Source organism: Rhinolophus hipposideros (assembly GCF_964194185.1).
Source record: "Rhinolophus hipposideros genome assembly, chromosome: 15".
Lineage (NCBI taxonomy): Eukaryota > Metazoa > Chordata > Mammalia > Chiroptera > Rhinolophidae > Rhinolophus > Rhinolophus hipposideros.
In genome coordinates this window covers 27,303,168-27,425,063 of record NC_138061.1, presented here as the reverse complement: position 1 = coordinate 27,425,063, position 121,896 = coordinate 27,303,168, and the positions used below count along the sequence as shown (strand labels likewise).

Below are 121,896 nucleotides of genomic sequence, written 5' to 3'. Positions count from 1 at the left end.
TCTTATTCCTGTTGTGTCTAATCTTTGTATGTAGGTAGGAAGTATCTTAAAGGTGTTGATTCTTTTAAACAATCATTAAATCAATCCCTTAAGTACCTTTTTTCCTGATTAAACAAAGAATTTAGCTGACTTAGACATTATTCTCTTCTGTTCTTCTGTTGTATTCAGTATTTTTAATCACCTGGGCCTCTCACCTGAACATTTCATAAGTATCATAAGCAACATTAGAAAACTGAACACATTAACCCCTACCCCAACTACCTTCCTACATTGACAATACTCTAAATGAGGCTACCTCTCAGTTACTCAAGTGAAAACTTGGGAGTTCTTGATTCTCCCTTCACTTTGTGCTACACATTTAATTGTTCACCAAATCCTATGAATTCTACCTCTTTATTTTTTGTAATTCAAGAACGGTTTATTATTAGAAACTAATAGCATTACAAATGGATTATAAAACATGGTTACCTTTTTTACATTTTATTTTTTAATTTAAGTATAGTTGGTATGCAATATTATATTAGGTACATTACTTTTAGGTATACAGTATAGTGATTCAACATTTTTATATCTTACAGTGTGATCCCCTTACTAATTCTAGTAATACATCTTTCTCCACCCTTTATTCCCACTTCCGTGTTCTTGATTCAGATCTCTAGCATCTCTCATTGGGACTGTTATAATGGCCTTTTAATCAATCTCCCTGTCTCCCGGGAATATCTCTCTGTTAATCAGATCTTGGGTGGCATCCCATTTATTTTAATTGAAATTATTCCTAGGAATTTTTTTAAAAAATTTATACCGTTATTATGAAAGTGCTCTTTTTCTGTTAACATGGGGAAGCTATTAACTTTGACATATATTCTCGTATTCTGCCACTTTCTAATTATGTCTAAGCTTTTTTTACTGAATATCTTGGGTTTTGTACATATAAAAACCTATCCTCTACAAATAAGGATGATTTTATCTTCTCCTTTCCAACAGTTATACCTCTTCTTTTACGTGTCTTATATTAACTAGAAATTCTATTAAATACTAAAGGTGATCAACTACTACATACTAAAGGTGAGAGCATATTTCTTGATTTAGTTTTCCGTTAAATTAAAAAGTTTAACATACTTTTTATCTCAAGTATTATAATAGGTTTCTTTCAGTAATATGATATATCATTTTTGTGTTTTTTTTAATTTTTATTGAATTTATTAGAGTGACGTTGGTTAGTAAAATTATATAGGTTTCAAGTGTACAATTTTATATCGTCTATGTATTGCATTGTGTGTTCACCCAGAGTCAGTTCTCTTTCTATCACCATATATTTGACCCCTTTTACACTCTTCTACCACCCTCCTCTCTTACTCTCTGGTAACCACTAAACTGTAGTCTGTGTCTATGAGTTTTGTGTTTGTTTGTCTTGTTCGTTTGTTGCTTTCAGTTTTATATCCCACATGTGAGTGAAATCATGGTTCTCAACTTTTTCTGTCTGACTTGTTTTGCTTAGCATGATAATCTCAAGATCCATCCCTGCTGTCACAAGTGGCAGTATTTCATTTTTTCTTACTGATATATCATTCCTAAGAATATTTCTTATTTATTTAGAAAGTGGAAATGAAAGAACTATCATGAAAAAGAACTCAAAAGAAAAAAGAAGACACTAAAAAAAAAAAGTAAGGTATGAATGGAGTTTATAATATAAGGATGTTGATTATACTAAACAGCCCAATTATAAATGTAGGATAATCCTGAAAAATGTGATATAGTTGGTTCTATACATAAATCATACAGTTCATATGTTAAAAAATGAACAATAAGAGAGCTTAGGGATGAATTATACTCTTGTTTGGTCTGTCAGTTATGTAATAAAGAGCACTAGAGATGAGTTATTATGCATTTACTTATTTATTCCCTTACTTAAATATTAATTTATTTACCTGTTCTCAGCAAGCCAGAAATCCATTCCCTGCTTTGCTCAAAATAAAATGTTTTTCTTTTTTTTAGTCAGTGAGTGAAGCATGTAGGACTGATATCTACATGTCTCTTCAAGTAATTCCAATTAAGATTCGGTTTTTATGCCTGCCTTCTAGATGGGGAGGGGAAGTAATAAATCCTGGGAATGCTGGCTGAGATTACTGGGAATTAAAGGGAGACCTCTATCAGTCACTTGCCAGGCTTGGTGTTCCATCACACCTTCTAGGGTTACTGTCCCTTGGTCAAGAGTAGAATTAGGTGTTTTGGGGTTTTTTTAGATTTTTTTTTTTTTTTTATTGGGGAAGGGGAACAGGACTTTTATTAGGAAACAATGTGTACTTCCAGGACTTTTTTCCAAGTCAAGTTGTTGTCCTTTCAATCTTAGTTGTGGAGGGTGCCATTCAGCTTCAAGTTGTTGTCCTTTCAGTCTTAGTTGTGGAGGGCGCAGCTCAGCTCCAGGTCCAGTTGCTGTTGTTAGTTGCAGGGGGCGCAGCCCACCATCCCTTGTGGGAGTCGAACTGGCAACCTTGTGGTTGAGAGCCCACTGGCCCATGTGGGAATCGAACCGGCAGCCTTCGGAGTTAGGAGCATGGAGCTCCAACAGCCTGAGCCACCGGGCCGGCCTAGAATTAGGTATTTTTAATCGTGTTGAGAAAGATACTGAAGGTTTAATAACAGAACGTCTTGGTTCCTGTTGACCTTATCCAGTAGTTCTTAAGTGTGGTGTAAGAACCACTGGTGGATTTTGAAATTGTTTCAGGCTGGCTCTATTTGTGATGATAATGTCTTTGCTGAGATGTCAGTACTCCACTTGGGCTTTCGACAAATCCATGTATTTACTGTGATGGGAAAGCTGATGTGTGGGTCCTCTTGCTCTTTCTACTCCAACTATACCTTACTTTGGTTAGCATGTACAGTTGTTATTTACGGAGTCTTTTATTATATTATTTCTTAAACTTAAAATGAAAAATATTGATAATGTTCTAAACGAGGATTTAACATTGGTAGTGTGGTTTAATTTTACAATACTGAAGTTTAAAAACTGTAAAAGCAATACATGGTCATTTTAACATATTGATAATGGTAGGACATTCAATTAGAAATACCAGTAGACAGCTGTACATACGGTTTTCAGGACAGCAGTCAAGGTTGGAGACATTTAGAAAACCATGGGAATACATGCACTCTCCAAAGCCTTGGAATGTGCCCACATTTAAACTATGAAAAGAAATGTGACCATTGAAGGATACAGGGAATAAGTAACTGGAGAGGTAAAAGGGTAGAGAACAAGGATATAGAAAGTTTTCAGAAAATAAAGGTGCTCAACCTTATCAGATGCTACAGCGTAATCAGATCATAGCTAACACTGATACAGTGTTGAGTTTCAAAGTATTTTCATATGTCTGATCTCATTTGACCCTCCTGAAAGATGCGTGAAGTAGGTAATATATGACCACCAAGAACTGGATTTTATCATTAAAAGATCTTTCTTGGTATTACAGTGAGCAATTTCTTAATTTAAAAATCTACCATATATATATATATATATATATATATATATATATATAAACAGCTCATAATAATTGATAAAAAGATTTTAAAAATTTAAATCTTTTAAATTTAAAAAAAACAGGCAAAGGATATGAATTGCCATTTTAAAGGAGATGACTTTCAAAATGTTGATGAAAATTTGAAAAGATGTTCAATGCCAAAACAAAAAGATGCAATGTTATCCTCCCCCACTTTTTTGCAGATGTCAGAAGAGACAGATAACATTGCAGTTGAAGAAAATGTTGATGAGCATCTCCAGAAAGGTCCTCAATAAGTATACCACAACTCTGATACTGTTGGTTTTTACTTTTAAAAGATGTAAATGACTAATCCTATCCTAGGGTTTCAGCTGGGAACACAAGTTTATTAAGAGATGAGTTCAAACAGAAACTACACTTCCTAGATAATACAAGATGAGCATAAGAAAGTAATTGTAGTAAAGTTTATATATGTAATAAAACTTGTTTATTAAAATTTTGTTTTCTGTCTCTCTCTGCAAACATGGAGAATCCACTAGTGCTTGACACTGTGTTAGATCATAAAGATACATAGACACAGAACCTGCTTCAGGAAGCTCTAGATCTCAGGGAGAAAAATACATAAATAATGGTTGAACCCCGGTTCATTCATTATTATTGAGCACCTACTATGTGCCACCTGCCATTCTAAGTTCTGGGACTAGAGTATTAAAAAAAAACCAACGAGTAATTTTTAAATTATACCAAGGAATACTGCGGTTAAGAATGAAGATTCTCGGAGCAGCTAGATGGCTCAGTTGGTTAGATCGCAAGCTCTTAACAACAAGGTTACTGGTTCAATTCCCACATGGGATGGTGGGCTGCACCCCCTGCGACTAAAGATTGAAAACGGCAACTGGACTTGGAGCTGAGCTACGCCCTCCACAACTTAATTGAAGGACAACGACTTGACTTGGAGCTGACGGGCCCTGAAAAACATACTGTTCCCCAACGTACCCCAACTGAAAAAAAAAAGTGGAGATTCTCATGACCTATCGTAATTTAGCTTTATACTTACCCTTTATTTCCACCATCCCTTATGCAACGTCTAAGTACTCAGAAGCAGGGAGAAGGAAAAGAAAAATGCAAGGCAAAATGACCAAAAGGTTCTCCGTTTTCTACTGTGCCTAGGAATGCACAACCTGTGCCTTTCTCAGTTCATCTGGTGGGTCATCTGGTGGATGAGCAGAAAAATAACACATGGCCTGGAGTGCATGCAACAGCTGGAGTCTTCTTTATACCCACAGGACTGTTTCATTTCCTCTAAGAGCTGGCAGAAGTAGAGGTCAGCAAATTTTACAAAACTGACATAAGTAGTTGAAATGGGTATCTAGAGACTTACCTTTTTTCCTTTCAGATTCCTTTCTCTCCAGTTTAATTAAGTTGAAGTAACCTGGCTTTAATATCTGTATGTTCTGTAGAGCAGTCTTAATAGAATATGATTTTCTCATGGAATTTTTTCCTAAAAGGAAAAAGATTAAAGGTTTGCTTCTCTGAGTTTGTGTTTTTGTTTTGTTTTTTGCCTGACTATAAAAAAGGACTCTAGCCAATAGCTGAGGATACACAGGGTAGGAAAAAAGTGACAAAAAGAAACGAAATTCAGTCCTGACCATAACCAGATGGAAAAAGGGCAAGGGACACCCATTTGTCTTAGGTTCTAAGGTCTCATGGGCCAATGGCCCAGTCTTCATATTTGTCATGATCCTTAAAAATGCATGAATTTAACTATTTAATAAGTACCTTTGCTGCTATTGCTGTTTAACTAAGTGTCACGAACTCTATATTATGTTGGCTTTATGACAGACTTAAATGCAGAAGAAAATCAAAGCAGAATAAAAACGTTGAAAGGCAAAGTAAGAGAAAAGCTAAAAAATGCTAAGGTAATGCTTACTTTTTTCTTTCCTGTTTTCAAATTTACTGTTTAAATGTAACATGTATCAAATTAACTTTTCATTGTTAAAAAAAAAAAATAATAAAGCCAAAATTCAGTCTTAATATAGCTCCTTAAATCTAAAACCTCAAGTTCTTTTCCATGCCTTTTTTCCCCCCAAACCTAAGCCAAGCAAAATTAAGTGATTTGGTCATGGTAACTATATATGCCATCTCAGGGGAAAATATGTATGCTTTTTAAAAGGAAAACATTGATCAGTCTTGGTTTTTATCCAGTTTGAACAAAAAAACTTATGAGCACAATTATATCTGTATCTATGAAGGTGAGATTTTTCTATACCATTTATTTTATGTTGTATTTCAGATTAATCAAAGTGAAAAATCTTCAACTCATCTGCTAATTGATAATAAGATATGTCAATGGTCTAAGGTGAATAACTTTTTTTTACAGTTTAAAACAGCTTTATTGTGGTATACTTTATATAGCAAAAATTCACCCATGTTAAGTATATGATACAATGATTTTTAGTAAATTTATAAAATTACGCAATCAAGTCTATAATCCAATTGTAGACAGCTCGATACAAATAGGATGTAACATAAGCTTCATAGTTTATATATATTTTTAAATTTTTGACTCCTGATGACTATGAATTTTACTTTTTTTTAGAGAATTAAGTCCACTCTTAAACCTCCCTAAAAACAGTTCCCTTTAATATATGTGTGAGAAAGAAGTCATAAGTGCTTTACATTAAAAAGATTCAGGTTTTATAGTATTGAAAAAATGAGAACTTATTCATCAGCAATATTATGACTAAGAATATGTCACCTTAATACTTTTAACTACCTCTCACTCCACAAAAGACTGTAGAGAGGATGGGGTGGTTCTTGTGTGCCAGCACACACGTACATGAGTGCACTCTGAAAATGGAGAGAGAAAAAAAGAATTTGCCCTGAGCCCACATTTTGATCAAACTGTAAGGCAATATTTTTAATACTCTGACTAAAATGAAGAGATATTTGGGGAAGATGGAGAAGTGTGGACTGTGTTCTGTTTTTTATTGCAGTTACCAGAACCATTAAAACAAAAAATTCATGAACCAGACCTCAAGTTAAACATAACTTGATATTGTCTCTCTCACTGTTCCTTTCTCATGAATAAGATAACAGTTACTATTTACCATATTACAGAAAAGTTTTTCTTTCACTAAGAAGCAGAAAAGTATTCATTTCAACACTGAAAACTGGTTTACCATTGTTTAACCCACAGACTGACGTCTCACTGGATGCAGGCCTTTCATTTTTCACTCTGAATGGTGAAGAAGGCTCAGTTTGGGGCCAGTCTTCAGAGCAGGTTGGATTTGTTTCCCTTCTTCCTTCATTCTCAGGAAAAATAACTCTATTAAAGGCAAAGAATGAAATACTTGGATGAGATGAAATTTTTATTTTTGAGTCTCCTCTTTATTGAGAATCTGTTCAGAATAATTCCTAACATTTGTTGAGTGCTTATTGGATGCCCAATGACATACTACATTTTTAATGTGGATTGTATCATTCAATCCTTATAGTAATCCTGCGAGGCAGGCATTATTATCATCTCTTTTTATAGGTAAGGAAACTGAGGTACAGAGGGTTAAACGTTGACAGAGCTGGGCAGTATAGTCTGTCAGCTCCAAAGCCGTGTTTTCTTTTCCTTTTGTTCTTTCTGTCCAAGTACCCCACATTGTTCTTCATAACCTTCATTACTCTCCATGGAGTCCCCATTCTTCATTCCTACTGGTCCCATACCAGAGCCTTCCAAATTCTGTCACTTCTTCCCAGTTCTTCTCAAACTCCTCGGCCCCTTGTTCCCTGGTTGGCCTTTCCTCCAGTACTAGTCAGTCTCACTAGTCTTTTCCCATGCTCTCCTGGTTTGTCAGTCTCCCTCACTGGACACATTATCTGCTCATGTTCCTCTATATTCTCCAATTCCTCTCGACCTTCAGATCTCTCCACAGTTTCCTTGGATCCCCTCTCCCAGTACCTCCTATTCCCCAGAGTTCTATCTTTGGACACCTCTTAATCATTTCCAAATTCCTCAGATCCTCCTTTGGAGTCCCTCTCGGACCCTCCATTTGCCTTCCTACTTACTTCCCAGTGTCTACCATTCCCCTTTCTTTGCATCCTGCTCAAGTCCTTTCATTCCTTCTTTGTTTTTTTCCCCCCAAAAAAGGGCTTTGTCTTTTAAAAATTTAAAGTGTACACATTATTTAAAAAATTCGTGCAGAAACCCTGAGGAAGAAAATAAAAATCATGTGAAATCCCATTGCCCCAATATAAACCACTTACCATTTTTCATACCTTTCTCTATGCTTATGCCAGCACACACACAGACGTTCATATTAATAGAATCAGTATGCCAGTTCCATTTTTCTGTTTGCTCAGCCAAACCTTGGTGTCGTTCTTGAATCCTCTTTTACTCACATGCCTCATATCCAATTAATCACAAATCCCGTTGGTTCAACTTTCGAGTATTCAAGAATCCGATCCACTTTTCACCACTACCACTGGTGCAAGCCTGTTCTAAGCCACCATAGCCTCTCATGTGGGTCATTGCCTCTGTTTCACTATTGCCCCAACATTCCACTTTCTATACCATACACTAGTCAGAGTGGTCCTATTAAAATCTAATACAGGCCATTCTTTTGCTAACCCCTTCTAATGGTTTCCTGTCTCACTCAAAAGCTAAAGTCCTCTCAGGACCCTCCAAGGCCTATGTGACCTGCATTTCCCTTCTCCCACCCAAGCACACTGGCCTTCCTGTTCCTCACAGCATGCTCCTGCCTCAGAGACTTTGTACCTTTTATCTGTCTAGGAAGCCACTCCCTTGTCCTCATGCTCTCTCCCTCACTACCCTGGGTCTGTGTTCAAATGATACATTATAAAAGGTATTGTACTTGACAATCCTATCTAGAATAGCACCCCCCAACCCACCCATCCCAGCCAGCATTCTCTGTCCCCTTATTTGATTTTTTATTATAACACCACCACCCAGCACACATATCTATGTCTATTTTCTTCCTGGAACACCTAAGACACTCACTGAATGTTTGAATAAATACTGAATAAGTCAGTTATCAAATGTGCGTGCTCTGCCAAGTCATCTGACCTCCCAGAGTCTCATGATAGGGGACTAAGAAATGAGCTTTTCTGGGAAAATGAGAAGGTCCACCCTGCAGACTACACCAGGGTGGAGTGCTGTGGTTATGGCTGCTTTTCATTCTCAGAGGGCAGGGCTGAAAGAAAATAAGTCAGTAGGAGAAATAAGCTTCCTGAGTATGAGGAAGGTCCCCGTGTAGATGCAGGTTGTTTATAGAGTTGTTTGGAAAAGCCTTGTGGCTTGCACGTGGTGACTTTGGGCCCATAGGAAACTACTGTCCTCATCACAGAGGAGAAAGCTACTGTTTTATGGGAGGCGTTTGACTATAGCCCCTCCCTACTGAGAGAAAGGGGAGTCCTGTCCCAAATATGTTGTCTGAGCAACCCAGAGTGAGGTTCAAGATTACTTTCAGACAATTATGCTTATCACACCACAATTAACAAGGCATGTTCCTATGAGATGGGGGATTATCTCTTTTTTACCACACCATACTCAGGTGTGTCCATCTAGACTTATGCAGGGAGGGTATGGTGAATGCCTTCTGACCATATACTCCTTGTCACACAACAAGTTCTGCTGTCAGCTGTACAGTAAAGACCAAGAAGGAGATCTGGGATAGCAGCTAGCCTTAGATCAAGTGAGAAATAGTTGGTCAGATGGGGCTTATATTGGTTGAGATCACAGTGTGCCTTGGGATAAAAATATAGGCAAATTGAATAGGGTAGGGTTCACAGAAGAGACCTATATGGTTATTCAAAAAGGCTTGGATTTGACATGAGAGCCTGACATACTCATCCATCAAGGCAGACCTTAGTTCTGAAGGCAAGTTGAAAGCCTTGGCCCACATCAGGGATGCTATAAAGGAAAATTGATAATGGGAGCTCCAGTCCAGCCGGGACAAACAGCCCCTTTTTGTCTGTGATTGGAGTCTTCAAAGAAATCTCCTATCTGGAGATGCCCTAGATCTTTCTTCTAGATGTCAGTGCCATACCTTGTTTGAATTCTGAAAAAGATACCATAAAGATTTCTGGATATAAAATATTTTCTTGATTTCATGACGGGTAGGAGAAAGGGTATGATGATACGATGACTTGATATGAACGTAGGTAATCCGAAATAAATTCTTGATTTTTTTGTGTGTGAAGAGACTTGTGAAATTTCTGATCATGATATAAAAGTATGCATTTTAATATTTAGTAACATATCTGTTTCAATATTCAGATTGTTTATAACTTTTACATATAGCATATTTTAGAATTTCACTATAGTAACTCTGCCATAGACTTTTATGTTGAATCTTTTCTTTCTTTTTTTTTCTTAAACACCATCCAGAGAACAGCATGGCTGCTCCACAATCACTTTAGGTACTACTTTCTGAATGGTGAAAAAAAAATAGGGTTTAAGACCATATGACCCGATGTCACTGGACTTTGTCCTACACTGTGAATTCTCAGTAGTTGAAATATCATAGTCCAATATTTCGGATCATTTTCCATAGGAGAAGAGAGGCTTGAATTATAATTCTATTTCAGTTGTCTTTCATTGAGAATTGCAAGGAAGGACTGTAGAAAAATCATATTGTATAATATTAAGCCTTAAGTGAGTTCCTTTATGTTCAATGAAATTTCATTATAACACTGTTTTAACTTGATCTTGGCCTGGATGGCATGGATCAGAAAGACAATTCACAGCAAGGTTCCGGTACATTTCATTTATATGTTTATTAATCACTGGAGACCAACATGTATACTTATTTTTCTTTTTGGTATTCAACAGAGATCAGTAGATGATAGTTATCCCAAACATATTTCACTTGGCGATAATTTACAAAATTCTGCTGAAGGCCAAGATGAAGATTGTATGGAAGAAGTAATGTTTCCAGATTTACTTGAAATAAAAGCTGCTGGATATGAAGATGGTCAAGAACAAATAAAAAAACAACAGGCAAATATTTTTGTGCCAAGTAGTTCTCCAGGTAAAGTTCTTTTATAATAAAATATTCAAGTCATTAATGAATCATATTAAAGGACAATAGCTTCTCTGTAATACTGGATAGATAAAAAGTACTGATCTAGAATTATATAATGTTTTCTATATTTGTTCTTCATACCTTCTCCGAGTTTAAGGGAATTTGTTAAAAGAATTCACTCGTGTGTGTGTGTGTGTGTGTGTGTGTGTGTGTGTGTGTATGTGTGTGTGTTTAGACTTTCTGCTATACCTTAGTGGTAGGGTACATGATAGTTCCCTTTTGCTTCTTGTTTGCTCAATACCAGTTTAATATTTCGGACTTTAAAGTAACATATAGGTTTTGTTATTAAGTGATCAACCAGCGTAAACTGCCAAAAGATATGATACCACGCATTTTAGAAGATGAAGGATTCTATATTCAGAGAAAGCCAGAAATATATAAAAAGACTTGCAACAAAATGGAAAATCGCCTGCTTAAACTAGAAGAGGCAAGTTCATCAGCTAACAAACCTCACACTGATAGTATGTGATACTTGTTTTTAATGTAATCTTTAATTACTATGTTTCTATAAATATTTTTGATAGGGAATGTTTTGGTTTGAACAAAGTGCTGAAATAAAGTCATTACCTTCACCTGTTAGACATTCATGGAATTTCAGACTAAATGTCAACAAGGAATCTTTAAATCCAGCACTAAAGACCATATACAGGAAGGTAACCAACAACAGCTTATTTGTAATTATTGTTAGAATTCTTGTAATATCAATTATAACTTATATCTTCATGGTGTTAATTCACCTTCCAAAGTCCAGTAATATTGGTAAAACTATTATGAAATATTAAATAGCCATTAAAATTATGTTTTGAGGAATATCTATAATGTTATAGAGAAATTCTCAAAATAAAATGTGAAGTGAATAAAAGAATGAAAAATTATATATGATCTAATTTTATAAAAATAATGAATTTATCAATGCATGGACAAGTACACATACATATATGTGTATATAGCTAAAAAGACTGGAAAATATATCAAAGTTGATAATTATCTCTAGATAGCAGGACATAGGATTATTTTTATTTTGCTCAAAATATATTTTAACATAATTATCAGAGACCATTGCTCTTGGGGTGAGAGGTCCTTGAAACAATGGAAGTTTGTTGAATGAGTGAGTACTTGAATGAATTAATTAACAAAGAGATGATAACAAGTAAATGAAAAATATATAATTTTGGGAGGAATATTAAGCACCATCCAGATTAACCTTTGTAAACATCCAGAATCTCAAGTTGGAAACCACTAGGCTGAACAAGTAACTTTTTCCTCCAGTGCATCATCCAAGCACAATTTCAGTATTTGATGGACTCTTACAGTTGGGAATAAATGTATATGTCACTTTACCAAGCATCTGAACTGAGTATTAAAATTTATTCTGTAGTCTCCTTAACAGGTAATATTCTGGAAATTGTGTCAGAGAAATAAATGCCTCTGCCTGCTTTTCCCTACTATCTTCTTTATGTTTTTTATTCTGCCCAGCCCAGCCTTGGAGGCAGTGCTTATTTGGGGTTTTTCACCAGAATAAATAAGGGAAGTGAAGGAGAGATAATAGCTACCCGATTATCAAAGTCCTCTCTTTGCTGCTGCCTCTGCCAAGAACTTCAATACCCTGTTGTATGTAGCTCTACTCCCCCGGGTCTTATTTGCTTGTTATTTGCTAACTAGTTTTGCCTGACGTTTGACTATGCCCTTTACTCCTTCTAGCACTCTTCTTATACATTTGCCGAGATTTTACACGTCATCGGCTTGAATATTTTTGTGCTTTTATCAAGCTTTGATTCATTGTTGCTGAGATCTTTGTGCTTTTGTTCTAACATGATTATCTAGTTCTAGATGTTCACTTAATCACCAGTGTCATGGAGCTTACCACCTCCCAAGAAAATGCATTCCAGTATTAGCCAGTTCTAATTGTTCGTTGTATTGTGTGTTGAATTAAAATCTGCCTCCTGGATCACTATTACACTATTTGTTTGGTCATAAAAACACTCATAAAGTACTTCATTTATGTGACTGCTCTTCATATATTTGAAGCCTAAGGTCACTTCTACTTTTAGCTTCTGTTCTCCATTCTAAACTCATTCCTTTGACTGTTGTTAGATATTCCACCATCTCAAATACTTTTCTCTAGCTTCTGAGCACCACAGTCAGTTGGACAGGACCAAGGGCAGAGGCTTGTGTTGCTCCAATAGAAACCCAAAGAAAGTAAGCAACACAGTTAGTTATGCAACCCGTGCTGAATCTGCTTAACAAGACAGGTATCTCTAACTTAGCCACTGCAGTTTCCAAAATTTTATTTACAGTTTGGTTGTTTATTTCTTTGGTGGTTTAGTCTGACCAATTTCCTACCAATTAACTAAATCTTATAGGTAGGATTAAGAGCAGGTTTTCTCCTCTGAGTTGGCCCTTACGTAGAGAATAGAGACAAGATAAGGATAAAACAAAACAAAAAAAACCTTTATGGCTGTTCTCTTGCCTCCCCTCAACCCAGTGAGGAAAAAGGGGAGGATTCCTAGCTCAGAGAGAGTAGAGAGGAGAGATGTAGACATCATACTGGTGACATACAGTCCTTGAAAAGCACTGGATCTGCCATACGAGGTCAGGGGTGGGAGAACAATTGTTTCAATGTAACAGCAGGTGTAATAACAATGGCACAGACTGGAGGGCCTCTCCTATTACACCAGACTGATCCAGAGAGAGGGCTCCTGCTCTTCTTTTTAGGTGGATGCAGCCATGGCTTTTATTGGGAATGGCTTAGGTATTCGTGAATTAGGCTATACATGCGAAGTAACCTACTAGTCCTCTCGAATTATATCACTAAAAACCAATCACATGCATATTCAAATATATGTGCTTAAATTCAAAGTAGTGTATTAAAACGTAGTTGAATCATTTTACATATAATCTAAGGCCTACAGACTTCAATTAATTTAGGGGCAATCTGTTATCCAAATGGAGATAGTCTCAGGAATAAAGAAATATTTACTCCTTGTGAGGTAGCATTTGCTTAGAAGGTCCAGGCCTCTCCTAGGAATTTTCCAAGGATTACCAACATATTCACTTCAGAAAAACGTTTTAGTAAGGGTTTAACTCTGGCCCACAGCTGACTATTATATCATCATGTAATTGAACTCGACTCAACAGTTCTAAACACCATTTGTCATACTGTTCCTATAGGAAATTATCTGGGGGCTTACAACTTGAAAGTCCAACCTCTACGAGCACACAATAGTAAGGTAGATGACAATAATTTCTAGCAAGACAATTACAATGATGTCATATAAATATATGAAATCAAGGGCCATAATAACTTCAAGGAAGAAGAACGAAATTGCTTTTTGCTTTTCTATACCTGTTAACTTTCTTAAAATGAACATGTTACTTTTATAAGGAAAAGTTACTTATACTTTTAAAAGAAACAATCAGATTAATTTTGTGTGCATATTTTCTTTAAAAGGCAGTGAAATCTGATCTAGAAAGTTCAATTGGGAAGAAAATGGAAGGTCAAAGAGAAATGTACCAATTAGATCTCAACATTGTGGGTTTGCAATTTAGCCATCATCCTCTCTTCAGTGAAGAACAAGTATTATGTGCGAGGCTGCTCCAACTTTATGAGTGTTTTCAAGACAGGCAGCAACAGAATTTATCTCAACTGCTTTTGGAAAAGGTGAGAATGACTTCCTCATATTATTGGGCTGAATATTTAATATTGAAAGAGTAAGCAAACTTCATTGTACAGAGCAAGTTATCATAGAACATTTTTCCTTAGCACTTTACTTAACCAATTAGAACAATGGTTGATTTCAGTTTTTCTGAAAAGAAACTGTAGAATTTGGCTAGGGAAGCAGCCTCAAAGATATTCTGCAGGATATTTAGCACTTACAAATCATTTACTAGTCAGCGTTATTCTTCATCCGATGACTCAAAAAGAATATTTGAAATGATTACTATTTAAAAGAGCCACATGGCTGTTTTAAGTCTTATAATAGAATATTTTGATAAAAATATTAGCGATCTTGCGGTACCAGTCAAGATGGCAGAGTAGGTACCATATTCTCCCAAAAATAAGACCTAGCCGGACAGTCAGCTCTCATGTGTCTTTTAAAGCAAAAATTAATATAAGATCCGGTCTTATTTTACTATAATATAAGACCCGGTCTTATATAGTATATAGTAAAATAAGACCGGATCTTGTATTAACTTTTGCTCCAAAAGACTCATTAGAACTGATTGTCCAGCTAGGTCTTATTTTCGGGGAAACAGGGTAAATGCTATGCTTCCCTCCTCTCTCCTAACTACATCAAAATTACAGCTGTACTACAGAACAAACATCATTGGGAATCACCTGAAGTCTAGCTGAACTGAGATACTACAACTAAGGACATATGGAAGAAGCCACCTCAAACCTGGTAGAAGAGTCAGAGATGCAGAAGGGGCTGGATCCACACCTGTGTGTGGCAGTTAAAATCAGGAGGGATATCTTGGCTGCAGATGTCCTCCTGGAGGAGCAAGGGGTTCCAGCCCTACACCATGTCCCCAGCCCAGGGTTCTAGTGCCAGGAAGAGAAGCCCCACAACTTCTGGCTGTAAAAACAAGTGGAGATTATGGCTGAGACAGAGGGCTGTTGGAGTCTTAGGCATTCTTCTTAAAGGATCTGCACACAGACTTACTTCCTGACTGACTCTGTCTCTGAGCTCCAACTCTGGGGCAGCAGCTCGAAAGGTGCCAGGGACATACAGTGAGGAACTGAATTGTCTGTATTCAGGGCAAGGGCTGGATGGGCAGCTTTCTCCCAGATACAAGTGCTAGCGGAAGCCATTGTTCCTTTGTTGTGTCCTCCCCCCAAGTGTGCAGATGCAAGCAGCCACCACATCTGAGTCTCTATCAACCTGGTTAACATTGTTTTCCCTGACCTTGTGATTCTCTGAGATCCTGCCGCACACAACTTGTTGGCCCACCCAAGCCACTTCTAGTGCTTTCCCATAAAAACAGCCCATTTTGGCTTATGCTGTGGACTGTCCTAAAATCTCTCAAAGATTAACAAACCCCAAACAGGTAGCATCTGGCCTCAGCATGCCCTGTACCTCTTGCTAAACTGCCCCAATCCTGGCACTCGTGGCAACCAGCCTTAGTTGGGGGCTTGGCCTCTCCCAGGCACCTCCATGCCCAGATGGATGACCTCCATTTGTGGATTGCTTTTTGGTTTATGCCAGGTGGCCTTGGGCAGGGTACTGGATGCCGCTGAGCTTGGCCTATAGCAGGGCCCCTCCCAGGAAGCCCCGGGGCCAACATGCTCAGTGGCCAGCTTTGGACCAAGCTGGAACACCACCCAGCTGTTTTCACGGGCAACACAGCCAATGGGCAGACTGGGCAGGCACCAGAGCCCCACTAATTTGAATCCTGCACTATAGGGTCAGCCCCTGCAAAACAGCTTCTCCACTGTAGTTACAGCCAGTGACTACAGTCACAACCTATCAGCCCAAGGGTCAATGCCTCCCACTGATGTGCAAATAGTAACCAAGGCTCAACTACAACAGGAGAGCACACACAACCCATACAAATGATACATCTGGAGCACCCAGCTCAGGTGACCAGGGAGGCTGTGCTACTGGGCCCCACAAGACACCTACTACATAAGGCCACTCTATTAAGACTGCGAGACATAGCAGCCCTACCTAATACATAGAAACAAACAGAGGGGGCAGCCAAAATGGGGAGACAAACATGTCCCAAATGAAAGAACAGAATAAAGCTCCAGTAAAAGAACTAAACAAAATGGAGACAAGCAATCTACCAGATGCAGAGTTCAAAATGCTGGTAATAAGGATGCACAATGATCTCAAGGAGAACTTCAACAAAGAGATAGGAACCATGAAAATGGAAGGAGAAAACAAAAAAGAACATAAAACATTTAAAAAGTCAGAAGTGAAGAATACAATAATTGAATATTTTAGAGGGACTCAACAGAAGAGGATCAAATCAGCGATTTAGAAGATAAGGTAGCAGGAAACAATCAGAACAGCAAAAAGAAAAAAGAATCCAAAAAAATGAGGATGGTTTATGGGGCCTCAGGGACAGCATTGAGCATACCAATATTCGCATCATTGTGGTGCTGGGTGGGGGGTGGGGGGAAGAGAGAGAGCAAGGAATTGAAAACCTATTTGAAGAAATAATCAGGGAAAAATTCCCTAACCTAGAGAAGGAAATAGACATACAAGCCCAGGAAGCACAGAGAATTCCAAACAAGATGCACCCAAAGAGGCCCACACCAAGACACATCATAATTAAAATGCTAAAGCTTAAAGACAATTTTAAATGCAACAAGAGAAAAATAGTTACCTATAAGGGAGCTCCCATATGACTATCAGCTGAGGAGCAGCCCGATATCTCAGTTGGTTAGAACACGAGCTCTCGACAAGGTTGCCAGTTCAATTCCCACATGGGACGGTGGTCTGCGCTCCCTACAGCTAAGATTGAAAACGACAAATGGACTTGAAGCTGAGTTGCGCCCTCCACAACTAGACTGAAGGACAACGACTTGGAGCCGATGGGCCCTGGAGAAACACACTGTTCCCCAATATTCCCCAATGTAAAAAAAATTGGAAAAAAAAAAGACTGTCAGCTGATTTCTCAACAGACACTTTGCAGGCCAGAAGGGATTGTCAGAAAATACTCAAAGTGATGAAAATCAAGGGCTTATAATCAAGAATAAGGTATCATTTAGAATTGAAGGACAGTTAAAGAACTTCCCAGACAAAAAGCTAAAGGAGTTTATCAGCACCAAACCAGTATTACAAGAAATGTTGGAGGGACTTCTTTAAGAAGAGAAAAAAATAGGTTAAAAATGTGAATAATAAAATGGCAATAACTACATATCTATCAGCAGTTACTTTAAATGGATTAACTGCTCCGATCAAGAGCTAAGGTGGCCAAATGAATAAGAACACATGACCCTTACATGTGCTGCCTACAAGAGACTCACTTCAGATCGAAAGACACACACAGACTAAAAGTAAAGGGATGGAGAAAGATATTTTATGAAAATGGAAACAAAAACAAAAAAACTAGAGTAAGAATACTTATACCAGACAAAATAAACTTAAAAACAAAGGCTGTAACAAGAGACAAGGACCCAGTAATTCCACTTCTGGGTATTTATCTAAGGAAATCCAAAACTACTTTGAAGGGACATGTGCACCAATATCTTCATTGCAGCATTATTTACAAAAGCCATGAGATGGAGGCAACCTGGGTGTCCATCAAAGAATGAATGGATAAAGAAGGGGTGGTACATATATAAAGGAATATTACTCAGCTAAAAAAAAAAATGAAATCTTGCCATCTGTAACAACAACATGGATGGACCTAGAGGATATTGTGCTGAGTAGAGTATGACAGAGAAAGACAAATACCATGTGATTTCACTTATATGTGGAATCTAAACAAAACAGAAACAAACTCATAGATGCAGAGCATATTTTAAATGTTGCCAGTTGGGAGGGCGATTGGGGCAGAAGTGAAAAAGGGGAAGCAATTAAGAAGTACAAATTGGTAGTTACAAATAGTCATGGGGATGTAGGGTATAGCATAAGGAAAATAGTCAATAATATTGTAATAACTATGTATGGTGTTAGATGGGTGCTAGATTTATCAATCACTTCATAAGTTATATAAATGTCTAATCATTATGTTGTACACCTGAAACATAATATTATATATCAACTATAACTGAAAAATTTTTAAATTATTTTAAAAAATAGATATCTTGACTCATAACAAATATGAAGAGTCTTGGTTCAAGAATGATTAAATATTATCTAATGACATCGTAAAGGGTCCATGAAGTCTGAAGAGATATCAAAGGAGCACCCACTGATTATATTTTTTAATTTTTGACTCATTTAAACTCTCTGCTGAGTTTCTGATACATGAACATTTTGTTAACTAATGTTTTCTCTGAAAAAAATGTTTTGATAGGTCTCATTCAGCTAACAAATACATTTGAAAAATACTTAGTGAGGGGGCTGGCCCGGTGGCTCAGGCGGTTGGAGCTCTATGCTCCTGACTCTGGGGGCTGCCGGTTCGATTCCCACATGGGCCAATGGGCTCTCATGCTGGTTCATCTCCTTGAGTCCTGCAAGGGATGGTGGGCAGCACCCCTGCAACTAAGATTGAACACGACACCTTGAGCTGAGCTGCCGCTGAGCTCCCAAATGGCTCAGTTGGTTGGAGTGCGTCCTCTCAACCACAAGGTTGCCGGTTGGACTCTCGCAGCAACTGGACCTGGAGCTGAGTTGTGCTCTCCACAGCTGAGACTAAAAGGACAACAACTTGACTTGGAGGGGGGTCCTGGGAGTACACACTGTTCCCCAGTAAAGTCCTGTTCTCCTTCCCCAATAAAATCTTAAAAAAAACAAAAACTTAGTGAGGTATTTAATTAAACATTCAAACCTGATGTCACCAGAACAGTCACCAAATCATTACTATAACTATGAATGAACTGTACCTTAATATGTCTGCTTTTTAAATATAAATGCAAAAACCATAGGACAATCCATTTGAATTTTTAGGTAGCAGTTGTATGGGAGAAAATAGTTGAAGACTATTTTCTCTGTGCATGAATAATGTCAGAATATTTCCTAAAACAAATACTGAATGTTCTGACTTTTAGCATAATATGGCCATTGTTTTTAAGAATGGAGGAAGCAACTCTGAAATTAAGATGTAGGTGATTTGATTTATAGATTTCTACTGTATAGATAATTTTCCAACAATATTGTGTAAGTCTGATCAAGCAATATCAATGTTATTTCTTTAGAATACTATCTACAATAGTAGTATATATAATATCGTAATAGAATCTCCAAGAGTAGTACACATAAGACTGTACATTTACTTTTCATGTAGTATGGCTCTCTGTATAAAATTACACTTTGGGGTCATTGTTTATAACGTGTTTCAGTATTATTATTAATTCTTAGGAGCCAAAAGTAATTTCTTAGTTGATTTTTACTTTTCTTCAATTTATTCTCTTACATGCACGTAAACATTTTCTTTCATCTCCTAGTAAATTGTAAAAAGAGAAACTTGGTAGGTCATATGCATGTCTTTCATGAAAGAGAAGAGCTTTGGGGAGGAGGAGAAAAAGCCATGTGTTGCAGAGTATGTTTATTGGTCTACCACCAAAATCAGTATTTCATAATTAATGTATTATGTGTATTTTTATATGTAATGTATGGCTCTGTTTGTTGTCAGTATGGTCAAAGTTCAGAGTAGTGGAAGACTCACTGGCATCCAAGGAATTTGTTGACTGGAGTATGTCCCTTTATATGAGTATGAATCCCACTTAAAGAACAAGGAGAAAACTTGGAGAGAATATGCACATAGAAAGGATATTCAGCTATGCAGACCTCGGTTGTTTTCCCCTCTAGCTTTTTAAAAAAGTTCCACAAGTAATACGGTAATACATTCTCATTGGAAAAGATTCAGTATAGAAGTTTCAAAGACTGAAATCCCCACTTCATTTTTCACCTCATGGTTTGGAGTACAGCCCTTAGGTTCTCTCCATGGATCTCTGTGTATACATATGTCATAACAGTTTTTAACATAAATTGGATCTTCCCATATGTATTATTTGGCAACTTGTTTTTTTTTAAATTCTGTATTTTGGAGCTTTTTCCATGTCACTATATATAGACTCGTAATATACCTGTTTTTTAAAATATGTTTAATCATTCCCCATTCATGATACTTAGGTCATTTCCTTCTTTTCTGATTACAAATAGGAAGCAATGAACATCCTTGTACCTATATATTTGAACACACATGTTAAAACTCCTGTAGGCTGGATTTCTAGACGTCAAATTGCTTGGTCAAGAACAAAGGTGCATGAAGTTTACATTTTATTAGAGCATGATGAATTGCCTTTCCAAAACAGCTTTTCAATTTGAATCTCCACTGGTAGCACAGGACAGAGGCCATTTCCCAGAGTTCAGCCCTTACCAATAGTTGATATTATTTGCCCATTTTTGTAATGCTTTGTTTATTTTTAATTACTCTATAAAAGTATTAAAATATACTGGATGTAGTTCATAAGATATATATGCCTTTTGAATATGTTTTATGTATTTTTGTCCCATTCTGTTACTTGCTCTTTAACTTCATTTTTTCTGTCTCTTGGCAAATATTTAAAATTTTGTTAAGGTCGAATTTGTCAGTCTTTTTCCTTGTGGATTTTAAGTTTTGTTTTTTGCTTCCTAAGCTTCCTGAGACCTATACCCATCGTGTATCAATCTGCATGTCTTTGGTTGCAATTCACAGAAAACAAAACACTCTCTCAATTGTTTTAAACAATAAGGAAAAGGTATTACCTCCTATATTAAAAGTCCCAAGTTAGGGCAACTCTAGGGTTGGTTAACGGTGGCTCAACAATACCATCAACAACCCTAGCTTTTTTCTCTTGTACTCTTCATCTTCAGCCAAGCTGGCTTGGTTAATCCTCTCATGGGAACTAACAAAGTGGCTTCTCTGTGTGTGTCTGCCAGACACACAAATGTATTATAATATCTCACTTTGAGAACCTTCTCCTTCCCCCATACCACAGCAGATTTTCCTTCATGTCTCATTGGCGGGAATTATATCGCATGATCATGCCTAAACCAGTCACTAGCAAGAACGGAATTACTACAAACGGCTAGATGAATCAGGGTTTACCTCTGCAACACATGGAAGAAAACTGAGCAATTGAACAAAGTTGGGGTTCTACCAACCAAGAAAAATGATCATTCAAGGGAAACCAATAGTATCTAACAGACCAAAATTATAAAGATATCTTTCTATATTCTTCTAATTGTGTGTATGTGTGTGTGTGTGTGCGCACACATATCCTTTTAGTCTATCTAGACTTTATTACTGTATCTTCTGAGGTCAGGCTTTAATTCGGTTTCTTTCTCTGAAAAGGTTAGCCTAATATCTAGACGCCATAATTTTCCTACTGATTTAAAATTCTGCCTTTATTCTAAACCAGCTTTGCATATTTACATAGATTTATTAAAGAACTCTCTATTCCATTGACATATTTGTCTAGTCCTGTCCTGTTTAATGAGTGTATTAAATTATGAAATTACGTAGTAAGACAAGTGCCTCCTCGTTTTTTCTAGAATGTTTTTGGATACTCTCAAAGATTTGGTCTTTCATATGAATCTTAGAATTAGCTTGTCAAGCTCTGTTTTAAAAATCCATTACCACTTTTGTTGTGATTGGATTATATTAATATATTAATTTTGAAACAAATTTATCTTTATAAAAATTGGGTTTCCTCATCCAGGAATATAACTTCCCATTTGTTGAGGTCCTGTCTTTTGTCTTCCAGTAAAAGTTTATATCAATTGACTCTAGTCTTGGAGTTTCTACAAACTGCCCTTCACTATAACAGATTTCTCTGCACATGTTGTAGAGTATAGTTTCCTACAGTTTTATTTCTTCGTGGGTATTCTCTGTGGATATTTCTCTGTTTTATACTTTCCTCAGTATATTTTGTTCTATTGATTGTCTTTTTTTCTACTATGCTTTTTTTATTGAGAAATATAGGTATAATTACAAATATACTTACGTAGATACGGATGTGATGATGGAAGTGGATAAAGACAAACATATCTTTTGTGTAACCATGGGATTTTAGGTGGAAGAAGGTAGATTCCTGTGCTCAATATGCCATCATGATTTATTGGCGTGTCTCTATATTAACTGATGAACTGATTATCTAAGAAGGTTTAAAGTATAATGTTTATGTCTTAGATAGATATTGAGGCTCTTCTCAGTTCTGCCCCAAGGTGCTTATATGAAATATAGTTTGGAAGACAAGACAGTAATACACAAAAAGCTATACACTTGTGCTTCTACAGGTGAATTGGAATAATGGTAACAGATGAAAGAAATGTACAAAAAAAATCTCTTTTCTTTGTTGTAGCTTAAAGCACTGACACGTGCTACCAAGTTAGCAAATGATAATTTGGAAATAAGCCAACTGACCAGAAAATCTTTACAAGATTATTATTGGCAGATAAGGTAGGCTTTGGGCCATTCATGTGTCCATCAAGCATTTACTAAGCAACTTCTTTAGACAGAGTACTATACTTGCTATAGAAAATATAAAATAAGAAAAAGACAAGATTCCTACTCTTTAGATATTTACACAAATGGTTCCAACCTTCCCTTAAGACTCATTTTTTTGTGTGTAAAAATATTTCACAGAAATGTCACATGAAAGTAGTTGTAGTTTTAATATCCATTGACTAAAAAAAACACATGTTGATTAAAAACTATGAGTTTACCAATACTTTTCAACTGACTTGTATCATATTAACCTCAAGTGTTTGTATATATTTAAGAATTAATCTACATAAACATATGTACAAGATGTATTATTAATTCAGTCTAAAGACAATGTTTAGAGAGCATATAGATTTAAGGATCCCTGTGAAAAACATAGTGTACAGGTTGGGAACTATTGGCTTATGGACTAGTTGGGAAGGGTAGTTAGGATAGTTTAAAACAACTAGAAAAATGAGTTCAAGACAAGACACAATTATGTGTCAAGGAATCTCCAATAGAAGAAAAGCTCACTGAGAGGTACTTACTGAGTAGAAAATTCCACTATGGACAAAGATGTAACAATTGTCTATATATGAAAGTAATTTGATAGTTAAAGAATACAAAAAAATATTACTTTTAAGATAAAAAGTCAATATCTTTAGTGTGACCTGTACAGCCCTGCATAATCTGACTCCTGCAGACTTCTCCAGCCTACTATTAGGGGTTTTCTGCCTTGGAGCTTTATAGTCCAGGGCCCTAAATGGGCTATGCTCTCTAACATCTACGCGTATATATCTTTGTTTTAATACCTCTTGTTTCGAAAAGTTTCTTTCATCATTTTCTGCCTGACACTTTGTCAACATACACTTTTTATTCAATTTCATCTTACTTTCTCAAGGAGGCTCTTACTTTGCCCATTAGATTAAATGAAATTCTCTTTCTTTTATACTCACATAGCACTTAACACATTTCCCCTTTCACAATTCTCATCACATTTGTAATTATTTGTTCTTTTTTTCCTGCGGGGATATTAGTTACCAGCAACTAAAATACTTCCTGCCACATAATAGATAACTTCGTATTATGTGTTTATTGATTTGAATTGAGTATCACATACTCTAGGAAATCTTCCCCTACTATTGCCTGCCATTCTCTTATTTATGCTCACACTCTAGCTTGTGTAGACTTCTGTTGTAACACCTTTAACATTTTGTAGCAATGATTAATTTACATACCTATAAACTTTAACCCAGAGAGCATAAATACAAATATTTTTATCAATACATCTCTGAAATGGCAAAAAATATAAGAAATCTGCAAAAGCCCAAAAGAAGGTGAAAAGAGAAATCCTAAAAATTAGCATAAAGCTGACTTTTACACTGAGGATATTTGTTAAACACTAGTAACCTTGAGCTGTCATTCAGATGGCTTCACTGAGTGCTGAATGTAGAAGATAAAGCCAAGTTCATTTATTTGTAAAGTATAATAGGAGATCACTGTAGAGACAGGCGTTAAACTTCACGAAAGGGAGGAATATAAACGGGATGACAAAGAAACTTAATAATCTTTTAAAACAATATCTTACTTGAGTATTCAAATAATGTGATCATTGCCCCATCAGGAAAAGTATCTCTAAATTTGAAGAAATTGTTCTAATTGTTAATCTGAAAATGTATAATAAATATACTGCAGTATATCCAGGAAATCTACAAATACATGGATTTGAGCAGAGTAGTTTTGCATAGTGAAAAATCTTGAAGTAATAAAGGAATGAATCACTAATGGAATTTCAATCTCTATATCAAGATGTGGATAAAATGAAAAAAGTATCATGGGGTGGGGGGGGCCCAGAAGAATTAGTGTAATACATTCTTTCAGGCTATTTTCAATGATTTAACTATTTCTAATCTACCAATATATTTTTTATCTACAATTATTGTTTAGTAATACAAAACAGCTCTATGACTTAGAAAGGGAAAAGGACTCCTCCCTACTACACAGTATATTACAGACTTGGAAAAAGATGAAATCCCTTAGACAACAACAAGGGTTTACAAGCACCCCAATAAAGTTACAGTTTCAGAGGTGAGTGGCTGCTCTTTTGGTTCTTATAACTGTCCTGAGGAACTGCCCATGAATGACTGGGAATTCATAGTAACTGGGAGAAAATCAAGAAGCTAGACAGCTACTTGATGTAGTCAACAAAGGACTTGTATATATAAACAATTCTTACAACTTAATAAGACAACTCAATTAGAAAATGGGCAAAAGATTTGAACAGACACTTCACTAAAGGTATATCGATGGCAAATGAACACATGAAAAGATGCTCAACATTATTTCATGTCAATAGAGAAATGTAAATTAAAACCACGATGGGAAATACTGCACACCTATGAGAATGGCTAAAATCCAAAACAAAACAAAAAAAGAAAAAGACAATAACAAATGCTGGCAAAGATGCTGAGCAACAGGAACTCTCATTCATTGATTGCTGGTGGGAGTGCAAAATTGTACAGTGACTTTGAAAACTGTTTGGCACTTTCTTATAAAGTTAAACAGACCCAGCAATTATACTCCTAGGTGAAACATAAATCATAAATACATGTCTAGCAGAGAAGAGAGAAGAGAGTTAAAATTAAAAACTTCTTATTGAAATGGTTTGTGAACTCACAGTGAAATAGCTGGTTCCCTCTTCACTACCCATTGTTCTGAGTTTTTTGTTTTTCAAAACTATGAAAGATTCGTGTAATTTCAGGTAATTAAGATGTTTGCTTTGTTGATTTTTTTTGTGTTGCAGTGGTTTTTAATGAAAGTGCTGTTGGCACGTTCTAAGAAAAAAAGGGTAGAAAGTGCTTTGGGCGCATTCTGAACCTAACCCAGCATGAAACTTTATCTTAGACTCCTAAATTCATGTAAACTTGCTGACTTGCCTCTGATCCTCTAAACCAATCTGGTACACCCATGCATTCTGAATCCCTGAGCAGAAAAGGAGAGCCACAGATGCCATAAGCTTCTTCACAGCAGCACCTCTCAACTAATATTGCCTGCTCACCACCTACTCTTATTCTCAGTCTAACTCCAAACCCATCTGAGGCCCTTTGAATTTATTCGTCCTGACATTCAACATTCAGCTTATCCAGTGGCTTGGGTTTGTCTTTGCAGAGAGACTCCTGAACCAAATCCCACAGTATTAATGATCAGGTTGGCCCCAGCAGGGCTAGCCCCAACTACCCTATATTGGGGCATTTAGCTTGAGAAGTTAAAATATTCTGATCAACGAAAAAAAGCCGTATGTTTGAGGATGCTCCTGGGAACTCTATTTCCTGGCTGAGTTTACCGCTTGTGACCTCACAATGAGCATGGTTCTTGGAAGCCTAACTGAATAAGCTTGAAGCCAGGCCTATAGGAAAGGCCTGGGACCTAGACATTAAGCTCAAGTTGTCTTTTCTTCGTATATTTGGTTTTGAATTTGATAAGACTTTGAGATATCCATAAATAAAACAATTGAATTGGCAGCTGGATGAATGGTTTGTGCTAGAAAGAAAAATATGGAAGTCTGTGGCATAGTAATAGTAATTAAGGCCCTATTTGTGCATGAAACTGCTTAGGGATAGGGAAGAGAATGAGATGAAGATTGAGTCTTGAGAAACTACTCTGGCGTGGTAGAGGAGGAGAAACCAGAGGAGGAACAGAGAAGCACCAGTTAGAGTGTTTTGCCATAGAGGCAAAGAAAAGAGAGTATTTTAAGTTGGAGGGAGTGGTTTGTAGTATGTAATTCTTCAGAAATATCAGTTAAATCCATGGCTAAAAATGTTCATTGGATTGCCTCACATGTGGGTTATTGATCTCAGCTAGAGCAAGATTTATGAGGTTGAAGATAGAGCCTTTCTCATTCAGACAATAAACTCTCCTTGTGAAATGTTACCAACACTGCATTAAACTTAGAGAAACTGGCCAGGCAATTAGCTACAGATTTTTTGTTTTTTGGCTACTGAATACAAACCACAGTGATAAATAGCACAGAAAACCCAGAGTCCTCTATATTGTCTTTATTTCTGTTCTTTGTTAGGCACCAACCTGAACAGGATCCAGATAACTGTCAAAAGGACTTTTTAAAAGACAGAACAAGCTATACAAGCAGGTAAATCCACAACATTTAGTAAAGTAATGTTGGGACCTTCAGCATTTCCCAAAACTACTGAATAGGAAGGAGGAAGCTATGGACCCAAGATCGCTGTCTCAGTAATCTCCCCAAAAAGGGATTCTGGGTATTAAAGCACCCATTCCCTTAACTTACAGTACACTGAAATAACCTGGGGGAGCTTTAGAAACCACTATTCTGATTCAATTGGTATCAGGTATGGTCTTCTTGTCAATAGTTTTAAAAAAAACTCCCTAGTGATTTAAATGTGACAAAGTGTGAGAGCCAATGTATTAAAGAACAATAAGTTAATTGATGTTCATATTGATTTCCCTGAATCAGAGGAAAACAATAATACTTATTGAGTGTTTGTTGTACTTCAAGCTTCAGACTGAGCACTTTACATCAATTAATGCATATTGTCCTCATAACAACACAATTTTCAGACGAGAAAAGTAACTGGCCGAAACTCCATAATGCTAATAATGGGTCTGGGTTTTCAATACAGGTAGTCTGGTCTCAAGCCCATACAGGTAATATCCATACTAGGTTCACAATATTTTATTTCAGAAGGCAAAAATCATATATTTTTAAACCAGCTTTAATGAGAGATAGTTCACATGCCATACAGTTCACACATTTAAGTGTACAGTTCAATGGTTTTTAGTATATTTACAGAGTTGTGCAATCCATCATAATTACAGCTTTCCAATACTTCCATTATTTCTACTTTAAATAATTCTATTTATTATTAATTAGGATAAAAATGAATAAATGTGATGAACAAAAACAAGAAGAACTGTCAGAAATGTCTGAGACTGAGAAGAAAACTGAAGGAAAAGTATATAAGAATGGGGAAAAACAGGAGGTATTTATATCGCAAAACAATATTCAACTCAACTAGTTATAATATTTGTGAGGTAGAATATGAAATCTTGGTATTTGTAACAATTACCCAACAAAATGACAAATATATAAGAAATGAAAGTTTAATTTTAGGAATAATTGTACTAAGCAATGAACTTATTGTAAATTACGTATTTATTTTTTGGTTTCTAGAGCCTCTCCTATTTAGCTTCAGAACTTGAAGAAACAGATATTGAAAAAATAAAGCCAATTACTTTGATGCCACAACTTTCTTTCGCTGCAGAATTAACAAACTTATCCAAGTGTTCACTGTAAGTGTTTTTATAGGATATTTCTTCCTTATACATTGTCTATTAATTGTATTGTTTTTAATAACATTAGAATTCTTGAGGGAGTTCCATATGCCAGGCACTTTGCTAAGTCTTTTCTTCCCATACATTTGAACATTTATTCGCTACCATAGGTCTATGGTGTTGTGCTCTTCTTAAAGATGGAGAAATTTATGCTTATGAAAGGTTAAGTTACCATGGTCATATCACTGAAGTGGGACATAAACCACTTTGATTTGATGATTGTTTTTTGTTTTGCTATGATAGTAATTTTTGTTCATGTATAGATAGATGGGCTATAAAGCCACTGTAAACAAGGTTATACACCCTTGCTTGCTAATGGATCCCCTTGCTTTCATAAAACACTGTATTCTGTATTGGGAGGCCCCTCTGAGCAATTTTCTACTTAGACACAAACTTCTTTCCTTCCCTCTTGTAACTTCTTCCTTGAGCTATAATGTTTTCTCCCTATTCCTAGGACATTTTATAGAAAAACAGATATCATACAGATCCCCATTTCTCCTATCTTTAGGCTGATGGATCTATCTCATCCCCCTTAATGAGGATATGTCAACTTAGAGCACTGAACTCTAACTTTTCAACATCTGTGTCCCGTGGGGCACTTTGTACCAATTCATCTTTAAGTATTGTGAATGTGCATCATTGAGTACAATGTTGGAAGACAGTGGGTGTCCAATAAGCATTCACATACATCAAATGAATGAATGGATAAAAATGAACATAAAAATAGCAGACAGAAAGGCACAATTATCACTACCCTCTTTCTGACCAGAGAAGTGCAGCAGTGAAGGAATTCTTTATTTGTTCTACACCTACTTCCAAAAAGGGCCTGAGATTATTATGTAAGACACGCATACAAAAGGATAAGAGGATAAGAGAACAAGAGCCATAAAATGGAAGTTGGAAGTAAAGAGGAAAAGAGAAGGAGGAAGATATTTGTGCTGGAAAGCCAAGGCTGAAACTTAGTGGAAGTCCAGGCAAAAGGAAATATGATGCTTTATATCTGTTCAAAGCTATTGCTATCATGTGGCATTGCTGGCGTTATCCATTTAAAAATCCATTTAAAGTCCAATTGGATAGTTAACTCTCTAGAAAAGAATAATATGGAACTGATGTCAAGGATAGAGATGAAGGGAGCACAGAGCTTAAATAATAATTAAAAACAGTTTATAGGTGAAGGAAAAAACAACATTTCCTGAAGATAAATATAATTCTGAAATTAATGACTTTTCATCATTGGTTCATGAGCTCATTACTAAAACAATTTTTACAGGGCAACATGAAGGGCAAATTTTATTTGTAAGATATTTCTCTAAAGGTAATTGGGAAGATGGTGAGAAGAGGCCAAAAGGGAGATAGGAAGAATAAGTAATCTTTTGTCCCTGAACCTTCTGAGAAGGTTACAGAGAAGATGGCCTCATATGGGGGCAGGGAGATTCTAGACCCATAGGATGACCAGGATGGAGAACAGAAGTGGATTTTATATTTCAACCAGGGCTTATCTACCAATCAGTCTTCTCCCTTCTGAAAAAGTGGATCAAGTCTTAAACATCATTAGATCAGTTCCCTTGCAGCTAAAATGATATTCAATAAATGTTGATTGAGGGAATGAATGAATGACTCTCTAGGAGTTTCATATCACTCAAGGGGTCATTTATTCCCCCAACAAGTGTTTTCATAGAAGCCCCAGGAAACTAACCTCTCTAGCTTGCCTCTCTAATCTTTGGGTTCAGTGAATGAATGTCCTGGAGAAAAACAGTATACAACCTAAAGCTTAAAGGGACTTACAAAGACCTTTAATAAGACATAGCTAGCCTATTGACTTAGAGCCACCTCCTTGATGTTATTGGTGTGTGTGCATGTGTGTGTCTTTTAAAAGTTAGAAAAAATTTTTAAATTTTTTATTCAAGCTCCTCTACCCTTTAAGTCCCTCAGTTTTCTCCTTTATAGGACATCTTATGATGGGTAAGTGTTGTAATCTCTTTAAGTTATAATTTAATAAAATAAGTAGTCGATTGATTTACAGAACCTTGATTTTAGTTCTTTCTCTATTTTTTGAGTAAATATCTCTCTTTGAAAACATTTGACTGGGTAGGAGAGGTTTTTACACATATTGGCAAGTGTTGTTGGTCTTAAAAATACCATTGGTCTTCTCAAACGGTCATATTTTAACATGCTAAGGTACATTTTGAAATGAACATTTTATATCCATTTTGATTTTCGAAGGTCCTTTAAGGGTTTATTTAATTTTTAGGCATGAACAAAAGAGGAGAGCCAAAATTCAGAAGCTTAAATATTTTATTAAAATACTATACAACGATAAACAGGTTTCTTGCACTTCAGTATCTCCTCTACAGTTTGATTTTAAAGTCATGTTTCAGCAAATTTTCAATATTCAGTTAATATATTGGCCTGAAACAATTTGCTTGGAGGTATGTCATTGTCATTTACTTTTATATCTTATTTTATGCCATACATAATTTTAAATTTCTTGTTAGCTATTGTCATATGTGGTAAGTTACTTCTTTTCAATTAAGGAATAATTGATCTATATAGGTGGATATTTGTAAAGAATATGTATATTTGTAATTCACCAATAGTCTTTTATGCTGTAAGTACAAAATTATTTGATTTGTGGTTGGTCTAAATACTTCTTTCCTGTTATAATTCCTGCCAACCCTGGATGTGCAGTATTACTATTCATTTGCTAGAGAGGTGGAAGAGGGTTGTTTACGCTATACTGAGTAGTTTAGCTATTGTAAGTATTGAATGATTTCTCCAAATTGCCCCAGCCCTGACTTGGCGATTGCAGTCTCTTGCTGTATTTGTTCTTCTTTTTCTGGATTTGGGATGTATTTTAGAAATCTGATGAAAGAACATATAACAGACTCCTGATCCCTGTCCAGAGACCCCACCACGAGAACCCCTGCACTAAAGAAAATAGGACAATGGAGAAAAATTAGAGACAGTAAAGGAGTCTAGACAAGAAGTCTTGATGGCTAATATGGGGGTAAAACTTGCATTTAGACCTGAAAGAAAAGTTATGAGAGAATAAAGATTTGTGTTTGTGAGAGTGGGTGGAATTTGAGGAATGGGGAGAGGGTTATAATTACAAATCTAAATCAAAGTTAATTTTACAATATCTAAAATAATTTGTTCTGTCCCTGATAAGAGGCTGTATTCATTTTGTTCGTCTATGCTATCAAGTACTAAAATGTATCATCCTAAAATGTACATCTGTTGAAATTCCTATCTAAAAAATATACTGCCTATACTTTCCTGCTATTATACTTAAAATAAATTGTGATATAATAATACAACCACTTGAAGTTTAAAATATGCCCCTCTCCCCATAGATAAATGTGTATTTTGAATCCTTCCTCATCCCATCACTTAGCACGTAATCCTAACAAACTAAGAGGCTGGGAAATAAACTAATCTAGAATCTAGGTAGGGATAAATTGCACCATTAACAAATGCAGAAATTGCAAAATAAATTTATATGCCCTAGCCTAACAAATTCTAGCCTGCATTTCTAATTTACTTCTTACCATTCCTCTTTACTCAGTTCTTCACTTCAGCCAAACTGAACTGCTTGTTTTTTTCCTCTACAGCGTTGCAATTTCCTACTTCTTAACATTTGAATATTCTAATTCCTCCATTGTAAAGCCCATTTTCATTCTTGACACTCCATTTCCACCATTCAGTAGTGTTGATAACTGCCATCAGGGGATAAGGCTGTCTCCAGGGAGACTTCACTAGGTGGAATTCTCTGCCTTTACATTTACTGCTTTCAAGGATCTGACCTCCCGCCCTGCAGTCTCAGAATCGGGTCTGACAGTCCCCTGAGAATGCAGCTACATACTTTAAACAAATGTACAAGACTGGTATGTGACATCAGAATGTCAACTCAACATTTGAAAGTATTTATCAGTTCATTGTCTCTCTTTAGTTAGACAATATACTGATTTATAATAAGGAATTTCTTTCACAGACCTGAATACTCTTAAGTCCATTAGCTATAAACCCTACCAAACTTTCAGCGTTAGGGATGCCTTTGTCAAAGAGACCATTGTGTTGGCTTAAATTCACTTTTACAAGGACAATATTTAGGTCACCATAAAAAATAGTTGCCTCTTTGACTTTCCTTTTTCTCTGCTTTCTTGGTTAATCAATCATATTTTTGATTGGCACATTTTTTTCTTATCTTTCAAGGGGCATTTCACTCCCCCCTTGATTTCCTCCTTCTTAGAATACATATAACTTCCCTCAAACACCAACAACACAGTATAGATCAAAATAAGATTTTTCTATTGAAAAAAATTTTAGGTTTGAGTTATGGCAGTGATTTACAAGTGATTTACAATTATAATAAAAGCACAGCATACAGAATCAAAAGACCTGGGTTTAGTACTCGGTGGACACGTTTGGAACTGTCTACTCAGATCCTCCCTTCCTCCTTCTCCTGGGACTTTTCTGCCCTCCTCCCAATCCCATAGTTTGTTTAACTTGTCCTTGGATTCTATGAGCCAATGAAGCTCCTTTTTTCCTAAGTAATTCAACGTGGGTTTCTATCACTTACAATAAAAACTAATAGAGTTTCATACAGAGACCCCATTTCCTCATAAAATGGAAAGAATAATACTTGTTTCCTATAATTTTTTCATCAGGTTTAAATAAGATTAAAAAAAACTTTAAAAGTGCTACACAAAAGTAAGTTTTGGGGTATTGTGTTATATGTACCTATATCTCAGAACTGTATTTATAATCCTTTTATTCAATTTATCTTCTTTGAGACCAGTAAAAGACATTTTGCTTTTAGGGACATATGACTCTACTTTTCTCATAATCATGTGGATGAAACGCTATAGAGAAATACCTATTTTCTAGTATTTTTTTAAAAAAGGAGTACAAATGTGTTCTTGAGCGTCCTTATTTTAGTTCTTTTTAATTTTGTATTTTCAAGGAGCTATCAACCATTTCCTTTATTTTTAGGTTTATGAAATAAATAAAAGGACACGCTTACTGGCAAAACTGTATATACCTTTACCTAACAACACAGAGCTGAAAAACAAATCTGTTTTGGAATATGTAGAGTTTAGCTCTGATGAGCGGGTCATACCTGAGTATGGAGAAGTAGGAAGCAGTAAGTTTATTAAACATGCTTCTTTCCCCTTATTTTCTTTATGAGTTCCATAACTCTGGGTCATTTATGTGAGTAAATCTATATTTAACAGTATTAGGTTGAAAATGTATTAAGTTCTCCTTTCAGATATTAAATTTTTTAAAACTTTGGCTTGAATCAGATCTTTAGGAAATCTAAAATTTGGAATTAGCACCTGTGCTTTTCCTGGGTCATCTGAGATAAGAGCACTGTGTTCTCTGGAATGTGAGCTCTGCTCCTGAGTCGACAGACTGATCAGCCTCTGTCTCTCCTTTAGTGAAGCCTAAAGATGCTCCAGGATGTGTTGATTCATCTTTTAACTGAATAGGGAAGGGAGGAAGCAAAGGAAGGAGAGAAAGGAAGGGAGAAAACGAGAGAGGAGAGAAGGGTTGTTTGTGTTTACTTGTTTTTCAATTAGTTTTACTCCTCATGCAGTTACGTTTGTTAGTACATCTGTGAGAAGACCAATGAAATTCTTCTCCTTCTCCCCCAGAATCCTTCTCTTTTACCTTCCTAAGGGTTTCAGCAACTACTCGTGTCCATCTGGTGAAAAGAGAGGAAACATGAACAAATGAGCAAAGAGGAGACAGAAGAAAATAAGGACACAAAAGTACCTGGAAAAAACATAGAATGAGGGAGGGTGTAGTCTGCTTAGAATCCAGGTGAAGCAGAAAAATAGGGTTGTGGAGACCCAGGAAAAAGACTCGGAGTGAAAAATTTAGGGAGCACTAAGAACTTCGCAAAAGTTTCAAGGAGTGTTATTAAGCTCTCTGGAGACGGAGAAATAAAATAGGGGAAGGAGAAGACTCAGGAATGTAGAGAAAGGCTTGTTTTGCCTTTTTTTTTTCTGTTAGTATCCTTTCTTTCTGGAAGCCACTCCCAGAAAGAATGTTTTTTTCCTAGTCAAAAGAAGAGGAAAATACAGATGTTCATCTCTATGCAATCAGATCAATATTTTCTTTTTTTTTAATTTATTTTTATTTTTTGTTTTAGGTCATTCTAAATCTATTGACAATAGTTAGTAAAATTATATAGGTTTCAAGTGTACACTTCTATAATACGTCATCTATGTATCACATTGTAGCTAAGTTTCCGTAGTGTAGTGGTTATCATGCTCGCCTAACACATTGTGTGTTCAACACCCAGAGTCAGTTCTCCTTCCATCACCCTTTTCCCTCTTCTACCACTCCCACTCCCCCTTTACCCTCTAGTAACCACTAAACTATTGTCTGTGTCTATGAATTTTTGTTTGTTTGTTTGTTTGTTGCTTTTAGGTTTATAACCCACATATGAGTGAAGTTGTATAGTTCTTGACTTTTTCTGTCTGGCTTATTTTGCTTAGCACGATAATCTCAAGATCCATTCATGTTATCGCAAATGGCACTATTCCATCTTTTCTTATGGCCAAGTAATATTCCATTGTATATATGTACCACATCTTCTTTATCTAATCATCTATTGAGGGACACTTTGGTTGTTTCCATGTCTTGGCCACTGTGAATAATGCTGCAATGAACATAGGGGTACATATATCTTTATGGGTTAATGGTTTCAGATTTTTTGGGTAGATACCCAGAAGAGGGATTGCTGGGTTGTATGGTATTGTATTCTTATTTTTTTGAGGAACTTTCCTACTACTGTTTTCCATTGTAGCTGTACCAATTTATATTCCCACAGGCAGTGTACAAGGGTTCCTTTTTCTCCATAGCCTCTCCTCTCTCTTTTGTAGTCTGTTTGAAGCAGTCTGCCTTGCGGTATCTCAGATGGGAGATGGAGGAGTGCCCTAAGATTAGAGTCTGGGGTCAACACAGAACTTTCTTTGTGTTCCTGGGGTTCCATAAGTAAAAGTCGGGGAGGAAATCTACAATGTGTTCAAACTTCACACTTTTGTAAAAAACTAAATTTTTTTTCATGAATTTTATAAACAGATGTGCCTTTTCTTCTTGGGGGTGATGGAACTGAAGAACTTTGTCTTTTGACATCAGGAAAACTAAGCTATTCTCTATCATGGGCCTTAGATGAAAATGGTATTCCTCTGACAGTTGTGTCACAGTCGTTAAGATCTGCTTATTGCAGGTAATAAACTTTTATGGTTGAAAAATCATGCCAGTCCTCAGCAAAGCATCACATAAAACCTGTGTCTATAAAAGGGAAAACTCTAGCAGTAGTAGGAGCAGTTTAGTTTATTTGGATGTTGATTTATCTTTTATAAATATATAAAATATGTATTTTATTTATAATTACTAAGACAACAAGTATCTTTATATGTAACAGACTGTATTGCTTCAATGTTTAGGGTTATAGACTCATGGAGGATGAGAAAGGCAGTTCCATAGCCTTTAATTTATAAGCAAAGGTCAAGACTCCCAGGGATTTTATTTCTGGGGCCTTTATACCTCTGAGCCATTCTGGATATAAAAATAATCATTTATGCATTATCCATTTGCTGGAAAGAAAATCCTGGAAATTTAATTAAATAAATAAATAAATAAATAAATAAATAAATAAATAAAAATTAAAAAAAAAAAGAAATCATGGAACTTTGTTGAAATCCAATTACATTTTTTTTTAGGCTCATAATGGGATAAGTTTCACTCCCTAATCTATTCATTAACATTTATGCCTTGCCTCAGACCTTATTTTCTAAGGGACCTGCACTAAGACTGAGAAGGAAAATTTGTTACATGTTGGTGCCACAGGTGTCAGGCCCTAGAGATCTCTTATGACAAAGACATCAAAATCGGTCAAATAGGAGGGCAGAAACAGGAATTAAATTAAAGAAAGGAAGAATACTCAAACTTTACTTATTTGTAAATTTGCTTACATTTTTATTAGGCATTGGCTCTGTTAGCAATAGTTTCCAAAGATGTCATAAAAATAGGAATAGATGTTGATGGCAAGTAGATATGTGTCCATTTTTCCTCTAAGACATTATTGAATCTGAGTCAGAACTGTATTTCTGGAATCCAGTGGATAGACTGGAACTTTTCGTAAGTGCTTTATAAGAAAGATCTTAGAAATATTCTAGCCCCAAATCTTCTAATTACCCATGATGAGAGAGATTACCTATGAAGGCAGAGATTAAATAACTGGCATAATTGATAGCTCTAAGATACAATTACTATTGACTTCCTTCTACTCTTAGCCTATAGCTAGGTCACCAAGGATGCATTATAAGTCCACCCTATCTTTTATAGCTCTGTCTTCTGAAGATGGCCTCATATGACCAAACAAAGACGCTTTTGGCACCTACTTCTATCATTATTATATTACTTTATATTCTAATAAATGTATTTATATTTCAACTGTAAAGATATAGCCTAAAGATTCTTTTTATATTGTGGATTTTTATTAATTTTTATTAATTTTGCTTAAGCAAACATCTTGGTTAAATTTCAATATTGCGCATTCTATGGGAAGAAAATATTTAATAAATTACTGTGCTCAGGGTTTACAGAATGCATCCAATAAGCACTATTCACTTCAGCATCTACTGTGTTTTAGCTTCTACACGGAGTGGAGATGGCATAGATGAATATTTACACACTTTTTAACCTCAAGAAGCTTACTGTCTCTTAAGGGGGGGGTAGACATGTATCAAAATGCTGTGATACAAGTTAGAACATGAAAAGAACCAGAGGAGAAAGCACATATAAACTTCTATTTTATCCTTAAATGCTGGGGATGGATAGGTTTTATCTTTAAATACCTGAAATGGGTACGTTTTGCCCTGTATAACAGATGGACAAGTAGAACCTGCATATTGGATGCAAATTCACCAACTAGTTTTCTCTGTGTTAGTGTGTTAAGGAATGTGGATGCAAGAAGTGTTCCTGAAATTCCATGGCTCGTTAATACACAGAAGCTTTTTCAGTGGGCAAATGAAGTCAGAGTTGACCCAAATAATCCAGAATATTCTGATTTAATGGAATTTATTATGGTAAGTTATAGCAAATATCAATACTATAAATATATTCTATTTCCTGAGGTCTATCGCCTTATATTCCTCCATAGTAGTTATTCATTCATGTGTTTTATCCTTCTTTGTGGAACTACAGCTAATAAATCTTTGTCTCTCTTATGGCAACTCGCATTCTCTTATGGCAACTCGTACATGGAACATGTACTTTCACTTGCATTTATTGAATAAAGCAATGCATAAATAGATATTGCATTAAGTTTTCCTAGATCAGAGTTTTCCAACTGATGTTCTGAATTACTAATAAGTATAATGATCCTCTCTCAACTCTTAAGGCAACCAGATGCAAACAGACTCATATTTCAACCCAGTGTGCAACACCAATGTTTTCATTTTCTTTATAAGTTATGACCAGGAAAAGTTTGGGAGTCGGGTAGGCTGGATTCTGTATTTTTCAGAATCTCTGTACAGATTCAGTCACTTTATTTCCTTATTATATGCTAACTCCCACATTTCACGGTTGAGGGGGAAAAAGGGTATTTTGAAATAATTCTTGAATTTAGAAAAAAATAATATTTTAAGTAAATATTACTTTATGTTTTACAGTACATGAAACACAAAGGGCAAGATATTCCTAAGTATTTTCGTCTTGAACAATTACAAGATGAATTTAACTTTGTTTCTGAAGAGGAAATGAAAAAGAATAAACGTTTCCAGATATTGCAACTTAGAAATGTAGGTCTATTAGATGTTTTCGCGCTGCAGCAAATACCCCTCTATGACAGAGAGATTCCAGATTTACTCTTCCAGGTACTTAGTTTCTATTTGAATATGACTTATTATATGACAAGTTAATATTTTGCTGCTTTAAATTTGTCTTAATTTCTTTCTTTTTTCTTTTTTTTTTCAAACCAATAATCTGTAGACAAATTCTCCCCCATTCTTTCTTTAGGCATTAAAAATGTACTGATTTCCCAAATTCCAGAAAGTCCTTACCTAGATTTTGCAACTTAGTTATTGTACAAACAACCTATTTCACAGCCAAAATCCTTTGGGTATATTATACACTTATGTAAATATTGTATTTTTGCTATTGTGAAATGCATCACCAGTTTAAAAGCAACTTATGGAGATAAGACAGAGAAACACTACCACATTAAACTTACACATTGATTATAAAGTACACCTCAATTTCAGGAATTTTAAAGTGTAAGGAGGGAAAAAAAAAAAAAAGAAAAAATAGTCTTATGCTGTGTGGGGGTGGGGGTGTGCTGGAGCTTGCCATCACCAGCCATTGGGAGCCTGTTGTGTGCCTCTTCCCAACTCCACCTTCAATGACTTCATGTTGATTGCTTTAAATTTGTTGCTGGGGGAATATATACACCATAAATCAGCAAGTGCTACAAATTGGGGCTTGCCCTCCCATTCCCAGAGAACTGGTTGTTAAACATTTACTAGTACATCACTAGTCTCAAAATAGTGGATTCTAAGGGTTAATTCCTGTAGAAATGACCAATTGTAGTAACCATAGCACTTGAGTTTGCTAAGGAAGAGATGGTTCAAGAAGAAAGGTATGTAAGCACCAATTGTGCTGTCAGTGTATCCAGACTCCGTATGTTAGGAAGAATGGATTAAAGATCTATAAATGAAAAGGAGAACTTGAAACCTATAGAAAAGCAAAGACTATGACATTGGAATAGACGCAAGTACAAAAAGGCAAGACTGATACATCTGTGTATAGTAAAATTCAAACTTATGTTTGCATGCCACGTAACTGGCAAAGGATTCCATATAATCCAGGAAATGATCAAAGATATGAATGGCCAATTCACAGATCAGGACCCCTGAGTCGTCATTCACATGGAAACATGCTTAATTTCACTAGTAATCAAAGAATTACACATTAAAACAACACTGAGATGCTAGCAGATAGGCAAAAATCAAAACAAAACAAAAACACCCTGACACTTCCACGCGTAGCTGTTCTAGAGCAATGGGCTCTCTATCCTGGTGGCAGTAAAATTTAAGTTATACTTTGGAGAGTGGTTTGGCGACAACTGTCTTACTTGTAGATGCTGTAAATGAACCCAGTCTCTGGGTATTACATTCTACAGGAATTCTTGGCATATGTACTCAACAGTACAGAAAGTTCATTGCAGTATTGGGTTTAATTGTTTTTAATTGTAAAACCCAGGAATAATCAATGTTCATTAGAAAATGGCTGAATCATGGTATATTTATAGCATTTGGCTATTAAAATGAATTAATACAAAGTACGTGTGTTAATTTGACTACATCTGAAAAACAATGATGAATTAAGATGGCCAAGTGACATGAGCTACGTGATAAGATTTGGTAGTTTTAGAACATGCAAAACAAAGACTGATGTATACACAGATACTAAAAGTGTGAAAGCATGTAAGAGAATAATAAACACCAAAATCTGGCTTGTTTACCTCCGGAGAGATAGGAGGAAAATGGGATTGAGGTGTACACAGGGGACGCTTCAATAGTGTCTGTAATGTGTTACTTCATTAAAAACCATCAAATCTGAGAAAAGTTTGGATTAATTAAAGCTGAGTGATGGTCATTCACACATTTTCGATATGCTTGATAGTTAATAATAAAAATAAGTATTTTAAAAAGAAAAGAAATGTTTCAGCATTTTGGATTTTTCCGGTGATATAAACTGCACTGAAAAGAAGCGTTTGAGGTTAATTGTAGAATTGAGGGAGTGAAGGGAGAAACTAGAAGGGACCACCTTCACAGCCACTGGATGATTGGACTAACTTTCAGATTTAATTAGCCAGAGATGCAGAAACATACAGAGGCAAGGCAGGACATAGTATACGACAGCTGCAACAAATTTTGATGTTGGTTTTTCCTGGGCTCTGGTACCCTGATAGGGAGTAAGCTTCTTGTGACATGCCCACACAGAATAGGGGTTTGCCATAGCTAAACAAACAAAACAAAACAAACAAAAATAAACAAAAAACCTATATAACATAGCAAGGTTTACATCACCATCCCCAAAAGAATTAATACTTACATGGTATTTGCACTTCTATTTAAAGGAATGTTTACAAACATTGGACTCTTCTGGTTCTTGAACCCAAGTCAAGGTTACTAAGGCCATAATCATCCTTCAAGAGAAGAAATAGAAGAACTAGAGCAAGTGGCCAGGTGTCACTGAACAAATTCTCTATCTCCAGCTTTCCCACATTTTGAAAACCCTATTTCTTATACTTTGCCCTTTTATTGTGATTCAATACCCTATTATCTGTATGGCTCTGAAACTAAGTTTAATACAAGGATCATGATCAAAAACATTTTTCTTCATGGACTCCTACACAAATATTACACTTAATGGAAACATCAGTTTCCCCATTACTTTCAACAACATAAGGATGCCCACTATCATTTCTTCCAGTAAGTGCCAATGCATTAAGCTAAAAAGGAGGAAAGGAAAAGAAGGAAATTAGAATTGGAAAAGAAGAGACGAACTGTCCTTGTTTACAGAAAATACATTTGTCTACATGGAAAACAAGGGACTCTACAGCAAACTGTAACAACTAATAAATTCATTGAATATAATATCCATCTTTAAAAATGAATAATTACGGGCCGGCCCGGTGGCTCAGGCGGTTAGAGCTCCATGCTCCTAACTCCAAAGGCTGAGGGTTCGATTCCCAACCATAAGGTTGCCGCTTCAATTCCTCGAGTCCCACAAGGGATGGTGGGCTCTGCCCCCTGCAACTAAGATGGAACATGGCACCTTGAGCTGAGCTGCCTCCCGGATGTCTCAGTTGGTTGGAGTGCAGGCTCTCAACCACAAGGTTGTCATTCAATTCCTCAAGTCCCTCAAGGGATGGTGGGCTGCGCCCCCTGCAACTAGCAACAGCAACTGGCAACTGGACCTGGAGCTGAGCTGCACCCTCCACAACTAAGATTGAAAGGACAACAACTTGACTTGGAAAAAAAGTCCTGGAAGTACACACTGTTCCCCAATAAAGTCCTGTTCCCCTTCCCCAATAAAAGAATCTTAAAAAAAAATTAATAATTACTTTTATTGCAAAAGGAAAATTGTGCCTCCACAATGGAGAAATGTAGGTGTCACCATCTAACTCAATATGATCCATCTTAATCTTACTAATTGTGGACAACAGAATAATGGCTTTCTAAAGATGTCTACTCTCTAATCTCCAGACCCTGTGAATATGTTATGTTACATTGCTGAAAATAGGGAGATTATCTGGGTGGCCCTAGTCTAATTATATGAGCCTTGTAAGCAAACAAATTTTTCCAGCTGGGAGCAAAAGAAATGCTCTTGCAGCAGCAAGAGAAGTCAGATTCCAATTATGAGAAGGATTCAACGCGTAGTTGCTGGCTCTGAGATTTAAAGGCCACCTGCAAAGGCTGGAAAAAGGATCCTACTGTGTTTCCCCAAAAATAAGCCCCAGTGAAGGTCGTCAGCCAGACGGACATATTTAATACTTTATAATGTTGTTGCCGAAGAAGATGACATAACTGTATTTGAATACATGTAGATTGTTGTACATGAAAAAATAAGACATCCTCTGAAAATACGCCCTAATGCATCTTTTGAAGCAAAAATTAATATGAGACCCGGTCTACTTTTCGGGGAAATGCAGTATAAGACCCGGTCTTATTTTTGGGGAAACACAGTAGAACATAAGGGTGGGCCCCAGCAAGGAAATGACACTTCAGTCCTATAACCACAAGGTACTGGATTCTGCCAACAATCTAAATGAGCCTGGAAACAGATTCTTCCCAGAGCCTCCCAATAAGAACTCCTGGCCAACGCCATGATATCAGCCTTATGAAACCTAGAGCAGAGAAACCAGTTCTGACAACCTGGACTTCTCATCTACAGAACTGTGAGATAATAAATTTGTGGTTTTGGAAGGCACTAAATTTGTGATACTTTGTTATGGCAGCAATAGAAAACTAATACATTAATAAAGGACAACCATACATTATTGCCTTTTAATATGATACAATTTATGAAATATGCAGCATTATATATGAAGTACACTTGCCAAAAAAATGTGTAATCTGAATTAAGACTTTAATTTGTTTACAAGAAATATGAAGAATAGAGAAAGAAGGTAAAGACCCCCTAAGGAAACCGTCAGCCAAATTTGGAATGTGGGACAACTAGCTATCCGGTACAACAACTATTTTGATCTCTTAAAAATGTCATCATTTTTAAAAAAGCAGAGTATTCTAGATTAAAAGGCAGAGTATTCTAGATTAAAAGAGACTAAACAGATTTAACCAAAGGCAATACATGATCTTTAGATCCTGGTTCGGGGGGAAAAACAGCACTTGGTAAAATTTGAATATGGGTTGAATATTAGATAATATTGGGAAATTGTTAATTTCTTTATAATTATGGTATTGTGGTTGTGTAGAATTATGTTTTTAGGTTTTGGAGATTCATGCTGAAGTATTTATTTAGGAACAAAGTGTCATGATGTCTGTAATTTATTTTGAGATATTTTAGCCAAAATAAATAAATAAATACAAGAAAGATTAAGTAAATACAGCAAAATATTAATTACTTAATCTAGAGGGTGGGGATATGGATTTTAACATTCTTTCTAACTTTTTCTGTTTGAAAAATTTGAGGAAAAATTAAAGACAAAAAATAAAGAGCATTCTATACACCAGTCAAAACCCACTAAAAATGTAACTTAATAAAGATACCCCTTGCAATAGCAATAAAAACTCTAAGATACATAAGAATATATTTAACAAAACATGTGCAGGAACTTAATGAAGAAAATTATAAAACATTTTGAATGATGTGAAAAAGAACCTGAATAAATGTTTACTGATAGGAAGCACAACATTGTAAGATGCCAATTTTCCCCAAATTAATCTGTAAATGTAGTAAGGCAATGCTACAAAACCAGTGAAATAGAACAGAGGGCCTCAAAACAGACTTATTATGCATATAGAGAGACTATATATTTGACAGAGATATCATTACAAATCAGTTGAAAAAGAATGGACTATCCATTAAGTTGTTCTGGGATAATTAGTCATCCATGTAAAAAAGAGCTAAAATTAGCTTCAGGCCTCACAAAATAAAGAAATACCATGTGAAATGAAGATTACATGTGAAAAGCAAACTTTAAATGGATATCTTAATCTTGGGGTGGAAAAGTATTTCTTAAACAAAACACACAATGCATAAATAAAGAAAAAGATGAATAATTTGATAATATTAAAATTAAAACCCCACAGATTAGGAAAAGATATTTGCGATACACATAACAAAAATCATCCAAAGTGTTTTATAAAAAATTTTTATTGGGGAGTATTAGGGAACAGTGTGTTTTTCCAGGGACCCATCAGCTCCATGCCAAGTCGTTTTCAGTCTAGTTGTGGAGGGTGCAGCTCACTGGTCCATGTGAGAATCAAACTGGTGTCCTTGTGTTATGAGCACTGAGCTCTAACCATTGATCCAACCGGACGCCCCAATATTCAAAGTATTTAACTCCTATAAATTAATACTTTAAAAAGTAAATAAAGTGATAGAAATATTAATATAATATATTCTTAAGTAAAAGTTATTACTTGCCAACAGAATTAATTTCAAGATTTCTTGTGAATAATTAGAAGAACAAAATACTTTCCAATAATAGTGTTGGTTGTAATGTGACTAAAAGTTCTAAAGTATTTACTTTATTATTTTTGTATAGTCTTTAAAATCTATAATGGGAAATGATTTCCATGTGCACTAGCAACGTATCCCACAAATGCAGATATAATAGATGCAGATTTAGTCTAAACTATACAGGTGAAAACATCCGACAAATAATCTTATCCCAACTGCTGGATGTAAAATTAAAGTAATTGATGATAGTCAGTACATATTGACTAATTACTATGTGCCATGCCCTTTTCAGATTTTGTTTCAGTTTGTTTCATGACAATCCTGTGACATAAGTGGTATTATTATTATTATTATTATTATTACAAAAGAGGAAACTGAAGTCTGCAGCAATCAACTTTTTCCCAAACCACACAGTTAGTAAATGGCAGGTCCAACTTGACCCCAGGACTGTGTGTCTCCAAAGCCCAGTCTCTTAACCATGATACTCTACTACTTCCCATTTGTTTTGTTTTTAGTGATTGCCAGGTAAATGCATGCATGAAGAATATTTTTCAATCTTCTTCACATTTTCTCCAATTACAAAAAATTACAAAATTTGTCATTTCCCCAATTACAAATTTTTCTCAGTCATTGCTCTATTTTAAAAGATGAATGAATATCATCCTAAGAGCAAACAAAATACAATCATTAACTGTTCTTAAGCTAATTCTCAGTGGGAAAATCTGAAAGAAGAGTGTCTTTCTGTCAATGCCAATGTGTCCTATCTATACATGAACTATTAACTATTTCAAAACTGAAATAAATAGTTAATATTTTATTGTTGCATATCATACCTGAACCCTTTTAACATTCAAGAAGTAAAACTAATTTGATTCTCTGTTTAGGAATGTGAAAATGAGATAGAGAAGGATATGTCCATTTCAGATGTGAATTCTATTATCGCACAAAGGATTAATTCTGCCAATTTTCTGAAAAAGGTAGCAACAACAAAATAGTATTATCAATACGTTTGCATTTACTTTTGTGAAAACTGGTCTGCTGGATGTATGGTACTGTACTCTTCCCAGAGAGTCAGATGGTCCAATCTACTTACTCATCACCTCTTTCTGATCACTGAGGGGTTTTCTCTTCTGTTCACTTCCTTTTCAGAGTTAGCTACTTACCATCTGTAAATATACACTGTTTATCTACATTATTGCTGCACACCAAGCTCATTATTAATGCACATCCCAGCCTTTTCTGTTTAAACATGAACATTGAAGACTTCCCATCTCTCTTATTTTATTAAACTTATTGGGGTGACAATAGTTAGTAAAATTATATAGATTTCAAGTATACATTTCTATAATACATCGTCTATATATCATATTGTGTGTTCACTCAGTGTATGTCAGTTCTCCTTCCATCACCATATATTTGATTTCCTTTTCCCTCTTCTACCACTCCCTCTTCCCTCCCCCACTAAACTGTTGTCTGTGTCTATGAGTTTTTGTTTCTTTATTTGTCTTGTTTCCTTGTTTTCAGATTTATATCCTACATATGAGTGAAGTCATATGGTTCTTGACTTTTTCTGACTTGCTCAGTAGCATAAGAATCTCAAGATCCATCCATGTTGTCGGAAATAACAGTATTTTTGACCCTAAAAATTCAGTTTGAGAAATATGCCAGCATTTTGCCAGAATCCTTACTTTTACTAGTAACTTATAATGTTGTAGACCACAGCAGTTCAGGGGACAAAGAGATAAAGGAGCTTAAAGTCAGGATAGGATTGACTCAAAGGAAATACAGAAATGTGATCAAGATTCATACCCATTACAAGTGGCTTTTACAGAAATGCATGCACAGGGTGATCATCTCCTTTGGGGAAGACTGGTTCTGTCCATGCGTGCTGTGAGTTAGGTGGGAAGAGAGATAAGAACAGAGTTTAAGATGACATGAAAGGGATGTGGAAGGACCTTAAAAAGTAGAAAGAAAAAACTTGCTTTAGTGTTATTAATGTGAACATAGGAATGATTTTGATCATGGAAGCAAAGAGAACCATAAATTCACTTATCCAATTCCCCTTTCCATTCATTGCTTGCAAAAAGTAGGGGTAAAAATTAGTGGCACCAGTAGCATTGTAAATACTTGATCTTAAAATACAAACTGTACGTTAAAAAAAATTTTTTTTTGTAGATGAGAAAGTTGATCATGAAAAGAATTGTCAAAATTAGCAAATTTAACTTATCAGATATTGTGGCTGATTATGAAGAAATTGTATCTACAAGGTATATACTAAAATTATTATTAAGTATGAAATATAAAGCTTTAAGCTAATACCTTCAAAGTCCTCTAATAAGTTCTTTATATTAATTACGCTACATGTCAAAAGATGCAGTTACACAGCATGAAGTGAAATACAATGACTTAACATATATTTGGTCATTTTGATATTGCATTTTTGACATATCTATTTATGTGTTTTTACTTGTATAGTATTATCGTTTTTAACCCTCTCCTTATTGATATTTTTTTTAAGGCAAGAAAAGAAATACTTTTGTGCCAGATTAGTTTTTCCCTAAGATTTTCCTGTCCTGACACTGCTGGTGGAAAAGTCATGGCTGGTAGCACCACACACTAAGCTTGTCATCTATCCCTTTCAAAGCTGAATTCTCAGCCCTACAAGGGCACTGTGAGCTCCAGGGAGCAGCTGGGGGAGCCCGTGGCTGGAGTAACTCAATTCTCATATTGTCCTATCTTTGAAACGTAGGGGGAGGAGCAGGAGCAAGGATGCCATGTTTCTGGGAAACCCCCCTGGACCACTGGCAGGTTCCTACTATTACCAATAAGGTTTTAATTGGTTTAGGATGCTGAAATCTATTGTGTTTTATTTTCAGTCTTTGGGGGAAATGGAGGTGACCATAAAGCTATAATTTCATGGATTTACATTACCAAGATTGGCAGCATGTGTAACTAACTCCCATTTCAGATCCATGTAAAAAAGTTGAGTTTCTCACCACTTTTAAGAGAGTGATTCCTGAAAAAAAAAATTGTGAAAGAACATCATGTTTCGTGGAATTACCTCTCCATTCCCTTATCTTTTCTTGGACCATATACCCAAAGAGCGTGGAGCAATCATGTTCCCTCTTAACATGAGAGTGAACATAGCATCTCTTATGCTCAGAAAGTGATTCCTTCCTTGGGTTTAAAGACAACTCTGTCTCCCCTGCACAATGGAGAGAATATGGCTCAAAGTAAATGGCCTTATTCATAATAATCAATTTTAAAAATTGATATCTTTTAAAACTAAGTTATCTCATGTATATGCAGCTGATCACTTTTACTCTTTAGCCAGCTGACACGTGCAGTTTGTAAGCTTGTTGAACGACGAAAGAAGTTAAAGCCTCGGAGGGAAGAAAGGAAAAAAGTGGTAGCCCAGACTATTTGTGATGGAGATGTTAAGATTCTTGTCCGAATACTGAGGGCTTATAATATTCCTAGCAGGAAAACAACAGTTACTAGGTAAGGCAATATGCACCAAGCTTTAGAGTTGCAAAAGATCTACCTTAAATGTAAATTTCCATACTGTCCAATTTGTAGAACTTTGCATTTTCTGAATGCTCCATATACAGAAACTAAATGAAAGTTGAAATCTTCATTTGGATTGTCAAACTTACTGTCATTGCCATGGATTAAGAGTTTTCAGAAGTTTGAGATGGACTTTAACACGTACATTTTCAGGTGCTACATCAAATAAATGCCTTTTGTCCCTATTCCCTATTGTACAAACTTGGGAAGCCGCTGTTGCCAATTGCACTCTGCCACTGACCCCTCGCAGTATTAGAAGTAGAACACCGGAGAGAGCAGGCTCTGTTTTGGACTTGTCATTTTTAGATCACTTCTGCAAAAATCAGGTTTTACCCATCTCTTCTGCACATTCTCAAGGGTTTTATTTGTGTTTCTTGGGCAGAGGATAGGTGGGGCCAGAATGGGTATCACCATAGGGTGGCTAAATCAAGGCATGGTGAGTATTAAATTCTCTTGTATCATGAATATCCAGTATCTCTTACCTATTTAATTTCATGTATGGTTCATATGTTATGGATATGTAGTACCCAGGTACCTCAGGAATATTAAGTATCCCTCTCTAAGTTTAACACATATGTGCTCTATTGCTTGTTTGCTACATCCTGTGAAGTCTGCATATAAAAAACAGTTTGCTTGCTAGCTACTAATCTCTATACTAAAAACTTCTTAAAGGTTTTGCCTATTTTTGTAAACTACAACCTTATTTATTAACAGAATTGATATTCTCAAAACAAATTCACATTTCAGAGGCTGTTTTGTGAAATGACATCATAAAATCACCACCATTTTGTATAATCATCAGTTTATAAAAGAAAGACTATTGCAACATCAAAAATAGAAAGGATGTAATCTTAAAGTATCATTTGCCTTATTTTTGTTCTTTTGCTGAGGACCAGTGAATACTTTATCATAGAATGGATCCAAACCATATTTCAGCATTTAGGGGCCACCCTTCCACAGCAAAGATCATCAAATGTTATGCTCTAACCACCTATGACATCAAGAACCAGAGCAAATGTTGTAAAATCCAGAGTAACTGGATTATATATGTCCATAAGCATAGGCAAAAACCTGCCACTTCCACCAAAACTAATATTAAAATTAATTAAAGTGTATATCTCTCTGTTGATTTTCCTGAAGAGCCTTGGATATGTCTACTTATTTGGTATCATCCACATCTCGCCTCAGACGTAAAGAAACAATCAAATTGGTAGCCGCCGATGAGATATTAAATGAGGTAAGTATTTAGCACTTCTATAAAGTGCAGTTTTGATTCTGTTTGCCCTGAATTGCAACTGGAGCCTAATTGGTCTCTCTATCTCTAATCTCTCTGGCTTCCAATTTACTTTCCATAGCACAGTGAAGGTGCTCTTTTTATAAATGTAATTCTAACAATTTTATTGCCTGCTCTCCTGCTCTCAGGGTCCGTAGAAAAGTTACAGGCTCCACAGAATGCCAACAAAAATCTGTAATGAGCTGACCCTTACCTACCAGTCAGCCACATCTCTTTCCACCCAACAGCAGTATCATACTACTACTTGTTTTAGAAGGCCTAGGTACATGTCCCTTCCTTTGCCTGAAATGGCTTTCACACAGCTTCATATTATTGGCCACAGGAACTACTATTTCTAAGCTCAGCTCAAGCAGTGTTTTTTCTACGAAGCTCTTCTTGTCCTTATCACAGAAAGTGAATCATTCCCTCTTTGAGTAATGATTATATCTTGATTATATGTTTTATTTCTCCTGTTTCATATTGTTTACCTGTTTATTTTCCCCTCCTAGACTATAAACTTCTTAAGGGAAAGTTCCAGTTATCTTTGGATCCTATTAAAGTACCTGATTTGACTAGGACCAATAAATGTTTGTTAAATGAATGAATGAATAATGGTTGTTTGGAATACTGGAAAAAGTAAGCCATCCAGTTGTCGGCCACTAACCACATAATTTCCTAACTTCCGCTTTTTATCAGATGTATAAACTATTACAAAAATCTAGTCAATGTTTATTATGTGTTTCAGGATACTGTACACCCTTTTGTGGAACTTTCCTTTCAACATACTGTGTACCAAACCAGTATTGCAAGTGGATCTCATCCATGTTGGAACGAGGAAATTAAAGTAGACTTTATGTAAGTTGGAGTCCATTTTTCCTCAGCTCCTAAAAAAAGAGTGCTAAGAACTAATACCATTTGTTGAGGAAATTTTCCTTTCTGCCTCGTGATTTCCTGGCACTCTTGTCAAAGACCAGTTGACCTGATGTAGATGCAAGGATTTATATCTGGGCTTTCTATTCTATACCACTGGCCTTTATATCTGTCTTATGCCAGTACCATACTGTTTTGATTACTATAGCTTTGTAATATAGTTTGAAATCAGGAAGTGTGATGTGGCCAGTTTTGTTCTTTCTCAAGATTCATATTTGATGCTATATAAATATATAAATATGTTTTTGTTATTGGAAATAAAGTGCACTGATTAAAACAAATTTGAAACATAGAGTTTAAAATTGTTCTCTAAACTCAATTAGCAATTTTCAGTTCTCACTTCCTATATATCGTTAGTTCTCACTGAAGTGAAACCTATATAAGGGACTATCAACCACATCCATTACCAAAGTCCTTTCTCTTTTCCTTGTGCCCTTTCTCCCTTGTCCTTCCAATCTTGTTCAGCTCTCTCAATTTTCTACAGATCGGGTGGTTCCTGACGATTTGCATGGTTCTTTGATGGCATCACTCTGACTTTGTAACTCCTGATTTTCTCCTGGTTCTCGCATGCCAACCTCTTGGTCTCTGGGACCTTGGGCTTCTGATGTTGCTTTTTCCCTCCAGCATCTGTGTTCTTGACCTTGGCTCTTTGTGAGTGGGTCCTGATTCTCAGGATGAAACAGTGTGTCTATTCCTTTCAACTTCCAGTCACTCTCTTTCCTGCAAGATTATACAACTGAGGTCCTGCAATAGGCTCTAACCAGGAAATTCTGTAGTAATTCAGTCACTTTCCAAACAAACGAACAGCCTCGAGGTCCCAGATGCAAGCTGTGGGAACACAGAATCACCAACGACCAGTATCTTCCTCAGTTCTTCCTTGCTAAAGAGCTTTGACAGGATTCCCTTACTCCAATACATATCTCACTGAATAAAATTGTACCATGTGAATATTCACAGCTGCCACTTCTCAAAGTGAAAACTTCCAGACCCTAACCAGGATTTGCAAGGAGAAAAAGACTGGTTTATGCCATTGTTTCAGCTTGGAAGGACAAAACCAAATAGAGCAGTATACCTTCGAATTTTGGATACTTTTGCTATTAGCAGAAATCAATTCTATTCTTCCAGATTCCACACAGGCTCAATGGTATTTTCAGAGTCTTTTGCCAGAGTTCTTAAAGCAATACCCTTGTTATTTGGTTGCCTGCCTGGACATTGTACTTCTTGTTTTGCCTTGTTCTCTGACATTTGCTTACCCAACCTTTTTTTACTCTGTGTGTGAAGAGGAGTATTGGTTGAAAGGGAAATCAATTATATTGTATAATGTTAAGTAACTAGTATATTAAAATATATTTGGTTAAAAGGTTTATAAAGCTATAAAATGTGGTGATGTGTGTGGAAATATTTGGTATATTAATTTAGACACTAGAGTTAGAAGAAATATACTGTATTAAATAAATGGATTTAGGAGAACATAAAATAGCCAATAAGTTAAATAAACTTACAAGTGAACTAAAGAGAAGGAGGCTGCAGAGTATTTGCATTCTTGAAATTATAGCAGTGAGATAAGCCAAGAACGTATTTAGAATACAACCAAGTGGAACAGAGGGTTCAGCTAAGGCAAAACTAGTCAGCCACCGCTTTTTGTTGCTTCAGATACCAGAGCTCTATTCCTTTCCCCACATGACATTTTGGTAAATAGAAAGCACATGCAAATAAGATAGATGGTTGGAGTAGAATACAAAATGCAAGATAATATAGGACTTGAGTGATTCAAAATATATACTAAGTTGACACAGTCAAAAATGTCTTCAGGATGTCAGTTACCATCTCTCCCGCTAGCATAGTATCATAGATATACGTTGCCTCCACTGTCCTGTCTTAGGCATCGCAACATGTAAAGGAACTCTTGAAGGAACAGGGTAAGGAAGTCAACTTCTCACTTAGAAATATAAGGAAGCTTCAACTTAAAATTATTCGTTAAACTCAACTAACATTTTTCGGTTGTCACTGTGTCTGTAGGTCTCAGAAAGTTATACAAACTGTTGGAGATCCTTTGAAATAGTAGCTGTTTTCTTAAGCAACAAGTTTCAACAAATAATGTCATTGGCAGTTGGTATAGTGAAAAGAGCCTGGCCTTTAGAGGCAGTCACAATTGGGTTCATTAAGGCTCTTTCACTTGCTGGTGGCATTAGCTGGAGCAAGTTATTTAACTCCTCTGAGCTGTTAGAAGTTTGAGATTTGATGCACAAATTGGAGGTGAGAGTGGAAGTTCATTGCTGGCGACATACTATACCATCCTTTTTGCTAGCTCCAAAATGTATCCAATCAAGAAAGCCATCAGCAGACAGCTTGCACTGTCTATTAACTGAATTCCACTATCCCAGTTTCTGGTTGGAGAAAATAAATGTGGGAAACAGAATAAGTTCCATGGTTAAATAGTTATATCTTTTAACTGAGAACAAAAGAGCAGTTTATGTGTTGACCTAGGAGACACTAGCAGAATTTAAGATAGTTGGAAAATCTTAATGTACCATACTCCAGATAATTTGTTTGCAATGAGTGGCTGTAGTAGAAAGTCTTTCTGCTTGACATTTAAACATTTTTATTTTTCATGCCAGTTATCTTAAGACATAAATAAAATGAATTACAAAGCACATGCTGGCTTTAATGAAAGACAGCAGTCATCTTCAAAGCACATAGTTTTTTCTTAGTTTATACTTTATAAAAGAACACAGGTAATTATAAAATCTTTTATAAAAAATGCTCTCATAAAATAAATTAAGCATTTAAATATGTTTTTTTTTATTTCCAGTTCACCAGGACATGATTATAGCTTCTCAAGCTTATCTAAAATAAAAGATAATGTATATATCAACCTTTTTGATGAAAGTATTATTGAAAAACATGAGGTAAAGTACAATAATTATAATAATGTTGAAATAATTCTTAGGTCAGACTGAATTAAATCTAGTAACATATTTGTAAATTCGCTTTTAGATACAATATCTGTTTCTAACATTTTCTGAGAAGAATTCGGGGCAACTTGAAATAAAATCAGACATGACAAGTCAGTTCAAAAATAACAGAGATCACAAACCACATATAAAAGGAAGAGTGGTAAATATACCAAGAATTTGGGAGAAGTAGATGTCTGCAATTGAACATTACATTAAAATGTGAGCATCCTGATAGCCAAGATAAAAAGATAAACAAACATGGGTTATATGTTTCTCAGTGTCTGATCAAAGAAAATAAACCACCTCTATAAAAAGACGCCAAATTATTCCTAGGACTAAAAACCAGTTCTATTGAATCAAATTTTAAAAATTACTGAATATCTTTCTCATAGATATATGAAAGTTCCTAACACAATGCTTAGTGCCATAGCAAGCTCTAACATAAATGTTAATTTCCTTCTTGTTGAAGTTGCACTAAAAGTGTAAAAATGCATATCCATTATACCTCCTCCCTTGGACCTCTGATTAAATGCTCTAATATAAATGTCTGTCAAATTCTATGGCAATACTATTGAAGGAGCAATTAATTCTACCTGGAGGGATTGAGGATTGGACTCAGAGAAGTTGAACTAGACCTTGAAGTATGGTTCAGCAATGAGCTTTCTGTAAGAACTACTGAGAAACATAACGACAATGTTTTCCAACCTGGTTTTCCAGGAGATACTGACATACATTCTTTTTAAAACATTTTCTATCAACTCTTGATAAAAGTTGAGGGTAAAATATTAAACAGTAATTTGGTAATGGCTATTCTCCAAGGAGTTAAACCGAGGATAGTTTTCTGATTATCTAAACTGATAAAGGATAGAGTTTAGAAAACCCAAAAGAATGCCTAACAAACTTTCTCTCTCAAAAGTGGATTATCTCAACGGTCAGTTTGACCAGAAGTGAAGAGCAGTTGACAGTTAAATTATTGTAAGTGCTTTGTGTTGTTATTGAATGAGTTCCATATGCTTTAGGTATCAAACTTTTAAGTGACAATATTAGCATTGCTCCTTAGAAAAGGCAGGGTTATATTCTTGCCCTCCTCTCATGGACTGGGTTGCAAGGTAATTATGGGCCAAAACATTCCATTTTTTCATAAAAGACCAGGGCTAGGCTGAGCTCCAAGATGACCATCCCGTTGGAAGAAGGTTTTGACCTGTCATTGATCACTATTCTTCAGAAAGCAGTTTTTTCCTATGCCTCAATTTTCCTCTCTTTTTCCTTTGTACTTTTTTTTTTTTGGCTGTCAACTAATTTCTTACTTACTGTGGGTCTCCCCTTCATTAGTTATTTGCTAGCAGAAAGCTGAAAACTTGGAAGTCCCACAGATATATGGCCTATTTTTAGCACTGGGGATGCCAGAGCTGGGCTGAACTGCATTTGGAGCTGGCAAAGTTCTAGATTTGGAGCCTAGGTTTGCTGAAACTAACAAAAATCCTGGTAGTCACAAAAAAGAACTTAAACTAATCTAATACTTGGTTGTTAGTTTAAATAATTTTTTAATAAAAGAACAATTAGTTATTTTTCAAGATTTTAAAATTCATCAGCATGCAATTTTCAGCATAGTTTCTTATAACTTTTGACCTGCTGTTACCTATTTTCTTCTCATTTCTAACTTTATCCAAGTGTGTCTTTCCATTTTTTCCTGAATTAATTTGGAAGATATTTGCCTATTTTTCAAAGAACCAACTATAGAAATTGTTCTTAAAATTTATTCATTTTGTAACTCATTTATTTCCGCTTTTATTTTTATAATTTTTTTCCTCTGATTTCCTTAAGGTTATGATGTTTGTATTTGTTTTGGCCAAGTATGTTGAAGATCTAGTTTGTTCAACCTCTCTCATAAATAATGGAAACAATTTAAGACTATAAATTTATGTCTAAAAAATCTCAGACGTTATCTTTTATATTAAGTTACTTATTTTTATTTTTATTATTTTCTGTATATTTTTATTATGTTTCTAGTTTTCTTGACCTAATATTCTTTACTGTTTTTACATTTTCAAATGTTTGAGTGACTTTAGTGTAAACTTTTTATTTTGAATTCTGGTTTTATTACATTATAGCCAAAGTGGCTTTTGTAGTTTTTAATAATTGGTACTATGATTTAAAAAAACCCTTTAAAGTGTTTTATTTCTGAGGTTTAATTTTAATTAAATGCTTTTTCTAGAGTTTACAAACCACTTCAAATAAGTTTAGATTATTCAGATCCAAGAGACTCAACCCCAAATTGCTGAATTAAATGTGTATTGACAAACTCATTCTGGTATATATTTCGTTTCCTCTCCAAGGGAAAATAAATAGTAGAGACAACAAGCTAAAAGGGAAAAAAATGCCATTGCTTCAGATCAAGCAACCAAATATTGCTAACATCACCCAAGAAAACTTTTTTGTGCTCTCTCCAAGCCACTTCCTTCCCAGGAGTAAATACTGTCTTCTAACAGCATAGATAGGTATTGCTGATTTTTGAACTTTATAGGATTGAAATCTCATATAGGCATCCATTTGTGGATGGATTATTTCTCTTTGTATTGTGCTTGTGGGAGTCATCCATAAGGTTGCATTTAGCAATAGCTCACTGATTCTCATTTGCTCTATAGTAAATTGTTGTAGGAATATACAACGACTTTTTTATGCATTCCACTGTTAATAGAAAATTCACTTCTTTTTAATTGTTGGCTCTTATAAAAAATACTGATATAAGTATACTCGTACATGTCTTTGGGAAATATATCTATGCATTTCTGCTGGATGTATACTTAGGAATGGTATTGCTAATTCTTGGATCGTGCATATGCTCAGCTTTAGTAGTTCAATGCCAAGCAGTCTCCAAAATGATTGTGTCACTTTATACTGCCAGCAGCAGTTTATAAGAGTTCTAGTTGCTCCACATCCTTGCCGTTACCTGGCATTGTCTGTTTTTTGTTGTAGTTGTTTTCTTCCATTTCAGCCATATTAATATCACCTTGTGGTTTTAATTTGCATTTTCATGATAACTACTGAAATTGAGCAACTTTTCTATGTTTACTGGCCATCTCAATATTCTCTTTTGTGAAAGATTTGTTCAAATATTTTGCCCATTTTTTCACTGATTTTTTTTCACGTGTACAAAACAATGTAATAGTTAGACATTTACACCCCTCACAAAGTGATAACTCCCCTTCCCCAATCTACTATCCCTCTGACATCATATATAGCTACTACGTATACACACACACACACACACACACACACACACACATTTTCCATTCATTATTATTCAGCTTCAGGTGTACAGTGCAGTGGTCAAGCATCTTCACAGTCCATGAAGTGGTCTCCCTAATAAGACAAGTATCCATCTGACACCCTACAAAATCTTTACAACATTATTGATTGTATACCCCAAACTGTCTTTCAAATCCCTGTGGCAATATTGTGACTATTAATTTGTACTTTCTAATCCCTTTACTTTCTCCCCCATTCCCACCCCCTCCTCCCATCTAGCAACCATTTGTTTTGTCTCTATATCTCTGAGTCTACTTCTGTTTAGTTTGTTCAGTTAGTCTGTTCTTTAGTTTCTACATATAAGTGAAATCATATGGTATTTGTCTTTCTCTATCTGACTTATTTCACTTAGAATAATACCCTCTAAGTCCATCCCTGTCATTGCAAATGGTAAGATTTCATTCTTCTTTATGGCCAAGTAATACTCCATTGTATAAATGTACCACAGTTTCTTTATCCAGTCATCTACCTATGGGCATTTCGGTTGTTTTCATGACTTGGCTATTGTGAATAGCACTGCAGTAAACATAGGGGTGCATATAGGGTTTTTTGAATTAGTGTTTTGGATTTCTCTGGATAGATACCCAAGAGAGTAATTGCTGGGTCATAACGTAGTTCCATTTTCAATTTTTTGAAATACGGTTTTCCATAGTGGTTGCACCAATCTGCAATCCCACCAAGAGTGCATGAGGGTTTCCTTTTCTCCACATTGTCACCAGCACTTGTTGTTTGTTGATTTATTGATGAGGAAGTAAACTTGTCATTATATGCAGATGACATGATACTATATGTAGAGAACCCCAAAGACTCCACCAAAAAACTTTTAGAACTGATAAATGAATTTAGTAAAGTAGCAAGATACAAAATTAATATTCAGAAATCAGCTGAATTTGCATACACCAATAACAAACTATCAGAAGAAGAAATTAAGGAAATAGTCCCATTTACAATTGCTTCAAAAACAATAAAATACTTAGGAATAAATTTAACTAAGGAAGTAAAAGACCTGTACTCAGAAAATTATAAGACACTGAAGAGAGAAATTAAAGAAGATACAAATAAATGGAAATACATACAACACTCATGGATAGGAAGAATTAATATAGTTAAAGTGTCCATACTACCCAATGCAATATATAGATTCAACACAATCCCTATCAAATTACCAGTGACATTTTTCACAGAACTGGAAAATATAATCCTAAAATTTATATGGAACCATAAAAGACCCCAAATAGCCACAGCAATCTTGAGAAATAAAAACCAATAAAAATGTATCGCACTGCCTGACATTAAATTGTACTACAAGCCTATAGTAATCAAAACAGCATGGTATTGGCATAAAAACAGACACATAGATCAATGGAACAGAATAGAGAGGACAGAAATAAATCCATGCCTATATGGTCATTTAATCTATGACAATGGAAGCAAGAATTTACACTGGGGTGAATACAGTTTATTTCATTGATTTTTAACAGTTCTTTGTATATTCTGGATATGAGTACATTGTCAGACATACATATTATAATTATTTTTCCCACTCTGGCTTGTCTTTTTTATTTTCTTAATATGTCTTTTGATGAACAAAAACTCTTGATTTAATATAGTGCAATGCAATGCAGTGCTGGTACTTTTTTGGTTCTCTTTAAGAAATATATGCCCACTTAACATCATGAAAATATTAATCCTGTGGTTCCTTCTAAAAGATGCATACTTTACCTTTCACATTTAGATCTAAAATCCAACTAGAATGGATTTTTGTGTTTCTGTGAGGTAGAGGGTCAAGGTTAATTTTTCTCCCATAAGGCTATTTAACTGATACAGCAACATTTATGGAAAGGATAATTACTTTCCCCACTGCACTACAAAGTCGTCCTTTGTCATAAATCTCCTGACTGTATAAATGTGGATTTATTTCTGCACTCTCTATTCAGTTCTATTAGTCTGTTTATCTACCACTGCATTGACACCACACTGTCTTCATTACTAAAGCTTTGTTATAAATCTTGATATCTGGAAGTCTAAGTCCTTCAGCTTTGTTCTTCCTTGGGATTGCTTTGGCTAGTCTTAGCTCTTTGCATTTCCATATAAATATTAGAATCAGCTTGTTGATTTCCATAAACAAGACAAAACCTGCTAGGATTTTTATTAGGGTTGATTGAATATATAGATCAATTTGATTAGAATTGACATCTTTACAATATTGATCTTTCCAATCCACGTATCTTGCATATGTCCCCTCACCCCCTTTAATTATTTCTGTATTAGTCCAAAAGAAACAGGATGAACAGGATATACAGAAATATACAAGAGAAGATTTATTATAGGATTTGGCTCACAGGTTTATGGAAGCTGAGATATGCCACAACCTGCCATCAGCAAGCTGGAGAGCCAGAAAAGTCAGTGGTATAATTTAGTCTGAGTCTGAAGGCTTGCAAATGGGGAGACTGCTGGTGTAAGTCCCAGAGTCTAAAGTGCTCCCCCCCCTCCCCACCTGGAACCAGGAGCTCTGATGTCTGAGGGCAGGAGAAGATGGATGTCCCAGATCAAGAAGAAAGAGGGAATTTGCCCTCCTCCACCTTTTTGTTCTGTTCGGGTCCTCAGAAGATCAGATGATCACCCACATTGGCGGGGGCTGATCTTTACTGTCTTCTGATTCAAGTGCTCTTTGGTAACATCCTCACAAACACACCCAGAAATAACGTTTTAGCAGCTATCTGGGCATCCCTTACCTCAGTCAAGTTGACATAAAACTAAGTGTCACCATATATTTTCCCCAATTTTCACCATGATGGAGCTTAAGCATGTCCTAGAATCAGTCATAACATTCTAAACAGACCAAAATGATTCATTTCTCTTTATACATAGTTGGATGGACTCTTGTTTAACAGGAAGGCCTGTTGTTTACTTCTTTAATTACAAAGTCCTAGAAATGTAAGGTACACTGTGGCCAAGGCTAAAGTGGGGATAGGAAAGCAAGGAAATCAAACCAGCCTTGCAAGTCTGAAATTCCCATGATAAAGGTGATAAGGATCTTGGGGAAAATAAACAATCAGTAAACTGGATAAGAAACATGACTACCAAGCATTCGGAGTTGGTCTATCAGTGCAATCATTTCTCAACAGAGAAACATTTCTTAGAAAACGAACTGGGCTCAGAAGACTGGTAAAACAGAGAAAACTGAATTTCATGGTCTTTAAGGGCTTAAGTTGAGGCAGCTTTGTGGGTCACCTTTTTTCTATAAACATGCCATGCCATTCAATTACTTAGCCATGTCAGCAAACTTGCTTATTTTTGACCATTGTTGTATCAACCATACAATTTCTACTCCAGGTCTCCTTTTCTAATTGACCAAGCATCCATGATGACAACCTCCTCTTTGAATGTGTCTTCAATATTCAAAAATATTTCACTACCATTTAACATCTTAAGATGTTGATAATGGTTTTGATGTTTTAGGGGTTAAGTTTAGATAAGTTTCATTCTTTTTTCTATATTCTTTAGTGTATTTTCAAAGTTTGCTGTACTGAGCAGTATCTACTATAATAAAAATATTACACTACAAATGTACGTAGCCATAACTCTGTCATAAACTCTATCACATGTTGTTATTTTACTTTAAATAGTCAATTATCTTTTAAAGAAGTTAAAAAGTGAGAAATTTATCTTTCCTATTGTTGGGACGTTTTCTCCAGTGGGCCCGCTAGGAGCTCCATCTCCCTCCTCCTCCAATACTAATCGGAGCTGTCTCCCACAGACACTGCAGTTAGAGGCCTCCGGGTCAAAACAATGTTGAGCAATCACAGCTGTTAGGTACGGACCTCCCCAGCACCCCAGCCAGATTTCCGCCCCCAACCCGGAGGCCTAACCCTATAAAACAAAGCGCCCAACACCAGCTAGTGCTCAGTCTTTGGGAACAATCCCACTGAGCCCGCCATAATAAAGCTGTGTTCTCCCTGATCTCTGCATGCTGCTTGAGTCTCTCAGTCTTCGCCGTTTTTCCGCAACACTATGTACCCTTTGGTTTCTTTTTAAAAAGAGAATGATATTTTATACTTAACCTACAAGTTTGTGAAATTATGACATGATATCAAGTCATAGAAAAATTATTTATTTTAATAGGATCACTGTTTCAGGAGCTGCAGTGGTCATTCATATGTCAGAAAGAACTGGCTCGGCTCCATTGTCTTCCCTTTTTCTGCTCTTCTGCACCAGTCTGAGGTAATACAAAATGATTATTTGCTGATTATTCTAAGTTTTTACCTCTGGCTAATAGAAACATTTACTGATGTGTTTGAATCAGAATCTGTGATTGGAAAATGTTAGGTCAGTTAAAGTGATCTTGTGTTTGAGAGCCATTGGGGTGTTGGAATGTTTGAAGGTATTAGCTGTCTCTAGAATAGGACACCCATACATTTTTTTCTTAAAATTTTGAAGTGTTTGTTGATAAAGAATAGGAGAGCTAGCCTTAGGGCTTAAGGTAACATTTATATTTGCATATAATAGTTTTATAGGACCAGATTCTCAAATGTGCTGATTAGTGATGTTGCTTTGTGAGCATGAGTTCCAGGAGCTTCAGCTTCTCAGTGTTGTTTATTGTTAATGGTGAGATTGATGATTAGTACCTGACTCAGTTATACTCCCAGAGGACTCTGCTGTTGGGTTATGTAGTAAGAATATGCCTACTTGAGCAACAAAATACGAAAACTCCAGCCTAGACTCTAATTTGGGCTCTGTTACATACTTACAGGGGTATGCCAGATAAAGAAGATTCAGAAATGAATTTTCTACTGCAATAGAGTTCACTGTCTATAGGAGAAAACTCACATTTCAGTACAACCTCATAATGTTATAGTGCTTTGATAGGGGCATGAGATTGATACAGTGATCCAGTTGGCAGTACCTTCCTCTTCCTGGTTTGGAGGGGGAAATGGGGTTGTTCAGAGGGGTTGGGAGTGGGGAAGAGGAGAATGAAAGATCGGGGAACTATTTACACAGGAGATAACTTATGAACCAAGTCCTTAAATGTGAGTTTGTCAAGGAAACGAGAGCATTTGATGCCAAAGAAATTAATGTGTGTGTTAGTACTGCATTCAGCTGTATGCCACAGAAAACCTAACAGCGGCTGCTGTGAGGGGTCTATTTCTCTCACCTAAAAAGATATCTGGATGCCAGTGCAGCAAGCAGCTCAGGAATATCTTCAAGGATCCAAGCTACTTTTGTCTTTCTGTTCCACTATCCCTATCATGTGGCTTTCATCCTCATGATTGCAAATTGTTCACTGCACCTCCAGCCTCGTATTCATACTGCAGACAGGAGGTGAGGTGGAGCTCCGAGAGGCAGTGCCTGTGTGAGGAGAAGACACTTCACTAGAAAAGCCCAGCAGACCTCTTACATTTTGTTTATGTGACTTGGCGGTCATGTTGTCACCTAAAACTGTTGGTAAGAAAGAAGAAGAGAATGGCTCTTAGTCAGGACAGTAGAAGTATCTGCATAATATGCAATCACAAGATGTCAAGAGGCAGCATGTTGTATACATAAGTGCAGCAAATAAAGAGCAATAGAGATTTCAGTTGTTGGAGGTACCAGGGCTTCCTACATTTGTAAAGCCGTGCAGATGCTTCTCAATCTCCCCCCTCAAGGAGAGAGAGGTAGTTAAAAATATGAGCTTCAAAGGTGGACAAACCTGGGTTGTTGTAACAAAACTCCTTTCTCCTGTGGACCTGTGGGTTGTCCTTCCTGCTGTTATATTTTTTTCTCTTTTTAGACCCAATGCAAAATGTAACATTGTCTCTTAGCATTTTCTCTGAGCCTGAATTAGATTTTTTTGTAACTTGTTTTCTCATTTCATCCCTCTCTTACTCCTGCCCTCTTTGCATAGTACATATTAGATAGGGACCCAGGGTGTCAAGGACACCTGTGAACAGATCAGCATAGAGAATCTGATCATCCTTGCGCAAGTACATACTAGATACTAGTGGAACCAACACGTATCTATGTAAGCCTGTTTCCTTCTGTGGAGAAGACTAAGTTGGGCTATATTGTATTTGACTGATGTTTATTTTCATCATGCAGAATCGATTATATTGATATATTCTTTCAGATTAGTGGAACATTTCAAGTAAATATTCCACCAGTTTTGCTGGGGTATACTTGGAGCAAGACTTATGTGTCTCCCAAAGAAGATTATAATGGGCAGAATTTAAAAGATTGCACCTTCTTAAATATTTTTGCTACCATTGAACCTCAAATAGCATATGTCACTGGTAATTCAGGACTAGACAAGGTAGGTTTTACATTGAATTATTTTTACATACATTATCAAAGATGTGTAAAATATTTTAAAAAGCAGTAATAATGATTTCAAAGCTGGCAAGAATGAGCATTAGTTCTTGATATTTCCCTGTGGGAACAATATGGTACAATGTTGAAATATTTTAAACTTGATTTTAGTTTTCAGGTCAAATAGATGTTTTGGAGAGAGCCCAGATTTTTAAAAAAAATTGTAAGGCAATATTTCCCAACCGAAGAATCACAACTACCGTGTTTAATGATGAAGGGATACAGATCTTAGTAACAAGATATATCAAAGCATTAAATCCACCTCAACAACTCCTGGATCTATTTCTTCATGATTCTAACACAACACTTGTAAGTCACCTTTGTTTTAGTAGCTTCATTAAGATATAATTTACATTCCACATAATTCACCCATCTAAAGTGAACAATTCGGTGATTTTTAAGCATAGTCACAGAATTGTGCAACCATCACCACAGTAAATTTTAGAACATTTTCATCACTCCAAAATTATATTTATTGTGTTTACTTTTTATTAACTTCAAATATAACTTTCTTATTAAAATTATTTCACCTTCAAAGACAGTTTCCTGAGAGAAAAACCATCTATATTGCAATGTGTCCTCCGGAGCCCCAGATGGAAGAAAACTTTTCTTCCTTTGTTTCTCCCCACTTGGACTAGAGAGTCCTTGTTGCCACACCAGCTCACGTGACCATACTGGCTTCACAACTTTTCCATCAAACTTTGAAAAATGACATAGACACATACCTTTGACTTCTAGGCAAAATAAAATGTTCCAAAAGGGGTTGTATCCTTCTAAGCATTGCTTCTCCCAGGATTGCTTCTCCTTGTACGTGGGGATGAAGAAAACTGTGTTGTGTTTTTCTGTGTAAACTGCTGACGTAACACTCCCCACCCCATCCCTATGTGGCTTATGCATATCTATTCACCAGCTGACAAAAGAGACATATGCTCAAAATTTAATTCCATATACAATGAAGATTTATTCAATATAGACTCAAAAGAGGATATAACTTCTTCCATTTTGAGAAAGGGAATCAGAAACATAAGTCTTCCCTTAAAAAAAAAAAGTAAGCTTTGATTAAAGGGCATCTATGAAAAATCACTTATACCTTTTGTTCATTCAGGTTTTAATTGAGTCAATTGGCTCTCCTCTGAATATTTATATTATTTGTTCATTATAAAGCTCCCTCAGGTGGACTCTTCAAGCTAAAATCCAGATTTCTAATTTAAATTGTCTTTTGCTACACTCTGCTTTTCCATCTTGAATTTCTTCCTACCTATGCTTCTTGACACCCAAAGTCCAAGGAGATAATAATGCTCTTAGCTTTATTTCAAAGACAACATTTGTCTTTTTAAAAAAATATAAAATCCTGGCTTCTTTGCTTATCAAGAACTGTGAACCATGACAGGGTACAGGTCATAATAGTGCATAAATGGTGGCTATTGTCAATTAATGAAAATGTTAGTGAACTTTCTGTGTTAAGTCATTGTTTATTTATATCTCTTTTTCCTTTCCTACTTGAGTCTGAGTCGTCTCTAGCCCTAGAGGGGGAACAATCCACAGTACAATTTCTATTGTTGGAGAAAGCAGGCTAATCCAATATCTTCCTGCTGTAGCAGTTCATAACAAGCTTGTATTAATAAAAATAATCTGATAGATTTTGAACCTAAAAGCAAATCAAACTTTTGCTATTCTTCGATGTCTCTTTTCAACTTTTAACAGTTATATTTGATCGTATATATGTAATGTATCATATTTAAAATTTTAATAATTTATTACAATGAAATGTAATGGCTAACAGGCATGCTCTGGAGTCAGGCTAACTTGGGCTTATTCTTAGAGACCCCCATATATTGTTAACTGTGTGACTCTGGGCAAATTATCCTCGTCCTCCAAGCTTGTTGATGCTTCTGTAAAACAAAAATCATAATAGTATATACTTCAGAGGCTTGTAGGATACACAAAATGTGATAATAAGGCATATAAAGCACTGTGCTTGGTGATGGACAAATAGTATGCACTCAGTAAATATTAGTTAATATTATTCTAGGACCTCATTGCTCGCTTTGTATCTTTGATTCCTGTTATGCCTGATACACTGGATGAAAATGATGGTTTTGATATATGGATGACATCAGAGGTAACAAATTACATTTTATAATTAAAATTGATACTATTTTTTACTTGCTTTTCTTTTGAAGAACCCTGTTTTATAAATGTCTAGTACTTTGCCTTATGAAATTTGAAAGTATTTGATAATCTAATACATTATTTTCAGCTCTGTTAACAATCCATAGAAATAATTCTGCAAGACCAGAAATCTTACTCCATATTATAACTAGTAGCTCTTGAATGTTTTGATTCAACAGGAATTTCAGGAGTACAGTATTATGACAATCTCCGGAAAGAAATATGGCTTGTCACTATGGAGCTTGTCAGATCCTGAAGTCTAGGGCAAATTTCACCACCTCCCGGAAGCTTTTCCCAGTCTCCCCACATCTGAATGAAGAGCTTGTATAGCAGGCTCTTATTTATTTATTTATTTATTTACTTACTTACTTACTTACTTACTTATTTATTATTGGGGAAGGGGAACAGGATTTTATTGGGGAACAGTGTGTACTTCCAGGACTTTTTTCCAAGTCAAGTTGTCCCTTCAATCTTAGTGTGAAGAGCGCAGCTCAGCTCCAGGTCCAGTTGCTGTTGCTAGTTGCAGGGGGCGTAGCCCACCATCCCTTGTGGGAGTCGAACTGGCAACCTTGTGGTTGAGAGCCACGCGCTCCAACCAACTGAGCCATCCGGGAGGCAGCTCAGCCCAAGGTGCTGTTTTCAATCTTAGTTGCAGGAGGCGCTGTCCACCATCCATCCCTTGCAGGACTCTAGGAACTGAACTGGCAACCTTGTGGTTGAGAGCCCACTGGCCCATGTGGGAAACGAACCGGCAGCCTTCGGAGCTAGGAGCATGGGAGCTCCAACCGCCTGAGCCACCAGGCCGGCCCAGCAGGCTCTTTTTTTTAGCACTTGGATTAAAGTTCTCTTTAGGTTGGTTGCCAAATAAAATACAGGCCCCATGTAATGTTTGCAACATATATATATATATATATATATATATATATATATATATATATATATATATATATATATATATATATACTAAATATGTATATATACTGAAATATTGTTTGTTTACCTAAAAATTCAAATTTAACTGGGCATCCTATTTTCCCCCCAAATCTGGCAACCCTAATCAGAGCACTTCTTCCATTCCACCTTGTTACCTTTAGTTGTTTATATATGGACCCGACACCCATACTCTGTACGTATACATCCCAAGTTTAATCTCCTTGAGTTAATAGGCAGATTTGATTCTTACTTATTTTTATATTTATCACTTGTACCCTTTAAATCTTTAAGCAAGCATTCCATAAATATTTTTAACTGGAAAATACTAGTATCATTGGAGTCTAAGAGGGGACACTTTCCACCTAGAACTGATAGTTCTGGCACTTACCTAGAATGTTTTAGAGTCTAAATTTGAGCTGAATGGGATTTAGCCGGTACAGGGCTAACTTCATAGGTCAGCTACCCTACCTTCTGCTAAGTGAGAACAAGGGAGGCACAAGCATGTGGTTCCAGTGATTGAGTGATTCAAATCTGGTAGAACTCAAAGAAATGTCATTAGCTCTAGAGTCTCTGGGACTCTGAACCAATCAGAATGTGTTCAGAGATATCATGAACATTGAAAGACAATGCAGAACATTGAAAGACAACCTCTAAAATAACTGAAAATAACCATAAAAAAACATTCAGGTTAGTACTCCCTCCTCCCTCCTCCCTCACCCAACTCCAAACACTACCCATAACCGAGAGATTACTACAGGCATGGGATTTCTCTTGGCTAATGTCTTCTCATTAACATGAACTCTTTGGCCATGGGATGCTCTTGAGTATATGACTAATTAGATTGTCACAAGACATGAGTTATTTTCTCGTACCTAACATACATTCTTTGGAGTCAAATAAACCTTGGTTCAAATCTTACTTCAACTACTTAATAGCTCTGTGTGACCTAAGATAAATTATTTAGCTTCTTTGTACCTTAATTCCTCATTTGTGTCATATAAGGGTTTTGAAAGGATAATATACACAAGGCATCTGGAACTCAGCATATTAGTTACCCAATCTCATCCACTCCTTTCTCCTCTTATGAAATCCAATCAGGGGAATCTCCTTGGTCTGACATTAAAGACTACTCATATTCTGCCTTTCACTCTTTTGTGCATACTTTTCTTTCAGAGGAGCCATGTTATCATCTTCCCTACCCTCCATCCCTCACTCTCATGTTCATCCAGTATGTACTGATGTGGGCATATCAGTTGTTAAAATGATGAAATACTTCCATATTGATTGGTAAATAGTCACTTCCAAGACCTCCTGAGCTCCCTCTTCCCTATCTCCCCGGCTACCACAGCCCCTTTTCGGGCACTATAATGGAATGGAAAGCACATGTCCCATCTAAATGGTGCAGCAATAACAGATTATTGCCATAAGAACATATGGGCCCATATATTTTGTTCAGTCTTGATTTTTCAAGAGAAGCCAGAAATCCACAGTTTTATATAAGATCTCCCAATTTTTAAAAACATTCTGGGGGCCAAACAAAACACACCTAAAGGCTAGAACTAGGTCATAGTCCACCTCTGCTGTGCTTTTTATCTCCTGCTACAACTGCTTTAGTAGGTACCATATATTTGATTACACCCAGCCAACTATTCAGTTCTTTGGGTTAAAGAAGTTTCAGTCTTTCTTCCTGATTTGGTTCCAATTAAGATCTCTTCTTTTCTTTGAGTTGAGAGAACTGCATTAGTACAGGACAGAGTGTAGCCACATTGACGAAAGGATCCCTTCCTCCAAAAAGGCTATGTGATTTCCTACCAGATGAGGTTCCTTAAAATACCAACCCATATGTCCCTGTTTGCCCATGGCAGTTTAATATTTGTCCTTAATAAAATGTCCCATTTGGGGTGATAAATTATTTGGTTAATTACACAGTATCCCATTAACGGCCCCATCGTAAAGATAACCCCCTATGTTCCAAGTTAATGTTCTCTCTTTCTAATGCTCTAGTGCCAGAGATTTTGACTTTGCAACCATCCTAGCATTAGTTGCATTACTCAGCTTTCTCCCTCTCGCCTATTTCATTTATTTACATTCTTATTGCTTTTGTTTTGCCTTAGCACTTCATCAGTTTGGCTCTTGGAAGTAAAGAAGAACATGCCATACTTCTCTGTAATTTCTTTCTGTATTTTGGAAAGAAAGCTTTGGTCCTTCTGGGAACCTCAATGTTAGAAGTAAGTGCTGGAGTTAATATTTAAATACTGTAAACAAAACTAATCAGCTGTCCCTGCAAGTTTAAAAGACTTCAACCCAAAGTTTCCAGCTTTTCACAAGCTAATTAGCAAATTATGTGGGCAAGCAATTATTAAAAGGATAATGTTGTTTCATTAAAATTTATACCAGGTAAAGAGTGACTTCCTTGTTTTTCTTCTTTGTAAAACAGTGCTAACAATAGTGCTACCTCATGGGGTTACTAGAAATATTAAATTACGTAGTAAATATATGGCACGTGGTTCATAGTAAATGCTCAATAAATGGTGGTAGTGGTGGTGGTGATGTAGCACTAGTTTAGTAGTAGTTGTAGTGGTTGTTAACCCCATCTCTATCGTCATCTTTATATGTTTCTAATGCTATATTTTAAGATCCTTAAGAAATACTTCTCTGGAATTCACCAATGTTCAGTTTTTAATTGTATGAGAAGTGGGTTAGAAATTCATGTTTACCTACCTGAAATTTTTACAACTTAGTTGTATATGTCTGTATTCATATCTTCAAAAAGCTGTCTTCTTTTGGACTGTTTCTATTCAACCTGAATATCTTGATCAGTGTCAAAATTTTATGTACTGTTTTATAATTTTTGTGATGATCACTTATTTCTCTATATTCCATTGGCATAGCTTGTCATTTCTGTTTCACAGTTGTGTTAGCTAAAAGCCTATGGTTGTTTTCCAGTCAAGATTGCAGAGTAGATAAATGCTGTGTTTGCCTCCTCTCACGACCACATCAAAATTACAACTAAACTACAGAACAACCATCATTGAGAATCACCTGAACCCTAGTTGAACTGAAGTCCTCCAATTAAGATTATACAGAAGAAGCCACCTTGAGATTGGTAGGAGAGGTGGAGATGCAGAAGGGGCTGTGCCCACACCCACGTGTGACCTTTAAAAATCAGGAGGGATATCTCAACTGTAGAGATTCCCCTGGAGGAACGAGGGGTCCCAGCCTCACACAAGTTTCCCCAGCCCAGGGTTCCAGTGCTGTGGAGAGAAGTTCCCATAGCTTCTGGCTGTGAAAAACAGTGAAGATTGTGGCTAAGTGAGATGAGGGTGGCTGCAGTCCCAGGAGCTCCTCTTAAAGTGCTATCTTATGGGGCACATGGACTTGTTCGCTGATGGACTCTCTCACTCTGAACTTCATTGCCAGGACAGCAGCTTGAAAGGCACCAGGGACATACGGGGATGAATGAATTTGTCTGGCTTCAGGGTGAAGGCCAGAGAGGCAGCTTTCTTTCAGACAGAAGTGCTGTCCAAATCCATTGTTTCTATATTGAGCCCTCTACAATCCTGGTGTGCAGATGTGGGCACTGCCATGCCTGAGTCTCCATCAACCTGGCTATTACTGTTCGTTCACCCTCCCCTGGTGATTCCCTGAGACCCTGTCTCACCCAACTTTCAAGCACACCCAAGCTACTTACAGTGGCTTTTCCATACAAACGGCTGGGTTCGGCTTCTGCTACAGACTTTCCTAAAGTCTCTCAAAGGATCACAAAACCAAAAAAAAGAGCATCTGGCTTTGGCCTGTCCCATACCACTTGCTGAGCAGCTCTAAGCCAAGCATTAGCGGCAGCCACCCTCAGTTTTTGGCTTGGCCTCTTGAGGCAACTCCAAGCCCAGTGTCAGTGTTGGCTATCTGCACATTGCTTTGTGGCTCATCCCAACTGGCTCTGGGCAGGATACAGGCTACAGCTGAACTTGGCCTGTGATGGGGCCCTTCCCAAGAGGCAATGGGACTGGCACGCCTGGTGGCCATCTTCAGATCGAGCTGGAGCATTACCCAGCCACCTCCAAGGATGACAACCCAAAGGGCAGAGTGGGCCAGAACTCTGCTAAAGTGAATGCTGCTCCATAGGGTCAGCCCCTGCATAGCAGTTCCTCCACTGTAGTCACAGCTAGGCCTCACAAACAATCCACCCAAAGAGTCAATCCCTCCCATTGATGTGCAAATATCAACCAAGGGTCAACTACAACATGTGGGCACACACAACCCACATAAGGGACACACCTGGAGTTCCCAGCTCAAGTGACCAAGAGACTGTGCCACTGGACCCCATGGGACACCTACTATATAAGAACAGTCCACTAAGACCAGGAGACATAGAAACCCTACCTAATACAGAGAAACAAACACAGGGAGGCAGCCAAAATGGGGAGGCAAACATGTACCAAGTGAAAGAACAGAACAAAGCTCCAGAAAAAGAACTTAAAACGGAGACAAAGAAATAAACAAAATGGAGACAAGCAATCTACCAGAGTTCAAAACACTGGTTATAAGGATGTGCAGTGAACTCAGGGAAAACATCAACAAAGAGATAGGAAACATAAAAATGGAGATAGAAAACATAAAAAAGAACCAGTCAGAAGTAAAGAACACAATAACTGAAATGAATACATTAGAGGGAATCAACAGCAATTTAAAATATAAGGTAGGAAAAAACACCCAATCCAAATAGCGAAAAGAAAAAAAGAGTCCAAAAAAAATGAGGAGCCTCTGGGACAACATCAAGTGTACCAACATTTGCATCCTAGGGGTACCAGAAGGAGAAGAGAGACAGCAAGGAATTGAAAACTTATTTAAAGAAATAATGACAGAAAACTTCCCTAACTTGATGAAGGAAATAGATATGTAAGCCCAGAAAATGCAGAGTCCCAAACAAGATGAACCCAAAGAGGCAACCAAGACACGTCATAATTAAATTGCCAAAGGCTAAAGACAAAGAGAGGATCCTAAAAGCAACAAGAGAAAAACAGTTAGTTACCTACAATGGAGCTCCCATAAGACTGTCAGCTGGTTTCTCAACAGAAACTTTGCACACCAGCAGGGATTGGCCCAAAATACTCAAAGTGATGAAAAGCAAAGACCTACAACCAAGATTACTCTACCCAGCAAAGCTATCATTTAGAGTTGAAGGAGAGATAAACAGCTTCCCAGACAATAAAAATCTAAAGGAGTTCATCAACACCAAGCAAGTATTACAAGGAATGTTAGAGACTTCTTTAAGTAAAATAAATAAATACACACACACACACACACACACACACACACAGTAAAATGGCAATAACTACATTTTTTTCAACAATTACTTTCTATGTAAAGGGATTAAATGCTCCAATCAAAAGATAGGGTGGCTGAATAGGTAAGTCAACAAAACCTTTACATATGCTGCCTACAAGAGACTCACTTAAGATCAAAAGACACACACAGACTGAAAGTAAAGGGATGGTAAATGATATGTCATGAAAATGGAAGCAAACAAAAGCTAGGATAACGATACTTATACTAGACAAAATAGACTTTAAAACAAAGGCTATAACTAGAGACAAAGAATGACCCAGTAATCTCACTTCTGAGTATTGATCCAAAGAAACCCAAACTGCTATTTCAAGGGGACGTGTGTATCCATTTGTTTATTGCACATTGTTTACAATGGCCAAGATGTGGAGGTAGCCTAGGTGTCTATCAATGAATGAATGGATAAAGAGGAGGTGGTACATATATACAGTGGAATATTATTCAGCCTTGGAAACGAATGGGTTCTTGCCATCTGCTGCAGCATAGATGGTCCTGGAGGGTATTTTGCTGAGTGGAATATGTCAGACAGAGAAAGACAGAGGCAATGTGATTTCACTTATATGTGAAATCTAAAGAAGAAAATAAACAAAATAGAGACAAACTGATAGATACAGAGAACATTTTGATGGTTACCACATGGGAGGAGAGTTGGTATGGGGGGAAAGGGTAAGGAATTGAGAAGTACAAATTGGTTGTTACAAAGTAGTCATGGGGATGTAGGGTATAGCATAAGAAATATAGTCAATAATATTGTGATAACTCTGTATGGTGTTAGATGGGTACTAGATTTATCAGGGTGATAGACGGGAGGGGGTAGAGGGCAGGGTGAAAAAGGTGAAGGTATTAAGAAGTACAAATTAGCAGTTACAACATTTCATGGGGATGTAAAGAAAAGCGTAGGTAATATAGTGAATAATTTGATGATACCTATGTATAGTGCCAGGTAGGTACTAGTCAGGGGGATCACTTCTTAAGTTATATAAATATCTAACCACTATGCTGTCCACCTGAAATTAATATAAAATATTGAACGTCAACAATAATTGAAAGTCTTTTAAAGGGAGGAAACAAGGTGAAGGAAATAAGAGGTTCAAATTTTCAGGTATAAAACAAGTAAGTCATGGGGATGTAATTAATGTACAGTATAGGGAATGTAAATAATGTGATAGCGTGGTACAGTGTCAGATGGTTGCTGGACTTATCGTGGTGATCACTGCTTTAGGTATGTGAATGTTGAATAACTGTAGTGTCCACCTGTAACTAATATATTATTGTATGTCAACTATATTTTTTTATAAAGCCTATGGTTAATTTCCCCATATGATCCCCTGCTGTAGTTTTACGTGCCACTAGATGGCAGTAAACAGCCAACAGTATTTCAACAAACGTTTGTCTTTGTACCTGTGAGTCAAAACGAGGGGTGGCTGCCCTCAGTTGTTTGACTTCAGCTCTGTTGAGGTGATGCCTCCTCTTTACTGTAAAGAAGACGAGCCCAGTGATGAAGAGCAAGAGCTTTGGAGTTAGGAAGACTAGGCTACAGAGAACAATGTTCAGAGTATGGGTTTTAAAAGAGAGGGTTTTAAAACCCAGCAATACCTTTTATCAACTGTATGATTTCATCCTTTTTTCTTTCTGAGCTTCGGTTACCTGCTCCCAAAACAGGAATAATGGCATTTACTATTACCCTAGATAAACCCCTTAACCTCTGATTCTTCACCTGAAAAATGGGCATAATCATCCCTTCCTGACAATTTGGAGTAAATCAAAGTGAGAAAATTAGTGTGACTGCTGAGTGTAGTACCTGGTATACATAAATATTTAATAAATGTTAAATAGTTATTATTATTATTGCTATCTGAAATTTTAAATCTTTTCTAAGAAAGGTTTGTACTTCAAAAGGTATGTGCAGAGAAAAATAACAACATAATGACTACTTTTATTCCTCAAATGGTTTCTTGTATACTTTCTCTCTAGTTTCTAATTCCAGATCTTGTTCTCAAAATTATTTTAATGGCTTTTTAACTTCACTTGGCTTTTTCAGAGCCTTCGGCAAGTTTCAGTTCCCTAACTCTGTGTGGTGTTCACTCTGTCTCCTGAGTGTATTCTAGTCAGAGCAGGGCTAGTCCAAAATAGCACCGCTGTGTGAATTATTAATAAATAATATTAATAGATAAATAATTATTAATAGATAAAAAGTGCCCCTATCTCAAAGCACTTTAGGCATAGCTGTTGGAAAATTGTCATAATGTACTGATTTTGTTAGAATAATGTATTTTACTGCCATGTATTTTGCTGTCATGTATGGTCCTGCAGGGATTCCAGGCATAGGTCCTGCAGGACCATACATGACAGCACTGGCTCAAAAATTCTCTCATTTGAATCCTCATGCTAGCCTGGGCCTAAGGATTTCTAGAATGAGTGCTGGCTTTTTACCTTTCTAAAAAATTTTAAAAGTCCTAAAGAAGGCTTTTAGAAATCCAAGATATCACATACTTATATTGTAATTTTCACATACAAAACTGTGTTAAGTCAATCAACCCCCCACCCAAAGTGACTTTAACTCCTTCTCCTCATATAGGGGCATGTGGCCTATGTATTAACCCAAGAAACTGATGAATATTTGCTTTGGAATCCATTAACTGGGCAATGTCATAAGCAGTTTGACCCATTTTGTCCTGTACAAAGTGTAGACTGTTTGTTTGATGATGGAAATGTAAGTATATGGGGGCGGATTTTATCTTGAGCTATCTCCTTGAGTCAAAGCAGTGATCCTCAACCCCAGCTCCGTACATTAGAATCATATAGGGAACTTTGAAGAAAATATAAACGTTCAATTAGAATCTCTGGGGTGTAGGGCCGGGGAAATCTTTTATCCCTAAAGACTTTCTCAAAGGTGATTCTGTAGTCTCTAAGGATGAGAATCAGTGAGCAGTCTAATGTTCACCTATGCCTGGAAACTCTTTACCTCCTACTTCAGAAGCTCCCTTGGCTCCTGCCACTTCATTGGGTAGTAGGACTGTAACATTTTGCTTCATCCTAACCAGCTACGGGCTTTGGGCTCCTATGAGCCTAGACTGATTTTATGGTAATGTTTTCATAGATCTGGTTTAATATTCAACAAAATAATACACCAATGGCTGTACATTTTGACTATTCAAAGGAAAGTTTCTGGAAACAGTTGTTTCCAAAAAATTTTCGAGGGACACAAGCACACAGCATACAGGTAAGTCATATTTTTGCAGGTATGTAAATATGAAAGTTACCATTGGTTCTAATCTTTACCAGTTGTGACAGCTCTTGTTATGTTTATATAGCTGATTGCTTATTGAATTATTTGGCAATATCAATAAAATCTAGTTTTCTCTGCCATGTTGCCCAAGTTTGGGCTACTCTGATCTCTTGCAGAAAAGAGGAATTGAGGAAATGGTCTCATCTTAAATGTAATGTAAGTTTTATTTAAGTACAATATATATATATATATATATATATATATATATATATATATATATATATACAGAAAACCGCCCAGAATACTAATTCTGCTTCAGTATAATAGCACTTAGAAATATTTTTTGTGCTGTGAAACATAATGTGAACTCAGTAATGCTGATCTTGCTGAGTCTTTAGAGGGTAACTGTAAACCTAATGAACAGTAGCACTGGCTAAATCTTTGACAGAAATAGTTCTTCTCCTGAGATGCTCAGAAGAGAATTTTAGCAGCTAGAAATAAATACTTAAAATGAAGAGAAAAAATTTCAAATGAAAGGTGAACCAGAAGTCATGTGGCGGTCACGGGAATCACGTGACATCACGCTTGGGTCATGTGGGAATCAGGTAGCTATCCAAGAATCATGTGCAGGTCACTTGGAGTCTATAGCTCATTGAACTTTTTCAAAGTGAATATACCTGTGTAGCCAGCATGAAGTCTCTCTCTCTCTCTCTCTTTTCTCTAAATACAAATTTTACTCTAAATAGCACTGAAGGGTAATTTGTCTTTAGTCTCTTAAAGGGGCAGCAAAAAAGGGAAATTCCACCATACATCACTCCTTAAAGACCTCTCCTTATAGAAGCTTCTCCCCACTCAAATCTCTCCTTTCTTCCCTTCCTTTCATTCCTTTCACAAATATTTATCGAGCACCTACCATATTAGGTACGGGGCAGATAATGGTGAACAAAATATACCTGGGTACTGCTTTCAGGGCAGGTACAGTCTCATGGGGGAGACAAATGAAACACAAGTAAGTAAACAATAATTATAAAGTATGATGGATGCTCTGAGGGGACTAACTGGAGGCTGTGATGCCTGCAGGGGGAGGAGGACCAGCAAGGAGAGGAGAGAAAGCAGCTTAGGTAAGAGTATGAATAGCAAAGGTGAAGGCCCTGAGATTTTAAAGTAAAACATGTTTAAATGTTCCTCATATAATACCAGGATCATGTAGCAAGCTCTTACTTTGACCTAGCCCTTCTGCTCCACATCCATGGCCATGATAAAGTATTGAAATTGAAAAACAAAATGCTCCAAACCATGATAGTTATCTCATGGAACAGAAACAGGACAGAAAGCTAGCAGTGAGTGTGGCCAAAAGAGAGAAGGCAGCAAGATGTGAAAATGCTTCATGAAATTCAGGGGAGTAGAGCCAGTCTCACACTCTGAAGCCAAGGACTGTGATAGCGCTCCCCTCCTCAGCCACGCTTGAAAGAAGATGGGGAATAAAAATCGCAGACTCACTACCTGGGGCTCAGGAGGCAGGAGACCAAAGCACAGACCTAAGATCAGAACCAACTTAGCACCAGTGGGCTAAGCCAGAGGGCTAGCACCAGAGGGCTCAGCCAGTGGATCTGTGACATACTCAGAAGTACTCAGTATCCCAAATTCCATTTCAACGACTGTTTCTGGCTTGAGGGCCATGGTATGGCAGGCTGTAGGCAATTGCAAAGTCCGAAAAATTTGGAGCTATGAGCCTGAAGGTGAGGGGATGAAATAAACAGAAAAAGAACACTAGAAAAATAGGCAGAAGACAATTCACAGAAGCAGAAACTTGAATGTTCAACGTCATAATCAGGGAAATACAGTTTAAAACAATGAAACACTATTTCACATGCATAAGACTGGAAAAAATATTTTTAAGTGTGATCTTACCAAGTGTTGGCAAAGAGGCAGAGAAATGGTGGAAGCATAAATTGTTATAAACACTTTGGAAAGCAGTATGATGATATCTGGTAAAGTTGAAGGTGCTTAACCTTTGATTCACCAATTCAACTTTGAAGTATATACCCTATAGGAACTTGTGTAGGGAGACAAGTACAACAATGTTTATTACAGAATTGCTTGAAACACAAACAACAACAACAACAACAAAAAACATAAACAACCAGAAAATCAATACATGGGTTGTGAAGTATTCATACTCTTGTTGTGAAATATGTTATACAGCAGTTAAAAAAAAAAGTGCGAACCAATTTACAATAGTTCTCAACTGTAATCTACAAGTATTACATTAGAATCTCTGAGGGTAGAACCCACACATCGATATTATATATAAAGCACCCCAGGTGATTCCTGGGATACAGCCACCGTTGAGAACCACTGACCTAGTGCCATGTATAGCAATATGAATATTAAAATGTGTAATGTTAAGGAAAATAAAGATGTGAAAAAAACATACAGTACAAAAGCATTTGCAGGAAGTTTGAAAACTACATGTTTATATATGTGTATATATACAGAGTTTGCCAAAAAAAGTATACACATTTTACAGAAGGAAAAAACTGTGTTAATTGTAATACTCAATATATACCAATAACAAAAGATGAATACAAGTTTATTACAGAATTGCTTTAAACACAAACAACAACAACAACAACAACAAAACATAAACAAAAAACATAAACGTTTGACTTCTGCAGTTACAAGAGGTGCTCAACCTGGTTACCATCAGCATCCAGACACTTCCGATTATGGCGAACTACTGCTTGAGCATAGATAACATCTCTTAAAATGTGTATACATTTTTTTGGCTTCCTGGTATGCATAGATATGTAGTGACGTATAAAAGTGTTCATAGGAAAGATGAATACCAAACTTTGTTTAAATGTTGCCTTTGGGAAAATAAAAAAAAATGAGATCAGAAGCAGTACATGGAGTACTTCAAGTCTATCTGTATTGTTTTACTTATTTAAAAAATCTAAAACGTAGAAAGAATGCAAAGATTAGATTAGCTAGGTGGTAGGTGTATTGGGTGGATGTTCATTACAGGATTCTCTATGCTTGTCTGTATATTTGAGGCAGTTCACAATATCAAAAAGAATTCGTGGTGGTTGTGGGGTGGGGGGGAAATCAAACAGTACAAAGCATATAAAGTAAAGAGTGTCTCCTCTCTTCCACATCTTTTTCCCACTCTCTAAGAAATAACCACTGTGCATCATTCTAAAATTCTCCATGCAGCTGTAAGCATTTATTTATATGCTTTATATATTTATATGCTTTACATATTTATATGTTTCCTGTTTGTGAAGTCATTTTAAAGAAGGGGAAATGTGCTTATCTCTCTTAAGCAAACCACATTTACTACATTCACAGGCCAATCTTGCTTTTCCCATCCTAAAGTTGTGAGTGAAACATTGCTGCCTGCAAGGGAGAGAATGATATATTTAGATATGAGGGGTTTTGTTTATAGTAATCACTCTATGATTCATTCTGGTAATGTTTATTGAGTGCCGGCTATCAGCCAGTGCTGTTCGGCATAGGCACCACAAGGAAAAATACATGTCTCAGTATTCTTGGGGCTTGCATTCTAGCAGAGGAAACAGCAGGACACAAGCACTGGTAGTACAAAGTGATAAATGCTATCACAGAAGAAATGAATATGCTTTTGGGGAGCACAGAACAGGAGGACCTGAGGGGAAGGGGAATTGCAGTGGCTTCCTGGAAGAAAGGGATGAGCAGTACAGAGAGGAAAGGTGAGCAGGAGCTGGGCTAACATAAGATCAGGGAAGAGAATGGTCCCAGTAGAGATCGGGAACAGCAGGATTGAAGACGTGCAGTGGCAAGGAGATGTCTGTCAAGATGCTGGAAGGCCAGCTTGGCTGCTGCCAGGGAGTGAGCAGAGATGAGCTCTAGTGTGAGTGGAGGCCTGGTAAGAATTTGGGCCTTTGTCCTCAGGGCAGTCAGAAGCTAGCATCACCAGAGCACGGCTGCCATGATTAAAACTGCGTTTCTAAAAGCCACTCTGGCTGAGGGTGGAATCTAAACTTTTTGCCAGATGAAATATAAAGTATAAAACTCATAGTTGCATTCGACTTGTATCTCTACTAGTTTCTTTCCTGTAGGTTAATTGCCCTTGATCTGCCGCCGTGCCGTACACATGCTAGAATAGCCACTACCCATAGTGAACACTGTTTTTTGTTACAACAATTGAGAACACAAATTTAAGTGTGTATAATGAGAATGTGGGGATTCAGAGATGAGTTAACAGGGAAATCCTCTTGAAGTTTTAAAGGAGATGAATTCCCTGAAATAAAGGGGCCTTTGCCAGAAAAGGAAAGTGGATTAACACCTCGTAAATTTATCAAGTCAGTGTAACCCAGGCCTCTATTTCAGGCCTGAAGGTGGCCTAACTAATCCTCAAGAGTTACCTGATTGGGGCTGGGGAAAAAGAGGGAAGGGGTTAGGGGAGGGTCGTGGTTTGAAGGGGCAGACAGTGGTTGGTGACAGCAATCGGAATTCAGTCTCTCTGTCCTATCTGGGGTAGTTGGTGGCCCCTCTAAGATGATGCTGGAGTTCATATTTTCTTTTTCCAGTATTTCCTGTCTCTAGTATCTGCATGTTCTACTGTGGGAAACTCCCTCCCTGTTCCTGACCCTATTCCCTGATCCAGGTCCGAGATTGCTGATCTGGGGGCCATACTTTGGGAACCACTGATTTAGACCCTCACCTGACAGACTGAGCCTCTTGAAATCCTCCTGAAATTTTCTAGGACCTAGCAGCCTAACAAATGTTGCCCCCTTTTTAAATCACAACCCTCATTCCACTCATGAGGAGGAAATGTCTGTTCCTGTCTCTCCAGCTGCCTCTGTTTCTCAGCTCAGAAATAATTAAAGTAAAAACTCTAAATCTAGCCCCTCACTCATGTCTATGTGACCCCTGCAGGAAGGGAGTGCTGGATTTGGAAAAGGGCTGGGCTTTAGGAGTCCTCCCTCCTCCCAGCAAATCTTGCTTGTGGGGAGGAACAAGGTAGAACATTGTTCTCTGCTGTTGGTGGGGTGCCTGGAGAAAAGGCTTAGGGATATGGAGATTGCAGTGGACTCTGTGTGTGTGTGTGTGTGTGTGTGTGTGTGTGTGTGTGTGTGTGTGTGTACAAACACAAAGACCTGGCTGAAAGAAATGAATACTCAATAACAGAAGAAAGATGATAAATCATTTTAAAAGAGTAATAATAATAACAATATCTGATGTTTGTGGAGTAATGTGTGCCAGGCTTTACGTGTATTATTTTAAAATCTTCCCCAAACCCCAGAGAAGTAGGTACTATTATCGTCCTTCTTTTAAAGATGTGGTAACTGTGACTCAGAAAGGTTAAGTAACTTCATCAAGGTCACAGTTAGTGACAGTTAGTTAGTAAGTGGAAGAGAACTGTGCAGCAGCTAAAGATTATCTGGTAGGTAGAATCAATAGCATGTCAAGTACTTGCTTAAATAAATGAATTGGGAGCAGCAGATCTGTCTTACTCAAGAAAAAAAGCTTTTGTAAATCCATTCCCCCTCCCATGCTCTGGTGAAGTAGTATTAAATTCAAAGGAAACACTGTGATCTGTGTTTTGTGATCTGTGTTTTACCTTTGTGCCTCTGTGATTCAGTGCTTTTGCCACATGAGACAAGTTTGGGTTCCCCAGGTTTGGGTCACCCACTCCAGGGGTGACCGTGATGTAAATATGGCCTCCCTAGAATCTTTTCTAACTTTCAGTTGTCTGTATTTCAGCCTGAAGAAATATTTTATTCTGATACTAATAAAAACATGGTAGAAGATCTAAAGAACAGGTATGATCTATAAAATTATATTATGATTGCTGTGTTTTCTCCCTAATCTTTCATTCAGTCCTCTAACCAGGCTCTCAAAATACCTATTAGATTCAGCAACAGCAGCATGAAATGGAGATTATAATTTGTTACTTCCAGTGAGTCATCTTTCTTGATACATGCATGGAAAAGCAACTTCTCTGCTGTAACAGGCCAAAGGAAAAATGGTTGCCTCTAGAAAACATTGTAGGCTACTATTAGGAAGTTCTCAACACAGACACCTGTTTAGCCTATAGTTAAAATAATAATGCAGTAGCTAAAACTTCTTGAAAGGATATGAAGGTAAATGGCCCATAACTTGATAAAAATATCCAAGTCGGGTGATAGAGATACACTGTCCCTCCTATCACTCCTACTCCAGATATGTCAGAAGCTTCTAGATCTGCCTGCCTCCGGTAACTCATGCTGACAGCAGACTGGTATGTAAACCACTATCCAACTAATCAAAACAGAGCATGACAAAAATCATTTTACCACTTCCTTCTTTCACTAGCACATAACCCCCGCCCCCTTTTATTCTCCTCCCTCTTCTGCAATTCTTAACAAAAAAGGATGACGTGAAGTTGGGAAATGGTTTCCAACTTCTGGTTTTCATCAGAATTGCTTCCTGAACTATTTAAATATACAGGTGCCAGACCTGTTGAATCCATATGTGGAGGTGAAACATTTTGATGAAGTCCTAAAGGTAATTCTGGTGCATAGTCACTACTGAGATTCTGCAAACTCCCAACTACTTAGTTACATGATAGCCTTAGCCAAGAGGGACTCCAAGCAGCTTCTTTTATAACACACACTGATTATGCACGGAGGACAGGCTTCCCAGGAGGGGCCCCTCAACCAACCCACACTATGTTCCACGTCTCTCCCTCCTCGGAACAGCAGGCAAAAACCCCTGCCCTTATGGAGTGTACAATCTAGTAGGGGAAACTGATCAACATACTTGTCAGTCCAGTGCCTCATTTCCTCCCAACTCTGCTTGCAGAATTAACTGAATAACCCGTCCCTGCTAACATTATCCCAGACCAGATAGCTGAATTTTTGTAAAGACAGTCTTTTGGAAACTTCAATGTCTTATGTCAAAGGAGGGTCTTGGAGAACAGAAATGTCAACCCAGTACAGTAATCACACAGTAGGTGTCAAATCACACCCAGCAGGAATTCACCTTCACACAAGTAACTGGAAAAGAGATGTGCCTTTGAGATCTAATTGTTGGCTATCTCAGGAAGCTTCTTGCTTTCCCAAGCCAATCAAGAGCCTCCTTTCCCCAAACTTGATTAATGTGAATGGTGTCCAATATCCCTAGTCACAGCGGTCTGGTTTCCTTCTAAATTAAAAACAGTATCATTCTCATGCTTGAGTAAAAGTGATGAAACTCTTCACATTTATTCAATGAGTTGTAATTTGTCATAAAAATAATCTTACTGTAGGATTGAAAGGACTCTGAAATGTAAAATTATGGAATGGCGATCTAAACAGCCAACACGTTGGAATCGACAGTGTACTTTTATTTTGCGACAAATTCTTCCTAAGCTAGAACTTGACACTGGAAGTTTTGTTTCATCTGAAGCAGAGAATGAATTTGAAAGACTACTACAATTTTATAGGGTTTGTATATAATTTAATGCATTAATGACACTTGTTTTATCAATGTTGTTAATTGCCAGATAATAGTAATTTTAAATACGCCTGAAATGCCTTTTATCTTGATCCTAGATGATAGGTGCTATGGCATTAAAATGCATTTATTTATAGACCGAGAAATTTAAAATGTAGTAAACAGCTATTACCATAACCACATTGCATGACATTTTCTTGGAATCGGTTGTATGTTTCACTATGTGTATACCACAAACTTTGGAAGGAGATGTCCAAAAGGAAACCACCTATAACTGAGAAACTAAAAAAATGGTCTCTAGGTGGTTGTAATAGAATGTATTTCCTGTCCTTGGTTCCGGGCAAGAGGACACTAGGCAAGCTTTAATATCTTCTATATGCAAATTACTCTCAAATTTATACATCCATCCTCAGCTTCTCTCCTGACCTCTTCTATATTCACCAATACATTTGACATCATCCTGGATGATAAAAAGGCATATCAGACTCATCAAGTCCATACCCAAACTTGGTGGGCATTTGGTATATTGTTAGGGTCCTCCTTTTCTTCCCCTGCGCTACCCCTACTTCTGGGAATCCTCTTACCGCCTTCTCCCTGTGAACGGGTCCAGTGGTTTTTTGAAAACGCCAGCCTCCCAAGGGTGAGATTCCTTCCCCCTACCATCTCATAGACTAGAAGATGTCTCCTAGAGAAACCTTCTGAGAGAAGAAAGAAAGGAATCTGCTGGGACTTGAGTACTTACGCAACCAGAGAGGGATCTGCTGGCACTATTCATTCATGAATTGGGAGGAAGTTGTTTTGTTTTGCTTTCTTTTTAATAGAATTAGGGGTAAACAGGTAAGCAAAACATAATTAAATATAAGCCAAGGTTTAAAACTTGGAGTCCCTTTGTAAAATTGTCTATTTAATAAGATACAGTCATAAACTTGTATTGTTAATAGATAATTTTACATAAGACCATGTTCCAAAATCCTTCAATCCTGTCTCATTTATGACTTAATAAATATAAATTGAATCAATATTAAGTAAATTCTTCCAAATACTCACTTAAATCCCTCATTTGTAAGACGAAGTAATTTCTTCGTTGGCAGTTTGCTATTCTAGAAAGATGCTATTCTAGAAATGTTAAGTGTGTAGGCTCTTGAATCAGATAACCTGGTTCTGTTTCTCTCTGCGTAAAGTAGAGATTATAATACCACGTTTCCCTGAAAATAAGACCTAACCGGAAGACAAGCCCTAGCATGATTTTTCAGGATGACATTCCTGAACATAAAAGCCCTAATGCGTCTTTTGGAGCAAAAATTAATATAAGACCTGGTCTTATTTTTGGGGAAACACAGTAGAAGCTACCTCATAGGGTTGTTTTAGGATTAAATATGTATACAAAGCATTTAGCACTGTACCTAGAACATAGTAAACACCCAAAAAATAACTATTATTATTCTGTGACTACCATTTCTTTGAGGCTCTGTAATCTTTTTGCATACACTAATTCCCAATTACTTATATGATTGTAATGTGGGTTTACATGTTAATCTGTCTTTTGGTCTAGGTTGCAGGATTTCCTATTCAGATGCCATACACTGATGTACAGGCAGTTATTGATGCTGTGTATCAAACTGGAATTTATTCTTCTGAATTTCCCCAGACAGAATTCGCTCTAGCTGTATACATTCACCCATACCCAAACAACATATTATCTGTGTGGGTCTATTTGGCTTCCTTAGCTCGACGACTGTGAAAGGAAGAAGGGGAAAGGAAAAGTTGTACAATGGGCCCCCAGACAAGAAACACCCAGAACTTTTCTGGTACTTTGGGATTTTGCTGCTTATCCTCAAGTCCATCTAAGTGTGAGCAGAGTTTCTGGTTCACTCACTCCTTGAGTTTTTGAGGATGAATGTTGATGACGTCCTTACCAAAGACCTTTTCAAGGAGGACCCTTCGGGAAGTCTGGCTGCCTTGGGTACACTAGGTCTTATTTTGGGAAAGAAGCAATTCTGGCCTCTCCCTCTAAAGCCAGTATTACTCAAATTGTGGGCCCCATGCCACCTCCATCAAAATCACCTGGAGAGTTCTGTTGAAAATGCAGATTCCCACAACACAAGACCACTGAATCAGAACCTCTGGGGGTGGAGCTCCAGAACCCATAGTATTTTAAACAAGCTCCCCAGGTAATTCGGATGACCTGTTAAGAATGAGAACCCTGCCTTATAGAATGCTGTAATTACTAAAGTGAGGCTGGTATCAATGTTTGGTGCTGGTTCTGATGCAATTCCAGAAAGAAGTTATTCAAATAGAAACCCTAAGGTAATTGCCTTTCATAAGAGAAAAGATAATTTCATTGGTTAAGAACAATAGAAAACTTGCAATGTTGGGTTGAGGGCTGAGGTCAGCTTCTCAGGGCTTCTCAAAAGTTTTTACTTGGGATGTTACTGACGTGAAGTCCTTTCAGCTCCAAGGATTTGATTTGTAGGGGACTCCCAGGAAACTCTAATATGCTTCCCTGATTCTGTGACAGAGGGAGAAAATCGTCTTACCAACTCTCAGGGCCCCTTCTTTCCTGAGTGAACAGCTCCCCATTCTGCCTCTGGCACTTTCCTGCTGCTTTCCTTTCCCAGTGCCGGCCCCATGGAGGCCCATCTAGATCCTAGGAACCCCTCAAGAAAAAGTGGACAGAGATATAAGTAGGAAGCACTGTACTTCAATTTTTTTATTGTTCTTCATTGAGAAAAGTATTTATAATTTATTTAAATGTTATATAACAACTTTTTAAAAAAAGATCAAAGGATACAATTTTCCAAAAGTTGATGAGAGTAGTTTTTATGTGATGTAAAGGTAAGAGAAAATTCACCTCTCGCATCGCAAGAGCACTGGGGATTCCTGGGGTACATCCACAAGCAGAGAGCAGGGTCCTCAAATTCATCCTCAAGGACCCCTCAATCCATGTCTTCTCCCTAATATGCCTGCAGAGGCTGGTGCCAGAGAAGGTCTTATTTATTTGCAGTGATGTTGTTCTTAGACCAAACTTGAGATTACTAGAAAGGTAAAAAAAAAGGAGGGATGTGGGTGAGAATGTTTTTATCTCCAAGGTTAAAACCTAATTGTGTGTGTCTTCTGGCATGCATAAAAAACTGATCAAAATTTTTGTTTTTATTTGAATGCTTGTGTTTAAATGATGTATGAAGTTTTGTTATTAATAAGTCTCCCACATTTATTGGGGTATCACAAAATGGTATCTATTGGAAAGACACGGTTGTCAAAGAAATGCTGCATCCATACAGTTCATTTCTGTGGCACTTTGAGTGTTTACATAGCTATTTATGTTAGTTGGTTATGGTTTTAGAATTAATAGACCACTTAAGAGTATGACAGTACGTGTTCATAGACAAGCACAGAAGATTTTTCTGTTTTATATGCATTTTTTAAATGTGTGTACTGTATGGTTTCTCAACTAAAAGTTTTCCTGAAAGTTGTAATTGTCTGCAGTGAACTGTTTTTCATTTGACTGTTTTTAAAATACATTATTTTAAATGTAACATATATTTAAAGTTCTTTTAATCATTCCACAAATAATTACAGAGCATTCATAATGTACCACATTTCAGAATGTGATGGAGTACAGCAATGAAAAAGCAAAGCTCCTACTCCAGTGGAGCTTGCATTCTTAAATTGGAAACAGACCATAAGCATATAAACAGTAAATAAGGGACATAATTTCAGGGTGTTAGGAGTACTATAAGGGAAACAAACAGGATGGGATGGTAGAGAAGGACTTTGGTGGGAATGGAGGGTATAAACAGAGTAGTCAGGGAAGGCCTTTCTACAGAGATAGTGTTTGGCTGAGATTTCAAAGATGATTTATCGATTAGAATTGCATTCAGCTATATGTAACAGAAATCTAATCACAGTAGCTTAACTAAATACCGATTTTTTTAACGTAATTGCCAAGTCCAGAGGAAGCAGTCCAAGTCTGTGCGATGGCTATATGAGGTCACAGGTGCACTAACCTTCATCCTGTCTTCATCCCTCATCTTGGCCATCTCTAAGAAGGCTTCTGTCCTCTAGTTCAATGGCTCTCAAATTTCAGCATGCATAAGAATCACCTGAAGAGTTTGTTGAAACACATTGCTGGGCTCTAGCCTCAGAGTTTCTGATTTGGTAGATCTGGAGAGGGGCCTGGTAATTTGCAGTTATAACAAGTTTCAAGGTGATGCTGAGACTCCTGATCTGGGAACCACACTTTGAGAACCCTGGCTGTAACCTCACAACCATTTTCATGGCAAGAAAATGTAGAAAGGGTAGAGGGAGACAGAAGATGCAGCTGGTTTAGCTCTTTTAAAAAGCTTCCCAGGAGGCCATACCCAGTAACTTCTACTTATATTCTATTGGCAAGAACTATATCACTCCTAGCCACAAGAAAGGTATTTTAAATGGATATATTGCTCTCCCAATAAAATCAGTGTTCTATTATTAGTGAGGAGGAAGGAGAAGATGGCTATCGGGTAGATATCTGTGACTTCCCAGATGAGAAGAAGCCAGTCATGCAAAGACCAGTGGTATTTCAGACAAAGGAAACTGCAGTTGCAAAAGCCTTGAGTCCAGAAAGAGACATATAGGGAAGGAAGAATCATAAGATATAAGGTTGGAGAGGTAGACAAGGAATAGATTACATAGGTCACAGTAAAGAGTTTGGATTTTATTTAAAGCACAATAGCAAATCATTGAAAGGTTTTAGGGAACTGAATAAAATAATATTTTCCTTTTTTATATTTGAGATGATTTTTAAGTTATTTTTACAGATACTCATTTTGTATAAGTGCATAAATATGATCATATTTTTAAGTGCAGGTTTTATTTTTATTTTCCTTGTTTGCTTGAGTCCCTGTCCCACTGTTCTCCTCACCTCTACCTAAATTATTCACCCCACCCGCTCTCTTACCTACCAAGTATGTATCCCTTCCACTTACCAACCTTCTCAAATATTCATATGCATACATATATATAGACATACGTGTATACACATATTTGCATATGTTCCCGTTTGTTTTATAAAAATGGGGCCATATTATGAGACTATTGCTAGTGTAATGTAACATACTGTTTTACAGCAAACTTTTTAAATATACATATAAGTAGAATACACTCTAAAATGATAACAAAGTATAGTAAACATATAAATCAGCAATGTCATGTGTTGTCACCTATTATGTGCTGTAATAACTGTAGGTGCTATACTTTTATACGACCGGCAGCACAGTGGGTTTGTTTACACCATCATCACCACAGACATATGAGTCATGTGCTGCTCTAGGAAGTTAAAACAGCTATGTCACTAGGCAACAGGAATGTTTCAGTTCCTTATAACTTTATGGGACTACTGTCATATATGTCACTGACTGAAATGTCATTAAATGGCATGTGACTGTATATGTACAGAGAGATTCATTATAAAGAATTGGTTTATGAAATTATGGAGACTAAAAAAGAACCAGTCAGAAATAAAGAATACAGTAACTGAAATGAAAAATACCGGGGGTGCCCAAAAATTGTATACAAGTGAGCACTTTGGTCAACGTTGCTCAAGCAGTAGTTCGCCATAATCAGTAGTGTCTGGATGCTGATGGTAAGCACTTTGAGCACCTCTTGTAATTGCAGAAGTCAAATGTGACTTGTATTCATCCTTTGTTCTCAGTACATATTGAGTATTACAATTTTAATACTGTTTTCCTTTCTTAAAATGTGTATACATTTTTTGGCACCCTGTGTATATTGGGAATCAATGGTAAATTAGATGAAGCAGAGAATCGAATCAGTGATTTAGAAGATAAGGTAACAGAAAATACCCAAATAGAACAGCAAACAGAAAAAAGAATCTAAAAAAATGAGGATAGTTTTAGGGGCCTCTGGGACAATATCAAGTATACCAGTCAAGGGGATCACTTCTTAAATTATATAAATGTCTAACCACTATGCTGGCCCCCTGAAATTAATATAAAATAAGATTGAATGTCAACTGTAATTGAAAATTTTTAAAAGGGGGGAAAGGAAAAGGGAATAAGAGGTTCAAATTTCCAATATCAAACAAATAAGTCATGGGGATGTAATATACAGTACAGCGAGTATAGTCAATAATATTGTGGTAGTGTGGTACGGAATCTGATGGTTGCTGAACTTACCATGGTGATCACTTCTTTAGGTTTATAAATGTTGAATAAGTATGGTGTATACCTGAAACTAATATAATATTGTATGTTAGCTATATTTTAATAAAAATCTTTAAAAAAAAACAACTGAAAATGGATGTAACCAAAAATGTGTTAAAATTATACATTAGGAAAATGAAGGCAGGAGGAAATGTGTGAGAGGGAATGTAAAGCATCTGAATCTTTATTTTCCAGGGCAATATGTAAATATATCTTAAAGTGACAAAATCATAATATAGACATATTATTTTGAAAGATAATAGCAAATACTGTGAGAAATAGCTAAAAGAGTTCAAAGTGGTGAACTCTTTGGGACTTGGGAGGGACTGAAACAAGGAACTGTTGCTTTTCATTATTCTTTTAAAAATACTTGACTTCTTATTGGGTGTACATGAACTACCTTGATGCAATATAAATTTAAAACCTCTAAAACTGGACAATGATCAAAGCTTTATGGGGAATATTGGGCCTCTTTCCCTACAGACTTTGCAACGTGTGTGGCAAGAGCAAAGAACCTACAATGTTAAAGTCAAAAGCAATCTCAGTCATCTCTGTAGTGGACCCAGTTCACTTTACAGATGATGATCCTGAGTCTCAGGGGACGGAAATGACCTTCTAAAGCCCCTCCACTAGGAAGCAACGAATTAAGAACCAAGAACCAGAGCCCAGGGCTTCTGGCTTCCAGTCCTTTGCATCCAGTGGAATACAAAGAAGCCATTGAAAGGAATCCTAAATGTTCTGTTATGGAATATTCACCAGAATATATAGTACGACAAAAGAATATATAGTATGACAGAGAGTGTAAAGTGCTACAGTTTGTGCACAAAATGGGGCAAGGGCATTATGTACACGCATGGTGATAAATACCTGGAGTCCCCTGGAAGCGTCCAAAAGAAAATAGTAATACATAATGTTGCCTCTGGGAAGAACAGGGATGGGGAGAGAAAGGGGGTTGCTAGTCATGGTATACAGTCTTCCACTGTTTGAATGTTTTACCTTTTGCATGCTTTTGTTTTTAAAAACGAAACCATTTAAAAGCAGCGGCTTTTCACTGCCTGAAGTTCAGTGAGTTAGAAAAGCTCTCCAGAGAATCTGGTCCCACCCTCATCTCCTGCCAAACTTGTCTCGTGCCTTATGCTGCAGGCCCGCTACACTCTTGGCAGTTTCCTTACTCTGCTCATTATGTAGAAATTCTGCCTTTTTAATTTCCATCCTTTTGTACCTTTGCTGATCACTGCTTGTGAGACTTGGAATGTTTCCTATATCCTCTTCACTGGCCTCCATATTCATTTCCAACATGCCTTGTTCCTTAGGGCCTTTGCTTTTGCTGTTCCCTCTGCCTGCAACATTCGGCCACCAGATAGCATGTTCACTCACCTCCCTCAGGCCTTAGCACGCCTCACCTTATCATAAAACAGTGTCCACTCACTTCTATTTTCTGTTCTCTTTTTCTCTTTGTTTTTCTTCACTTCACAAAGTCACTATGTGACTTTGTTGTTGTTCTTCATTGATCATATTTTCTCTCCTCATTAGAATATAAACTCTATGAAAGCAGCCTTTATTTAGGAATTAACCAAATACTGAATTCTGTCCACCTTGCCCTAAAGGCATGAAGAAATCATAATAAACCTGAATTTTGTATTTTAGGGACTTACAATCTAATACATACTGGGCAAATTATATATATTCATACACACACATTAATTTATAAAATGAATGAACATTAAGATATTTTCATCATAAGGCAAATCCAAAAAATAGAGTAATTTCTGAACAAATATCTCCCAATGAATAACATCTTCAAAGTAGAAACCATGAGAAACAACCTATTCATTACACTGATGATTATAGTCTGTGACCCATTTTTCTGAAAGGGCCCGTTTAAGTTATTGGGAAGCCAAATTATTGTCATAAAGTTGCATAGTGCACATGAAATGGAACCTGAGGAGGTAGGTACTACTTAAATGCCATTATAAGTGGCATGGAGCTTTTAGTCTGATGTTTCCATCTCCTCTCTAGGGAACCCCTGCAACTGAGATAAGCCAGGGCAGCCTCTCCCTGAACAATACCGGGCTAAGCTGGGCTCTGCCAACTTCTGCTGCTGAGGGATTCCCTTGTCTTGCCATGGGTTCCTGTAGCCCTGCTGTCCTACGCATAAGCGTTGTCTCACATGGCTCACATACAATATCTGTTCTTCAAATGCATGCAGCTGTTCTTCAAATGTATGAAGATTTCATTGTGATAAAACTCAAATTCATGTAACATACATTCATCACTTTATAGTAGCTCTTTATCATGCGTCTATTGGTACAAGGGATTCTACGTAAAAGGGGTAGGGTTCCGTGATTTAGTTTTCAATATTAAAATATTCTCAGGAAAATGAGGATGACTGTCCTGGGCTGATTATCCACTTCTGTTGTGACATTGCACCAAACAGGTTAAAATATAATTAGATTTCTGCTAATCACATTTCAGATTCCACATTAATTGATGTTGGAGTGTTTCCACGGTTTTGTAGTTTCCTGATTTATGACCATAGATGGTTAATTACATCCACTATAGATTTGACAAGCTAGGTTACTAAAGGTAATCTTAACTCCCTTCAAAGCTTTTGGGGATCTCTAAAGCACAGGAAATGAAGAAGGGGGGAGAGATTAATTGGGTTTCTAGATGAGGAGTGGGTTTTGAGATGTAGCTTAAAAGACAGCAAAATTTCAAAGAGAAAGCGCTTTAGGGGCCGTTGAAATGGCTAAAGCACCTATGGAGGGACTGATAATCCCACTGAGCAGCCCGTGGGATGGATGGGGCATGTGGTAATGTGAAACGAGGGAGACTGAATCCAGGCTGTGAAGGCTTTTAAACGCCAAACTGAAGCCTAAGACCTTATAGCAGAGCCATCGAAGGTTCTCAGCAGGTGAGTGGCATGACCGAATCGGCCACCGGAATGGTGATCAACGTTATAATTTCCCCAGCGCTCTCTTCCGACCTCTGCCCACTCCTCAGGCAGGCTTCTTGGTAGGTGGTGTCGGGGCTCCCGGACTACACCAAGCGCGCAATCGTGCCTGGAAAGCTGGGTCCGCTGCCCCGACCCGGCTGGGGCCCGCAGGCCAGCTCTGCACCTGGGCCCGGCTCGGCCGCCGATTGGACGGCTCGGGGTGACCCTGCTGTATCGCGAGACGAGATTGGCCGCCGCTGGGCCGCATGTCCCCCCGCGCTGGCTTTGTACGCGGAGCCGCCTGCCGGTCCTTTAACAATGGGCGGCGCGAGCGCCCGGGTGCTGGGCCCGAGCTGAGGCCGGCGCTTCGCGGCCGACTGTCCGCAGCATGAGCGGGGCCGGCATCCCCCGCACGTCGGCGGGGCTGGGGCTGTGAGGGCCGCGGTTCCGGGTAAGGGAGGCAGCCGTGGGATCGCCAGGCCTGGGCGCCGGACACCGGACCCGCCCGGCCCGGCCTTTTGTTCGCCTTTCTGGGACCGCGCGATTCGGTGCGCTTCTCAGGACGAAGAGGAAGCGGCCTGGTGCGCGCTGGGCCCGGCGGGGCCGCGGGGAGGCTCCCGGGGAGGAGCGAGCGAGCGCCCGCCCGTCCGCAGCGGGGATCGGGGACGGACAGGCATTCGTCCCCGGGTTTCTCCGCGGGACGTTTTCACCTAAGCGGGGCCGTGCCTGGTGTCAAGTCTCTCCTCTCCTCGGGGCGGCGGGACAATTCGAAGCGGGGACGCTGGGCGCCTGAAGCCGGTCTCCCACCTCCAGCTTCGCGCGCTGGGCGCTCGGGCCCCGGTTGGTCCCCCTTTTGCCCGGCACCCTCCGGCAGTGTCCGAAAAGTGCCAGTTCCTTCCGACTGGGTAGCTCAGGCCTTCTGCCTGGCGTCAGGGAGTCGGTTTGCATGGTCCGGATTGTAGGACGAGTCAGGTGAAGATGAACAGTCACCTAAGGTGGCCTGAGGTCACACCCACTCAGGGTGGGGGCGCGAACGGTCGTGGGGAGGAGCTGGCAGTGACCGCGTCTGGGGTGTGTCTTACAGACTGAAGTTGCTGCGTCTGGCCAGGCGCGCCGCCCGGGCCCATGGAGCTGGAGGGGCAGTGGTGGCGAGGACAGCTGGCTGCCGATATTCACCAAGCGCTTCGGTACAAGGTAACCTTGATGCCTAGACCTTGCCATGTGGTGTCATGTACCACTGAGAATCTCGGCCCCCAGGACAGTCAGGTTCTTTAACCACTGGTCTCCAGACCAGAGAAGGCGAGTTTGCTTGTTTTCTCAAGATTAATTGACTTCTTTCCTGGGATGTATGAGAATAACCTGCAACTTCCATAAGGAGGGGGGTGGGGCGTAGTTGGGAGAAGGAAGGTGTGAAGGGACATTCTGATGTTCTTGTTTCCAGGTGGAACGTGGATTTGATACTGTATTTAAAAAGATACGTGCGCTGGCTTTTTATCGGGCAGAGCAGCCTTGTTCTGTAGTTGCTATTGCATGCCACTGTTTGGTAGGTCACGTTGGAAATAAATCCCCCAGCCTTTCCGCTTACTTGCTGTGAGAGTTTGGACATATTACTTAATTTTCTGTTTCTCAATTTTGTCATGTACTATGAATAATAATAGGATGTGCCTTATGCAATGATTGTGGAGATTACATGAGTTAATACCGTACATGTGCTTAGAGCAGTGACTGGCATGTAGTATGCACTGAGAAAATGATAACTGTTGTTATTCTGTACCCGACGCCCCAAAATTTGGGGCTTTTCAAAAAGTCTTAAGGTAGAAGGAGTTGGCTACTGCTTTCAGCTAATATCAAAGGCAGAAAGTAGACCTAGTTATGCTTAATAGATATTGGGGGGAAATACACTTTTCTGGCATGATGCAATGTGTATTGTTGCTCTGAAGTAACAATTTTACTCTAAATGTCCATCTGAGCTTAGTGTGCCAGCTCTGCCTCTTTGATAACCAGAAGAGAGACCAGATCCAAAATTGTCTCTAACTTGACTCAGTTTCACAATGGATAAAGAGAGCCATTTGTTAGGTATAGAAAATTAGGAAGAAGCAAAACAGCTGACTCTTTAATAAAAAGAAGGCTGACTGTTGGAGTTAAGAAATCCAGGGATGATAATGAATTAGTATCTTGATTTTTTTTTTAAAACCAGGTTAAGTATATTAGAAAATCTAATTCTGACTTAAATTGTTACAATTGTAGCCTTTTCTACTGTTTGAGATTTCTAAATGCAACTTACTAATTCCGACATTCAGTCTCTTGGACACACTAAATATATCTCAGTCCCCTAAAAGGTCATTTGTACCATAGAAAAGTCTCAACTGTGGAATGGTTCTCTGAAATGTTAAGAGTGTTGCACGTTTTCCATTTTGAAAGTTGTCCAGATACTTTTTGGAGGGCGGGCGGCAGATGTTGTCTTTCACTTTTAAATATTCTTTTCCGTCAGCTCTTTATCTCTTTGGTATATGATGAAATTACATATATATATTTTTAATGACATGAAACTTAAAAGGTTTTTCTTGGTGATTTCCATGGTTTTTGATTCTTACATTTTATGTATAATTTTAATCTTGATGATGACCTGAGTTAATTCTGTCAGTTGAGGTTAGAAGTAGATTTTTTTCCCCCCCTGTAGATTTGTTGAATGCTTTTGTGTATTAGGCTCTGGGGAGGATCCAAGGAATAAGGCACAACTCTGTAACTACAGTTGCTTATAACTATCAGAGAACAAGATAGTGCAGACTCTGAAGGAATGCCATTGAAAGTTATCTTGGGCCACTTGTGGCATGCTACCCTGGGTTCTGGGTTGTCTTTATTTTATCTTTAAGCATTTTATAAGCCACATATCTTGGGATGTCACACAATGGCCACACTTTATAAAGAATTTGTTAATCAGTAAAACTTGAAGATGTGAAACTGGAGAGACAACTGTTTGTAGTACATTGAAGTCAAGGAAAGTTAAAATGAACTTTCCTCTTACAAAATACATCTTAATTCCAGGCTATTCATTAGATGATTTAGTTGGATAATCAATGCTTATTTATTTACCATATTTGAGTGCCTACAATGTACAAGGTGCTATGCCAGATATTAGAGTGAACAAAACGGATGCAATCCTTGCCTTTATGGAGTCCATCTCATATAATTCCGAGAAATCTAAACTTAGATCTTCCTTTGGACAGTTGCTATTTGGATACTATGGACGGTGTTCTGTGTTTAGATCCAAGGTTTGTGGAAAAAGAATTGGTGTGACTAGCATTGTTTCTACTAGGGAAGAGTGAAAGTTACAACAAATGGAAATCCTCTTCAACCCCAAATGGCAACTATACTGTTTTTGTAAAATACAATTACCTTTCCCCTACACAGCCCTCCAAAAAAACCCTACAAAGCAGCTCTCCTCTTATACCTTATGTCAACCTCTTTTTCTTCTCATTGTTTTACTACATATACTAGTGTCTTAGGATGCTTGGGGGAGTATTTTCAGGATCTTCTATGACAGATGGAAGCAATGCTAGCTTTGTGAGAAATGTTAAGAAAATAGCTCACTGAGTTGTACTTTCACTTGTGAGTATTCCTTCCACGTCTTTATTTCCATCCTGACTGGACAGTTAGCACATTCTGGAAAGGGGATGGCACTGGGAGTGGTGAGCTAATGAAGACTTGAGACTGGAGATGGAGATAACAGTTCAGGTCTGACTGTGCTGTGGACCTGTGGGAGCCTGAGAGGCAGAAGGGAACAAGAGTGTTCAGTTCTAGGGGATCAGGAATAGACATGAGATAAAAATGATAAGCTGAGAGATGCATAGGTCATTTTCTCATGCATGTGTAACTGGACACAGAGCTAAATCTGACAGCCTCTGGTAAGCACTTGTACTTTACCATTTAAAATGATAAGAAGAGAATGTGTTGGACACATTGTTTAAAATCTCCTAGGAATGATCCTAGGGGTTCGTTTTAAGTCCACCAGTTTTCCCAGCTGTTTCCCATTGAGTCTTTAAGACCCTGTTCAGGCCTCTTTTGCAGAAAGCCTACTTACTGGCTTTGTTTTTTCCCAACAACCCATCCTCTGAGCTGGATTAGATCGCCCTCCTCTGTGTTCCTATACTGTCCTGTGATTACTATATTATATTCTAATAATTTCGGTGTTTTGGTTCACCTGCTGCAGAGAGGCTTGAAGCTGTTACCTGTGGAGTTAGCACAGTGTCTGCTACATGGGAACTGCTCAATAAATGTCACGTGATGACCGGAAAGAAAGGTGAAGTTTGAAATTGTAACTCGTTTACACCATTGTAAAGATCTACAGAAATGGTAAAGGAGAAAAGAAAAACCCTACGGGCTGCATGGGAAATCAGCATATTCCTTTTATTTGGAGAAATTAATTTTTTTCTTCAAAGAGTCACGCCAGCTAAGCCAATGTTTTCTTTCCTCAATAGTATTTGTTTATGCTTTTCTCACTTATACAAAAATTGAAAACATAAAATGGCCCATTAGTCTATGTCCCAAGTAACTACTATTAGAATTTTTAAAAATTTTAAACGATACATGCATATGGTTAAAAAAAATTTTCGGATAATGTAAGAAAGATTAAAATGAGCTTTCCCCAACCTTCGCTATTTCCTGATCCCCTAAAGTTACCACCATTATGTTTTTTTTTTCCTGAAAAGATACCCAATAAATTAGTATATCTGCAAAAAAATGTTTTTTGTTCTTAATACAAGAGGTCATAATATATAGTCAGTGTTTTGTACCTTCCTCCCACTCCAACATCACTCAATTTATCAACTTTCCCCCCATCAGCACATATAGGTCTGTTGCCTTTCAGTTTAATGTCCACAGTGAATCGATGTCCTGTAGTTTATTTAATCAGTTCCCTGTTAATGGACGTCAGGCTTTTTTTTATTACACCTTTTATTTTGAGATCATTGTAGATTCACATCGAGTTGTAAGGAATGATACCAAGAGATTCCCTGTACCCTTCATCCAATTTCCAGGGGTAACATCTTGTAAAACTATAGTATGATTATCACAACCCAAGATACTGATGTTGATACAGTCAAGATACAGACGTTTCCTGTCATCACAAGGATCTCTTTCTCCTGTTACCCCTTTATAGCCACACCCTCTTTCCTCCCACCCTCTTCCCCCCCTTAACCCTCTTTAACCACTAATCTGTTCTTCATTTCTATAATTTTTTCATGTCAAGAATGTTAATTATATCAATGGAATTATACTGTAGGTGACCTTTTGGGATTGGCTTTATTCACTCAGTGTAATTCTCTGGAGATCCATCCAGGTGGTTCGACATCAGGCTTTTATTCCACTGTCTTGCTATTAAAAATAGTGCTGCAAAGGACCTCCTTATATATAAATTCCTAGGCCTAGTGTGCTAGTTTAAAGGATCTCTGCGTTTAAAAAAATTTCATATTACCTACTTGTCCTCCAAGAGGTTATGTTGTAAACCTGACCAATAATATGTGGGAGTTGCTGTTTCCACTCTTGATACGATAAACAAAAATTAATAAAATGTAATCTGGTAAGTGAAAAACTGTATAATTCTTTAATTTTGGATGAGATGAGGCATCTTTTTATATGTTTTTGGCCATATTTTATTTTTTCTATGAACTGTCCATATTTGTTGCCTTTTTCTTTTGATTTGTAAGAGTTCTCTAAACAAAGAAATTAGCGCTTTATCCTGTCAGAAATATTTGGTAAATTAATGTGTTCTCCCTATTTGAAATGCCATTGTTATCAAATAGATTCTTCTATCTAAGAAAAAGGAATGTCTTTCCTATGCAAGTCTTCTATATTCCTTCAAAATTTTAATGTTATCTTCACATAGTGTTGACACATATAGATTTATTTCTAGGTGTTTTAATCTTTATAGGTACTATATATGGAATCTTCTCTTTTCTAACCAGCTCTTAGTATACAGGAAAGCTATTTTTCCTTTAATATTAATTTTGTAAACAGTGTCCTTACTGAATTTTTACTGTTTCTCTTTATTTTTTCTGTTGCTTTTGTTTTTTTATGTATATATAAATTCTACCATCTAAAAAATAATAACTTTTTAAATGAAAGTTATTGTTCCTTTTGATTGTTTCTTTCCAATAATTAAATTTTTTCTTTCCCTTTTCTATTTGGATTGGTTAGTATTTACAGAATAATGTTAAATAGTATTGCAATGAAGGCTCTAGAATTCTAATCCTTTGTTGTTTCATCTCCAAATGAGATGCTGGCTTTTATACTTGAGATCTTTTTACCTCCCTTCCTTCATCAAAGAAATATACACCTGTTATGTTTCACCTTTGTCCAGACGCTATTTTGGCATCAATATAGATGATTGTGCACTTTTATTTGTAAATTTTTATTGTGATTTATATTAATAGGTTTTCTTCTATCAAACCATCCTTGCATCCCTGGGATGTTATACAATTGATGATGCATTCTTTGGATACACTACTAAATTATATTACTATCATGTTTTATCTATGCTTTTATATCTTATTAAGTTATATTGATATGTAACTTCCTTTTTTGTTTATTGTTATAAAATGTGCATAACGTAAAATTTACCATTTAAACCATTTGTTTTCCCCTATGCTGTACTTTACATCCCTGTGACTACTATTTTGTAACTACCAATTTGTACTTCTTAATCCCTTACCTTTTTCACCCTGCCTCCCAACCCCCTCCCACCTGACAAACATCAGTTTGTTCTCTGTATCTACGAATCTGTTTCTGTTTTGTTTGTGTATTTTGTTCTTTAGATTCCACATATAAGTGAGATCATGTGGTATTTTTCTCTCTCTGACTTATTTCACTTAGCATAATACTTCTAGGTCCATCCATGTTGTTGCAAATGGTAAGATTGCATTCTTTTTTTATGGCCAAGTAATATTCCATTGTATATACGTACCACTTCTTTATCTAGTTATCTATTGGGCATTTTGGTTGCTTTCATATCTTGGCTATTGTAAATAGTGCTGCAGTGAACATAGGGGTGAACATATACATACGTATATGTTTTCAAATTTTTAAGTGTACATTTTGGTGACATTAAATATATCATTCACGTATTGTGCTACCATAACCACTATCTAGCTTCAGAATTTTTCATCTTCCCAAACTGAAACTCCATATGCATTAAACAGTAACTTCCCATTCCCCCTGCCCTCCAACCCCTAGTAACCACAATTCTACTTTCTATCTCTATAACTTGGACCATTCTAAGTACCACATACAAGTGGAATCATATGATATTTGTCCTTTTGTGTCTGGCTTATTTCACTTGGCATTCTGTCCTTAAGGTTCATCTATGCTGTAGCATATGTCAGAAGTTCATTCCTTTTTAAGGATGAATAATAATTTATTGTGTGTATATACCACATTTTGTTTATCCATTCATTTGTTGATGGACACTTGGGTTGTTCATTTCCACCTTTTGGCTATTGTGAATAATGCTGTTATGAACACGGGTGTACAACTGTTTGAGTCCCTACTTTTAATTCTTTTGGGTATATACCTAAAAGTGGAATTGATGGATTATATGGTAATACTACATTTAATTTTGGGGGGAATTACAATCCTGTTATTCACAGTGGCTTCACAATTCTATATTCCCAATAATACACAAGAATTCTAGTTTTTCCACATCCTTGCCAGCATTTATTTTCTGTTTTCTGTTTTTTGTTTTGTTTTAGCATTCCTAATGGGCATGAAGTGGTATCTCATTATGGTTTTTTATTTGCATTTCCCTAATTATTAGTGACATTGAGCATCTGTATATGTGCTTATTGGCCATTTGTATATTTTCTTCAGAGAAAGGTTTCTTCAAGTCATTTGCCCATTTTTTAATTGGTTTTTGTTGTTACTGAGTTGAGTTGTATATATAAAAAAGTTCTTTATATAATCTGCATATCAATCCCTTATCAGATAAATGTATGATTTGCAAATGTTTTCTCCCATTCTGTAGGTTGCCTTTTCACTCTTGATAGTATTTTTTGATGCACGAAAGTTTTTAATGTCAATGAATTGTAATTTATCTTTTTTTTTTCACCTGTGTTTTTCGGGTCATGTCCATGTTACTTCCTTCTATTGTGATACCTGTTGCATTTATTACTGGTATTATGCTGATCTCATAAAATGGACTTAGAATCTTTTCACTTTTTCTATGCTCTGATATACTTTAATAGTATGGAAACTTTCTAATTTTTAAAAAACAAGTTCATGTTATTCTGAGATTGAACAGTGATGATGGGAAAATTTTTAGGTGTATGAGAGGAAGATAGCAAAGGAGAAACCATAAAACTGCTGAAGGGGAAACATAATTAGAAGGTACTAGCGCATGAATACTACTCTCTACCTTCCATATCCCTGCAAGTATTATATAGTATGTGACATACTGGGAGCATGTCCATTTATCTGTTATCTTATAACCAAAAGCTTTGAGCTTCTTGGAGGGGTTATGTATGGTAATCTTTTCTGGAAATACCTGTAGAGAAAATAGGATTCCTTTATTAAAAATTTTGCTTGAATACATCCATTTCATAATGTAAGAAACACCTATAATTGGTCATGTCAGAGGTGGTTAAGAATAAGGAGAAAGTTTAGTTTAAATTTTAAATGCTCTTCATTATTCTTCATCCCAACTTTTTCATTTTTGTTTCACTTGGGAAAAGTTTGCTAAAGGCACTTATAACACTAACATATTGAGGGAAAAAGTCATCTTTGCATTGTGGGAATACTTCTCCTGCAGGCTGTTAACTAAATGTTGTTGCTCTCAATTTAGGAGCTGAAGTTGCCCTCCTATAAAGGCCAGTCCCCTCAACTAAGTCTCAGAAGGTATTTTGCTGACTTGATTGCCATTGTGAGCAATCGCTTCACACTCTGCCCTTCTGCCCGACATCTTGCTGTCTATTTGCTGGACCTGTTTATGGATCGATATGACATCTCCATCCAGCAGCTTCATTTAGTTGCACTTTCCTGTCTGCTTCTAGCAAGTAAGTATGAATCTGATCTACATAATTGGAATTTTCTGTTGTTTATAATAAAGTACATGTATGTAGAACTCACTAAAATATCACCAAATTCCATTCATACCAGTTTACTAGTATAGAAAATTTATGTCGAAAGTGCTCCTTGGCACAATAATTATTAACCACACATTAAAATGTGGCTCTAGAGCCTTTTAAAAACATATGTGCCTAAGCTTTACATCCTGAATATTGTGATTTCAAATGGCTGGGCCACTCCAGATCTACTGACTCAGAACCTGTCATGGCGCCTGAATGTTTTTTAACGTTGAAAGTTCCAAAGGTGATTTTGATGTACCTTTTCAATTGAGAACCATTGCCTTAAAGCAGTGGTTCTTGCCCCGGAGCCATTGTGCCCCACATGGGATACTTGGCAATGTGTGGAGACGGTTTTGGTTGTCGTCACAACCTGGAAGGATGCTACTAACATCTAGTGAGTAGAGCGTGGGATCCTGTTAATCATCTGCAGTGCACAGGACAGTCTCCCACACAGAGAACGATCTGGCCCAAAATGTCACTGGAGCTGAGGTTGAGAAACTGTCTAAAAGGTACCATACCGTTGTATTGTTAGAATAGCTTCTCCTGACTCCGTAGTGAGTTGGCTTAAAGAACTGAAGGTTCACATGCAGCTGCTGCACACAAGACAACTTCGCTTATGCTGTAGGCACAACTGTGTAGTAGGCTGCAAGGTGGGAGCTGAGAGACCCGCGCTCCTGACCCCTGCACTATGTGCTCTTGGGCCTTTCGGTGCCTCTTAACATCTTTAACTCATTTCACTGTTTGTTAGTACCCCAGCTGAAGAGAAAGAGGGTGAGCAAAGGAATTGAAATTGAGTTTTTCCTCTGTTAGTAATGTGAAAAGATTGTATTTGATATTAAAGTCGAATCCATTATATATTTTCATATTATGTCATTACAATGGAAATTTAAGCCCCCCTTCAAAGTAGTATGTAGAAATACCCACCGCCTACATCTCTAACCCCTATTTAAAGGTTTGGGATCCAATGTGGCTGCTCCCTAAAGAACATTTTTCTTACATCCTTCCACCAGAGTTCTTTCTAAAACACCTTTGTGCTTCAACTGCAAATAAACCTAAAACCAAATGCAGGCACGTATGGTACTAATTTTGCTCAGATTTTCTTGTCCTACTCTTATTCTTCCTTTGATCTCATGACCTCAGCTACTTATTTTGTCTCCTTAAAGGTCTTTTTTGTAAGTTATTTTACATCCTTTGTGGAGCAGGCTGACTATAAATCAACGCAGCCCCAGTGGTGACTTCCCACTGCCTGTGGATGAGGGTAGAAACTCCTTAATGTAACGTTTCATCTGTACCCAGCCACCTTTCCAGTCTCGTCTTCCAACCCTTTCCCCATATACCTTGAGAAAAATTCTTCCCAGAGGACTACTTCCTGAAAAAAAATCTACATTTCTCCTTTATTGTCCTCTAAGCCCAGAGATATCACCTGCTACCTCTCCACCCAGAAAGCCAGAGAAGTAATGTTTGTACATTTATAATTAACCTTTAATTTAACGTTTAATTAAGGTTTCATCTTCATAAGCAGTCATGTGTACAATTCTGTATGTTTTATCACTGGCTGTGAAGCCCTTTCTGGTTTATTTGCATAGGATTGGAAAAACTCATACTAGACACATCAGATGTATGAGTCCACAAATGGAATAGTTTCTTGTTATCCTTCAGAATGTTAGTTTATTACGGGATAAGTTTATAGTAGAGAGACACTGGAAATCAGATATGCAAGTTAGGTTATTTTTAAAACTTGGGATCATTGATGAAAACTAATTTTTTGCCTGCTGTGACCATCACTACTATCTTTTACTACTGCCAACCTCCTCCTGCTGTATGCCTGCGATTCTTAAAGTGCCGTGGGGGCCAAATGGAAGACTCCTGTTGGTGGACTGTGAAATTCTGAATAATGCCATCAGTTCACAGACTGACTGACATTTGTGACTCCTTACTTACCAGTAAGCTTACTTATAGGTAACTTAGAAAATGAATTAGGGGATTACTAAACGAAATGTTCATAAACAACCTGTTACCATCAGAGTTCACTAAAGACTGGAGCTGAATAATGTGAGGACTCTGGCCACTGCAGTGCTTGGACCTGATTCCACTTTCCTGCAGGTCCTATGGTTTGGGAGAAAGGGTACTTTGTGTGCCATCTTAGGTTAGTTGGAATGAAGTTTTCAATGTTTTTTATTGTTAAATAATCTATTACCGTTAGTTTAAGGTCATGGTCAATTTATTTTATTGAATATTTTTTAATCTGTGTGGTAATATGTAGTTACTTTTTGCTTGTTTTCAAGGAGCTAGGCTTTAGGATTTGTATTTGCTGTGGTTCAAATATGAATTGTTTATCAACTATTACTGGAAGAGTCGGATACCGCCTCCCTTTGTCCTAGCAATACCCCCTGGCCCCTCTTTCCCTGAGAGAGAAGAATGCTTTTACATTGTTCCTTCTCCCCTGGAGAGGGAGAAAATGTGAGGTAGGTTTCCCCAGGCTTTCAGCCCCTCCCAAGTAGGCATTGGTCAAAGAGTTCAAGCTGTCGGTTCTAAATGAGGAATCAAAGAAGCTGGCTCTTAGTAGCTGGGTGCAGTCTCTCCTCACTCCAGTCTGTAACTTCACTACAACAGAAGTGCTGAGGATGCGAATAAACTGGTAGCCTGTTTTCAGTATCTGATGACTGTTTCAAATTTGTGGAGTTCATTCTGTTTCTTACTTTCTTATATTCTGTCTTCTTACATTTGGAAATCAATGGCAGCTCTCCAGTTAGTTACATAAACTTGATTCAAATAATGCTTTTCTCCTCACAGCATGATTGAATGCTATATGTCCCCCTCACCCAGTTGCTCCCTGCTTTGGAATGGGCAGCCTGTTGGATAAAAGTGAAGAACAGCTTACAGCTGACGGGACTGGGTGACAGTTGGATTCCATTTATTAAATAGGTTGGGAGGTTGTTGGTAGTTTGGTCAAAGATGGAGCACAGCTTGTAAATTCCAGATACTAATGTGTATCCAGATCCCTGAGCGTCTACACTACTAGAGGTAGGAAGAAAGGGTTCACAGATGATGTAATTGGAGGGAGGTCTGCAGTATTGTAGAGCAGGGATTATAGTGATTGCCTAGGTTTGAATCTCTTGTCAGCAAGATGAATTTCAACAACCTTGGAGTTTCAGATTACTTCTCTGTAAAATGAAAATAAAGACACCTCTTAGAAAGTTGTTGTAAGGATCAAGTAGGGTGATACATTTAAAAGCAGGTAGGAAATTGAAACATAAAAGTTAACACCACAATGAATAACTCTTCATAAGCTGCTCTGTAATCTGTAGTCAAGGTCTCTAGCCCTAAGGTTCTGGCTCATTCTTGAAAAGACTGATTTATCCTGGGAAATTCTCAAATTGCAGCTCTGTAACATGTATACCCTGGCTTCCCTCGGCTTCTGTGATCGTCACTGAACTTGTGAAGAGCATGGAAGCAGTCTTGGAGATGAGGCTTTTGATAATTTGCATAGAGTCTTGGGTAGCTAAGAAATGATCTGGGAGTCAAGATGAAGCCAAAAATGAGATTGTAGACTTTTAGTAGTAAAAATTTGTGACAAGTGCTTGTTTCTCCTTGCTTACCAATACTGGGTTGACAAAGCTTTTTACTTTACTAACTGCTAGGTGAAAAATTGTTATCTCACAGTTGATTTACATCTCACTTTTTAATGAGAATAGAACTTTGTTTTTTTTCCCCTATGAATTGCCTCTTCCTCTTCCTCATCCATTGTTCTATTAGACTGATAGTCTTACAAATCTGTGAGAGTTCTTAGTATATTACGGATGACTTTCTACTTCGTAATAAAAGAATAGAATATAGGTGGGCAGAACTTACAGTGACATCTGATCCTTGCCCTAGTACCACATGCCTGCCATTCGCCACTGGCTTTGAAAATTTGCTGGTTTCCAGGGCTAGTTTGAACATTTCCTATAAAGGAAAGACAACCTAATGTTTTGTTTCTGTGGCCTCTAATTCTTTATTTTCTGGGAAGCAGATGTGAATTTCCTGTGCCCTTATTTCCTGTTTGGGGCCTTTATCAATATAATCACATGGCTTTGGTATTTCCTTTCAATGGAAGAAACTGAGCTTTGTGATCTGTATGTGGTATTGTGGGTAAGTTGATTAAAAATACCCACACACAGCATTCAGCACAACAAAAACTATGGCTATGAATGCAGGTACTCATTGATGCTATCACACATTTTGAAATTATTTAATATCCACGTGTCTGAGTATTTATGTCCCTATGTATAATGAAAAGGTTCCAAGAAACTTAACCTGAATTAAAATCCTAAATATGGTTATTTATGCAGTTTATATTTAATGTTGTGAATCAAGAAACAAAGGCTTTCACACTTGTAGTAGCCAAGTACTTTATAAATGTAGAAACCCCATAGGTGCTCAATAATATAGAAGTCTGTCTTTCTGGTAGTTGTCCCTAAATAACCCAGTTCAATACTTTGGTCTAGCAGTACAGATTGGGGCCTTCAAACATAAGTGTTTCTTTTGGCTTCTATTTTTAGTTTGGCTCAACTTATTTGACCTTAGATGAATTGGCAAACTTGGTTTCTTAAGCTGTGAAATTGGTCATGCACAATTTTGTTTTCATGTTGAAAGTTTCAAGGAGATAATATGAAACATTCTTGATCCTTGAATTAAACAGTGAATTGTGATGTATTGATTTCTTCAGAGGAACTTCAAGAATGATATAAATAAACTCATTAATTTTTACCATATTCCTTTGAAGTATATTGCCAGTGTTGCTGCTACACAAATGGCAGAGCACTTTGAAAGCTTTAATGACTCATCCAGAGGTACTGAACTAAATTCCTAGGTCATTTCTCCTTCTGAAGAATTCCACTCTGCTATACTGAGAGCTGTGGGTTCCTTTCCTATATCTTTATGTAGTGATGATGCTAGATGACTATGCATAAAGACCACTTTAGTGCTTTGAGCTGTACTAAGTATATGCTATTGGCAAAACTTGTGAAGTTCACCTTTATGTGATTTAAATTGAAAGTCTGAATTATATAAGTTTTTGGGATCAACTCCTACCTGCTGCAATATTTAGTTAAAAGTGGTTTCGATCTCAAGAAATTCAAAATTTTGGGTGCAGAAGACAAATTATATGCTTCTTTGGGCTTTCTTCTTCAAGTTATTATCTTAGAATCTCCTGGCATAGGAGACAAAACTTTCTAGCCCAATTTCCCCTTCCTAAACAAAGACCAAGGTGGTCAGCAGCGCTTCTTCCGAAGCCCTAAGGTGGCCGACTTGAACAAACCCCACTGGCTCCAATACGCTCAGCAACTAGGCTGAGTGACCCTGGCCACTACCGTTTGTTGTAGCAGCTTCAATGTGTAATGTAAACCCATCTCTTCTGGAAGAGAAACTTCACAGGGAAACTCATCTGGTTTCTACTGCTTTGGCAATCATTCTGGCTCTTTGAAAAATGTTTTTAAATGGATAAAATACAATTATAAGGTTTCCAAGGAAAACAAATATATTGAAATAGTTATCAAAATAGTAGAACAAGAAATTTTATATAGTAATATGTAACATTCTAACAACTATCATTTTGAACAAGTGTAAGTATAAAAGCTATTGTGAAGAATCCATAATTGCATTAAGGTCGCAGTGGCTTAATGCATTAAGATTTTAAACCTTAATGTAAAATAGAATGTAACACTAGGATGGTAGAAGGCTTTAGTTATAATTTCCCTTCTTCTGTGGACCACTATGGAACAAAGATCCAAAGAGACTTGAAGACAACTCTTTGATTCTATTGCTGCATCTGGAAAATCATAATAGTACTTGATAGTTTGAATGAATTTTCTCCAGCCATGAGTTCTAGAAATGCCTAAAATGAAAGAAGTGTGTGTGTGTACATACATACACATGCATATACATATACATACACATACATATATGTACATATATGTATATTTATATCTTTAGAAATTAAAGTGTAAGATAGTATGTACTCTATAGAAAAATTATTCTGAGGGTGGAGAAGAAATCTTATTCCTCATCTTGTGCATGTGGATGAGTATTTCCTGAAAAGAAGTGAATGCCTAAAATAATGAATTTCTGTTATCAGATTGTCTTTACTCCTATTCTGCTTTGAGTAATGGGACATAAAAGTGCATATAAAGTATTCCGCACCTCTCCTTTTTCGGAACATACTTAGCTAGGTTTTTGTTTTGAATTCAGAAGAAAAGGGATAATAGATTTTTCTGTGGAATGAGAATGCTTGTGATACATATTCACCCAGTTTGTCCCCCCAATCTGTCTCTCTCTGGAATTGAGATTGTGTTGAAAATATGCCGAGATGAAACACTTAAAGCTTAGTTATTTTTGATTTCAGATAACTCTGTGACATTAAATTCTTTAAGCTTTCTTCTATTTGAAAATAATTTTCACCCCCAACCACCAGCTGTTGAAAATAAAATAATTCTCTTCCACCAACCACCAGCAGTCCCCACAAAGAAATTTCCTCAAAATATTCAGCTGATGCGATTTGAGTTATTTTTTTCATGGGTATATGTGACTTTTGTCGTTACACAATAGGATATAGATCAAAATATCTACATGTTTTATTTTATTTAGGAGAGGGTGAAGGGTGGAGGGTGGAGGCACTTGGAGAGAAAACATGCAAATATGAGAACCACAGAGTTCAGGCACAATCATATCTGCCCAAGGTAGGGGAAAGAATGTCTTTGGATCTAAATCTTTGCAGTAAGACAGCAAATCCCATTTAAGTGACTAGACCTATAATGATCACTTGCCTAACATTTTCTCTCAATTTTTTCCCGTTTTCTTAAAAGGTAAATTTGAAGAAAAAGAAGATAGTGTGCCTAAGCTAGAGCAGCTCAACAGCCTGGGTTGTATGACTAATATGAATCTAGTATTAACAAAACAAAATTTGCTACATATGGAACTATTATTATTAGAAACCTTTCAGTGGAACCTCTGCCTTCCAACAGCTGCCCATTTCATCGAGTATTATCTCTCTGAAGCAGTACACGAAACAGATCTTCATGATGGCTGGCCAATGATTTGCTTGGAAAAAACTAAACTCTACATGGCCAAGTATGCAGATTACTTCTTGGAAGTATCTTTGCAAGGTGAGTCATTATGCAGCCAGTGAGTGACTTGTGAGCTTGTGACTTGTGTATTCTGTTGCTTAAGTTCATTTTTGATGTCTCCACAGATTATGCCTTTCTAAATTATGCACCTTCTTTAGTAGCTGCTGCATGTGTGGCTTCTTCAAGGATTATACTTCGTCTTTCTCCAACATGGCCTGCAAGACTGCATCGTCTTACTGCTTACTCCTGGGATTTTTTAGTACAGTGCATTGAACGGTTGTTGATGTAAGCTTCTTTGTTCTTGTGTTTGTAATTTCTCATTAATATTTTTCTTCATGTCTCAGGGGCCCTAAAAGCAACTTCTCAAAAGCACAGAATATTTGCTCTGACAGCTACTGGCTGCCATGATCAAGCACTGTCCGAGCAATAATCGGTAGAAGGGGAGTCCCTTTTGGCTGTTAATCCAGGTAGAAGTTGTCATTGCTTGTGTGATTCTGAGTACATGATAAAGAAAGGAGCAGCTCTTGTGTGATCCTTGTGTGAATCCAGGATCAGGTCAGGCAAATCGTGCCTCGTTCTTCATTTCCACATCTTTGAATTGTTGGGCCCCAAGATGTACCCAAAGTAGCAGCCACATTTAAGTGCTTATTGTGGACATACCTCTAAGCTGGACATAGCCCTTAAAGCTACCTAGCCAGTTTCCTAGGTTTGTACCAAGGGAAGGAGCTTTTAGAAGGATAAGAGTGAGATCTCACTGTTGTTGAAATTATGGGGCAGTGGGGCACTCCATGAAGTCAGCTATTGAGGAGTTGGGGGTAGTACATGACATTCTCACAAATTCTGCTCAAGTAACATGATTAGTTTCTTTCTCCATGTTGCAGTGCTCACGATAATGATGTAAAAGAAGCAAACAAACAAAGAGGACAGGCAGGACCTCAGCCCGCACAGCTCAGTGTGTTCCAGACAGCTTCCCAGCCCTCTCGGCCAGTTCACTTTCAGCAGCCTCAGTATCTCCATCAGACGCATCAGACCTCACTGCAGTATCACCACCCGGTGTCTGAACAACCAAGCTGTCAGCAGGTGGTGTCTACTACACACACCTCGTCTTACACACTACACACATGTCCTGCTGGCTTCCAAACTAGTGTTCAGGGCCTTGGGCACGTGCAGACTGGTGTTGCGATGTCACTGGCAATACCAGTAGAAGTTAAGCCCTGTCTAAATGTTTCTTATAACCGGAGTTATCAGATCAATGAACATTACCCTTGCATTACTCCATGCTTTGAAAGGTGATTTTATGCAAAGGTAACACCTGATCCAGACTGTTCTGTGACTTGAAGCTCTGGGGCAAGCTTTTCGTAAACTTCTCTAAAGGGACTCACGTTGCATCAGAATGCTTCAGATACCGGCACCAGGAGGACGGAATATGCCTTTTAATGTACCATGAACACCTGGGAGGAGAGCAAACACTGCAAACACTTTAAAAGTATGTATGTTAAATTCTGTTAAATCCTTATATGACAAAAGTTTCAAGCCCCTGCTGATGGTCCAAATATTTCAAAAATATTCAATACAGCAGAAAATTTGGACAGACTCTTAATTCGCTGTTTAGAGATTTGACCTGTGGTGAGCTCTGGGCCTAATGTTGACTTATATGTCAGAGATTAATGTTTGTCTGTGGACTTGCCAAACAGTCTTTTTATGAAGGAAAATTACAGTATTAATTTTTGAAGAGGTCCTTTTTTTTAATTCTGCAGTTTTGAGTTATATTTTTGATCTACAAATGAATTTTTTGAGTAAATTTAAAGTCATGAATTGCTATGCTATACCTGATCTGTGCAGTAAAAAAATTTTTTAGGTGATTCTATATAACTTCCTATCACACATAGTATAGGTGTCTGGATTTATGTACTAAAATTAAGGGTGGAGTAGATCTCTTATCTTAAAATCATGGTCATAAATTGTTGTTGTTGTTTTTTCCCTAAGTGATCAACCTCAAATCTTTAGAATTAAAACATTTAACTCAGGGAATTTGTACTACTTGGAAACACTTAACTGTAATGCAACCATGTTTTGGGAATGTTATAGTATGAACTACCTTTATAACGTAGGTTAAAATACTCCTGCTAGGATGTGTTTTCAAATGAGAACATAATCGTAGCTTAGATTGAATGAAATGGTGGTTTCTATCATTCATAATACATGTATAGGTTTTGCATTTCTCAGTGCAATCAGTGATTTATACTCAGATTTGATTTTACTCTAAAGAAGTTTTTTCAAGGGAAGGCATAACTGTAAAATGTCAGTACTGGAATAAAGTCCTGTAGGTTTATTTTTAAGTGGAATGTGGCCAGGGTAGTTCTCAGGTTGTGCTATAGCAGCACTTTGTTATGTGGAAGACAGATTTTATAAGCACCCTTTGAATCCAGCTAGTCAGTATAAGCAGGCAAAAGTACTGAATACTAAATTTCAGTCGCCATTTTCATCAGATTGGCCCCAGAACTGCCCTCAGACATTTCACTATACTGGTAATGAGTGAAAACAGCAATAATAAGTCGTTACAACTAGGGCAATTTGGGGGTAGATTTTGGAGGGAGTAAACTTAAAAAGGAAAATGAAAAAAAATCATTGTAATAACTGAAACTGTATACATTGTGCTCTTAACTGTGGGAGAAGAGAGATTTGGTGAAGGGAAGCTTTCTGATTTAAAAATTAGTAAGGTGTGTCTTTTTGTTTGTGATTTTTAAAGATAGCACTTGAATAGAAGGGAAACTGCATGGCAGGTATGTGACTGCCATAATATGCATTGAAGACAAACTTACTATTATAAAGATGTTGTGGGTATGCAGCAGGAGTCTCAGTAATCAAGCCAAATGGCTTCTGTTAGGAAGGGAAGGGACTCAATACAATAATAAACCGATCCAGATGGCTCCAGTGGATAAATGTGGGTGGATGGCTTCTGCCAGCGTGAATTCTTAGAGAATGTCTTTTCCTTGAAAGAAAGGTAACTTTTATAATTAGAATACATAGGGCATGATGTGGATTTATTAGTCTGGTAGATAAAAATAAAAAACCACTCAGGTAAGAACACTCACTCATGGCGATTTTCAAGCATGAAAATTGTTTTCTGAAAGTTATCATCACTTTTCCTCTTTATAGAAGGCTGCTAATTGGATTTTGTAGTTCTTACCTCAAGAGAACTTGAATTATTTGAGGAAAAGTGGGTTCAAAAGAGAATATATCTTTCACATTCACGTTCAGAACCCAGCAACCTGGAGTCCAATTTTCAGTATTTTAACTACCTCATTAATACTATGAATGTAAGATATTGGGATAGAGATCCCAACTTGAAACAACAACTGGTGCCTATGGTAATTTAATGTTTTGTCAAATGCTTTTATTGATTGGTTTAAATATCATTCTTATAATAGAAGAATATGCCTTTTTTAAAACCTTATAATAACACTTTCCCAGTTTATATTTAAAAAAGCTAAAGAACACTGGATTTTTTTGGGGGGTAGAATAAAATAATTAATTGGTTACTATTGCTGCATACCCAGGGTGGGGTGGGATGGGGTGGTTGGAGACCAGAACTATTTTTAAAACATTAGGTTTCAGTATAACTACAACTCACGACTGCTAGCTTTGGGGAGTGTGGGTGGGGGGAGTTATGTGGGTTTTGTTTTAATTTATTGATTAGTCTTTAAAGTAGATCTTTTTTTTTTTTTTTTGAGATTACTGGACCATCATTAAATGTGTACTGTGAAGAGATTAATGATATGTATAAAGGGCTTTACCAAAGTCCACTAAATAAACACTACTCAAGTACAGACTGCAAACCAAAATGTATCTGTTATAACATTAATTGCAAATGGCAAGTATGGTGCTAAAGTCTACACCAATGGAATTAGATGAGTGCTATGCACTTAATTTTAAAATAAAACTAGTTTTCAGTAAAATGGTTTTGGTGTTTTGTTTTAAGTATAAATTTGATGTATACTCACAGCTTCATTGAACTTGGGATCTTACTTACTAAGAGCCCTCCAGATGTAGGATGTTACTGCAGTGGTGAGAAACATTTGTCCATTCATTACGTTGTCCATACTGAGCATCAAAGCCCACAAAAATATATTGGACACAGCTTTGGGCCTTTTGAGCTTAAAATCCGTGCTTAAAATCAGTTGTTAGTACATTAGCAATTGCAGTTTATAATTTATTAAACAATGCAAGCTTCAGAAATTTTGAAGTCTGATCTCAAGGAAAAGTAGGGACACAAGGTGGTCAAGGGTGTGAGAGGGAACAAGGTCAACAGTGAGTGATGATGGTCTGTTCACCTAAGTATAAATATTATTTGCTACTTAATTTAACTTAAAACTTAAAAGTAGATAGAATTTGTTTCAAACAGTAAAATTTTAACAGAGTTGTACATGTGAATGAGGAATTCACACTCCTAAAAAAGCATTTTTTAAATTAGTCCTGTGTATTGTCAGCTTCTCTGGCACAGTGGCAGGGTTTAACAAGATTGAAGAGAGTGGGTTAGTATACAGTGTTCTTTAAGCCTTAATTTAAGAAAAAGCAACAAGCATTCCAAACCAGGACAGGTAATTTTACACTAAGGTGATTGTGAACCCCATGTGACAAGTTTTTAGTCATCAACTGTCGTCATGTACATGGTAAAAGACTGACCTTTCTAGCCTCTAACAGCTTCTATTTAGTTTGTTACGACTAGTACACTTGAAGCTATTGGAATGGTATAGTCTGGAACTCAGTTTAAGATTATGTTCATTTGGGGAATCTCTTAATAGCAATTTTTAAATCCCATAGATTAAAAAAAAGTAACATGCAGTCATTTGAAAGAAAGCACCAAAACCAGGCTCTGGCTTCCTGTGGGAAGGCTACCCTACCCCACTGCCACTGTTTTATTTATTTTTTCTTTTAACTTTATTTTTTAGAGCAGTTTTAGGTTCACAGCAAAACTGAGAGGAAAGTAGAGATTTCCCATGTACTTCCTGCCCCAACACGTCCACAGCCTCCTCCATTGCCGACATCCCCAGCACAGCGGTGCATTTGTTAACAATTGATGCGCCTACAAGGACATCGTCATCACCCAAAGTCCAGGGTTTATGTCAGGATTCACTCTTGGTGCGTACATTCTGCGGATTTAGACGAATGTATAGTGGCATGTATTCAGCATTATGGTTTCATAGTATTTTCACTGCTAAAATTCCTTTCCACCAATTCATCTCTCCCCATGCTATCCCCGCACACCCCCACCACCCTTGGCAACCACTGATCTTTTCATTGTCTCCATAGTTTTGCCTTTTCCAGAATGTCATACAGTTGGGGTCACACAGTTTGTAGGCTTTTCAGATCAGCCTTTTTAGCTCAGTAATATGTATTTAAGGTTCCTTCATGTCTTTTCATGGCTTGATAGCTCTTTTTAGCACTGAAAAAATATTCCATTGTCTGGGTGGACCACAGTTTATCCATTCTCCTACTGAAGGACATCTTGGTTGCTTCCCAGTTTCAGCAATTATGAATAAAGGTGCTATAAACATCTGGTTCTACTATGAACATAAGCTTCAGTTCCTTTGGGTAAATACTGGATCATACGCTAAGAGTATGTTTAGTTTTGCAAGAAACTGCCAAACTGTCTTACAAAGTGGCTGTGCCATTTTGCAGTCCCACCAACAATAAATGAGAGTTCCTGTTGCTCCACATTTGCACCAGCATTTGGTATTGTCAGTGTTACAAATTTTGGCAATTCTAATAGGTGTGTGGTCGTATCTCGTTTTAATTTGCTATTCTCTGATGACAAATTATGTGGAGCAACTTTTCATATGCTTACTTGCCATCTGTGTATTTTCTTTGGTGAGCTGTCTGTTAAGGTCTTTAGCCAATTTTTTAAGTCAAGTTGCTTGTTATCTTACTGATTTTTAAAGAGTTTTTTTGTATTATTTTGGATAACAATCCTTTATTAAATGTGTTTTTTGCAAACATTTTCTTCCAGTCTGTGGCTTGTCTTCTCCTCTTGACATTATCTTTTACAGAGAAGAAGTTTTAAATTTTAATTAAGTCCAGCTTATCAATCATTACTTACAGAATGGAATTACAGATACTAAAAGTCTGGATAAATAGAGAATTGAGGGCATTATACAATCAGGGTGTTACAAAGGTAACTTGAAATAAAAATAAAACTTTCCTAATTATTAAAAGAAATATATATGGAAAACAAAGCAAGTAGTCTATTTAGTAAAATATTTTTAAAAAGTATAAATACAGAAAGTATAATAAAATAATATGACACAAGACCAAACATATCAAAAAATGAAAATGGGCTAAACTCAGCTATTAAAAAGAATTTCAGACTGAATCACAAAGCAAAGCTCAAATCTATGCTATATAAAAAACAAAAATGATTTAGAAGGGTTGAAGATAGAAGGATGAGTAAAGAGAGAGTACTCAAACAATAAGCAACATCTTAATAACAGATGATGCCAAATTCAGGCCCAAATGTATTAAACCAGACCAAAAAGGGGAGGAGGGGCGCTCTATAATGTTAAACTTAACAATTCATGATAAACAGTTACGAATATCTGTGGATCAAATAACCTTGCAACAATATTAAAAACGATAGAGGATGTAAGCACCTACCTGTCTATGTGCCTAAGAACGGAATGCCCTGACTGGTCTCTGCTATCTGCCAGCTAACCTGCAGCTCACCCAAGGAAAACTAAATCCTTGGTTTCCAAGCTGCAAAAATATCCCCATTTTTGCCTTCATTAGATGAAATTGATCCATTACTGGTTTCCCTTGTGCACAAATAAGTACTGTAGTGTACTAATAATTAACTCTACCTAATTTTTCTTTGATATTAAACTCTAATGTGAACTTCCACAAAGTTTATGTAATAATCCATAAAAAAAACATCAATAAATCCCAAAAAGTAGAATTAATGTCAAAAACACTCTCATGAAAATGCAGTGAATAAAACATATATATAACAGGACTCATAAAAATCCCAAACAATCCCTGCATCAAATAAGAAATCCAAGGGCAGCTGGGTGGCTCAGTTGGTTAGAGCGTGACCTCTGAACAACAGCGTTGCTTGTTCGATTCCCACATGGGCCAGTGAGCTGCACCCTCTACAACTAGATTGAAGACAATAAGCTGCTGCTGAGCTTCCAGAGGGGCGGCCAGATGGCTCAGTTGGTTAGAGGGCGAGCTCTGGACAACAAGGTTGCCAGTTCAATTCCCGCATGGGATGGTGGGCTCTGCCCGCTGCAAGATTGAAAATGGCAACTGGACTTGGACCTGAGCTGCGCCCTACACAACTAGATTGAAGGAAAACAACTTCGAGCTGATGGGCCCCAGAGAAACACACTGTTCCACAACATTCCCCAATAAAATTTATTAAAAAATAAGAAATCCAAACTAAAATTTCAGAGTATGTAGAAAATCACTATAATGAAAATTCTACACATTCTAGGGTAAAGCTAAAACAGTGCCCAAAAGAAAACATCCAACTGAAAAAGTCTGAGAAAGAACAAGTAAACGAAACAAAAACAGAAGGAAAGAAAAAAGCAGAAATTAAAAGAGAAAACGGGCCGGCCCAGTGGCTCAGGTGGTTAGAGATCCATGCTCCTAACTCTGAAGGCTGCTGGTTCGATTCCCACATGGGCCAGTGGGCTCTCAACCACAAGGTTGCCAGTTCAATTCCTCAAGTCCCGCAAGGGATGGTGGGCAGCGCCCCCTGCAACTAAGGTTGAACACGGCACCTTGAGCTGAGCTGCTGCTGAACTCCCAGATGGCTCAGTTGGTTGGAATGTGTCCTCTCAACCACAAGGTTGCCGGTTCGACTCCTGCAAGGGATGGGTTGTGCCCCTTGCAACTAGAAAACGGCAACTGGACCTGGAGCTGAGCTGCGCCCCCTAAAACTAATACTGAAAGGACAACAACTTGAGTTGCAAAAAGTCCTGGAAGTACACACTGTTCCCCCATATAGTCCTGTTCCCCTTCCCCAATTAAAAAAAAAAAAAAAACATAAAAGAAAGAGAAAACAAACATACATGCATGCAGTGCAGCTAGACAAAAGAAAATAGAGTTTAAAAAATTGGAAAGGAAGAAGTAAAATTACCACTATTTGCAGATAATGATTGTAAACCTGGAAACTTCAAGATTATAAATTGAAAAACTTACAAACAAGTGAATTCAGTAAATTGGCTGGGTACATAATTAAATAGCTTTCATATATACACACAACTATCAGATTTAATAAAAGATATATTCAATTATAATGGCCACCAAAAGTAGACAAAATGCCTAGCAATAAATATAAGATGTGCAAGATCAGTATGAAGAAAAATTTTAAATGCTTGTGACACAAAAGAATTCTTGAACAAGGCATACCATATTCTTGGATAGGAAGCGTCAACATCATAAAGATGTCAATTCTTAATCTATAAATTTACAATCTCACAATCTAATTTTTAAAAACCAGCAAGAATAACTAGGAAATGCTGAACTCTGACATTAAAATACAAACCTGCAATAAATAAAACATTATGGCACTGACAAATGAGTTGACAGATAATTCAATGAAACAGAATTCCAAAGTAAAACCTAAACAGAAATAGACTCAGAGAACAAAACAAATTCCAAAAATAAACCTGAACATATATGGAATTTAATATGTGATAAATATGATATCTCAAATCAGTGGAGGAAAACACACATTATTTAATAAATTCAGTTGGGTCAATTAGGAACCCACTTGGAAAAATAAAACTGATCCCCATCTCAAAATTTTAAACTTTGATGAAAGGAATCATGGAAGAATTATTTCATAACTCTGAAGAGAGGATAACCTTTCTATGCGTGAGAAATCTAGAAGCCTTCATACACCATATAAAAAAATAAACTCGCCGGCCCAGTGGTGCAGGTGGTTAGAGCTCTGTGCTCCTAACTCCGAAGGCTGCCGGTTCGATTCCCACATGGGCCAGCGGGCTCTCAACAACAATAAAAAAATAAACTCAAAATGGATTAAAGACTTAAACCATAAAACTCCTAGAAGAACACATAGGCAGTAAACTCTCTGACATTGCTCTTAAATACACACACACACACACACACACACACACACACACACACACAGAGCAGAGGAGCCAAAAAATGTATATGACGTCTGACAATTAAGTTCGCGAACTTGCCACTGTGCCAGTTATATTGGCAGCGCTGTACAAACAGTTCGGTAAGGTTTCCTAACCTTGGTATATCGGTGTTTTACAGTGTTTGTGTTAATGTGTGGTGGTGTCTTGCTGAGTGGCATTCATTGTTGTTGCGTGTTTCTGTGTGCCGTCGTGAGAATGAGCTTGAATTAGAGCAACAAACAAACATTAAATTTCTTGTTAAACTTTCAATAGTGGAAGTGAAATCAGGGACATGTTAGTCCGAGTTTAACGGGATAATGCCATAAAGAAAATGACAGTGTACACATGGATTAAACGTTTTTCTGAGGGGAGAGAATGCATCACCGATGAAGAGAGGTTATCGCAACCAGTAATGAGCAGAACTGACGAAAACATTGCAAATATTTGTCAAATTGTGTGTGAAAATCGTCGCCTGACTGAAAAGTATAGCAGACCAAGTAAACATTGATAAACAAGAAAAATCTTGACTGAAATCGTAGTATGAGAAAGGTGTGTGCAAAAATGGTTCCGAGGAGCTCACTGATAAAAAAAAACCAAAGGAGCGTCGAAGTTTGCCAAGACCTTTTGGTGTACCAATACGACCCTAACACAAAGCATCAAAGTGCACAACGGAAGTCCCCCAATTCTCCATGACCAAAAATGTTCTGTCAGTCCAAATCAAAAGTCAAAATGATGTTTCTAACCTTTTTTGATATCAGAGGGATTATTCATTATGAATTTGTATCAACTGGACAAACAGTTAACCAAGTTTACTATTTGGAAGTGCTGACAAGGCTGAGTGAAAAAGTTAGATGAAAACGACCTGAACAATTCATGGCTCTTGTATCATGACAATGCACCAGCTCACACAGCACTGTCTGTAAGGGAATTTTTAGCCAGTAAAATAACTGTATTGGTACACCCTCTCTATTCACCTGATCTGGCCTCCAATGAATTCTTTCTTTACCCGAAGATAAAGGAAATATGGAAAGGAAGACATTTTTTTAAAATTTTTTTAAAAATTTATTAGTTTCAGGTGTACAAGACAAGGTAATACTTAGACGTTCATCATTTATATCCCTCACACTGTGAACCGCCCTCCCCCCATCCACTATCCCTCTGACCTCACACCGAGCCATCACATAATATATATAAAATTATAATTGGCATTCATTAATGTTTAGCTTCTGGTGTACAATGCCATGATCAGGTATCCACAGTATCTCTGAGGTGGGGAAAGGAAGACATTTTTATGACATTCAGAACATCAAGGGTAATACGACGACAGCTCTGACGGCCATTCCAGGAAAAGAGTTCCAAAATTGCTTTGACGGGTGGACTAGGCGCTGGCATCAGTGCATAGTTTCGCAAGGGGACTTCTTCGAAGGTGACTGTAGTGATATTCAGCTATGAGGTATGTAGCACGGTTTCTAGGATGAGTTCACGAACTTAATTGTCAGACCTCGCACACATTTTAAGAGATGCTATCTATGCTCAAGCAGTAGTTCGCCGTAATCAGAAGTATCTGGACGCTGATGGTAACCACTTTGAGCACCTCTTGTAACTGTAGAAGTCAAATGTGATTTCCATTCATCTTTTGTTATTGGTGTATGTTGAGTATTACAATTTTAATACTGTTTTCCTTTCCTAAAATGTGTATACAATCAAATATATGGTGATGGAAGGAGAACTGACTCTGGGTGGTGAACACACAATGGGATTTATAGATGACGTAATGTAGAATTGTACACCTGAAATCTATGTAATTTTACTAACAATTGTCATCCCAATAAACTTTAATTTAAAAAAATGTGTATACATTTTTGGCACCCTCTGTGTATGTGTGTGTGTGTGTGTGTGTATATATATATATATATAAAGTGTGTGTGTATGTATGTTTGTATATATGTACTTTTATGTATATAAAGTATGCATTTATATATTTATATATATATATTTATATATATATTTTTAGTGCTTAACTTTAGATTTATTTTGTAGGCAAACACTATTGAAGATTTTTTGACTGGAGAGTGAGGAAAGATAAGGCGATGCCACATTTTAAGCAAATGAATCTAATTAGTATCAGGGTCTGTTTAGTAACTTTGAAGCTTTCTGTTTGCAGGCTATGTGGGAATGAAAATCCCAGTGGGGATTAGAGATTTGCTCATTGAGTATGAGGACAAGAAAGGACTAGAGATTAACCTGTTGAAACCTGCAGGACTGGGCACCACCCAACCTTTTTGCTGTTGATGACTTGAGTCTTTTCAGAGAAACTTCAATGGCTGGTCATCACCTCTGGGACAGTGGATGGGGTGGATCTGTGTGTGAGTTATGGTAAGGAATTTTCGAGGGTGAGGCTAGGCAAGAACTGCTACTTTTTGGCGGGCCTCCAAATAGAGCTCAACTACCTGGCATCTGATAGGTGCCTACAATGGCAGAGTATCAGAAGACTGGCTCCTATCTGGAGTGCCTATGCTTTTTTTTTTATTAGAACAAGAGGAATTTGTTTATAGGGCTGTGGGGACAGAGTCAGGAGTGCAGTTCCCAGGTTCTCGGCCTCACGTGGAAAGGTGCTGGCTTGGTTATTAGATGTCCATCAGCTGTGACTAATTGGCCATCAGCTGTTACCGGTTAACCATTACCCACTGATATACCTGCCATGGCTAAGCTAGTAAGCAGGTTGCAGCTAGCAAGTGGGGTTGGTTGGTTGGCAGAGAAGCAGACGGCAGGTTGCGAACAGTGTGGCTCCTGCTTCCTGTGTCTCTAACCCAGCCTCCAGCGAGACTATAGTGGTATGACTCCCCTATCTATGGCTCCGTGGGTGTTCCTTTTTGGCCTCACCATATCCTGCATTCTTATGTGGGGAGTGGAAGCTGAGACCCTGCATGACACCGGGCATGACAAAGGCCTAAGACTTAATATAGCTCAGAGATCAAAGATCTAAATTGTTCTCTAGACCAAAGATCTAGAGTATTTTTTCAGGACATTTTCTCTTGCATGAAAGCAATTAAGATACAATTTAAGAGCAAGAACCAAACATTTGCATAAACATTCACATGATTTCTGCAGTACTTTTTTTCTAAAGGTCATCTACTAAGGAATCAAGGAGAGTGGAGGATATGACCAGAGGGCAAGAGGTGTTGTAAGAGAGGTGCCTTGAAGTCCAAATGTTTTCAAGTACAGTTCGTGTAAAAGGACACAGTCTTATATTAATGTATGTGTTTAGTTCACAGAGTTCCCTCATAGTTTTAAACTTATTTGAGAAAGTTTATGAAATATAAAGGGAAAGTATTAACTTCATGTTTCAGATGATAAAAACTGAAGCCCAAAGATTTTGATTGTTCAAAATCACAGCTAGTTAGTAGCAGAGATGAGAGTAAAGCCCAGCTATGTCACCTGTGGTGTATCTATGAATTTTGACGATTTTTATATTGGCTGCAATCTGAAGGGAGAAAAGAATAAAATTATTTTATGTCGTTCAGTTCTTCATAGTTGTTGAATCTTAATGTTGAAACATTAAAAGTCATCTAATCCAATGTTCTAATTCAGAATTAGTAGTTCATGAAATCAACTTAGTGGGTCACAGTCAGCAAATTGAATAAAAAAGAACAGAATATATGAGTGCATTGCCCTAGTAGGTACAAGTATTGTTTTATTAAACTTATTTCTAATTCTAGGCCACAGTCAAAAAAGCTTGAAAACACTACTTAATACCAGGTTCTTAAAGAACAGAGTGCGTAAGTATCATCTGGACTTCAGGACCAAAAGATTCTGATTCAGATTCCCATTCTGATCTGGAATGGGAATTGAGAACCTGCATTTAAAAAAGGTACTCCAGGTGATTCTGATGCAGATGGTGGGGGGGATAAAGCCCCCAAAAGCAGTTTCCAGGCTCTCGGCCTCACATAGAAAGGTGCTGGCTCGGGTAGTAAATGGCCATCAACTGTGATCAGATGGCCATCAGCTGTGGCTAGTTGGCCGTCAGCTGTAACCAGTGAGCCATTGGCCACTAATATAACTGCTGTGGCTACGCTAGCAGAAAAAAATGGGAGCTAGCAAGAGCGGATTGCAGAGAGGTGAATGCCGCCGGTGAGAATATATTGGTTTGACTCCCCTATCTATAGCTCCGTTGGTGTGCCTGTTTGGCCTTACCGTGTCCTGTGTTCTTATGTGGGGAGCGGGAGCTGAGACCCCCACCGGACGCCCCGCGTGACAAATGGCGCAGCGAGCAGGGTCTCCCGGTCTTGAGGCTGTACTTTGGAAAACTATGCCACGTATAACGAAGAAACAAAGCACTTTTACTGTACAGGCATATCTTCTCCATGAAGGCTCCCGATACAGTAGGTGACATTCTTTTGCCGTGGAAAACCACCTCAGTACAGAAGTGCAGGGCTTGGCAGCATGTGCCTGCAGATTGCAGCCATGTCCTCATATTGGCCTGCAGATTATTCCTGTACCTACCTGCATTCCTAGATACTAGGTTACTGCGCTAGGGACTTGTCCAGGGAGGGTGACAACCATAGCTAAGGTCTGGGTACCTTTCAGTTAAGAGGCATCAGAAGTGAGCTGGTGTCAACATGTGTCTTCAAGTGCTCTTTGACTTTGGTTATTCTCAAACAATTGCTAATACTTTTATTTACTACAAAATTAATAGGCTTCAGGCACTGTGCTTGGCATTAGAGGGAATACAAAGATGACTGCCCCAGAAGTCTTCATAGACAGACACCACCACTACTCTCCATCCCAACACTGAAATAAAGTGACACAGCTAATAATTTGTCTTTGCTTTTGGCAAAGATGCCTCATGTATTTCAGATCCCCGGGAGGCGGCTTGTGATAATCTAAGATGATGGGACCACACCCTCCAATTTCACCCCTTTCTTCCTTCTTTCACCCTGCTGAGGGGAAACACTGTTCATGTCCTTAAGGGACTAGAGCCTCTACTGGTCCTATAATCAAAGCCTTCCCAAATATTACGTCATCATAGGAACCATGATCTCCAAGAAGTATTGAGAAATATATACTGAAAGGCCTGTTTGGGTATGTGCCGCAGTATTAGCAATTAGTGCATTTAGGAAGACTCGTGTTTGCAGATATTCCTTCCCGGAAATGCTAAGTGAAGGCAGTCTTTGTATTGTAGAGGCTCAAAGCCCTTCCTTATTCACAAATCACTTTAGGGTAGCCCGCTGGGTAGGCTTAACTTGTTCAAAGACCATTAATTTAATTTCACAATCCAAAGGATGTTTGTCAAAGAACTTAACACAGTTACTGCCGGGTAGTAAGGCTATGGGTGATTCTTATTTTTTCTTCTATAGCTTTCTCTGTGTTCTTTTTCTACAATACATATGGATTACTTTTACAATTGGGAAAGATACATTGTGTTTACCTTGTTGGAATAAAAAGTTTCTCAGGTCAGGACACTGACTTCATCACGCCTCAGAGAGGTTCTAGATGAAAATCTTAGTCTGTGAAGGTTTCTTTATAATAGGATCCTATTCTCAGTGCTCAAAGATTCTGTATTACTTAGCAGCAAAAAAATACAGGACCAGCATTTTGAGAAGGACATTTATTGATTCAAAAACTGGAATACATCAACTTCACAATAAATCTATTCATTATATAATTTATAGATGCTCCAGGTGACCCTAAACATTTACATTAAAAATCAGAGGTCTCGGCTAACAAGCAATAACACCTGCAAACAAACCCTCAAGAAGATGGTGCGGTTTTTCCATTTTGGAGAGGACACATTTTCAGATAAAGCAGCTTTGCATCAGGAGGGGAGTCTAACAAACAGTCATGTATGTATGTGCTCTCACTAGTTCCACAAAAGCAACATAGTTTTTGTCAACTGTCAGGAACATGATAAAATCATAGTATATAAATTGCATAAACAAAACAAGTTCTATTTGTTCCGTAACAGTACGAAAGGATGTTATTTTCCTAGAAAGGCTTCCCCCTCTAAATCCAAATAATGTAATCTAAGGCCCCTGTTCCCACACTAATATGCCTAAGCTTTTGGGATGCCCTATTCTGTGGCCATTGGAACAGTTGTGTG

The 121,896-nt window shown here is 37.3% G+C and overlaps 2 protein-coding genes across 7 annotated transcripts; both read left to right on the top strand.

The window, feature by feature from the left end:
• Positions 1-3,718: 3,718 nt before the first annotated feature.
• Positions 3,719-83,031, top strand: CC2D2B (coiled-coil and C2 domain containing 2B; the record flags this gene model as incomplete). Its single annotated transcript, XM_081075414.1, has 33 exons — positions 3,719-3,779; positions 5,337-5,413; positions 5,788-5,853; positions 6,694-6,777; positions 10,339-10,537; positions 10,882-11,018; positions 11,116-11,244; positions 14,043-14,252; positions 22,554-22,651; positions 24,623-24,763; positions 27,582-27,690; positions 27,882-28,000; positions 30,294-30,471; positions 33,035-33,185; positions 35,132-35,279; positions 37,005-37,143; positions 37,729-37,932; positions 44,653-44,745; positions 45,944-46,035; positions 47,099-47,269; positions 48,476-48,572; positions 49,354-49,463; positions 52,351-52,447; positions 59,930-60,028; positions 61,911-62,093; positions 62,261-62,458; positions 64,182-64,271; positions 67,369-67,482; positions 73,179-73,313; positions 73,701-73,823; positions 79,578-79,636; positions 81,103-81,280; positions 82,843-83,031. 33 exons carry the CDS (start codon positions 3,719-3,721, stop codon positions 83,029-83,031), a joined length of 4,278 nt encoding a protein of 1,425 aa, XP_080931540.1.
• A 7,646-nt stretch (positions 83,032-90,677) lies between these two features.
• On the top strand, positions 90,678-114,198 carry CCNJ (cyclin J). 6 transcript variants are annotated; one of them, XM_081075288.1, is made up of 7 exons: positions 91,205-91,268; positions 91,513-91,622; positions 94,639-94,728; positions 99,262-99,472; positions 106,387-106,686; positions 106,773-106,932; positions 107,529-114,198. In XM_081075288.1, exons 4-7 carry the CDS (start codon positions 99,406-99,408, stop codon positions 107,938-107,940), a joined length of 939 nt encoding a protein of 312 aa, XP_080931414.1. In that variant the 5' UTR covers positions 91,205-91,268; positions 91,513-91,622; positions 94,639-94,728; positions 99,262-99,405; the 3' UTR covers positions 107,941-114,198. The 6 variants fall into 6 exon arrangements, with proteins under 6 accessions (XP_080931409.1, XP_080931410.1, XP_080931411.1 ...); XM_081075287.1 differs by having other exon boundaries at positions 94,639-98,807; XM_081075283.1 differs by lacking the exons at positions 91,205-91,268; positions 94,639-94,728 and adding an exon at positions 90,678-90,879.
• The last annotated feature ends 7,698 nt before the right edge of the window (positions 114,199-121,896 follow it).

Coding starts and splice junctions, on each gene's coding strand:
- CCNJ (XM_081075283.1), top strand. CDS start 91,554: ATGGAGCTGGAGGGGCAGTGGTGGCGAGGACAGCTGGCTGCCGATATT. Junction 106,687..106,772: donor CTTGGAAGTATCTTTGCAAG/GTGAGTCATTAT, acceptor ATGTCTCCACAG/ATTATGCCTTTCTAAATTAT. Junction 106,933..107,528: donor TGCATTGAACGGTTGTTGAT/GTAAGCTTCTTT, acceptor TCCATGTTGCAG/TGCTCACGATAATGATGTAA.